The sequence below is a fragment of the Emys orbicularis genome, chromosome 6 (assembly GCF_028017835.1).
Source record: "Emys orbicularis isolate rEmyOrb1 chromosome 6, rEmyOrb1.hap1, whole genome shotgun sequence".
In the NCBI taxonomy this organism is placed as follows: Eukaryota; Metazoa; Chordata; order Testudines; family Emydidae; genus Emys; species Emys orbicularis.
This window is the reverse complement of record NC_088688.1, coordinates 106827189-106971367: the sequence shown is the minus strand read 5'-3', so window position 1 is coordinate 106971367 and position 144179 is coordinate 106827189. Positions and strand designations below refer to the sequence as shown.

General features: G+C 42.7%; 2 protein-coding genes across 3 annotated transcripts; one reads left to right on the top strand and one right to left on the bottom strand.

Moving 5' to 3' along the window:
- The first annotated feature begins 30850 nt into the window (after positions 1-30850).
- SNAPC3 (small nuclear RNA activating complex polypeptide 3) lies at positions 30851-87228 on the top strand. 2 transcript variants are annotated; one of them, XM_065406058.1, is made up of 9 exons: positions 30851-31080; positions 47883-47960; positions 51330-51414; positions 53125-53229; positions 53978-54127; positions 57212-57294; positions 58752-58916; positions 59683-59790; positions 87180-87228. In XM_065406058.1, exons 1-9 carry the CDS (start codon positions 30854-30856, stop codon positions 87199-87201), a joined length of 1023 nt encoding a protein of 340 aa, XP_065262130.1. In that variant the 5' UTR covers positions 30851-30853; the 3' UTR covers positions 87202-87228. The 2 variants fall into 2 exon arrangements, with proteins under 2 accessions (XP_065262130.1, XP_065262129.1); XM_065406057.1 differs by lacking the exon at positions 87180-87228 and adding an exon at positions 62363-63381.
- On the bottom strand, positions 80446-141197 carry PSIP1 (PC4 and SRSF1 interacting protein 1). The gene is made up of 17 exons (XM_065406056.1): positions 141175-141197; positions 140569-140710; positions 137998-138074; positions 133054-133192; positions 121696-121812; positions 118759-118863; positions 116511-116573; positions 109049-109172; positions 105989-106064; positions 104516-104744; positions 103615-103733; positions 100435-100490; positions 97603-97673; positions 90133-90234; positions 89624-89843; positions 87137-87248; positions 80446-80509 (listed from the first exon to the last, which is right to left on the bottom strand). The coding sequence occupies exons 2-17, from the start codon at positions 140638-140640 to the stop codon at positions 80446-80448; spliced, it is 1746 nt and encodes a 581-aa protein (XP_065262128.1). The 5' UTR covers positions 140641-140710; positions 141175-141197.
- Between the last annotated feature and the right edge of the window lie 2982 nt (positions 141198-144179).

The following is a 144179-nucleotide window of genomic DNA, read 5'->3' as shown; positions in this document are numbered from 1 at the left end:
TATTGCAGCTTGCTGTGTGCTCCACAATCTGTGTGAGAGCAAGGGGGAGACCTTTATGGCAGGGTGGGAGGTTGAGGCAAATAGCCTGGCTGCTGATTACGCCCAGCCAGACAGCCGGGTGATTAGAAGAGCCCAGCGGGACGCGCTGTGCATCCGGGAGGCTTTGAAAGCTAGGTTCCTGAGTGAGCAGGGTAACCTGTGACTATTAAGTTTGTTTACAGAGAAGCTGAACCTGCCCCCGTTTCTTTACCCAGTAAATGTTCACTATCCTCTCCAGTTACATACCCCGTTCACCCCGTTCACCCCCTTCCAACACACGTTTAAAAATAAAATCACTTGAAATTTGTTAATGAACACCGTTTTCTTTATTACTGTTTTCACGGTATAGTGTTGAACCTGGGACGCAGACTGTGGTGGGGAGCGGGTGTAGTGTAGTGATGCAAAGGACGCTTCTAAACTCGAGGAATGACAGGCTCCGCACTGGTGGACTGGTTGTTTCAACGGAGCCTGCCACTCCTCCTGTTCGGGACTCTGTGTGTGGGGGCTATGTGACTTTGTGGCAGGGGGAGGACGGTTACAGATCCCCTGCTGCGTGGCTCTGTGATCCAGGATAAGGACCGCTGCATAAGATCTCTAATCGCCCTCCCCCACCTCCCAGACTGACCAGGGTAACTAGTGACTGCAATGTGTGTGTGCCCTGCTGCTGAACCTGCCCCCGCGTCTGTACCCTGGTAAAGGTGACTGTCCTGTCCAATTACCAACCCCCTTCCCCCCCTTCAAACAGACTCTCCTCTAAAAGAACATGATGGAAACAGTAATTAACAGAAACGTATTTTTTATTAGCAACTACACATGACACTGGGGGATGAAACTGGGACGGGGGCTTGGGTGAGGCGGGAAGGAAAGGACTTATCAAATTTTGGGGAATGAGAGCCTTCTGGTACTTGAGCAGTCTGCAGGGGTGGAGTGAGAGTTTTCACGGACTCTGCCACCCCTCCTTCTTGGGACTTTGGGTGAGGGGGGTATGGGACTTTGTGGCGGGGGAGGGCGGTTACAGATAGACTGCAGCGGGGCTCTGTCCTCCTGCCTCCGGTCCTGCAGAACATCCACAAGGCGCCGGAGCGTGTCCGTTTGCTCCCTCGTTAGTCCAAGCAGCGTTTGAGTCGCCTGCTGGTCTTCCTGCCGCCACCTCTCCTCCCGTTCCATGTGTGATCAGTGGATTTGGGACAAGTTCTCCCTCCACTGGGTCTGCTGGGCTGCCTGGGCTCGGGAGCAGCCCATAAGTTCCGAGAACATGTCCTCCCGTGTCCTCTTCTTCCTACGCCTAATCTGTGCTAGCCTCTGGGAGTGTGATGCCAGGGTAGGTCGGGAGACAGTCGCAGCTGTGGGATGGGAAAAAGGGAGTGAATTCCTCAGAAAGATAAATTTTTTTGTGAACAAAGAACATAGTCTTTCTCTGTGAACAAGACCATGCACAGCACCTATCACATGCGCACTCAGGACAAGGTCGAATTTTCGGCCTTCGCATTCAGTGCCTGGGGTCTTGCAGTGCAGATCAGACAAGCGGGACAGGACAGTGGAATTTGGGTAACAGGCTGACATGGTAAGCCGTAGACTTGTGGCTGCTTAAAACTTTAATAATAGCACTGGCCTCCTTTCACGTTCAAAGCAATGCCAGTCCCTGCTGCCAGCAATCCGGCAAGCATGAACTCTGCCCCTGTCCCACCCCCTCGCGGCTGTCCCAGGGAAAGATCCCTGTATGCTGCTCCTCTCCCGCCTCCACCGCGTGGCTGTAAACCGCCGGTTACAGTTCTGTAAAGGAACAGGCAAGCAGTCCCAATACTAACATTCCCCTACCTAATTCAAAGCAGGTCACCATGAGCGACATCACTCTGATGAGGATTTCAGAGACGGAGAAAGAAAGGATGCTTCGGGAAAGCCTGCAAAGACCAGGGCCGTATGCTGCCATGCTCTGCAAGGCTATGATCCCTGAGTACTTGATTGTCTCCTGGCGCGGAAACGTTTCCTACCACGGAGGACCCAATAAGGCCGCTCTCCCCAGGAACCTGATGCAAAGGCTTTCCAATTACCTCCAGGAGAGCTTCGTGGAGATGTCCCAGGAGGATTTCTGCTCTATCCCCGGACATATAGACCGGATTTTACTGTAGCTGCACTGGCAGGGACTAAACAGTAGAGCGCCTAGGGCAAAGCAATCATGCTAAACCGGACATTGTTAGATTTTTTTTCAGTAGTTGCACTGCCAAGGACTGAAACCTTAAGCGCCTAGGGCAAACTAATCATGAAAAACCCATTGTTAATATTGTTAATATTCCTGTTCTGTTAAAAATAAATGTTTACATGTTTAAAACACTTACTGACTGATCCTTCCCCTGATTCTGTGTCCGGGTTAACGCCTGGGGACGGTTGGTAGGGGATCTCTGTAAGGGTGATGAAGAGATCCTGGCTGTCGGGGAAATCAGCATTGTAAGTGCTGTCGACTGCCTCGTCCTCCTCATCTCCTTCCTCATCTTCCCCGTCCGCTAACATCTCCGAGGAACCGGCCTTCGACAATATCCCATCCTCAGAGTCCACGGTCAGTGGTACGGTCAGTGGTGGGGTAGTGGTGGCGGCCGCACCTAGGATGGAATGCAGTGCCTCGTAGAAACGGGATGTCTGGGGCTGGGATCCGGAGCATCCGTTTGCCTCTTTGGTCTTCTGGTAGCCTTGTCTCAGCTCCTTGATTTTCACGCGGCACTGCGTTGCATCCCGGCTGTATCCTCTCTCTGCCATGGCTTTTGAGATCTTCTCATAGATCTTTGCATTCCGTCTTTTCGATCGCAGCTCGGAAAGCACGGACTCATCACCCCACACAGCGATCAGATCCAAGACTTCCCGATCAGTCCATGCTGGGGCCCTCTTTCTATTCTGAGATTGCATAGCCATCTCTGCTGGAGAGCTCTGCATCGTTGCCAGTGCTGCTCAGCTCGCCACGATGTCCAAACAGGAATTGAGATTCAAACTGCCCAGACAGGAAAAGGAATTCAAATTTTCCCGGGGCTTTTCCTGTGTGGCTGGTCAGAGCATCCGAGCTTGGACTGCTGTCCAGAGCGTCAACAGAGTGGTGCACTGTGGGATAGCTCCCGGAGCTATTACCGTCGATTTCCATCCACACCTAGCCTAATTCGACATGGCCATGTCGAATTTAGCGCTACTCTCCTCGTTGGGGAGGAGTACAGAAGTCGAATTTAAGAGACCTCTATGTCGAACTAAATAGCTTCGTTGTGTGGACGGGTGCAGAGTTAATTCGATGTAACGGTGCTAAATTCGACATAAACTCCTAGTGTAGACCAGGCCAGAGACATGCATTTCTCTCCCTTCTGACTGGGGTATTCCCAGGCTAAACAGTTCCCTGCCTTCACTGTGTATTGCTCAGCAAAGATACTCTGCCTAAAAGACCTGCTTGCTTTCTCTTCACTTTCAGAGTCTGATAACAGTGTGATTGTTACAGATTAAAGTTACCACACAGTTCTTTCTAAGCAAGCTGACTTTATTTGTAAGGTAAAAAGCACTAAACATATTAAACGTATTAAAAACAATAAAAGAACCTACATGCATTTCTAATAAGCTTACCAGGCACCACTCCACCCAAGTGGTTTCTTTTGCGGTAACAAGCTTCAACTCAGAACAAGCACACAATCTTATGAGGCCTTAGTAGCCCAAGCCGTTTCCCCATAAGCAGTGGGGTCCTCCCTGGACCAGGATTCCTGTCCATTTGCTGGATCAGGAAGAAGGCCCTGTGTCTGAAGTATTTTCTTTGCCTGTTGGTCTCTGGAGAATCCAGTTGGAACTAGTACATACATATCTCCCCAAGAGGGTGGCTTCAAAGGCTGAAAACAGAGGAGGTTCATAAATGTCCCCCTTCCGTACGAGAGAAGGTACATGCAATGCCACAACACATACACAGTTGCATTTTTAATACACTTTACCACAAAGGCATTAACCCTAATTCAATAAGGTTTCACTTAATTCAATAAAGTTCAATGAGAACATAAGAATGACCATACTGGGTCAGACCAATGGTCCAGCTAGCCCAGCATTCTGTCTTCTGACAGTGGCTAGTGCCAGATACTTCAGAAGGAATGAACAGAACAGGCAATTATCAAGTGATCCATCCCCTGCCATCCAAGCATCTGGCAGTCAGAGATTTAGGGACACCCAGAACATGGGATTGCATTCCTCACCATCTTGGCTAATAGCCACGATGGACCTATCCTCCTTTTTTGAACTAAGTTATACTTTTGGTCTTCACAACGTCCCCTGGCAATGAGTTCCACAGATTGACTGTGTATTGTGTGAGAAAGTACTTCCTTATGTTTGTTTTAAACCTGATGCCTAATAACTTCATTGGGTGACCCTGTTATGCTGTCTGGAGTAATTCACAACCATGAGTGCCAAATACAGGGCAGACTGTCAAAAAGCAGGGCAGAAACCCCAAACTAGTTGCATGTTCTATAATTAGATTACAGTAACAAGTGTGAACTCCTAAAGCACTAGAATAGACAATCCCTTTGGGCATTCCAGTCTATCTTTTCACCTAGGCAAGCTGGACTGTGATAGATAGTCACTTTACACCAAAAATCACAACAATATGCATCCGAAGAAGTGGGTTGTAGCCCACGAAAGCTTATGCTCTAATAAATTTGTTAGTCTCTAAGGTGCCATAAGTACTCCTGTTCTTTTTGCGGATACAGACTAACACGGCTGCTACTCTGAAACAATATTCAGGTTACTCCCAGCCCCAAAGGACCAGTCACTTCCCCAGGTCGATTGTTCTCAGATCTCAAACCAAAGACAACGCCTGTAGCCAATCCTGTAATAAACTATGGCTATGTCTACACTACAGACCTTAAAGTGGCACAGCTGTTCTGCTGCAGCTGCAACGCTGTAAGGTCTCCGCTTTATGCCAGGAGAGCTCTCCCGTCAGCATAATTAAATCACCCCCCAACGAGTGGCGGTAGCTATGTCGGCAGAAGAGCGTCTTCCGCTAACAGCACTGTTCACACAGGCATTTTTGTTGGTGAAACTTATGTTGGTCAGGGGGGTGTTTTTTTTACACCCCTGACCAACAAAAGTTTTACTGACAAAAGTGCTAGTGTAGACAGTGGAAAGATTTATTAACTACGAAAAGAAAAGAGAGTTATTTACAAGGAGAAAACAGGAAACATACATATACAAATGAATTATAGTCTTAGATTTAAAAAGATATTATAAGCTTCTATAATAAGCAGCTCCACATGTCTTTTAGGGCTGACACATGCCCCTCAGAGTCCAGACTAACTGGGAAGGCGAGACAAGTTTTTAATGATATGGAGGAGTGTGATGATATGGTATATAAGAAATTTATACACCTTTTTTGTTTCCGTAAAGGGAAATCATGACTCACCAATCTACTAGAATTTTTTGAGGGGGTCGACAAGCATGTGGACAAGGGGAATCCAGTGGATATAGTGTACTTAGATTTTCAGAAAGCCTTTGACAAGGTCCCTCACCAAAGGCTCTTAAGCAAAATAAGCTGTCATGGGATGAGAGGGAAGGTCCTCTTGTGGATTGGTAACTGGTTAAAAGATAGGAAACAAAGGGTAGGAATAAATGGTCACTTTTCAGAATGGAGAGAGGTAAACAGCTGTCCCCCAGCTGGGCCCGGTCCTATTCAACATATTCATAAATTATCTGAAAAAAAGGGGTAAACAGTGAGGTGGCAAAATTTGCAGATGATACAAAACTACTCAAGATAATTAAGTCCCAGGCAGACTGCGAAGAGTTACAAAAGGATCTCACAAAACTAGGTGACTGGGCAACAAAATGGCAGATGAAATTCAATGTTGATAAATGCAAAGTAATGCACATTGGAAAACATAATCCCAACAATACATATGAAATGATGGGGTCTAAATTAGCTGTTACCACTCAAGAAAGAGATCTTGGAGTCACTGAGGATAGTTCTCTGAAAACATCCACTCAATGTGCAGCGGCAGTCAAAAAAACAAACAGAATGTTGGGAATCATTAAGAAAGGGATAGATAATAAGACAGAAAATATCATATTGCCTCTATATAAATCCATGGTATGTCCATATCTTGAATACTGCGTGCAGATGTGGTCGCCCCAGCCCAAAAAAGATATATTAGAATTGGAAAAGGTTCAGAAAAGGGCAACAAAAATGATTAGGGGTATGGAAGGGCTTCCGCATGAGGAGAGATTAATAAGACTGGGACTTTTCAGCTTGGAAAAGAGATGACAAAGGGGAGATATGATAGAGGTCTATAAAATCATGACTGATATGGAGAAAGTAAATAAGGAAGTGTTATTTACTTCTTCTCATAACACACAAACTACGGGTCACCAAATGAAATTAATAGGCAGCAGGCTTAAAACAAACAAAAGGAAGTATTTTTTCACATAACGCACAATCAACCTGTGGAACTCCTTGCCAGAGGATGTTGTGAAGGCCAAGACTATAACAGGGTTCAAAAAAGAACTAGATAAGTTCAGGGAGGATAGGTCCATCAATGGCTATTAGATGAGAAGGGGTGGTGTTCCTAGCCTGTTTGCCAGAAGCTGGAAATGGGCGACGGGGATCACTTGATGATTACCTGTTCTGTTCATTCCCTCTGGGCACCTGGCATTGGCCACTGTCAGAAGACAGGATACTGGGCTAGATGGACCTTTGGTCTGACCAAGTATGGCTGTTCTTATGTTCTTAAGTTCTTAATGGAGCACAGCAGACTTTGTAAGAGGATAGGGCACATGGTCTCTGCTGTGATGAGGCGAAGGGAGCCTGGAATGAATGTATACTTGCATAATATTAGTACCTTGCAAATCAGTCAGTCAGGGATGCTCAGAAATGTTATCCAGCTGACAAACATGGAAAGCATTTTGGCATCTTATCAAAGTTACTTCTATGTTAATTTTCTGCTCTCTTTCAAAGTTTTCAAGAAAGTATTGTGATAGAAATAGTCCAGTAATTCCACATGCCAGAGAGCATTTCCATTCCAATTTATCCTAAATAATTTCCATTGTTAATTTTTAAATGGCATTAACTCTCAGGATGAACATCCACAAGACATTCAGCATCTTGTGATTATTTAGGACAACTTAGAAACAAGACATTTCACACTCAAAAATATATTAGTTACACTAACTGAAGTAACCCTAATATTGGGGGAGGGATAGCTCAGTGGTTTGAGCATTGGCCTACTAAATCTAGGGTTGTGAGTTTAATCCTTGAGGAGACCACTTAGGGATCTGGGGCAAAATCAGTACTTGGTCCTGCTAGTGAAGGCAGGGGGCTGGACTCGATGACCTTTCGGGGTCCCTTCCAGTTCTATGAGATGGGTATATCTCTCTTTATATATATATATAGCCTCCATAGAATTGCACTCTTGGGGAAAACCCTACTGCATCCTCTCCCAAATCCATGGGTATTTTAAATACTGTTTATTTTATGTATATGGTTTCCTGTGGTCCTTGTGACCATAGTATCTGAGCACTTTACATACTTTAATGCAGTGGTGGGCAACTTGCAGCCTGCGGACCACATGCGGCCCATCGGGGTAATCTGATTGTTGGCCGTGAGACATTTTGCTGATGTTGTCCATTCACGGGCACGGCCCCCCGCAGCTCCCAGTAGCCACGGTTCAAAACTTCTGAGAGCAGAATTATTATTACCCCCATTTTACAGATAAGAAAAGTGAAGCACAGGTTACCACTAAGTGACTTTGAGCAAGCCGCACAAGAAGTCTGTGGCAGAGCAAGAAATAAAATCCCAATAATTCTGATGCCTAATCCAGTGTCTTGACCATGGATGCATGGAAGACCAGATAAGCAGGAGAACAAGTGCCATGAGAAGAAGCAGGCTGTGGGAAGCTAGTGCAGGGATCCTCCATGCTCCCCTATATCTCCGCCACACACACACATCCCAGAGCTGTGCTTCACCAGGGCTCCTTGTGCACCAAAGAGGAGGAGAATAGATGTGGGACTTGTGGTTCCCATGACTGGCCCAATCCACCAACCAAACCCTCTTGCCATGGAGGTTTGTGCAGCATCTATGAAGGTTACTGCACTTCCAAGGCTGCAGTAGAAGTTGCAAAGTCACTCTGCTTCTGTAGCTTGAGGAGATGCAGGGATTTCTTCATTCTTGCAACTATCATGGAACTCCCATCCCCTTGTGCCAAGTCTATTTAACCTGGCTTGGTACTGGGACCTGGGTTTGGCCCTTACAGGCAGGGCCGTCCCTAGCTATTCTGGGGCCCTATGCAGCCCCCCCATGGGGGAGGGGAGGTGGGGCCCCAGACCTCTGCGGGAGGGGGAGCGGGCCCCAGGCCTCCGCGGGGGCAACGGGGCTGGCTTGGGGGGCAGGGCAGGGCAGGGCTGCTGGTGAGTGCAGCGCTCCGGCCCTGCTGCAGAGCTCAGGGGAGTGGGGTTGGGGCTGGGCAGGGGCAGGAAGAGGCGGGGCTGGGGCAAGGGGCGGGGTGGGGGTGGAGCAGCACGCAGCTGCGCAGGGCACCAGGAAATGTGGTGCCCCAAATTTCCTGGTGCCCTACGCAGCTCTGTACTTTGCGTATGGGTAAGGACGGCCCTGCTTACAGTCTAAGCAGGAGTAAAAGTCTCACAGGAGAATGGCTGAGAAGTAACATTACTGGGAAGGAATTTGTAGCGCCACTTTCCCAAAACAGGCACCCTCTACCCTCAGAATGTAAACAATAACATTGACTTTTACAGACTTATTGTGTTGCCTTACAAACAGCAAACATTAGTACTATAACAGTGCCAGGGCACTAGGTTTGGTTTGCAGTTTCTATGAACACAGGTGCAGACTTTTCCTTGTCCCTGGGGGGGTGCTTAACCCACACGTCAGCCAAGGCCCTACCCCCACTCCGCCCTTTCCCCCAAGGCTCCACCTTCACACCTTCCAGCCCCTGCTCCGCTCCCTCCCCCAAGGCCCTACCCTCACTCCACCCCTGCCCTTGCTCCGCCCCTTCCTGCCCCCACTCCGCCCCTTCCCCAAGGCTCTCCCCCATCAGCTGATGAGCTGTGGCAGGGAACAGCTGTGGCCGGTGGGTGCTGAGCACCCACTATTTTTTTCCATGGGTGCTCCAGCCCCGGAGCACCCACGGAGTTGACGTCTATGTCTATGAATCAAAACCAGGGACTTCAACTGGCAGGAGTTCACAAACCACAAACTCTCCTGTTCTTTGAGTTCTAGTTGCAATTTCAGATTCTTGTGAACAAAAATTCCAAATGAAACTGTTGCTAACCTGTGAAACTTGTCTGTTTTGTATGGAAACTTTGGTGAACTTCGAACCCCCTTCCTATAGCAGTGTCTCTGTGCCCATGTGTCTTGTGAGACCCTTCCATTCCCTCTTAAACACAAACACTTTCCTCTTCAGACCTTCTAAGACCTTCCATGCTGCTTCTATCCCCACCTATCTTCCTGTCAGCTTCAACTGTTGTGGTGATGGTGAGACAGATTAGACCAATGGCTTGTCTACACTACCAGCCGGATCGGCAGGGTCAATTTATTGCATCTAGTATAGACGTGACAAATTGACTGCTGAGCACTCTCCCATCAACTCCGGTACTCCACCAGAACGAAGAGCGCAAGTGGAGTCGACGCGAGCGCATCAGCTGTCGACTTGATGATGATAGGTGATCACTCATTACCGAGTATGATCATCTTCCATAGGAGTTATGGGTCCTCAGGTGGTTAATAAGGCCAGTAAGGTTAGTAAGGTTAATAAGGCCAATTGGCTCTGTTCAATATCTTCATTAATGACTTAGATATTGGCATAGAAAGTACGCTTATTAAATTTGCAGATAATACCAAACTGGGAGGGATTGCAACTGCTTTGGAGGACAGGGTCATAATTCAAAATGATCTGGACAAATTTGGAGAAATGGTCTGAGGTAAACAGGATGAAGTTTAACAAAGACAAATGCAAAGTGCTCCACTTAGGAAGGAAAAATCAGTTTCACACATACAGAATGGGAAGAGACTGTCTAGGAAGGAGTACAGCAGAAAGGGATTTAGGGGTTATAGTGGACCACAAGCTAAATATGAGTCAACAGTGTGATGCTGTTGCAAAAAAAGCAAACATGATTCTGGGATGTATTAACAGGTGTGTTGTGAGCAAGACACGAGAAGTCATTCTTCTGCTCTACTCTACGCTGGTTAGGCCTCAACTGGAGTATTGTGTCCAGTTCTGGGCACCGCATTTCAAGAAAGATGTGGAGAAATTGGAGAGGGTCCAGAGAAGAGCAACAAGAATGATTAAAGGTCTTGAGAACATGACCTATGAAGGAAGGCTGAAAGAATTGGGTTTGTTTAGTTTGGAAAAGAGAAGACTGAGAGGGGACATGATAGCAGTTTTCAGGTATCTAAAAGGGTGTCATAAGGAGGAGGGAGAAAACTTGTTCACCTTAGCCTCTAAGGATAGAACGAGAAGCAATGGGCTTAAACTGCAGCAAGGGAGGTTTAGGTTGGACATTAGGAAAAAGTTCCTAACTGTTAGGGTGGTTAAACACTGGAATAAATTGCCTAGGGAGGTTGTGGAATCTCCATCTCTGGAGATATTTAAGAGTAGGTTAGATAAATGTCTATCAGGGATGGTCTAGACAGTATTTGGTCCTGCCATGAGGGCAGGGGACTGGATTCGATGACCTCTCGAGGTCCCTTCCAGTCCTAGAATCTATGAATCTATGAAAAAATCCTTCAACCACAAGTTCTATTACAATAATTTCCACAATCCACTTTATCCCCTTTCTTGAAGAGGGTGACAATCAAGGCATCCCTCATTTCACTGGGTATCTCCTCCTTTATCCAGATTTTAAAGATAAGCAGGTAAAGCTGCCGAATTAGCTCTGGTCCACCATTTTTGAAGATTTCAGCAGGGATCCCATTTAGACCTGCTGCCTTGTTGTTCTTCATCTGCATGGTGGCATTTTGCACCTCATACAAATTGGAAGGGTCTCTGAGCTCGTCCCTAAATGGTCATTGAGGGATTTGCTCAAGGACTTCATCTACAACCATAGAATTACAGTTAAGGAGATCTTCAAAATGTTCTTTCCAGCGAGAATTGATGGCTTTGTTGTCCTTCAGAAGTATGGTTCCGTCTGTCATGGAAAAAGTCACCCACGCATTGATTTTAGTTCATAGACTCAAGCCTGAGGCCAGTTTATTGCAATACATACCAATGCGTTAGGGGTTGCAGTCAGAAACTACACCCCCGATCACAGCTCGCAGGCTGCTTTTATTCTTACAAACCGCAAACATAGTACGTCATTTACAAAAATAAAAGAGTTGGGGTCTGTTCCCTTTCTTGGTACCTTCCTCATTATTTTTCTGAGAATTGGGTGCATATTGGGTGGCGGGGCTTCTCGAGAAGCCTGATGCGGTCAAAACTTGGCACCAGCTAGGGTATATTCTAAAAGAGTTGCATGGTACCTTCCGGGGCGTTATGGTCAGTGTACCGGGGAGGGGTTGACAGGACACCCAAAGAAGGTATCTAATTGGCTAGTTTTGCATTTAGTTGGAATTACAGGAGAAGATAACATTTAGCTAGAACTAATTTCTTCACACAAGCGGTTATTATATTTCATCAACAAGCGGTTATCATATTTCAACAGCCATGAACATATTTCATTCATGCTGCTGCTAGGGCTTTTTATTCTTTTCCTCCATGGCCCCCCCTCCCTCCTCTGGTCATGACCCTTGACCGAGTTTGGCAGGAGGCTGTGTCACTTAGCCTAGTTCAGGCTTGTGGCCTGCAGGGCGGGCCTATATGATGAGTCTTTGCCGATGTTCTGATCGGTGCAAGGGAGGCCAGTCAGGCCTATTCCCCCACACGTCCTTAGAGCGAAGAGGATTCATACCATGACAAATTGGCCCATAAACAGCCTTGGTGGCACTAAAGATACCACATGTATTGTGGATGTCCACGAGATGTTGGAGTTCTTGCACTTTCTCAGTCCACCATTTGTTCTTAAGTTCTATGGTTGTACATTGTACTTCCGCCCTCGTCTTGGCATGGGCTTCTCTCTTTATATTACAATTTATGTCATTCTGCCAAGCACGAAATGCCATTCTCTTCTCATTGATGAGTTACTCAATTTCAGCATCATTCTCATCAAACCAGTCCTGATGTTTTCTGGTTTGGTAGCCTATGGTTTCCTCACAGGCATTGATGATTACTGCTTTCAACTGGCTCCAATGTTCCTCAGTTTCTTCTGGAAACTCTGATGGAAGCTTTTCTTCTAAGACTGCTTGGAAGTGGTCATGCTTAATAGGGTCCTTCAAATCTTGAACCTTCAGTTTGCGTCTGACCTGCTTCTTTTGCAGCCTCCATTTGGGAGTGATCTTAATTTTTATTGTGGATTGAATAAGGCGATGATCAGTCCAACAGTCATCAGCACTTGTCATTGCTCTTGTGAGAAGTACGTCACTACGATCTCGGGTACGAACTATGATGTAAGTCGAGGAGATGTGTTCACCATGGGTGTCTCCAAGATGTTTTGAACTTTTCCTTTTGTCGGAAATGGGTGTTCGTAATAATAAGTTCAGGTTCAGCACATTTGGTCAGAAGCAGAATTCCATTTGAATTACTTTTACCAACTCCTTCTTTCCCAATTGTTCCTTTCCACAGGTCTGAGTCTCGTCCAGCGCATGCATTGAAATCCTCCAAAAGGATGATCTTGTCTGCTGTAGGGGTCTCTGATAAAATGGTTTCCAACTGAGAATAAAAATCTTCCTTTACATTCTCATTGGCATCCAGTGTTGATGCATAGGTGCTCACAATAGTTGCCTGTTGATTTTTGGTGAGCCTCAGTTGGAGTGTCATAAACCGCTCATTGATGCCAACTGGTACCTCAAAGAGGCACCTTACGAGCTTGTTCTTAATAGCAAAGCCCACTCCATGCAATCGGGGTTCATCTATAGATTTTTCCTTCCAGAAGTAGGTGTATCCTCCTTTCTTCTTCCTCACCTGTCCTTCATCAGCTCTTCTAGTTTCAGACAGAGCAGTAATATCAATGTTAAACTGACTCAATTCACGAGCTATAATGGCCGTACGTCGCTCTGGTTGGTTGCTGTTTGAGTTGTCCATCAGGGTACGTACGTTCCAAGTTCCAAAGTTGAAACGTTTCTTACATCTTCGACCGCTGAGATGGTGATCCCGCTGGATGCGGCTATCCAGCCAGGAGAAACAGAGGCAAGACTATTTTTAGGGTACCTTTTCTAACCTCCTCCCCATGTGGGGTGAGCAGAGTGGATCCTAAAAAGTACTGCTCAGCCGTGGGTGCAGCTGCCGAGATGCTCGACCCACCTCAATTCTCAAGCAAGATGACTGTATCACACACTCACTGCCTGTGTGTCGGTTTGTGACTAGGAACTTCCGGATTTCACTGTCCTGTTCCTGTCACCACTCGGCGATTGCCACTGGACTTTTGACTTGTGCAAATGTTATTTTCTCAAAATCTGGAAGATGCCTGTGCGGGACTTCTTTTAAAGTGGGGAGACTGGTGCACAACAGTCACCACACTACCTTGACAGATAGAGGACTTGCAACCAATGGCATGGACACCATGATGACTGGAAATCCTCTATTTGCTGCAGCCTTCATCCACCTTCACAGCCGTTGTAACATTACACAACAGTTTCACCTCCATTGTGCAGTTATCTTCCGTCTGCTCTGCTGTTAGGGACTTCTTGGATCACACTTTGTCTGGAACCTCGCCCTTGACCGTTCTGCCATGGGTGACCATAAGGGAGTACATGACTCCAGGCAGCATCGCTCTCAGGGTCATTGAGACATGCAAGCCTCTCCACCACTACAAGGTGAAGACACTGCAGTAAGTAGATCTAAGTACGTTGACTTCAGCTATGCTATTTACGTAGCTGAAGTTGCGTATCTTAGATGGAAGCAACCTTTCAGAAGTGGTGTGCCGAGTCTTCGTTTATTCACTCTCATTTAAAGTTTTGCATGCCAGTAATACATTTTAACATTTGTAGAAGGTCTCTTTCTATAAGTCTATAATATATATACTAAACTATTGTTGTATGTAAAGTAAATAAGTAAAATGTTTAAGAAGCTACATTTAAAATTAAATTAAAATGCAGAGCCCGCCGGACTGGTGGCCAGGACCCGGGCAGTGTGAGTGACACTGAAAATCAGCTCGCATGCCGCCATAGAGAGGCACTGATCGCCAATATAGGAACGTATCACTTTATACGTCCCAGGAATTCATGATTTTGCTTATTTTTACACTTGCTTTTTGGCTGGCTATTCATAATCTGATTATGTAATCTTGCTGGTGCAACAAAAGGTGTTTGAGTCAGCTAATAAATACTCCCTTAGTAGCGTATTTTCCACTACAAATAATGCAAAGAAGGGTTTGAAATGTTTGCTCAGAGGATACTGCCAAGTTCATGAGACCTAAAATGTGAGCCACATAGAAATTTATACCTAGAGTGAGTTCCCTTAAGGATGCAGCCAATCTCTGCTGCTGGAGTGGGAAACAGATAAAATGCTTTGATTTTCAGTACAGCTTACAGACTAACACATGTGGGTGAGTTCTTACTGTAAACACAGATGGCTGTGAGACACAATAGGTCACAGTGAAAAGTCAAGCATTTATGTGCTGGTTTCTTATTTCTCACTGAAGCAAGGATTAGCAAGGGGAGAAATATATGCTTATAGTCCTTAAAATAAGACCTTTTGGACTGGACCATTTTAAAAAATAGATCGAATTTTAGGCCCAGCAAGGCAAATCTTAAGAGTGAGACTATGTCTGATCCTGTATCCCTTACTCACACCAGTCGTGCTTCCTCGCACAAATAAGGATTGTAGGATCTGCATCCTTTAAAGCTAGGGTGACCAGATGTCCTGATTTTAAGGGAAGTCCCAATATTCGGGACTTTATCTTATATCGGCACTTATTATGCGCCACCGCCTGTCCCAATTTTTCACACTTGTTATCTGGTTACTCAATTTAAATCTTGTATTTAAATGAAGAACATTATGATAGAGACAAAAGGCCAGATTTAGTATATGTGCAAATCTTGGTGGAAGATTTTATGCCTGTGTGGGCCAGCATAAGAGAGGTCACCTATGGCAGAAAATAAGGCAGAGAACTACACTGCAGCAGCACAAATTGACTCTAGAGGGGAAGGATGGTTGGTGGTTAGGATGCTAGCTTGGGGCTTGAGAGATCTTGCTTTGATTCCCTACTTAGACTCTATGTCTCAATTCCCCATCTGTAAAATGAGGACAACAGAACTTCCCTGCCTCACAGGAGTTTTGTGAGGGTAAATATATTAAAGGCTGTGATGTGCTCCATTAGTATGGAGATGGGGGCCATGTAATACCTAAGAGAGATAGAAACTACTTATATGGCAGCTGTAAGGGGACAGCAGAGGCTGAAAAGTGGGAGGTCTTTTCTGGGCCATCCTTAGGATTTATGGGGCCCTACGCAGTATTATTAAACTGGTGCCCCTATGCCCGACTGCAGCCCGAGCTCACAGCCCGGTGGGGGAGGGGGAGGAGGGACGAGACAGCAAAGGATAATGAGACGCCCGGCCCGCCTCACGGTGGCGGAGAGTCACAGTTCCCCGCCGAGACCCCCATACCCTCTCCCTCACGCAGAATGGACATGAAGAAGGTACCTAATTAAAAGCACTAAACTTGGGAATAAAAAATGTCAGTCACAGGTTTTTTGATATGCCCTGAAGTTTGTCAGAGATTTATTTGCAAAAACGTTGTAGTAAGGGTGAGTCAGCTGTCCTCCTGAATACATTAAATATAATGGAATACATGATGCAATTCTTCTCTATTTTACATTTTCTTAATCAGTATTTCTAAGCTGAATTTATATTTTAAATGTACTCTTAAGCCTTCATAAAGTAATCATTCCAGATTACTACATATTTAACTCACTGAAACAAAGACATTATTTTAAATTAATCAGTCACAGAGGTTTAGTGCGTTCATAACAATGTTCATTGCTTTTAGAAAAAGGGAACACTGATTTACTTTGTGTGATCTCCATAACAATAGACATGTTTATGAAATTTCACCAACTTTAAAAAATATGTTTCCAAAGATTTTAGGTATAACAAAGGATTTTATATCTTACTAAGGCCTGGTCTACACTACGACTTTAATTCGGATTTAGCTGCCTTAATTCGAATTAACGCTTGACCCGTCCACACAACGAAGCCATTTAATTCGAATTAAAGGGCCCTTTAATTCGATTTCTGTACTCCTCCTCGACGAGAGGAGTAGCGTCAAAATCGGTATTGTTAATCCGAATTAAGGTTAGTGTGGCCGCAATTCGATGTTATTGGCCTCCAGGAGCTATCCCACAGTGCACCATTGTGACCGCTCTGGACAGCAATCTGAACTCGCATGCACTGGCCAGGTGGACAGGAAAAGCCCTGGGAACATTTGAATTTCATTTCCTGTTTGCACAGCGTGGAGAGCACAGGTGACCACAGAGAGCTCATCAGCACAGGTAACCATGCAGGCTGATAATCGAAAAAGAGCACCAGCATGGACCGTACAGGAGGTACTGGATTTGATCTCTATATGGGGAGAGGATTCAGTGCTAGCAGAACTGCGTTCGAAAAGACGAAATGCCAAAACTTTTGAAAAAATTTCCAAGGGCATGATGGAGAGAGGCCACAATAGGGACTCAGATCAGTGCCGCGTGAAAGTCAAGGAGCTCAGACAAGCCTATCAAAAAGCAAAGGAGGCAAACGGTCGCTCCGGGTCAGAGCCGCGGACATGCCGCTTCTACGCTGAGCTAAATGCATTTCTAGGGGGGGCCGCCACCACTACCCCACCTCTGACTGTGGATTCCGAGATGGGGATAATCTCATCAGGTACACCTGATGATTCCGTGGAAGGGGAAGAGGAGGAGGAGGAGGACGAGCTGGCAGAGAGCACCCAGCTCTCCGTTCTCCCCAACAGCCAGGATCTGTTTCTCGCCCTGACTGAAGTACCCTCCCAAGCCTCCCAAGCCAGCACCCAAGACCATGACCCCATGGAAGGGACCTCAGGTGAGTTTACCTTTTAAAATATAAAACATGTTTTAAAAGCAAGCATTTTTAATGATTAATTTGCCCTGAGCACTTGGGATGCATTCGCAGCCAGTACAGCTACTGGAAAAGTCTGTTAACATGTCTGGGGATGGAGCGGAAATCCTCCAGGGACATCTCCATGAAGCTCTCCTGGAGGTACTCCAAAAGCCTTGCCACAAGGTTTCTGGGCAGTGCAGCCTTATTCCGTCCTCCATGGTAGGACACTTGACCACGCCATGCTAGTAGCAAGTAATCTGGTATCATTGCCTGACAGAGCCTGGCAGCGTATGGTCCCGGTGTTTGCTGGCATTCAAGCAACATCCGTTCTTTATCTTGCTGTGTAATCCTCAGGAGAGTGATATCGCTTAGGGTAACCTGGTTGAAATAAGGGAATTTAATTAAGGGGACAGAGGTGGCCGTTCCTACTGGGCTGTTTGCCTGTGGCTGAAAAGAAATCCTTCCCTGCATTTAGCCAAGTGCAAAGGGGGGGGGGAGGATTGGCCCAGAGCTTTTCGCGTTTTGCTAGCAGGGATCTTCCCTGATACCAGCCAGGCGGTGGGGGGAGGGAGAAAGCACTCATCCCAGAGAATTCATGGCGGGTGGGGGGGGGTCGTTAGTTTGGTTCCTGCAGGGATCTTCCCTGATACCAGCCACGCGGTGGGGGGAGGGAGAAAGCACTCATCCCAGAGAATTCATGGCGGGTGGGGGTGGGGGGGTGTTAGTTTGGTTCCTGCAGGGATCTTCCCTGATACCAGCCACGCGGTGGGGGGAGGGAGAAAGCACTCATCCCAGAGAATTCATGGCGGGTGGGGTTTAGTTTGGTTCCTGCAGGGATCTTCCCTGATACCAGCCACGCGGTGGGGGGAGGGAGAAAGCACTCATCCCAGAGAATTCATGGCGGGTGGGGGGGGGGGGGGTTGTTAGTTTGGTTCCTGCAGGGATCTTCCCTGATACCAGCCACGCGGTGGGGGGAGGGAGAAAGCACTCATCCCAGAGAATTCATGGCGGGTGGGGGGGGGGGAGTGTTAGTTTGGTTCCTGCAGGGATCTTCCCTGATACCAGCCACGCGGTGGGGGGAGGGAGAAAGCACTCATCCCAGAGAATTGGATGGTGGGGGGGTGTTAACCTTCAGCAGCAGAAAACAAGCTAACAGGAAAACTGCAGCACAACGGGCTTTGCTTGGTATGTGGGAAAGCAGGGCGCAGAAGCCTAAAGACAGTGGCTTACCATGGCAGCATGCAAGGTGAATTCTGTTGCCCAGACCTGCGTCTGTGATCTCTAGCAGCAAAGCCACAGGCACTCAATATTAAGAGGCAAAATGCGACCTTGCACAGAAATCACATGTGCTATGTAATGTGAATAGTATACACCGTGAAAGAGTATAAGCATTGTTCTGAAAAATGTATCTTTTAAAAAAATTCTCTCCTTTTTTCACTCCCTCCAGCAGGTGCAAATGTTTCAAGCCTCCCTCCTCCTTCCCGAAGGCTATCCCAGATAAGGCGTCGTAAAAAAAAGACGAGAGAAGAGATGTTTGCCGAAATCATGCAATCCACCAGGAGTGAAAGAGCTCATCTGAATGAGTGGAAGGAGACGGTTTGCAAGTATAGGAAAGAAGCCAGTGACCGTGAGGACAGGAGGGACCAACGTGAGGACATGAGGGACCAACGTGAGGACAGAAGGGACCAACGTGAGGAGAGGAGAGACGCTCGAGATGAGAGGTGGCGGCAGGAAGATCAGAGGAGTCGGGAAGCAACGCTGGGGCTGCTGCGTGAGCAAACAGACATGCTCCGGCGTCTGGTGGAGCTTCAGGAACGGCTGCTGGAGAACAGAGTGCCGCTACAGCCCCTGTATAACCCCCCTACCTCCTCACCATGTTCCATAGCCTCCTCACCCAGACGTTTAAGAACACGGGGGGGGGGGGGGGAGGCTCCGTACACCCTCCCATTCCACCCCAGTGGACAGCAAGCAAAAGGCTGCCATTTTTTTAACCTTTTTTTACTGGGCTTTTCCTTCCCGCTGATCCTCCTCCCAAACCCCACTCAGGTTCTGTGCCGCTACAGCCCCTGTATAACCCCCCTACCTCCTCACCATGTTCCATAGCCTCCTCACCCAGACGTTTAAGAACACGGTGGGGGAGGCTCCGTACACCCTCCCATTCCACCCCAGTGGACAGCAAGCAAAAGGCTGCCAGTTTTTTAACCTTTTTTTACTGGGCTTTTCCTTCCCGCTGATCCTCCTCCCAAACCCCACTCAGGTTCTCTCCCTCTTTTTATAATCAATTAATAAAGAATAAATGATTTTTAAACAATGGTGACTTTATTTCCTTTGAAAGCAAGCTGGGGGAAGGGGGAGGGTGGGTTCCTTACAGAGAATGAGTCAATAAAGGGGGCGGGTTTTCAGGAAGGATAAACAAACATAAATTTCACACTGTAGCCTGGCCAGTCATGAAACTGGTTTTCAAAGCTTCCCTAATGCGCAGCGCTTCATCGTGTGCTCTTCTAATCGCCCTGGTGTCTGGCTGCGAGTAATCAGCAGCCAGGCGATTTGCCTCAGCCTCCCACCCTGCCATAAAGGTCTCCCCCTTGCTCTCACAGAGATTGTGAAGCACACAGCAAGCAGTAATAACAATGGGGATATTGGTTTGGCTGAGGTCTGAGCGAGTCAGTAAGGATCGCCAGCGACCTTTTAAACGGCCAAATGCACATTCTACCACCATTCTGCACTTGCTCAGCCTGTAGTTGAACAACTCCTGACTCCTGTCCAGGCTGCCTGTGTATGGCTTCATGAGCCATGGCATTAAGGGGTAGGCTGGGTCCCCAAGAATAACAATTGGCATTTCAACATCCCCCACGGTTATTTTCTGGTCCGGAAAGTAAGTCCCTTGCTGCAGCCGTTTAAACAGATTGGTGTTCCTGAAGACGCGAGCGTCATGAACCCTTCCCGGCCAGCCCACATGGATGTTGGTGAAACGTCCCTTGTGATCCACAAGTGCTTGCAGCACCATTGAAAAGTACCCCTTGCGGTTTATGTACTGGGTACCCTGGTGCTCCGGTGCCAAGATAGGAATATGGGTTCCATCTATCGCCCCACCACAGTTAGGGAATCCCATTGCAGCAAAGCCATCCACTATGACCTGCACATTTCCCAGAGTCACTACCTTTCGTAGCAGCACCTCCGTGATTGCTTTGGCTACTTGCATCACAGCAGCCCCCACAGTAGATTTGCCCACTCCAAATTGATTCCCGACTGACAGGTAGCTGTCTGGCGTTGCAAGCTTCCACAGGGCTATCGCCACTCGCTTCTCAACTGTGAGGGCTGCTCTCATCTTGGTATTCTGGCGCTTCAGGGCAGGGGAAAGCAAGTCACAAAGTTCCATGAAAGTGCCCTTACGCATGCGAAAGTTTCTCAGCCACTGGGAATCGTCCCACACCTGCAGCACTATGCGGTCCCACCAGTCTGTGCTTGTTTCCCGGGCCCAGAATCGGCGTTCCAAGCCTATAACCTGGCCCATTAACATCATAATCTCCAAAGCACCGGGGCCTGCGGTCTCAGAGAATTCTGTGTCCATGTCCATGTCCTCATCACGCTTGTCGCTGTGCTGCAGTCGCCGCCTCCTCCTCCTCGCCTCTTTTTTCTGGTCCTGGGTAAGCATAAACTCCACGAGAACGCGCGAGGTGTTTATAATGTTCAAGACTGCGTTCTGGAGCACAACGGGATCCATGCTTGCTGCGGAATGGAGTCTGCAGAGTTCACTCAGGAAAAAAGGCGCGAAATGGTTGTCTGCCGTTGCTTTCAGGGAGGGAGGGGGAGGCTGTACCCAGAACCACCTGCGACAATGTTTTTTGCCCCATCATGCACTGGGGTCTCAACCCAGAATTCCAAGGGGGGTGGAGACTGCGGGAACTATGGGATAGCTATGGAAAAGCTACCCACAATGCAACGCTCTGGAAATCGATGCTACTACGGTAGCTTGGACGCACACCACCGAATTAATGGTGCCTAGTGTGGCCGAATACATTCAAATTTCTAAAATCGGTTTCCTAAATTCGAATTATATAAATTCGGATTAATCCTGTAGTGTAGACATACCCTAAGGTACTGATTTTGCTGGAGGGTTCTCTTAAAACTAGTTCATCGGATAGTCAGAAGTAAAGAAAGGGAAACGCTTTGTCCAGCTATCTGGAAGGGAAGGGCTGTTGTCCCTTTAAGGGCTCTCTTCAATGGGGGGTGGAGGGAGAGGGGGTGAAGGGATGGACAGAAAGGACAGGAAGACTTTGGAAGCAAGTTTGTTTTTTATTACTATAGTAATTAAAATGTGTATTTTAGATAAGGGTGGTCTTTTGAACTATAAGTCTGAAGATCCAAGCATTTAAGGCTAAAGATGATTGTGCATCTAAAAGTCTATGCAAGGATTTTTTAGAGATGTGATTTTATAATCTTCACCAACTCAGTAATGAAATATTTTTAAAGCAAATTTTAAACTTGTAGACTGACGTGTTCTGAGTAAATATTACATTAATGCACAACTGTTTTTGTCAGTAAATTCAGAAACTGACAGTATATAAATTTATTTGGGCATAAGCTTTCGTGGGCATCTGCTGAAGTGGGTTCTAGCCCACGAAAGCTTATGCCCAAATAAATGTGTTCGTCTCTAAAGTGCCACAAGGACTCCTCCTTGTTTTTGCTGATAAAGACTAACAGGGCTAGCACTCTGAAACCTGTCAGTATATAGCTGGGGTTTGGCAAATGCCTGTTAAATGGCTTCATTACCCCTTGAATGGCTCTTTAACAGTTTCAATGTTGTGCTAATAGGTCTGGCAGGCTGGAAGCTTTTTCACTTTTACTCCTGTTCTTTCTCCCAAGGAAGACTCACCAGGCTGCAGCAGCCAGCTGTGGGAGCCCGCAGGAAGGGTCAGAACAGGGATAGGAAAACCAGGAGGGTGGACACTAAGACCTAGTGGTGCCCCAAATTTTCAGGTGCCCTACGCAGCTGCCTATATTACCTATGCCTAAGGACGGCCCTGGGTCTTAGCAGCAGTGGGTTGTGGTCAGAGAGTAGATGTTTCTCGGCTCTCTGTGAGCTGAGGGGTGAAAACATTATTCTGTTCTGTGCTGTGGTTCCTGCAGCTGGAACTCCTACTGAGTCCTGGTCTATACCAAAAACTTATGTCAGTATAACTACGTTGCTCAAGGGCGTGGATTCCCCCCCCCCCGTCCGAGTGACGTAGTTATACTGACCTAACCCTTGGCTTAGACAGTGCTAGGGAGGGCTTCTCCTGGGAACATAGCTACCGCCTCTCACGGAGGTGGAGTACCTATGCCAACGGATGCAGCTCTACACTGCTGTATCGTAGGTAGCGTCTTCACTAAGCGCTACAGCGGCGCAGCTGCACCGCGGCAGTGCTGTATGTGTAGACAAGCCCTAAATCCCAGCAGAGATTAAAGCTGCCCCACTACCACCCAGGAAAAAATTTGAGACACAGAGATGGAAACAACTGCTACTTTCCAAAGAGGTGACACCTCTGTGGATAGCCCACCTAAAAGAGAGGCATCATTTCCCATAGACCAAAGCTGTGTTGTCAGATGATGGGAAGTTAAGGAAGCAGGGAGATAGCTGGCAATGCAGCAGCTGCTCAATTGTTTCCTCCCCTTCCCTTTCTGAATTTTGGCACTGACTCAGAGGAGGCATCGTTATATAAGGAGCCTTTGGTGACGCAGAACCAGTCAGGCAGCTAACTGCTGTACACAGGGCATGTTGCTATTGGGAACAGCAGGACAGATTCCAGAACGGAAGCAACTAGAGAGCTAGGAAGATCCAGACAGCCTGGGAGTCACAGACAACACTATAATGATTCAGCCAAGGAGTCCAGGATTCTGAGGGCACAGAGCAGTTCCCTGAGGGCACAAACCCATCTACCATCAAGGGAACAAATCCATCTGCAGACCCCCAGAGCCTTACTCTAGCCCTCCAAGCACTAAGGATGGGTTTTTAGCAGAACAGCCAGTGGCATGAAGACATCTACCAGGAATTCAGCCCAGAAAAGAACTGACTTTTCTTCATCAGAATTGTATGGTTCTACCATCGTTTCCATTATTTTATTTACCGAGACACTTAGATTTAGCAGGCACATTAGTGAGGTGTGAAATCCCAACTATACCCCTCTAAGGAAATATAATGACATTTAACACTGCTTAAGAGTGGGGATTTTTCCTCAAGCTTATAAAAGTTAGTCATATAGCTTATGAAAGTTAGGATACAAAGGGCACTGTCTATGTATGTGCATCATTTGTAACATTACACAAAGTAAAACTATTTCTCCATTCTAATTTTTTCCCCCTACTGTTACTCACACCTTCTTGTCAACTGTTGGAAATGGGCCATCCTGATTATCACTACAAAAGTTTTTTTTCTCCTGCTGATAATGGCCCACCTTAATTGATTAGTCTCCTTATAGTTGGTATGGCAACATCCATTTTTTCATGTTCTCTGTGTAGATATATAGCTTTCTACTGTATTTTCCACTGCATGCATCTGATGAAGTGGGTTTTAGCCCACAAAAGCTTATGCCCAAATAAATTTGTTAGTCTCTAAGGTGCCTCAAGTACTCCTCATTCATTTGTAATGACTGTCTCAGCTAAGGACCTGATGAATTCTTAATTCTCTGTGTGTTTTTTATGAGTATGACCCTTTATTAATATTTACTGTGAAATACTGTCCACAATAGTGTGTTGTCCAGGGACTCTAACCTTTGCATTTTAAATAGGGGAAATGAGTAAGCTGTGTCTGTTGTCTTGCCCACTACAAGTATTAGCAAAAAAAGGGTACATGCACAATGGCTTGGCTAGTGCAAGGGCGACCCTGGGAGGTGCTTTGCACCTCTCTTCACTAGTTTTGATTAATTTGGCCCAAAGTTGGAATTTGTTTAAACACAAATTAAGAAAACGTTGAAAATCAACCATCTGAGAAACTTAAGACAATAAATGAATATAATATGTTAGTGATCAAAAGGGTATATGTAGCTGGGTTCAGGGGAGAAATTCTCTACTGGCACGAACAGTAACAGAGTGACCATGCTATGCTTTTATTATTTACTACTACTCTGTTGAATAGCAGTGTGTGACAGACCTGCCACAAAAATCACAGGATCTACACCGTGGTGGCTCATCTGTTCATGGGAGACAATCAGGGTCCAGACATCCCAGAGGCAGAACAGGGGGGTCTAAACTCCAAGAATAAGTAACTGAATCAATTGATTGTATACAAAATTATTATACTATACTATTCTCCTATGATGAGCTGTTTCTGTAACAAAATCCTACCCTCTTGTCTGAAATGTTTCTCCTCCCATTTGTTTGTCCATTGTCTATGGGAACTGTGACATTACACCCCATATTCTTCATAGAAATATGGGTATGATATGCATCTGGCATAACTAGGATATATTTTATGCAAAATGGCTCATGTAAGGTACCATTGGCAAGGTTATGATTTACTGAATGCGATTATCCAATTTGTATGTATGTAACATTTCTGTATCTAAATTTAGGAATATTGACTATGTGTGTGTATTTGCGAGACGCCCACCAGACAACCGGCCATCACAGCCTCGGTGGGCCGTTAGGAAGAAACAATAAAACTGTGAAGATTACTAATCTCTCTTCTTCTTGAGAGGCTTCCTGGGACATAGCTGACACTACCAGGTCAGGTGATAAGATCACTGCTGGTACTTTTCCTCTGTAGGGGATGGGGATCAAACAAAGGTTTCCTGCCTTAGGAAGATCCTTTTTAAGGATGGGGAGGGTGTTAATCTGGACTCTCCTCCATTGCCTACCCAAGAAGAAAGACTGCTGAAAGTACCTGAAGGGACAAAGGAACCAACCTGAAGGGAAAGGTGGGGGCGAATCCAGACTGAGACGGGATCCAGTCTGTAAGAAGAAATAACTGGAACTCTGAGCTACAGAAACTCTACATCAGGGGTCGGCATGCAAGCCGATTTTGACTGGCACGCTGCTGCCTGCCCGGTGAGAGGAGGAGGAGGAGGGGCAGGAAAGCACCATGCTGGGGGAAGAAGCGGGAGAGGGGGGAAGCTTGGCTGCCGCAGGACCAAGCTTCTGCCTCCTGCCCCCGCAAGGGAGAGCGGGGGAGGGGGGGGGCAAGATTTTGCAACCTGTTTCTTTAGTGAATCAAGCTTAGTTTGTGTGTTTTGTTTTATTTGCTCAGTAAATTGCTTTGTTCTGTTTGCTAGCTCTTATAATCACTTAATCTGCCTTTTATAATTAATAAATTTGTTTATGATTAAACCCAGTTTGTGCAATTTCTAACTTGGGGGGGGGGCAAGAAGTGCATATCTCTCTTCATATTGAGGGAGAGGGCAAATTTTTATGAGCTTGCGCTGTGCAGATCTTTCTATATAGCACAAGACAGTATTATTTTAGATTTATTCTCCAAAAGGGGTGTGCATATAAGTGCTGGGTGAATCCTCTCACACAGAGATGAATTCAGTCTGTGTCTGCAGCTGGGTGTGGCCCTACCTGTGTGTGTGTGCTACATGAGGCTGGATAGCCTAATTCAGTCAAACAGGGAGAGGGAATCCAGACTGGTGGAGCAGGAGGGGCTCGGTGAAACTCCCGTAAATCAGGTGGCATCCCAGAAGGGGGGTCCAACCTGTCACAGGTTCCCTCAAACTGAAGTTCTGGAAATCAAAAGGCAGTTTGGCAAAAAGAAAATGGATTAAACATCTGAGTAGGGCCTGACTGAATATGTATTAGGGAATCAATACTGAAGGGTGCCTTACACCTGGACAACGTAGTCTGCCTAATCAGAGCACATCCTTAGTGAAAGGAGATCTTTAATCTATGAATCTCAGAAACAGTTCAGATGTCCTAATTGGGGGTTCTCACAATGGAACATCGGAGCCAAGTGTATCCTATGGCATCCAGCAGCTTCTTTCTACAGGTCACTGCAGAGTGAGGGCAAACATGACCAGCGGCACGGCTGAGCTCAAGTATAAACAATAATCATGGTTATCTTTTTTTTCCAATTTAAATATTCGAGTCTGCATAAATTAGGTGTTGCAATCAGGACTCTGGCAAGTTACCAGTGCAGGCCTTAGTAATGTAAGGTTTGGACACACCTACTTCAACATGCTCTTCAGACTGACTAGGACTATCTCACAACTGAAAGAACAAAACAGAAATAAATCAACAATTGGGGCCCTCGCTCTTGATTTGACACTTGATTTGAAGCTAGTCTGGATTATGCATATTCTCATCTTCTTATTTCCTTTACTTGTCTTTTTATGTTTTCCTGTTCTTGCTGAAGCTCTATCTACTGTTCCAATATCCAGAAGGAGCAAACATATCAGTGAGACAGGAACCTAGAGAGAAAATTGAACCTCCATCTCCCAAGTATTTGTGATATGAAACTATTTTCTGTATTTCAGGGTAGGTAGCCTCAATCTGTGTACATGTGGGGCTCAATACTGGAAAGACAAGCCCAGACCCTCAACTGGTGTAATCCATATAGCTGCTTTGAAGACTTACATCAACTGAGGACCTGGCCCATATGCCTGTAGCGACTTGTGTGTGCCATCTCCATTTCATTAAAACAGTGTTTTTTCTGGTGAAGAGAAGAAGCAGCTAATTTAAACACACAATTGCCTATTTTGCATGCTATGTGATCATCTGTACATGCAAATATAGGATGTGCATGCATAATTTATGCAATCACTTTTGAAAATTGTTTCCATCCTGCTTAGATTTAAGACACTGAACATAATTAGGGCCTACACATTAGGTTCCATGGATATCTTGTTCTAGACCTATTCCCAGTTCCGATATCTTTAGGGAAGGATGACATCTTCACAGGTTACCATTCCCTCTTCTAATCCTCAGGGAGATGCACAGGGCTTTTTTCTTGAGGTTCCCCTCTCCGCCCCTCCCCCGGCCTTCTCTGTCTGTTGCTAACCTTCGGTCTCCTATTACCTTTCTGAGTCTCTTACTATTGTTCTTCTCTTATGTTTCTTCATTTAACAATCTGCACAATCATTTATACCTGCTCATTTTTAGCATTTTCTAAAAATGTTAAATCTGATAAAGGATTTTTGCAACCCAGTTGCCAAAACAGGCCTTTGGGACAGCTGGTCAGGAGATCAGCCCACTCAGAGTAGCCTCAAAATTGGGCAGCACGGACACTTTATTGCTCCACACCCAGCTGCACCAAGTGCTCATCAGTCACAGCTAAGGACATGGCCCTCAATGTTTTAAGCCACTTTTGTTACAGATTAGAGCCCTGCCTCTGTGACTGCTTGTTATTTATGTAACGGTCCAAAGGGACTTTGCAGTGTGCAATGAGTAGATGTCCCGTTCTAAATTATGATACAGAAGATAAGGGGAAAGCAAGAGGCTATAATTAAATTGAAATGTGCATGCATGTGTGAAAGCACCCACCCTTCCTAAGAGCCTTCACCAACTCTCTCAGCCAGGAAGCCATTGCCAATCCTTCCCCAGACCTTGGTTCTGTGATGCTACCAGGGTGAATAAAAATCAATGATTTAAAAAAAAAAAAAAAAATCAGATTTTTTTAATTTAAATCGGATTTTTTTTGACAAAATGCTTTTTGAGGAAAAAACCTATCTAAAGATAGTTTTAATTAATATATATTAAAGCTCAAAGATCTCTCATCATGGAATAGGGATTATAAATTCTAATTCTATAGTATGAGGCAATATATTCATGTAATGTTTAAGAAAAGTTTTGTAAATGAGTTCCAATAGTTCATGGAGCTTCTGTATAGATTATTTAGGTTAATCTTTCTATCTACCCAATAGGACTCAGTGCTCAGTCTAGAAGATACTATCAAAGATGCTTAGTTTTGCAGTTCTCAAACGGTGGATTTGTATCGCCAGAGATAACGTGCTTGTTAGCAGCAAAAATGTTTTTAAATAAATAAATAAATAAATAATAGATAGAGGTGAGAAATAACAGACCTCAACCCTATTGTCCCTCTGCAAATTTGTGTACACAGAGTCAATCCCTTACCTCTCTCTATAAGTTTCAAAAAGTTCAGTGAATAGAAGATTGTTGGGGGCGGAATAGATCTGGGCAAGGAGAAGAAGTCTGGAGATAAATGTGAGAAGGGAGGGATAGGCAGTAGAAACAAAAGTGAAACTGTTTGAGCAGCATATTCCAGAAGTCTTGAGGTCTTTCTGAGTGTGGCCTTCTTGTTTTGAGATCTACCATACCATTCTCTCACTAGAAGGGAAAACCTATAATGGCAGCAGGCTGTAAGAGAGACCCAGTTTGGGAATAAGAACCATTCAAGGACCTGATTCAAAGCCCATTGAGGGTCATTCCTTGCCCCTTTCACGTAGTAATCTCTGTATGGACCCACTTTCCTGACTCCTTTTGGTCATGTACTCTCCTCTTTCAAGCTGCACTCTAAGGCCTTGGCTACACTTGAGAGTTACAGCGCAATAAAGCCGCCCCCAGCGCTGTAACTCACTCCCCGTCCACACTGGCAAGGCACGTACAGCGCTGTATCTCCGTGGCTACAGCGCTGCAGGTACTCCACCTCCCCGAGAGGAATAACAGCTGCTGCGGAGTGGCTGAGACGCTGGTGCTCCAGTGTAAATGGGGAGTAACCTTATTACGCAGTGATTGACTTCCGGAAACTCCCCATAATTCTTTTAAGTGAAGCTTCCTATCCTTGTTTTGTTGTGATGCCTCTCTTTGTTTTGTTGTGAACTCCGGGCTCCCGGAGCTGCTTATCAAAAAAACAAACACAGCTACTGTTTGCTGTGAATGAGTAGAGGCAGGCAGGGGGGCTCCCTTTGGAAGCCCACAGCTAATGTTTGCTTGAAGAGAGAGGCAGCGAGAGGGGAGAGGGGGTCCGTTTCGGTGAGTGGCTGCTTATCTGGTCTGTGAGGAAAAAAACAAACAGCTCTGTTTGCTTTCAGTGAGTGAGAGGGGGTGGAAGAGGGAGGGAGGTTGGAACTTGCAAGGCAGGGTGTGTGTCTGCACTCCAAAAACCCACTCTCTCTCCCCCCACGCTCTCTGTCACACTCCACCCCACCCCTTTTGAAAAGCACGTTGCAGCCACTTGAATGCTGGGATAGCTGCCCAGAATGCACCGCTCCCAATGTCGCTGCAGATGTGGCCATGACAGTGCGCTGTCAGCTGTCAGTGTGGACAGACTGCAGCACTTTCCCTACTCAGCTGTACGAAGACAGGTTTAACTCACAGCGCTTATACAGCTGCAAGTGTAGCCAAGGCCTAAAATATACCCTTTTCAAATGGCCTATAGTTCCTAGTCTTTGTGGTTTGCTGAAGCATTCTGATGGAAGCTTGGAAGAAACTTCCCCTATAGGCAGGTTATTCAAGAATTGTCCACTATGGGCTTTCATGCATCTTCCTCTGAAGCATCTGCTAGGAGACCACTCATCTCGTATGGCAATGCCTAGGTTGTGATGATGAGGGTGGAAGAGGTCAATAGAGAGAAATAGGCATTCGATTTTTTTTAAAAAGTATGCTAGCTTAACTGCTTAGTCCTTAACTATTGTATCTCATCATTTGTTTATTGTCTACTAGGGCACCAACCCTAACCAGTAGGGCTGGTCAAAAATGCCAAATATAACATTTTCATTTTGTTCAAAATTTTCATGTAATTTTTCAACAAGATAAAACAAAATTCTTCATTTTGCCAATAAATACAGAGAAATTTGAAAGGAAATTAATGTATTGTGTGAAATTTCCTTCGAAACATTATTTTGACGTACTCTAGTAAACCCATGCAACTGGAAGTAAATTTACTACTGCGAGTGGTCCCATTTGTACAACCTGCTCTGTGGGCCGCAATCCTGCAATATGAGCCTCACAGCTGGACCTTCACATTTGTGTGGTTTCCCACTGAAGTCAGTGGGGCTCTACATGGGCACAAGAGTCCACCCACACAGATCAGGTTGCAGTTTGAGGATTTTTGATTGTAACCTTTTCTAGGCAGGGGCCTTCTCTCTATAACTCTCTGAAAAGCACCTCGCTTACTTTAGAAGCTAGCAAAAAACATAGACTAATAATAAGTGTTTGGGGATTAAAGGCGTTTTAATAGAGGGAAGCTATTATTAAACCTACTCCTTCCAGTAGTAGTTTTCTTAAAAAATATTTACATATGCAGCATTGTCTTGACATCCCACATCATTAGGGTGACCGGACAGCAAATGTGAAAAATTGGGGCAGGGGTTGGGGGGGGGGGGGGGGGAATAGGAGCTTATATAAGAAAAAGACCCCAAAATCGGGACTGTCCCTGTAAAATCGGGACATCTGGTCACCCTACACATCATGGCACATGAGAGCCCCCTGCTATCATCATTTTGGTTATATGGAGAGCCTGCAATTAGTGCTGTGCTCACTGTTAAGTGTTTTTACTAGGCAAGCAAAGAACCTTTAAAAAAAAGAGACAAATATTAAGTAGTTAAAAAGAAGTGAGTTTCTTCCCAGACTATTTAATAGTCACACAGGTTTTGGCCTGAGAACTGTGCTTAGCTGGCTGGTGCTGCTGCGTGCAGACTGTGCAGTCCAGTGCAAGGAAACCAGCAGGCTGGGTGTCTGGGAATGGAGTCTCTTAATTGCTGAGAGACAGGAGAATGGGAAACTACAAATCCCAGAATGCACCGGGCGCTCGCTTCCCGGTGGACCCCCCCCACCCCCGGGGGTGCTGTAAACATGGCTGGAAGCAGTGGCAGTGCTAGCGGCGTGGTGCCGGAGTACGAGGTTCCCGAATTGCTCACGCGCGTGTTTCACGTGGGTTCCTTTGGCGCGCTCTGGAAGCAGAACCTGCACGGGGCAGACCTGGCTGTGCAGGGGGCGGTGGCAGAGGACGGGGCTGCCGCTGTGGCTGAGGATTTGGGCTGCGGGCTGGAGACTGCAGCAGAGCTTAGGGCTGTGTGCAGGTAACTGCAACTAGTGCATGGGGGAAATCCTGATCCCCCGTCCGCCTCCGCAACACACTCCCTTCTTGTGCGGGTCATTCAGGGGAAGCAAAAGCCTTTGTACTGCATGAAAAGCACGAGGCTCTGGGAGAGAGGAAGGAGGGATCTGCGTGCTGCTGCTGCTGGGCTGACCCAGAGGGGTGGGAGGCGTTTATTTAGCCTCAGCAGAAGCAGCTCATTTCCTTAGGCCTGGTCTATATTTAAAAGCTTTGTTGGCATAGCTGTGTCAGTCAGGGGGGTGCCTTTGTTTTTATACACTCCTAACTCCTGTCTGACGGAGCTGTGCCCTCTGTGTAGATGCGGTTATATTGGCAAAAAAAGTTGGCTTGTGGCTATAACTTACTCTGCTTGGGGAACTGGTTTAAACTATACTTGGTGGTGCAAGTTGTGTATCGATTCGGGAGGGCTGGCAGGTATAGCTACTCCAGCAAACCCTTTCAAGTGTAGACATGGTCTTAAAGTGCTTTTGTCAGTGTAGCTTATGCTAGTTCCCTGAACTAAATAAGCTGTACTGACAAAAATTTGCTTGTTTTGTTTTTATAACAACAACTGTGCCTACACTAGGGCTCTATTTGGTCTGAAAATGTCATAAAAAAACCACACCTCTAACCGATAGTACAGTAGTGGCAAAAGTTTTAAGTATAGACTTGGCCTTAGTTTGCCTTGCATGCAGGGCTGGCTTTAAGCACAAGCAACACAGCTGACACTTTGGGGCATAGACTTGCAATGTGGGTGTGGGGGACGGTCTTACTTTCCCACCTCCATTGTTAAGACTGGTGAGGAGGCTTCACTCCTTTGGGAGCCTCACGCCTGCTTGCAGACCAGTAAATTGTAAGGCTGGGCCCTAGTATCAAGGGAGAAAGTTGTCTAATGGCTAAAGCAACAGACTTGGAGTGAAAAGTTAATAGATTTTACGCCCAGATAGGACCATTATGATGATTCTGTAATCTATCCTCCTGCATAAGAAAGGTCACAGAATGTCACCCACTCATTCTTGCAGCAAGCCCATCAACTTGTGGTGAGCTAGAGTATATTTTGTAGACGTGCACCTGAGTTCTGTTTCTAGCTCTGTTACTGACTCGATGTGTGGCCTTGGGCAAATTTTGTGCCTCAGTTTCTCTATTTGTAAAATGAGGTTAATACTTACGGTGGGTGTTGCGAGGCTAAATGCATTTCTAGTTGCAAAAGCATTTTAACATCAGAGTGAAAGGAGCTGTAGTTCTCCAGAGTGTTTTTAATATGTACCGTGTAGAGAACTGGCTCAAGTTTATATGGTTTGATTTTAATTTTTTGGAGTTCTTTGCGAATGCTAGAAAGAAACCATTCGCTTTTTCAAGCTACACACATTGGACTAAGTTCAGAGCTGGTGTAAGTAGGCATGACTCCATTGAAGTCAATAGAGTTGCACCAGCTTACCCCAAGTATTGAATTTGGCTTGGTAAGTTTCCTTCAGCACCCAACTGCTCATGATAATTACAAGTAAAAAGAAAGTACACATACTCTGAACAGCATGCTGTAGTAATAAAGGCTAGTAAAGCTGTAAGACAAAATTACCCCTGTGCCCACCTCCATGATAGCAAACATGGTGTTTAACATTATTCATCATTTAACCAGTGTTAACAAAAATGTCATTAAATGACAAAACTCATTTGTTAATTGCAATATTTATTTCAAAATGCGTGCCTGAGTGGAAAGCCAAAGCTGTTCTGGCAGAGGAAAAGCTGCTGGAGTGGGGTGACAAGAACATCTCTTGTTACAGTTTGAAGACAGGAGGTAGTAACTATGAATACAGGGGGGGAAACTATGAAGTACTAATCTCAGTGTCAAATCCATGTATCAGATATAGGTAAACATTATCTAAACATTGGCATCTGAAGAAGTGAGGTTCTTACCCACGAAAGCTTATGCTCCCAATACTTCTGTTAGTCTTAAAGGTGCCACAGGACCCTCTGTTGCTTTTTACAGATTCAGACTAACACGGCTACCCCTCTGATACTTATTATCTAAACATTAGAGCTTAGTAAGCTATTGAGGAAGGAAGGCCTGCAAAGATAATTGAGATGCTGCAGGAAGGAGTGTCTGTGATTCAGTAGGTGGTGCTCTTCAATCTTGTCTTCACTGGAAAACCATACCAAAAATTACCACCATTCTCTCACCAGTTGAACTGAACCAGTGTTTGCGCTGCTGGACGCTTTAATGTAGATAAGGTTCCAGTGCTAAAATAATTTTTCGACTGTTTTGATTGGACTTGGCTTTCAACAGGTCTATTGAAAAAGAGAAAAGGGGCTCAGACCACTGGAGCCTTGCCTACATTAGGGCTCCTGCTTGTTTTAATACTGACTTAGCAGAACCAGAGGGAATTCTTTCGTAAGCCTTCCCAGTGAGGATACAGCCTCTGAATCATAGAATCATAGAATATCAGGGTTGGAAGGGACCTCAGGAGGTCATCTAGTCCAACCCCCTGCTCAAAGCAGGACCAATTCCCAACTAAATCATCCCAGCCAGGGCTTTGTCAAGCTGGGCCTTAAAAACCTCCAAAGAAGGAGACTCCACCACCTCCCTAGGTAACGCATTCCAGTGCTTCACCACCCTCCTAGTGAAAAAGTTTTTCCTAATATCCAACCTAGACCTCCCCCACTGCAACTTGAGACCATTGCTCCTTGTTCTGTCATCTGCCACCACTGAGAACAGCCGAGCTCCATCCTCTTTGGAACCCCCCCTCAGGTAGTTGAAAGCAGCTATCAAATCCCCCCTCATTCTTCTCTTCTGGAGACTAAACAATCCCAGTTCCCTCAGCCTCTCCTCATAAGTCATGTGCTCCAGACCCCTAATCATTTTTGTTGCCCTCCGCTGGACTCTTTCCAATTTTTCCACATCCTTCTTGTAGTGTGGGGCCCAAAACTGGACACAGTATTCCAGATGAGGTCTCACCAATGTTGAATAAAGGGGAACGATCACGTTCCTCGATCTGCTGGCAATGCCCCTACTTATACAGCCCAAAATGCCGTTAGCCTTCTTGGCAACAAGAGCACACTGTTGACTCATATCCAGCTTCTCGTCCACTGTGACCCCTAGGTCCTTTTCTGCAGGAAGATTACAATTCTAGTAGCACAGTACCACCCAGCACAATGCAGTGACACAGGCAAAGAAAACCCAGGGCTGGCCTGTGCCAGCCAACTCAGGCTTGCGGGGATCGGGCTGATGGGGTATTTGATTGCTGTGTAGACTTCTGGGCTTGGGCTGGAGCCCAGGCTCTGGGACCCTCCCACTCCACAAGGTCCTAGAGCCTAGGCTCCAGCCTGAGCCCGGAGGTTTTCACAGCAGTGAAACAGCCCTGCAGCCCAAGCCCCATGAACCTGAGTTGGGTGGCACAGGCCAGCCATGGGTTTTTCTTTGCCTGTGTCACTGCATTGTGCTGGGTGGTACTGTGCTACTAGAATTGTAATCTTCTGGATAAGACATACAGTGTAAGTCTTGAGCACTTGCAGTTAACTTTAACAGAAGCAGGGTGTCCCTGGCCAAATTCCAGTTTGCCATATTCTGCCTACCTAACATATCCTGTGTAATTTCAACTGGACACAGTAGTCTTCACTTCCTGCCGTAACTAGATAGTGTGTCTTTGTGCTGTCAAATAGCTTTTGTTTTTCATCCCAGGAGTGGCTGTGCTATGGTTGCTGCTGATAATGGTTCCTGTTTATATTTTGTAATGTGTTTTGGGATCTGTCAAAATGAAAGGTGCTTGTGATGCAGGGCCTGTAGTCTGTCAGTATATATTTCATCACAAGGGAAATTGATAAATCCTTGCTACTTCTACGACCACTAAAAAAGAAACAGATCATGCCCTTACACTAGATTATCTTAACTCTGAAAGCCAAGAATGATGGACATGCAAATTTTGACCAGTGAGAAATATTTACGGAGGCTGAGATCACAATGGCCTGTGAATGCAGGAATTGCAGACAGGAACGCTGGGGGTAATGGCAGGACGCTAATCCTTGTGTTGGTGACAAAGACTACGTTATATGCTCCAGACCATACTTCTCCATACACTCCTATGTGAAGCTGTTCATGTAACCTCACCCTGATATGATAATGAACGTTAACAATTGGGACTTGATAAGCAGGTTAGGTGAGGGATAGAGGCATCTTCTCTGCAGGCTGGGGAGAAGCTGTCAGGTTTACCAGGAATGGTCAGTAAGGAGACTTGACATCTAGAGATGAGATTTTATTTTCTTTCTCTAAGTATCTCACTGGGCTTTGCAGAGTATTCATTTGAGGTATGTTATTCAAACACTTTTATTACCAACAAAGAGAAAACAGTAGTAAAACAAGTCTTCAATTTAACAAGAAAATAGTTAAGACTACTGCTGTTGTACTGCGTAACTTCATGCAGAGTGCCCCAAGATAAGAATCTCCAACCTCCAGAGCAGTGTTCTCAACCTATTTATCATTGTGGGCCGCATCCAATGCTACCTGCATGGCTCTGAGGATGTTACATGGGCCACACCCCAAGTTCCACGGGCTTTTTAATCCCTTCAGTTTGTTTTTTACATGTGCTTTTTAATTTTTCAGCATCCTTCAGTTTCTTCTTGTTTTTTCTCCGTATCTTCTGTGTTGAGTTTTCCTCCTGCAGATCTCTCCTCCTTTATTTTCTTTTCCCCCTGCAGTGTTGCCCCATGTGTTGTCCCCTCCCCCCCCCCAATGTTACAGAACAGCACTCCCTTCATGTTGTCTTGTGCACTGCAGAGAGCAGTGAACTCTAATGCCATCTAGGAGAAAGGAGTAGGAGAGAACATGGGGCAGGCAGCAGCTGTCCGGGGTAGAGAACGAGTCACCTGACAGCAGCCCATTGGTCCTATAGCAGAAGGAAGGCAGGTGTGCATACCCAGGAATGGTCTGGCACTGCTGCAAATTGGCTCCCTAATCTCTCATGTTGTTGTTCTCCTCTCAAACTAAATAGCCCTAGTTTTCTGAATCTCACCTGATATAGGTCTTCCCAACCCCTAAGACTGCCTCTGATTACTTTCAATTCCTTCCCTTGTATTTTTTCTGTCCCTCTTTCTTTGGGATGAGGTGACAACTTGAATGCATTCTTCAGTCTGTATTAGAGAGAAGCAACAGGCCACTGTCATCCCTGTTGTAACCCTGACTTCACAGGACTTCTACTTGAAGCAGATGCATCCTGGATGTAATCATTTTCAGTTTTATCTACAATAACTGTTCTCATAAACGAAACAGTGATTTCAATGAAAAGGTGAATTTATGCCCCATTAGACTAGTGTGTGAGGGAAAGAGGGAGAAAAACTCCTCCCTCACTTCTTTTAAATAGCAACAAAAAAGATAACAAAAGCAGCCTGTTTATAATGGGCTGAAGGAACTTTATAAAAAAGAATTCATAGTTACAACTTTATAATTTCCATAGTTAAATCCTGTTAAAATACATTACATGGTTAAATGTCTATTCTTGACAATCTATTTTATCAAATTATCTGACATTAAGAAACAATGGAATAATATTTAACTTGGTGCATGTTCTAGCATCTATACCTATATTAAATCTCTTAAAAGACCTACCAAAGCAGAGAAATTGCGGTATCCAGTTTCCATGCACGTGTCTGGTTTTGATTTGTATATTAGTCAACTTTCACTTGCCTACCTACTAATCTTATCAGGTTGTATGTGGAACTGATTTTTATAGATCCTTCAGTTTCTCCTGGATTAGACATTAACTTGTATAAAAAGCTATACTTATCCTACAGATGTCAATGGCAATTATTGTTTTGCTTAGCTAACCATTGTGGGTTGCTGTTCCCGTACTTAGGTGGCTAGGTTTAAATCTCTAAGTGTTAAAGAGATCAGTTCATTAATTTAGAGATTAAATATTTAATGTTGGTCAAGTGCTTTGAAGATGGAAAGTACTAAGCTTCATTATTCTAGTTCACCTGCTGAATTATTCATTGTGTAAGTGTACAGCAGGCTTAGACTCAAAGATCAGTGTGGATTTTAGGTAGGTCAGAGGAGGTGCGGTTGCAAGTACCTTATTTCACTGCAGCCCCAATTAACCTTCTTGTTTTATTAGGAGGTGTAGTTGTAAGTATCTCCAGGCATGTGTTATAAAGCTGTATTAAGCAAGTATTAGTGTCTTAAAGTGTTAGTACTTAGTGTCATTCGTATTAGTGTCTCAAAGGTGATAAAAGTACTGTCTTTAAGAAAAAATATGTAATATAAAGGGTAATATCTTTGTATCCAATTACAAGGAATAAATCAGATAAAATATTAAAATGTGTTCTAAATAACTTAAACATTTAACAAGCGGAGTTTGCTACTGTGGTCATCCAATGTAAGTAAGGCTACAGTGAAGGGATGGCTTAGTGGTCTTCTATTTCCAGGGACCACAGGTCCAACTTTGTGCAAGTTTGACTCAGCTTTTTATCCCTGAGAGTATTTATACAGCTCTAGAGTATCTTTCCAGAGGAGAGCAATTAAATTCCTGTGACAGACCTAGTCAAATGCCTCCTCTTGGGCACGTAGACTGCTGTGAGTGGATCCAGCCACTGAATCGCTGGGTGTTTTAAGCCTCCAGCATCTGAACAGAGTCGAAGCACTACCCCTGTCTTGGGGCACAGACCCTCTGTCTAGCACTCCCCTTTGAGAGCTGGATACGGAATCCCCAGACTCCGAACAAAGCTTAAACACATGCTGTCCCAGAACTCCAGCTGTGTGGGTGTTCTGGGTCCACTCCACAGGTGACTCTTCAAGGGCATGTGTTAAGTGTAACACAAAACACAGAGACAGACTGCACAGGATTCTGAACCACCATTGCTCTGTACTTACCATTGCACAAATACACAGATCTGTACAAAAATAATAAACCCTACATGCATTTCCCTGTCTCACCACTTCTGAGCATTCTTTGGACTGGGTCAGAGTCCTCGGGGCCTAGGGAGAGTCCTTTCTGCTGCAGTGCATGACTTGTCTTTCAGTTAGGGAGCCTCTCTAGCCAGCTATTCTGACCATGACTGGTCTGTGCCCTTCCTCTCTCCAGTATCCTATCCAAAGCTTCTTGTCCTGTCCCAATGGGATAACGCCTGTTCCTTTGTTTTCCTTCAAGTGATTTTTTCCCACACACTCTCCACTTTCCTTGCCCCCGGGGAAGTTGGAGAAACTAGCTTCAGCCAATCTCTCTTTAACATACTCATTGTTTGGTCAAAGTACAGTCGTTAAGATTAATCTTTCTTCATTTTATCTAGTCTGGGAGAGACCTGTTTACAGTCTTGTCTGCAAAAGTGGCTGTGTGTAGACATAGAGGCATTCTGATACAACAGTTTTCATAACCACTTCACAAGATCAACTTACAAATTCTGATTGTGCAAACTGATTTCACAATTCCATGTAGATCACTGCATTGTCTTTCAAGTGAGACTGTCAACAGTTTGTTTTGCACTGGTGTTGAAGAGCTCATGGCACTGTAGTTTGTCCTGTGTTCTTCGGCTAGAATACTCCTCTGCAAGGATCATTAGTGTGCTGTGAACCAGCTGGCTGTTGCCCTCCCATGTGTGAGGTAGCTCTGCATGCACGTGTTTGTCCAGCATCAGTATAGGTTGCCCATCTTTTTTGCAAATGGCAGAGTGAGTTATACCTCTGCATAGGACACAAACTATACAGAAAAACTTGTTTTCAGAAATATTTCAAGTTTTTAAATGTTAGATACTACTTGATTATATACTATACTCAAATAAATCCAGGCTCCCACGATACCATGGGCCTAATTATTCCTGTGTGACTCCACCGACTTTAATGAAATTATATAGGGACAAATTTGATCCCAACTGTATGGGCCCTTACGGGACAGGGAAATTATAACTAACAAATCAAAAACATCTAAAAATGTGACTTCCATGGAAAGTGATGCAATTCTAATATCTGATATGTCTCAGACTACTAGATCTAGAAACGAAAGCATCACCCCTTTAGAAAATTAGTGTTCTTGGCTTTCTTATGTTATGATGCTTCTGTGTCAGTATCCTTTGACACAGTCAGCCATGTTTTCCTTTAAATCTTGTCCTACCTTGGCTTCTATAACTCTGTTCTCTACTGGTTCTCCTCTGACCTCCTACCTTGGCTTCTTCACTGTGTCCTTCAGGAGACTCTTCCTCATTCTGCCCCCCTTCCAGCTTTCTGCGGCGGGTTCCACAGTGTTCTGTCCTTGGTCCTTGTCTCTTTGCCCAGAGATAAGTGTAGGGAGATCTCATCCATGAACACAAGTTCATCTCCAAGATGATTCCCAGATCTACCTTTCTATTCCAGACCTGACCTCTTCAGTCCAAATTAAAATCTCAGCCTTTTGTCTGACATCTCATTGTGAGTGTCTAGCTGTCACTCAAGCTCACCATAGCTAAAGAAGCACTTCTAATCTTCCTTCCTAAACCCTCCCCGTTACCTCCTTTCTAAATTAGTGAGGATAATACCACCATTCTGCCTGTCACTCAGGTCCATAATCTGAGCATCATCTTTGACTTGGACCTCTCTAGGCCTTCCCATTCAGGCTATGTCTACACTACAGTTTGTTGGCATAATTTATGTCGCTCAGGGGTGTGAAAAAACCACCCCCCTGAGCGACATAAGTTACCCCGACATAAGCGCTTGTGTGCATAGCACTATGTCAGCAGGAGAGCTTCTCCTGCTGACATAGCTTCTGCCATTCGCGGAAGTAGTTTTATTATGCCAACGGGAGAGCTCTTTCCCCTTGGCCTAGAGCATTTTCACAGACGTGCTGCAGCGCTGTATAAGTAGACATGCTGTAAATCTTGCCAATTCCTTCTGTATAATATTTCCAAGATATGGCCTTTCCTATCCATCCACACAGCTAAAACTCTCATCCAGGCTCTCATCTTGATTTCTGTAATATTCCTCTCTCTGGCCTTGACAAATGCCATCTTGTCCTTCTCATATCCATTCAGATTGTTTCTCCAAAGGTCATTTTCCTAGCCAGCTGCTCTGACCATGTCACCTACCTCTCTTTGCATCCCTTCACTACCTGCATCCCTCCACTATCTCCCCCATCTCTGTTGTAAACATAAGCTGCTTATATTCACTTTCGAGACCATTCATGGCCTATCCCCACCCCAGCTATCCTATCACGTTCACTATCGAGCTGTTGGTTCTGGCCTCCAATTGGCCTAGGGTGCCAGCCTCCATTGCTCACTTGTTAAATTTTTTAAACAAGCACCTCATGTTTTCTCCCATGCTGCCTCATGTGCTTGGGAGGCATATCCTGTAAATATCTGAAGAGCTATCTCATTATCTCACTTCAAATCCCTCCTTAAGGCCATGTCTACACTACCAATTTGTGTCGACAAAAGTGATGTCGACATAATAGAAATAGGAATTTCACGGTCACACTTGCTCCCTCTGTCGGCAGATTGCGTCCACAGTAGGGACACCATCATTGACAGTGTGAGCAATGCACTGTGGGTACCTATCCCACAGTCCTCCTGTCGCTAGGTGTTGTGGGAAGGCGTAGCAGATCACGGTGCATTTTGGGACCGGGCTCAGTGTCCTGTGATGCATTGCTTTCTGTCCCAGCACTCCATGGGCTTCCGGCTTTCTTTCATGGCATTTTTTCAACGGCTCTTCTTTGTTGTACACCCCGACATCTTTGTGAGAAGGGATGGATCCCGCACTGCTCTCCTATGCTCTGTTAACTGTCATGAAGACATCGCAGATGGCAGTGCAGTTAATCGTGAAGTTCCTAACTGACCAAGACTTGCAGGTGCCCGACATTCTGTGTGATATGGATAGGAAAATTCATCTTTGCTGCAACACGTACTAAAACCTTGACACTTGTTAGGCTGCTGATGTGCTGAAACTACTACCTGTTATGCTGACCAATATTATCTCATCGTTTACTTGTGCTCCCCCCATCCGTCTATATCCATCTGTTGTCTTTTGTCTTACATTTAGATTGTAAGCTCCTTAGACATCTCTTTTTGTTCTGTGTTTGTACAGTGCCTAGCACAATGGAGTCTTGGTCTGTGACTAGGGTTCCTAGATGCTACGGTAATACATATAATAAATAACCTGTCGCTGGTCTAGGATCGACTGTTGCTTCTCTTGGTCTGGTTCTGTGTTGATGGGGGGGGGGGAAGAGAGAAGCAATTTACGTGGCAGGATATTTTAAATGGCATCTGTTTGAAGCTACTCAGGGGTTTGGAATGTTAGACATCTCCGCAGGGAAGTGGATTAGTGGACAGCGTGCAGATGGAACAGTCAAAAGGGCCTGACTAATACATTTTCTCATGGCTCTGCAGCTTGGCATGTAGATATCTCCCATCTCTTATGTGGGGCATGTGGGTGAATGTCGCTTTATTTTTGGAGTAGAACTCTGGGATATTCAGGATAAAAGGTGTGAGATAAATGTTAGATGTATTCTCCTTATTGGAGTGAATGGGAAACCGGAGACTTTCAAAGTTGCAAGATAAACTCTGTGAAGGGAGGGGCGAGGATATTGGTTGTGGGGGAGGGGAATTTAAAAAATCCTTTAGCTTTCAGCAACTGCAAACATTTATTTTTATTAATTCAGATACTCTCCTGTAGCGCTAGCTACTTCCCATTAAGAAGTGCATTCTAAGGAAGAATTAGCAAAACGGCAGCTTTCAGAGAGATCCAGCTGCTATTCATTAAGTGGAAATACTGAGTACTGACCAGAAAACTGTCTTAAGCATTGTTTTTAATATAGATTTACCAGCTACCTAAGGGCTTAATTGTGAGCAGCCTTACTCACCCATTCAAGTGTCCTTTGATCCATATCACCAGTCTGTGCAGAGGAGATGGGGAGCAGCTTCTGTGGGGCCACTTATTCCTCGCTCCTGTGCAAGTAGGTGAGGAAGGGATACAGTTATGATTCCGTCCCCTTTCCAACACGCTAGCTCAGGGGTTCTCAAACTTCATTGCACCGCGACCCTGTTGACAACAAAAACTACTACATGACCCCAGGATGGGAGACTGAAACGTGAGCTGCACCGCCCGGGAGAGCCGAAGCCCAGGCAAGGGGCCTATAACTGAAACCCTCCGCCCAGGGCTAAAGTCCTCAGGCTTCGGCTTGGGCCCTGGGCGGTGGAGCTTGGGCCCTGGGCGGTGGGGCTCCGGCTTCAGCCCTGCGCCCCAGCAAGTCTAAGTCAGCCCTGGCGACCCCATTAAAACAGGGTTGTGAGCCACAGTTTGAGAATCACTGCGCTAGCTGATACAGATGGGTTGGTGCTGCGGGGGAAGTAATCTGCATCAGGTATAGAGCCAATGCGGCCGCAAGCAAGGGGGGAACCAGGGACCAGACTGAGAGACTGAATCCCAGTCTGATTCCAAGACACTATAACTAATCACTGAAATTTTCTTTTCAAAAGGTGCTTGTAAATGTATCCCCCTGTCTTATCAACTTGAAAAGAACGATTCTGTCTATGGGGTAACACACAGGAGAGTGGAAGAGTTAAAGTTATTGCCATACTGATGGATCATAAGAACCTCAAGAGAATTTGTTACCTATGGTGAAGTAAACCAAAATCATCTCAAATTAATATAAAATACCATAAACTGGGTTATTACAATTAAGGCATCTGACCAGAACCAAAACTTTACTTCTATGGAAAGATGTTTCTACACAAGAGTCTTCATGTTTGATAACAATTGGATTTCTTTGTTGTGTATCGTTAGTAGTTAAACCCGGCTGTTAGGAAGAGATTATCAGCATGTATTGTAGCAGGAAGAAGTGAGTCTGATGTTGCAGCCAGCACTGACTAAAAGCTTACAGCCAGTGCTACTCCATTAAATAGAGGCTTTGCTAGCATAAATAACATACACTCTCTGAAGTTTAAAGGGATACCATAAAGACTTTAATGTATGATTTTTCTCTGTGGTTAATAACTCAGTTCTTCATTTTTGTCAGCTTGTACAAGAAAACTAGACCAGTCAATTCCAATTTTTTTTCTTTTATGTTACAATCCATTAACGGTCAGTTTCACTTTGTCTCATGCCTTAGCCCTTGAACAAACAAGGAGAATGCTATATTATATAACATCTCACAGATACTTTCTATAATTTTAAGATCATACATGCTGAACTCAGCAGACTTCATACACAGCAAGCAAAATAACAAATAAATCCTTAGTCTAGCAGAGTCTCAGTACTGGAGGACTGGATAGTATGGAGGTCAGTAACTCAATATGGAGCCTTTCACTTCTAAGATACTGGCTCAAATCTGATTGAGGTTAGTAGTGACAGAGAGCCCTTTGCTGTAAGACAGCTGTTCATTGGCCTATGTAAAACTTTGTGCCAATCAAAAGAAACTGCCCATAATAATTGTCCTCCTTTGCTGTGTCTACACTAGATTTTTTTTTTTTTTTAATGTACCCTCTTTTCTACCAGAGATGTAGTTCCATCGGTGTAGCAAAGGTGGGAAAACTACAGTCAAGTGGCTGTCAGTGTTTTAACTACCATGTTGTGTCTCTATGCATGGAGCAGGTCAATGCACCTGGTGGTTGCATTTCCAATAGTCACTTGTGGCTAGTACCTGCGGTGGGTGGGAAATTTTTAGGACAAGGTGTATAGACTAGACCAGGGGTCGGCAACGTTCGGCACGCGGCTCGCCAGGGTAAGCACCCTAGCGGGCCGGGCCAGTTTATTTACCTGCTGACGCGGCAGGTTCGGCCGATCGCAGCCCCCACTGGCCGCGGTTCGCCGTCCCGGGCCAATGGGGGCGGCGGGAAGCGGCGCGGGCGAGGGATGAGCTGGCTGCGGCTTCCTGCCGCCCCCATTGGCCCGGGACGGCGAACCGCGGCCAGTGGGGGCTGCGATCGGCCGAACCTGCCGCGTCAGCAGGTAAATAAACTGGCCCGGCCCGCTAGGGTGCTTACCCTGGCGAGCCGCGTGCCGAACGTTGCCGACCCCTGGACTAGACCTATTATTGCCAGTTTTTGCAGTGGCACCAAAGATTGAATGGTAATGAAAACTGAATTACTTTTTCCCTCTTAGAGATGACCGCTCCTAGTCAAGTTTGAGGCATTCTAACAGTATAGGGAAACTTGCACTGTGACTACTGTACCTGCTGTATGGATAGAGAGCCACATGCTCCTCCATTTGTCAACCTGAGCAGGACAGGAATAGTTCCTGAGCATAAAAGGCTCTTATTAACTAAAAGAGACTATAAAGTGTTGTAATGCTTTTAGCTAATAATAATGGCAATGGTGAAGCCACCAGAAAATTCCTACAAGTATCTTACACATGCAAGTGCTTGAGCACTTAAACATTTTGAAAGGCAAACTTTCAGAGCGATCTTTATTCAGAAGAGTGTGCAAAATCCTTATCTTCACTGCTTATTAGCCTTAGGGTATGTCTATACTGGCAGAGTTTCTTCGCCAGCAGTTACATTGCTGCTCAGAGAGCACTGAAGGGAAACCACTGTTGTGTGTTCACGTTTTCAGCTGCCTACACAATAGTGTGTTCGGCACTTGCATCGGTATTTGGAATGGTGCACTCTGGGCAGCTATCCCACAGAGCATCTCTTCCGCTTCTGCCACTAAGTATTGTGGGAAGGCGGAGGGGGTCGCCGGGCATACAGGGTCCTGTCCCAAAGCCCTGTGATGCATTGCTTCCCAACCCAGCAATCCCTGTGCTTCCATCTGCATTTGGCGCCATCTTTCAACGGTTTGTGTATTGCGCGCTCCGCCTCTTCGGTCTGCAGGAATGGATCTCAAACTGATGACCAATATGCTGCTTGCTCTTACTAACACGTGAGTGGCAGTGGAGTTATTCCTTAAACTACAAAGGCAAGAGGTGTCCGACGTTGATCTTGCCACACGTAGTAGCTACGACATGAATTGCTTGTGGCATTCACGGAGGTGCTGACAACAGTGGCACAATGCTTTTGGGCTCGGGAAACCAGCAGTGAGTGGTGGGATCACATCGTCATGAACATCTGGGATGACAAGCAGCGGCTGCAGAACTTTCAGATGAGGAAAGCCACTTTCATGGGACTGTGTGATGAGCTCGCCCCAGCCATGCAGTGCAAGGACATGAGAATGAGAGCTGCCCTGTCGTTGGAGAAGCGCTTGGCGATTGTACTGTGGAAGCTGGCTACTCCAGACTGCTACCAATCAGTCGCTAACCAGTTTGGAGTGGGGAAAGTCTACCATTGGCCTTGTGTTGACGGAAGTGTGCAGGGCCATTAATCGCATCCTGCTGCGAAAGACCGTGACTCTGGGCAACGTGTGTGACGTGGATGGCTTTGCACAAATGGGCTTCCCTAACTGCGGAGGGGCGATAGATGGCACGCATATTCCAATTCTGGCACCAGACCACCTAGCCACCGAGTACATTAATCGGAAGGGGTATTTCTCGATGGTTCTCCAGGCGCTTGTGGATCACCATGGGCGTTTCACAGATATTAACACAGGCTGGTCCGGAAAGGTGCATGATGCTCGCATCTTTTGGAACACTGGCCTGTTCAGGAAGCTACAAGCAGGGACTTTCTTCCCAGACCAGAAGATCACTGTAGGGGAAGTCGAAATGCCCATTGTGACCCTGGGAGACCCTGCCTACCCCTTAATGCTGTGGCTTATGAAGCCATACACGGGGAACCTTGACAGCAGCAAGGAACGGTTCAACAATAGGCTGAGCAAGTGCAGAATGACTGTTGAGTGTGCTTTTGGCCATTTAAAGGCTCGCTGGTGCTGCCTATATGGGAGGCTGGACCTGGCCGATGACCATATTCCTATGCTTATAGCCACGTGCTGTGTACACCATAATATTTGTGAAGGGAAGGGTGAAAGCTGGACCGTTGAGTCTCAGTGCCTGGACGCTGAATTTGAACAGCCAGAGACGAGGGCTATTAGAGTAGCGCAGTGCAGGGTCATAAGGATCAGGGCTGTCCAGAGGTAGCAATTTGAAGCTGAAAGCCACTAATATTTGTTGCTATGCTTGGGAGTGCAGTGCTTGTAATGCTAGGTGATTGTGATTGGTGCAGACGATGCACTGTGAAGGTTTAAGAAAATTGTCTGTTGCTTTCCTTTCAGTTAATGGAATAAAGATTGCTTTCAAACCAAAACAGTTTTTATTAAAAAACAACAACTGGAGGAGAGAGACAAACAAAAAAACACATCAGCATTGAGGGGGATGGGGGAAGGGAGGGTCCCAGGAGGAGGCGGGGTCCCAGGACGAATAAAGATTTGTATATCCTATGCAGGTATCCTATGCAACCTTGTCCTTTGGAGTACAGTGCGGTGAATACTGTACTTCAGCAGGGCTAGACTGCAGAGGGGGATGGGTGTTGAGTGCAGTGGGTACTGGGAGTCCGCAGGGCTGGACTGTGACTGGGCAGGTGTGGAATGCAGCGGGTACTGACTGGAGCAAGGATGTTGACAAGAGTGTGTTGGCGGTGTGTGTGGGGCGCATGGGAAAGAGTTTTGTGACAGCGGCTGCATGGGAGGGCAGGCACAGAGTTGCTCGGTTTGCAGTGGCTAGGAGCGCCTGAAGCGTGTCCGCTTGGCGCTCCATAATGTTTAAGAGCCGCTCCGTGGCTTCGTTCCGGCGCACCACGTTCTCCTTTCGTTCTCTCTGCTCGCTGTCCCGCCACTCCTTCATTTCTTGTTTTTCTGCCATGGAGTGCAGCATGACATCATGGAGAAGATCCTCTCTACTTTTTCGTGGCCGCTTTCTAATTCTGCGCAGCCGTTCAGCTGGCGATAACACAGAGAGAGGCTGGGCTCCCAAAGCCATATATGCGAAGCCAAAATGCAACATTTTACAGAAGCAATATTATTTGCAACACACAGACCACTGTATCAGTGTTTTAAAACACAACCACTATTCACATACCTATCACTAACTGGCTGACCCCAGGCAAGCACACATGACCCACAAGTCCCCCAAAATGGTGAGTAGCTGCAGATGCAGGGGAATTCAGTGTTCCAGGACAATACTGGGCACGTGGCTCTTGGGGAGAGCCAGCACTGGGGGGGGGGGCATAAAAATCATTCCTCTTCCCACATTTTCCACAGGCTGTGTTCATTATGGAAGATGTCTTGCTGCTCAGGGTGAACAGGGAATCAAGGGGTGGTTCTTCTCCAAGAGTGTCACTTCCACCCTGGCCCTTACGCAGCTCGAACTAATAATCCTTTGCACTTCTGTGGCCTTTTTCCTCCCAGGAGCTCAAAAAACTTCATAAGCAGTAACACATTTACCTTTGCAACACATCTGTAAAATAGGTAAGTAGTACATCCCTTAGTTTACAGATTGGGAAACTGAGGCATAGATTAAACAATTTGGCCAAGTTTACATGCACAGTCTGTGGCAGAGTGAGGTGCAGATCCCAGATCTCTTGGCTTCCAGTCCTGTGTCTTGACCATAAACCGTCCTTTTACCCTGTTTTAGCTGTTCATTTAGATCTTTACAATATAAATAACTGTTTCCTGGTGTTTTGTCTATACAGGCAGTCCTCGGACTTACGACACGATTGGTTCCTTAAAATTGCTTCGTAAGTCGAAACGTCGTAACTCGGAACCGCAATCCATTCCATTGCGGGACCGAGCATCGTAAAGTCAAAACCAATTGTTGTAAGTCGAATCGGTGTCAATTCAGAAACGCCGTTAGTGCCGTTTGTCGTAAATCGAATGTCATAAAGTAGAGGACTGCTTGTATATATTTTGTTGAATAGCTTAATTGATTTTTAATTATGAAAGAATGAAAAAATATATAACAGCTGTTCTTATTTTCAGTATTGACATGTTAAAGTCCCCTGATAAAGAAGAAGATCCAGAGATTATTTCTGAAGACAGCAGCCTAGTAACTCTTCGGTATGTTGGATTTTGATGCCATTATCAGAACCTGGATAAGATAAATTCTTTAACTGCTATAGTACCATAATGTGTTTGTCATTCAGGCAATGGTGTAACTGCTGGGCAGTTTCTAGTAATACATTAAAGATCTGGAAATCATCTTAGGGGAGCGTAGGTTGCACCAACCCACTGCTTTACGTGCTTTAAAGAATTCTGGAGTAAAAAAAGAGATTTTTCATGCCATCTGCATTGAAGGATCTCATTTAATAAAGACTATCCGTTATAGTACACGAGATTCTGATATGGCTGCTGAGCTTTAACACCAGATGCTTTTGGACTGACTTTTAGAGATGCTTAGAGCATGAGGCCAGAGAGGACCACCAAATTATCTAGACTGACTTTCTGCAAATCACAGGCCACCAACACCACCCAGCAACCACATACTAAACCTAACCGCTAAAATTAGACCAAAATATTATAGGCCTCAGGAGGCTAAATTATTGTGTGCCATAGACAGAGAACAGGAGGGACTGAGGTGTGACATTGCCTGAGGACCCTTCAATGACAGGGAATTAAGTGAGCTATTCCCGGGTGACCCTGTCAAGAGATCTACACCCCACCCTGCAGAGGAAGGCAAAAAACCCCAAGGTCACTGCCAGTCTCACCAGTTAGAGCCTGAGTGTGTGAGCAAGAGCCAGCCAACCAAGCACTGAAGAGAAAATCCTCAGTACCACCTCAGAGTACTGGCTTATTCCGTCCAGGGTTCCATCGACAACTGTGGCCATCTCTAATGCTACAGAGACAAACAAACCACACCTACAGTGGGGGTCAAGGGGTAATCAATCCCTTTCTGACAGGTGACCAGCTGAAGCCCTGAAGCATGAGATTTTAGGAACATCAAATGCTCAGGAAACAGGAAGCTAAATATGAATAATAAAGTGGACCTGACACAAAGGTGGGAGAGAGAATTCCCCAGAGTGCAAGGTGGGTCTGAGGCATGCTAATCCCTGGTGATAGGATGGTTATGTTGCTATGTCCAAAGAAGCAGTTCCTAGGTTGTAACCAGATCACAACACTCTGAGCCCTAAATTGCTAAAATGCCATCATGTGGTAGTAACAAACCCAGCACTTCTGGTCCACTTTAAACCTTGATTAAATTATCCCACACTTGGCCAACACAAACCTTGATTCATTGATGGTACTTGACATTCTTTTTGCCTGTCTAGAACAAAGAAAATGCAATCTGTGGCTTATAGTTAGAATTAGTGTTGGTGGGTCTTGCTACTGAAAATAACACATCTGGAAAAGCCTGCAGGTAAATATACATGCACATATAATGAAAATTAATGTGTGTTAATATTAACTATGTGAACACACATATTTAATATAGTTATGAGCTGGGTGAAACCTTGTTATGGGTTGTTAATACCTCTTTGAGTTTGGATGTGAATGCATCCTTCAATTAACATAACTGAGAGACTGAGTTAATCAGAAATCCACCAGGTAAAACAAAAGGGGGTTGTGAACCCACCCAGAAGCTTTGGACTGAGTGGACAGAGGGGTTTTGCTGAGGGGTGTGTGAGCGAAGGCAAAAGACACAGATCAGAGAGTGGGCCTGGTGAACCAGCAGCCTATAAGCACAGTGTGACCTGGAAAAAGCTAGAGACAGCTTTTGGGTCAGGTGTTGAGGCTGTACGCTAAGAAACTGCTCCATTTGTTCTTGGTTCCTCCTGATTTCAGACACACGACTTTGTACATTCCTTGGAAAATAAATAGGATTGCATCAAAGAAAATACCAGACTCCATCATTTTCTACTTCCAATTTCACTTTATATTCTTGTTTAAATGAGACTGAACAGAAGTAGTTTGGATTTCTATAACTATGAGAGAGAGAATGACTCTGTAGCCCAATGGTTAGGGCACCCACCTGGGAGGTGAGAGACCTGACATCCAGTCCCCCTGCTCCAGTCATTCTTTCATTATTTATCCACAGCGGAACAGTTTCAACAGGGCAGACTAAGAGCGCCTCCACTTCAGAATATTCTGTAGCCTGTGGTTAAAGCATCTTAAGAGATGTGAGACCCCTATTCAAATCCTTTCTCTCCCTCTGGCAGGGGGGGCGGGGAAATTGAATCTGGGTCTCTTGCATAAATTCATGGTGGCTAAGTCCATAAATGGCTATTAGCCAGGATGGGTAAGAATGGTGTCCCTAGCCTCTGTTCGTTAGAGGATGGAGATGGATGGCAGGAGAGAGATCACTTGATCATTGCCTGTTAGGTTCACTCCCTCTGGGGCACCTGGCATTGGCCACTGTCGGTAGACAGATACTGGGCTAGATGGACCTTTGGTCTGACCCAGTACGGCCTTTCTTATGTTCTTATGTTCTTATGCATCCCAAGTGAATGCTCTAACCACTGGGCTAAACGTTATAGGGTGGGCACGACCTCTTCTCCCTCCAGCTGTTTTGCGTGGAACGAGGCAGCTGCCTAACTAATTCACTGGTTCAGGAAATGTGTTAGGCATCTAAGTCACCGAGTCAGTGCAGCGGGTTCCCATTCGTGGATGACTAGGAGAGGCAGGTATTTCCTTGCAGCCTGGATTTAGGTCCCTAACTCCAAGAGGGGGGGGGCCTAGCACATACCCCTCTTGTCAGCATTGCTCTTCAGCTAGCTTCGGTGGCTCCCTGCCTAGCATGCTGCCTTTTGTGGATCGCATTCATAGGCACCTCTCTCTTCCCTTTTATTGTATAGGGAGCATAGGTATTTAACTTGGCCTTGTGGACCACAGTGTTGGTCTTTTGATTTTCCAGGTGTTTGAAAGTTAGGTACTGTAATGCTCAGCATTGTAACGCCTAAGTCCCTTCATGGATTCCATCCTGGATCTTAACCTATTTAATGTTCTTTGTAAACTGCCAAGTACATTGATGGTTTGATATATAAAGACAGACAGACATACAATGTTTGTTCTAAAAGATTTCAGCCAATCTAGATGCTCAACTTTCAATTAGTTCAATTAGTTTTTCTGAACAGGTGGCATTATCATAAAGTAAAGTGAGTAATCAAGACATTTATGTAGGCTTACTACACCATGATGTAACCAAAAAGATAGGCTGCTGCCTACATCAGAACATTATTTATGGAATATTTGACAATATTTGACCATGGTCAAATAACAGGTGGTCAACTGACTGGTCAGTTGATGTTATTCAACTGGTCAATTAACCAGTTGGCCAAGCCTCATCTCTCTGGAAGTGTTTAGTCTTTTCCATTTTAAACCAGCATTGCAGTTCCCATGTCGTTTTAAAATGTACCTAGTTACACTAAACAGCATGCTTTATAATGCCATTTTGCCTTGTCTCTCTCTCTTGTTGCCCTCTACCCTATCAAGAATTAGAAAGAAGGCCCTGGAGAGGCGAGAAGAAACCATAATTGTAGATCGCACTTGCAGACAAGAAACATTTACTTATGAGATGGTAAGATTTTCCCCTCTTCTCCTCCCAGACCCTCAAGACAATTGAACCCTGTCAAGAAAACAGCTCTCAAGGACTTCCTTTGCTTTGTGTTTTTGATTTGCTGGTGAAGCCAACTATATCATTCACACTGTTGTACTATGAGTTTGCAAACAATGACTAAGATGACATATGCTCCTATAAGTGGGTAGCCCACACTGCAACACTTTTGGGGCAGGGACTGTCTCTCACTGTGTTTGTAGAGTCCCTGACACAATGGGATTCTAATCTTGGCTGAGGCTTCTAAGCATTATCAGAATATTACTGATGATGATAATAACATGGTTTCTGTTTTATATGGGAGCCCCAATGTGCTGGGTGCTGTACAGACATATAATACGATTAAGGCATAGGCCCTATAGCAGGGGTTCTCAAACTGGGGGTCAGCACCCCTCAGGGGGTCGCGAGGTTATTACATGGGGGGTCGCGAGCTGTCAGCCTCCATCCCAAACCCCGCTTTGCCTCCATCCAGCATTTATAATGGTGTTAAATATATAAAAAGTGTTTTTAATTTATAGGGGGGGGGGTTGCACTCAGAAGCTTGCTATGTGAAAGGGGTCACCAGTACAAAAGTTTGAGAACCCCTGCACTATAGGCAATGCCTAGAGCTCAGGAGTCATGGGATGGTGTCACGACCTCCTCTTTAATTTAAAACAAAAATATCCACAACCATAATGGACAGAGACTTTTTTTTTTCTTTCTTTTTTTTTTTTTTTTAATGAAAGGTGAAATTATCCTAAATTTCCAGCTCCTGGAATCAATTGATTATACAAGAAAAACACCAAACATTATGAGAGTTAGGAATTGTCCTGTGTGGCCCTCCTGCACTTACACGCACTTAACACTGCTGCCTCCTCTTGCCTTGTCCTCTGTGTGTGTGTGTGTGTGTGTGTGTGTATGTTAACATTGTGTAGTATACATAAGAAACAAATCAAAAACAAATTGGGGGTAATGAGTTGGCACAGATATTTTCTAGAAAACAGTAGGAGCTACTCAGCAGTCTTGCAAGCCAAGCTCTTTAAAAAGAAGGCACATGTACGGCAATTGATGCTCTAATACGGCAATGTCAGTAGTTCCAATGGAATTTATTATTGAAAGTAAAACATACTAGACAGTCTGAGTTTTGTTTACATTAGCAAAAGAGACTCCAGTGATAGTCCAATTAGCTTGTACTTCAAGGACTAGCAGTTATCTCTGCACAGGGCTACAGCAGCAGAAAGCATCTCTGCTATTAAAGCTAAAGAGCACTTTGTGGTGGCCGGATTGCAGTGAAATCCTTTTTCAGCCAGAAGTCTGTTTTCATTTGGGGCAACGCTCCCCAACTGTTTGGGGAGACTGGTTGTTAGAGAAGGGAGAAATTACCTTCCTTATTCTGTTTGACAGCTGGGGTTTCATCTTAAGGAAAGAGCATAACAAAAATGCTTTCAGCTCGTATCCAGAACATGCTAGTTTGTACTATAGGAGGTAGTGCCTGAGGATAAGAGGCATGGTGGGGCTGGATTCTTGGTTTGGATTTGCTTGACATTTGGATTGAGTAAAGAGGCCTCAAATCATGTACATCATTAGCAAGAGTCTCTTGTTTTCGCACACTTCTCCCATGTTTAGTTTCTGGACCATTGTACAATTTGCAGTAGAATGCACTCGGACATATGTATTAAAATTTTATCTTCCTAGGAGTCTCATGCAATTGGAAAGAAGCCAAAAGATCCAGCAAATCTAATTGAGGAAGGAGAACTTTTCCTAACTCTGAACATCTTTTATCCTGTCATATTTCAGAAGGTTGGTATTAAAAATTCTCTGGGTTAGAGTCTGATACATTTCCCCACCTTGAATAGTGTCTCACTCCACAAGTAGTCTCACTGAAATCAGTGGGATCATACAAGGAGTAAGATGCTACACAAGACTGAGCGTTCTTATTTATCAGTTAGCCTGTAGGTGCTATTACAATTTATCCAAATTGGAGGTCCTAGACCCGGTATAAGCATACCATAAATCACACTCAAAGGCTGCCAGAGACTGGCTTTCTGTGATTCCAGGTGGTAGTTGTAAAAGTTGCAGTCTTTTCTTAATGGTTCAGTAGTAACTTCATAGTTTTACTGCAGATCAGAATGTGTAGCATTTAGAACTAACGTACTTTCTGTGGGTCTGGCCAACAGTTGTACTCAGATTACTTGTAGGGTTGCCAACTTGGGTTGGATGAATTCCTGGAGATTTCATCACATGGCATAATCTTTAATTAAAGATTAATCTTTAATTCCTGGAGACTCCAGGACAATCCTGGAGGGTTGGCAGCCCTAGTTACTTGCAGCCATGAAAAGCTTAGAGTCTGTGCTTCAAATTAGTTCCTTTGTTGTAAAAACTGGCGGTGGCTTTACAGGGGCTGTGGAAAGCTGATGTCAGCCTTTTATGGGGAGGAGTTAGGCCTTGTGGTGCTAATGACCCCAGTTAGGCATTCTGTAGCAGTGCTGGTGGTAAAGACATTCTGGCCCTGTTGTTAACTGAAGGCTGCTCACTGTTTCTTTTGTAGCATAAAGATCACAAACCTTATCAGACAGTGATTGTGTTGGGCAGTCAAAAACTCACTGAGCTCAGAGACTCCATTTCCTGTGTCAGCGACCTTCAGATGGGTGGTGAGTTCAGCAGCCACCCTGACCAAGCACCAGAGCATATTAGCAAGGTACAATCATCTAATGTAAAGGGGATGAGGGTGTATGTGTTTGTGTTTGGTTGTTTTTTTCCCCAGCAACAGTGCAATGCAATGGTGCAGTTGGATTACATAATTCTGTGAGTATCCAGATATCATGGTGGGAGGCCAAATTTAATACCAGGATACATCTGTAATCTGAGAGAGATTTACTGACCTTTGGGGAATGCTTTTTGAGATGCATGGCTAGAAGATGCACTAGTATAAATTTCAGAATGCTTTGAAGATAAAAAATGAGTGTTTAACTATTACTAGGGTCTATGAAATGCCTCACATGTTTCTGAGCACTAGAACATAACCATTACAGCTAAAGTTATTTGCCAGAAGTCACCAGATGCCTGTCAGAGTGAGACATCAGCTCTTCTGTTTTACTTGGCAATTAAAATATGGAAAAACCACACACTTTGCACTTATTGTGACTTCTTAAAATTACAGTTAACACATGCATATACACACAAAGTATACATACATTATTGTATATTATACCTATGCACAACTGCATATGTAACATATATGTAAAACATTCCTAAACCACAACAAAATTATTTGAAGAGCTACATTCTTAAAATACGTTTCCATGTAGAGTCCGGCTAACATCCCAAAGCAGCCTTCTCCTTTCTTTAATTTTACCTTTGTAAATTAAAAAGGTATTAATCTGAGAATGAATACATCAGTGCTTAAAGTTTCGAATGTGGATAAAAGACTACCTTTCTCTGTCCCCATTTAAATGATTATTTAAAAAATAACCCCAGCTTCTCCAAAAAGTAATCTATAATTTACTGTGGGATGCTCCTAAGGGGAAATTGGCATCTGCCTTACTTATGCAGTGGTTCCTGCTGTTTCTTAATAATACACCTCTACCCCGATACGATGCAGTCCTTGGGAGACAAAAAATCTCACCGTGTTACAGGAGAGACTGCGTTATATCAAACTTGCTTTGGCCCTCCCTGTTCCTTGTTCCCTGACCACCCCCTCCAGAGACCCCCGTCCCTAATCACCCCCAGGACCCCACCCCTACCTAACGCCCCTGTCCCCTGACTGCTCCGACCCCTATCCATACACCCCGCCCCCTGACAGGCACTCACCGGCAGCAGCGGGAAGCGGAGCAGCCCGGCCCCAGCCCGCTCCACTCCGCCACCTCCCAGCCGTGGCGCTTAGTTTCCCGCTGTCGGTGAGTGCGGGGAGGTTGGGGAAGGGACGTCCCCCCCCCCCCGCGGCGGGAAGCGGAGTGACGCGGCCCCAGCCCGCTCCTCTTTCCTTGCTCTGGCCCCAGCCGTGTCGCTGGGGGGGCGGGGGGAGGGGCTGGGGAAAGGTCCTGCACTCACCTGCGATAGGAAGTGGAGCGCAGTGGCTGGGAGCTGGCGGAGTGGAGCTGGCTGGGGCCGGGCTGCTCCACTTCCTGCTGCTGGTGAGTGCAGGGAGGTTGGGGAAAGGACGCCCCCCACACTCACATGCGGTGGGAAGCGGAGCGACGCGGCTGGGAGCTGGCGGAGTGGAGCGGGCTGGAGCCGGGCTGCTCCGCTTCTGCCGCTGCCGGTGAGTACGGGGGGGGATCCCTTCACCTAAGCCCCCTCCCCCGAGCGACACGGCTGGGGCCGGGGCGAGGGAAGCAGAGCGGGTTGCTCTCAGCCCCCCCGCTAATCTGCAGGGCCCCCAAAAGTGCCCCCCCACAACTCCTGTCTCCCAGACCCTGGCGGGGTGGGGGGAAGCCCCTGACCGCCCCCGAGACCCTCTGCCCTTTATCCAACCCCTCGGCCACGGCCAGCCCGGCACCCTTAACACGCTGCTTTACCGTGTTGTATGCAAACCCGCATTATATAGGGTCGCATTATATCAAGGTAGAGGTGTGTGTGTGTGTATATATAAACATCTCTATAGAGAGAGAGCCCTTGTGCAGGCTCTTCATTGACTTTAAGCTATATATTTGTGAGGTTAATCTATTTCCTTTTGTCTACTTTCTATTGTTTTAAGTTCCCAAACCCATAATAAAAAAAAGCTTTATGATATGACTGTATTTTCTATTCATATAAATACTACTTGCTGCTAATTTTAGCCTGTCCACGTGTACAGCTCTCAATGTATTGTAAAGCGCAGCTGATTAACAGAATAGCACATGGTTATTTTGCCAAATCGTTTTTTCCTCTTTTTTAATTTGTTTCTTTTCCTAGTTGATATGAAAGAGTTTAGCAAAGGAGCTCGCTCTTTTATATAAGAGTTAATCTACACCGCCTTGTCACAGAACTTGTTGCATAAATAGTGGATACTCATTGGCTAGCTTCAGTAATTTCTGGTGATGCGAAATTCTGTGAGCCCCATTAATGCTGATATGAATGGCATAAAACATTAATTAACCTCTGTGAGAAAATGTGTGGTACAAATGGCCTGTCTCTGTGTGACAAATTGTGTAATTAAGAGAGCATTTTGTGGGTTGCTGGATCTCTTCAGAGCACCAAAAAGGGAGATGATTTGACCTTCCAGAACAGCACGTCTGTCTTGTTTATGGAGGTGTGAGTAGTCACTATTGCCACATGGCCACCTTTAATTTATGTTTTGGTGCAGGATTGCAATAGAGTTGATGACTTGTCATCCTGGGGAACAGTGGGTCTTGTGCATGGCCTGCTCTGACCTTGCTAGTTTTTAGAACTTGGAGAGTTGTGTCTAAATTCTGTAAAAGATGCTCATGGGTTTTTAGAAATCTGTGAATAGCAGAATGGGGAAATAATAAGAAAAGAAAGATCATACAGTAGATAACATATCAGCATGATCAGTTTGCCGTCAACAGAGTAACTCTGCCCTAATTTTTAGTTCTGTATTGTTTTCAGAAATCACACACTGTAGCCAGTGACTCTGCAACAAGCCATATTGTGACATCAATATTTAAGCCGAACTCCCCAATGGGAAGCTCTGCTTAAAAACTGACAGAATGATACAGCCAAATATAATGTACGTACATAAAGTGCACCACAAATAAGCTTCATTTTGCAAGGTTTCTGTTGTTTAATCTATTTTTGTTTGTAGTACTAACTTTGTCTCTCTCTCTCTCTCTCTCTGTCCAAGGATCTCTACAAATCTGCTTTCTTTTATTTTGAAGGCGTTTTTTACAACGATAAAAGGCACTCAGAGTGCAGAGATCTGAGCAGGTACAGTATAAACAGTCCCTCAGTGGGAGGAGATCCTTAGGGAAGAGAAGAGAAACTTGACTGATTCTGCTGCTGATGTGTGATGTTTCTAGAAAACCCCCTAATTTCCCTCCCCTTCCATAACCATCCCCAGCACTGAACTGATCTTCCTGAAGATCTAAAACTGCTTCCTCTGTATGAGCTGGGTCCATTTATTTCTTGGGAATGGGTTCTCTGACGGGAAAAGGATTGGCAGCTGCAGTTTTGCCTGGACTAGACTTCAAAATGCCCTGACTATTTACAAAGGGCTTGTCTACACAGTGTCATTGTGTGCTCTACAGGGGTGTGAATTGTAGAGCGCTCTACCTGCCCCACGTAGACCCTGCCAGTGAAAACTCAAAGGTGTGCATTGATGTAATCCCATTTCAAACAGGACTACGTCAGTGTGCACTAGGTAACTGTTAGTTTATGCCAACACTGTCTATGTGGGGCAATTAGAGTGCTCTATATTTCATGCCCGTGTAGAGCCTACTAAGGTGCCATGTAGACAAGCCCAAAGACTGTTAAAGGGTGTCTCCAAAAAAAAAAAAAGAGGGGCAATTGTCAGCTAGACTACAAATTAAAAATGTGCTATTTTTGTGAAGCCAGCAACCCCTCATCTCTTCCTCCCATTACTGAGCATACATTGAATACTTTCTACACAAGTACTTCCCTGAGTTGGCAGAGAGAAGTTATGTGATCATCCCTGAGAAAGGAGATGGGCCGAGCTGTGGTGGCTGGGATGGGAGGTGTCTTTGAGACCATTTCAAACTGTGGTTCAATTTTGAAAACTTACTGAATTAAACCATCAATACATATTTATATGAAGGGCGTATGGCCTTTGTCGGGAGCTGAGCTATTATGGTGGGCAGTATAGAAATCCTCAGGGCTGGATTTGGTTCCTCACTGTGCCACAGACTTGCTGTGCAATGTTGGGCAAGATGCATAATCTCTGTGCCTCACTCTTTGCTCACAAAATGAGGATGCTCATACTTTCCTAGCTCAGAGAAGAGTGACTAAATGCTACGTGTGGTAGTGGAACACCTCATAGCGATGAACGTGTTCTAAAAAATCCAATAAATAAATACATGTGAGCTGAGGTCAGAAATAAGTGCAAAAGATGATTGAGGCTTGGTGTGCCACAAAACACACGACTTCCATGCATGTCCAGGAAAGTCCTCAACTTTACTTGGATTTCTTTAGAAAAATGATTGGCATTGGATTCCAGGCAGCCTCAAGGCACAGTGTATAACTCTCTGAAAATGTGTTAGTCAACAAATCCCTACACACTAATGTAAGAAATGTTGATAACTTTTTTTGTAATCAGTGCCCTGATGAAGCGTTTGACACACCTAAAATACAAGGTGCACAGATAACTTTCATACATTTTCAGCTTCTAACATAGCAATCCTAATTATTGTCTGTCCATGAAATTTCAGAACAATTATTGAGTGGTCAGAATCTCATGATCGAGGCTATGGGAACCTTCAGACTGCTAAAATGGAGGACTACACGTTTAATGACTTGTCCATCAAAATTGGTTTTCCATACCTCTTCTGTCACCAAGGAGATTGTGAGCATATCATTCTCATCACAGACATAAGGTAAATTATTACTATTTGGGAGTGCTCATGCAGTTACTATAAGTGCTTTGCTTTCGCTCTTACAAAGCCTGATGTCAGAGAGTGCTTGATAAACACCAGTATCAACACTATTTCAGAAAGCTGAAGTAGAATAATTTCTAGAGTATAATAGTGTAATTTTTATGCAGAATTGGCTTAGTAAAAAGATTTTATTCTGTATGCACCTAATCCTCTGCAGCAAGCAAGGAGCTAGACAGAAGGGAAATGAGAGACCATCGTGTAATAAAACAGCCATAAAACTAATATTGGATTGGCCCATGTCCTGCACTCCTTTGCCTTTTGTTAACAGCCTGCTCCTGCAAGATGCTCAGTGTCTCCCATGAGTTGGTGAGCATTCCTGTTGTCCTCAGTAGGAACGCTCAATGTATGGCAGCTAGGAATACTCCTTCAGTTCTCCCACTTATAGAGGAAGCCAAAAAGCTTTTGTTCCCATAAGCCTGCTGTACCTAGGGTTTGCACTGAGCATCTCTTAGGTGGCGCTTGACATCTCCCAGGATAGGGCATTACATGTCTAATGGAGATCAGCTTTACCACTGACCATAATAGTGAGTCTGCAATATGATGCGACTAGTATTCATGTCTTAAGATTTGTGTCAGTGTTCCACAATTCTGAATGTGACTTTTCCTGGTCAGCATTGTCCTCTAACCTGACTGTCCGTGATGGTGTTCAGACACAATAAAATGATGCAATGTAGCCAAGCCCTTATTCTGTTCCTCTCTGTGCCAGGCTTGTTCATCAGGATGACTGCCTGGACAGGACCCTGTATCCCTTGTTAATCAAGAAGCATTGGTTATGGACTAGAAAATGCTTTGTGTGCAAAATGTATACAGCCAGGTAAGTGACCAGTGCTATTTGGTTAGCTTGGTTTCTTCATCCATCTAAGACTTCTGTTAACAGAAATCTTTCTAGGTGTCTTTTTTTTTTAATATAGTATATTTTTTTTAATCAACATCCTCTGTCCTTGTACTCCAGGTGTTTGTGTCCATATAGAACTAATTCAAATTATTAGCCAGGCACAACACACTTTTTTGTTATACACAAATCCTCAATTATTAAGTATCATTTTCTGAAGAATGTCACTGTCGTGCCCATTCTACAGACTATTGAACGATAGGGGAATCTCTTGTAGGACAACCAAAAGAGAGTGGAAATCTTGAGGGTGGCAAACCTGTGGATAGCTCTCTTATGTTTGACACTTAGAATATGAGCACAGAACCCAGATCTATTTATTTTAGGGTTTTTATAGCATTTATTTTCTCAATAAATTTTACTGATAGAGCAAAATGCTAGATTGAAACAATGATTATAACAAGACAAAATCAGAGTCTCTTTTTCAGGAGTCCATGTGTTGTATCTGTTAAAAAACGGTGTCTTCATTAAAGTATAGATAGTAGAGGAATAGGAGTAAAGCTGACACCCTGATTTTACTATGCTGCTTGAAGTATCTCAATGCAATCATTTTAAAGGTTAAAAAGACACAAAATATAGCTTCTCTTCCTCAACAGTTTAATGGGTTGTCTCTCTCTCCCCCTCCCCCCATTGTCTCTTTAGGCTCTGTAAGCAGAAAAATACATCTGTGGCCATTTGTGCTAATCCACACCCAGGCTTTGCTAGCTGTTTGTTCTAGTTAGAGAACTGTGAGAGAACCCTCTGTCCCCTGCAATACTTTACATCCTATTCATCTGGTCTTAGGAAAAGCCTGTCTGCAGACACGGTAGAAATCTCTGTATCAGGAAAGTAAACCAATCCCACAGGCTAGATATGACACCTCAGTGTTTCATGGAGTTTTGGCTAGGTCACTTCAAAACCAAGTTTTGGCCGCTTGCTCTAAGTGGTAATTCATGCCCCTTATCCCATTCTGATACATGGACTGTGCTCCTTTATCTTCAGTATTTTGTGATAGGATCACTCAAGATAATCCGGCAGAATGCTGTTGGGACAGCCCATCTTCACATTCTTAGCAAGTCCCCTGGATGCCATCAGAAGTGGCCATAATCCATCTGAGGAGTCTGACCATAAGGGGAGGTGGAGCCAAAGGATCAATGTCAGGGAAAGACAGGGTGGGGAATGCATTACCAGAGGTGATGGTTTCTAACTGCATTAAATTAAAACCAGGATTAAGCACTAAGATTAAGTGGGGAGATGCTGAGCCATTGTTGACCAGAGCAACTTTGGCTGGACATCTCTGCACATTCTAATCTGTGTTGGATAGCATCTTCAGTCACTGTTTTTTTTATGAGTAGAAAAGGCCTTGTCTACAATGCAAATATTTGCACCAGTGTAGCTATGCAGTTATAGTTCACTAGTGCAACCCCCCTAGTGTAGACATGCTGCACTGGAGCAAATAGTGACTGGTAACAGTACAGCTTTCCTTTCTCTTTTGCAAGTCATTTCTTGCATTAGTGCAGTCCATCTACGCTCAGGGTTTGTACTATGTTTGTATAATACCTCAGGGCACTGGGTGTGGGTGTCTTGATCTTTAAGTTCTCTAAGTGCTACCATATAATTATTTCGCTGCACATCTACCATTCCTCATCTTGACAGCTGTATTGATGCTCTATATTTCTCAATAGAGGTGAAGTTATCAGCACCCTCCCTATTTAACTCAGTCTCCCCTGCCTCATTCAAGCCTATGATTGAAAGGAAAATATTGTGTGTCCGTATGTGTAGATGCACATGTGTAAACAAAATGTCATAAGTGACCAAACTGCATCAAAAACAATGCAAGCTCTTAAATTAAGATATAATTAAAACTGCCACTTGTCTGCTAATAGACAACAGTAAGTAAGAGAACTTAGAACAGATTAAAAATTCAATTCTAATGACAGTAAGGAAAAGCACTAGACTTTGGATGGCAGTGTTCAGTGTCAATCCCAATGATCTCAACCTGTTTCTAACAAAGTGTGTCTCTCCATTCAGTTGATTCCCAATTCTCTGAACAGATCTGGTTGTTGCTCAAGCAGTTTGCATAATTGGGCAAGCTGTTGTATATCTAAATTCCTCGCCCTCCCCAGGCAAATACAGTTTTGATTTGTTACTTAAGTTGCCAGGCAATGACCAGGAGCTTCATATTATAATTTGAATACCTAAAAGTTTGCTAAGAGCTTCACAGAACAAGTAAGGACACAGCCCCTGCTAGATGCTGCTGCAGCAGCAAGTTTGTGGATGTGATTAAGGGAATGTGGTTCTTGGCAAACAGGTTTGGGAAAGAGCTTCCTCTGTAGGGAAATGGAGTAGGATGGCAAGGATAAGACTCACCCCACTGGGTTATTGTATCTTTCATATTTCACTGCATGTACAGGTGTTGAATGTAACGAATCAAAGAATAAGATTTTGATGGGGGTGTATCCTATACACATCAAATGTGTCAGTCTAAAGTGAAACACCTGTGTTTTAAAACCTGCAGGTGGGTGACTAATGAGGACAGTCTTGCTCCAGAGGACCCCTGTTTCTTCTGTGATGTTTGTTTTCGAATGCTCCATTATGATGCAGAAGGCAATAAACTGGGAGAGTTCCTTGCTTACCCTTACGTTGACCCAGGGACTTTCAACTAAGGCTTCAACGAGAATGAATTCAGTGAACTGGAACCATGAATCTGCTGCAGTGGCGGTTGGGTGGTTCTGAACAGATGTAGTCTGAAATACTGCTGGGGTTTGGGATAGGCCATCGTTCCTTTGTTCAGTAGTGGGGGTTCCTGTGCACATCAAGTTTTTGAATCTTGTTGGTAATCCAGAAAGGGAGCATTTACTTTTACACAATGGATTAGTGTGGAGGAAACAGCCTCAGCCACGCTTCGTTTTAACTATAAAAATGCAAAAGAGTACTGTTTACTTTTTTTTAAAGTGCCTACAGTACATTAAATGTGGATATAGACTTCTAGGCAGAGAGACTAACACTTACAAATCCGGGTGTCCAAAGCTAGGGTCCTGAATAAAAGAAATCTGCTCGTTAAAAGCTGTGCTCCTTTGGCTTCCATTAACTTCAAAGGATACTCCATTTGACTTGTAAGCACCAGGATTTGAAAATTCTGGCCACAGTCCCCTCTGAACAAGGGCAGATGACTTTCATTAACTCTGATGGCAGTAATCCAAACCAATCACGAGGAGAGAATACATCCGAAGAAACCAGTCACAGAATGCTAGTTTATTTCCAGGTCTTTTGCTTCAAGCAATGGCTGCTTGTTGTTAATCAACACATTTTCCTTTCTTCTTCTTCTCTCTCTGAAGGAAGAGGCATTTGTGAAGAGTAAAATATGTTGATTTACCAATGCATAGTGCCCTACATTTCAAATTAATTTCATGTTTCTTTCAATTCCTATGCTCTTGAGTTTATCATTTAAAGTTCATAATGGGCATTATTGCAAGAGCATCTTTGCTATTTTAATATTACTTGACTTCTCTTTACTGAAACTTAATAAAGTCCTATAGTCATTATAATGTGACCTGTCAGCCAAGTTTATTCTGCTCATGCAGTATTACATAAGTAAGAGTCCTCTGCTTGCCGAGATATATTTCAATCTTCCAGGGAGCCTAGAGGTAAAGTTTTTTAGTAGTCTGAAATTCTGGGAAGTTGAACAGAACAGACCTCTGCTGTTTAGTAAGAGTAATAGCATGAATTGCTCTTCTCTCATACATTTCAAAAAGTCCATCAGTCCCCCCTCCCCCCCCCCCCAAAAATCAGCTTTGCTGGGCATGGAAGTGCCTTCATCCTGTGTATATATGAAAAGGGGTTGTCAGAACTGATTCTATATTATTCAGGTTTTTATATGCCTCAATCCTGCCAACACTTACTCACAATAGTGAGGTTAAGCATATGTGTAATCCCACTGACTTAAAAAATTAAGTATCTGTGTAAATGTTGGCAGGGGATCGGGGTCACACTGTGCCTATCACTGTTGTATCTGAATGCCTTCCCGTGGCACATTAAGCATTGTGACTAGTATCAGTCAATGGTCCTTTCTCCTTTCCTCTACTGTGAGAAGAATTATGTGAAGTTTATTTTTATTTTACTCCTCTATTTGCTGTGCTATAATATGTCCTTTGAAAATAAGGTCAAAGAAGTGCACCTTCCACTTGGGATGGAAGGTGAGGAGATTTGTGGTAGTTTTTAGTGTCTGCTAAGTGCGTGTGTGTGGTACATTTAGTGATGATTGATCCACCACACTCAAACAGTCATTATCTTAGACTGGGTAGTAGTGGGGGAGAAGCCAGTCAGGTGAAAGCAAGACTATAAGAAACATTTCACCACTGTTCCAGCTTTGCAATTCATCCACTTTTTTTTTCTTAAAAGGTCTTAATAGAGGCAGAGATATGTCATGGCTGGTATCTAGAATGTGGATGGGTGTGAGTAGAAAACACATTTGAAATATGCATGCTCTTGAGCCCTATCTTGGTGTTCTCTTTTTTCACAGTAGGCTGGTTTGTGCTGCTATAAAGGCTTTTAAAAAAATTCCCTTTAGAATGCAACTTTCATGTTTCCTTCAAAGAGTAGCATTCCAGTGATGCTTACCTTCCCCAAGCCCCTCTTCTTCGGCTGCCTTCTATTAACATATGGGCTTTCCAATCCTCTTTAGCACTGTAACTGTGATTAGATAAAACAGTAGCTTTAGAAATTACACCAGCTGTCTGTTGTGTGATAGCTTATCCATCTGAATTCTAAGAGGCCAATCAGTACAGGTTTTCTTACTAGAAAGAAGAGAAATTCTGAGATGAGGAAACCTAAAATTTATTTGGTCTATAGTTTTAATAATAAAACTCTTTTCTATCCTGTTTGCTCTAAATAACCTGACTAATTAACCACTTCACCTTCTCACCTCTGCAAGGCAAAGTCTCAGACAAACTTACCTTAAAATGACTGGTTTATATAGGTTTAAAAAAAAAAAAAAACTTGCTAGAGCCAGTCCTCCATTTATCTGATAATGTGCAGAGATACAAGTTACAGCTCTGGTTGTGAGAATTCGCTATATTGATGTATTTCGCAGGGGAGATAGAGGAGTGCTACGTATCTTGTATGTGTTGTGTTCTGCCCCTATCACATGTCAAATGAAGTGACTTGAACGCTACATTGAGTAAAAAGATCACAAATTATATTTTGAAAAATCCTTTAATTCCTTGAGTCCCAGGAGCAGTCACAGGACAGCTGGGTCTGGTTTTGGTTTAGTGTTTTCTTCTGAATGAGCCCTCTGAGTCAAACCCAGTAACGGCCCCAGCTGTCCATTTATAATTAAATTTCTAAGATACCAGCTGGGTATTTGTGTTTTGGCTACTTGTTTAACAATGTTAGCATTTAAATGATCACAACTTCAGCGTCTATTTAACACCCCATGAAGATAAATGAGCAAAGATCATACCTTTTTATATTCTCTGGCTCAGTCACTCATCAAGAAGAGCAGAGTAACATTCTGAGATGGAATGAAGCTGACTTGTGGCTGTAGGTAGACATAGCCTTACAGCAGCAGAGCTGTAGCTCGGTAGTGTAGACACTTGCTACAGTGATGGAGGGGTTTTTTCCCATCGCTGTGGTAAATCTGCCCCCTCAAGAGGCCATAGCTAGGTTGACAGAAGAATTCTTTCATCAACCTAACTGCACCTGCAGTGTGGGTTACTGTAGATGTACAAGTTGTGAAATTTTCATAGCCTTGAGTGAAGTAGCTAGGTCAACCTAAATTTTACATGTAGACCAGGCCTTAGTACCTAGTCTATGTACCTAGTGTTTTTAACTGGTAATACTTTTGTTTCTTATGAATACCTATTATATGAAAAAATGTTACACAGTTGGCACTAATTGCACTAGGGGCAGGAAATGCAGAATTAACCTTAATTGTGTTGTCTTGGCACCTAAACATTACAATAGGGCTTTTATTACTTGATCACACAACATACAGCCAATGATGCATATCAGCTTCCCATCAAACTACTGACAAGTTCTTAGCACCTATATTGTTATAGGTGCAGGCTTGTGACTTTTTTGGATGGTTGTATTAACTGAAGCCCTCAGAAAAACAGAAGCAAGAATTGAAAGCAGGGCTCTTGCACAGCATTGAAAAGCACTAGCACCATGTGAGCATGCAAGAAATGCACGGGTCTCTCATCCAAAAGGCTTACGGACTAAATAGAGTAGGTGAGCAAAGCCTGGAGCTGGAAAAGGAGGCAGAGACTTGCTCAAGGTCACACAGCGAGTCAGCTAAATAGCTGTGTAGAGAATTCAGCTCTCAAGTCCTACTTCAATGCCCAATCCACTGGACTGCAGTGTTAATTTTTATTATTTATATATTAAAAAAATATCCACCTGATACCAGTAGCTGTTGCCATGACAGAGATGTAAAAACTAGGCATTGTAAGGGTGGCATGCATCCAGACACACAGCCTCACTCCTACTCAATGTCTAAAATTAGACCAGATTGGGCCTCTTCAAAACAATAGTCATCTGCTTTCAAGCATCAGTCACTGCCCCTGATATGACATGTGGCTGTGACTCCTGCGTCGGGTGCATCTTAAACCACCTTCCACAGATTTGTGCCTCGGTTTAGGTTTGTTAGAGTTTTAGAACATAAGCTATGAACAGATATGAGCTCTGCATATAGGTGACAAAGGGCAACATTAGGGCTTGTGGCAGAGCAATGGCTATCCTGCCTAAAGCATTCAGAGTCTGGAGACCCCACTTACTCTAGGAGATCTCCTTGCCTCCTCTCAGGAATAGAGAGAGTACATGCACAAGAGCTCTTGCAACTAATTCTGCCTGGGATCAACCAGAGCAGTGGCTCTCAACCTTTCCAGACTACTGTACCCCTTTCAGGAGTCTGATTTGTCTTGCGTACCCCCAAGTTTCACCTCACTTAAGTTACTTGCTTACAAAATCAGACAAAAATAGTGTCACAGCCCCACTATTACTGAAAAACTGCTTACTGTCTCATTTTTACCATATGATTATAGAATCAATTGGAATACAAATATTATACTTACATTTCAGTGGACCTGGACACATTTGGGGGAAGAGACCCCTCGTGGTGACCTGCTCAGGCAGTCTGCCAGAGTATTTTGAACTGCCAGAAGGAGTTATACTCTACACTGAAATGTATCGAGCAGTATAAACAAGCCATTGTCTGGATGAAATTTTAGTTTGTACTGACTGTGCTAGGGCTTTTTATGTAGCCTGTTGTAAGACTAGGTAAACATCTAGATGAGTTGATGAACCTCCTCAAACACCTCTGGGTACATATACCCCTGGTTGAGAACCACTCAACTAGAAATTCATCAGGGATGCTTTTTTTTAGCCTCTGGAGTTTAAAAAAAGAAGGGAAAAAAAAAAAAAGGAAAATCCACTAACATTATTCTTGTTGCTAGATCTCATGAATAAATCTCTAAATAGGTAAAATTTGTCTTACCTATAACAAAGTAGTCAAATGGGAACACAATCTTGACCGTCTGCTGCCAAGCAGAACCCATTTGTATGTAATGGAAATCACAGACCAGAGATTGTGACACTGGCTAATGGTGATGTTCCCAAGCACTAGAATGCCTTGGAGCAGGATCAGAGAGGGTTTCTTCTCCTGGGAGACATGACCCATGCTCATATTTCTACTATAGACGAGCTATGACCATCTCGCACTGGCCTGTCCAACTGTTGACCCCTATGTCCCCTGCTGCTGGTTGCTGAGGGAGAAGGAGGTGCACACTAAAAGAGCAGAAAGAATAAGACGAGAGCTGGGAGTTGATCCTTGCCGAGAGGCTGGCTGCTATGTTGGCGGAAGCCTGTGAGAAGCATGAGGCTTTTCACGTCTTAGAGGGATGAAGCCATCTGCTTCTCAATGGCCCAGGGAAGGGCAAATGGGTCTGGTGAAAAAATTCATTTAAGGTACTCACTTCTTGGCACATACAAACTTGCCCTGTCTCAGTCCTACGGTCTTCAGTTCCTACAGGGAAATGCATGTGCTATGAAAATGGCAACTAAGCCCAGGCATGGTACTGATACAGTTTGAGAGATTGCTAATTAGTATTTAGAACGATCTTTACCTTTTATCCATGTACTACAGTTTTCCTTTAAGGAAAAGAATATTTTGTGCTGATACAACATGTTTCACCCTGAGCTTCTCAAGCACTTCACAAGCTAGTAAAACCTAGCTACAGAATCCAGTTATCTTAAATCTCAGTTCCCAGCTTGGGTGTTGTGAGGAAGAGGTAGTGGTTAGTCTATTAAACACCAACAACATTTGTTTCTAAACCAAGTATTTCCAATCTTGCCAAATCTTTTGGCATTTCCCACCCCATAACATTTAGCACTTTGCCAGCACAATGGTGAGGTAGACCTTTGCTTCTCACATTGAGGGAAAGCAGGAAACCTAGAACACCTTAGTTCCTCCTTGATTTTACTACTGCTTTACAATCTCACAGTAAAAAGTGACTTGAACAGATCAATGTTGCTTTCTAATCCTGCTCAGGCACTTGAGTTTACATCACAACAGCACCATTTTGCTTTACAAAACACCTAGTTACATTGCCCAATTGCATGAACCCTAGTAAACTTGTGGTTTGAAAAGTAAGGCTGTAACTAAACTTATTCTGTATTCAATTGCACAAGTATAATTTGTGAGAAACCAAGAGCTGTTCTTGCCTCTGTTAGAAGAGTTTGGCATCCTGACAGTGCCTGGTTATCTCACCTCCATTTCATGAAAAGGATTTGGAAATAATTCGTTCCTGGGAGAATAATAGAAGTTTGTCTTTCCCCCAATTCCCGGAATGCATTTTCAAATCTCCCACAAGACACTTATGGAGGGAGTTGTTGGGGAAAAAATGGTTACCTATCTTTCCATAACTGTTGTTCTTCAAGATGTGCTGCAAATGTCCATTCCACTGTAGGTGTGTGCGCACACCTCGTGCACAGCTGGAGATTTCCCCCTCAGCAGCACCTGTCAGGGTAGTGTGATTGGCCTCAATAGAGGACCATACTGCCTCTGATCCTTGTCTGTTCCTTTCTAAGAAAGACTCAGAGAGGGGAAGGAGGATAGGTTGTGGAATGGGAATGTGCAACACCTCTCGCAGAATGACCGTTATGGAAAGGTCGGTAACAGTTTTTCTTCTTTGAATGATTGCGTATGTCCATTCCTCTGTAGGTGACTCACAAACACTTTGAACTGGAGGCAGGTTCGGCGTCTAAACAAACAGGGATTGTAAAACCACCTGTCCAAATCTGGCATCATCTCTCGATTGACGAGAGACGGCATAGTGAGAGGCAAAGGTATGGACCGATGATCACGTTGCCATCTTACAAATGTCCAGGATGGACACATGAGCTGGAAAAGCTGCAAAAGCTGCCGGTGACCTAGCTGAGTGAGCTACAACTTTACTTGAAGGAGCAATATCAGCCAATCGGTAGCATAAATTAATATAGCTGGAAATCCAGGCAGCGATCTACTGGATGGCCCTTTACTCTGTCTGAAACTGCAATGAGGAGCTGAAACATAAACCTGAATGGCCTAGTCTGATCCAGGTAAAAAGCCAAAGCTCTTCCGACATTTAGAGTATGGAGTTTTTCCTCCCATTTACTCAAATGAGGCTTTGGAAAGAAAGTTGGTAAGTAAATTGCTCGATTAATATGCAAATCAGAAACCACTTTAGTCAGGAATTTTGGGTGAGGCCTAAGGAAAACCTTATCCCTAAATAAAATTGTATAGGGAGGCTCTGATACTAAAGCTCATATCTCCCCTACTGTCCTGACCAAGGTTTCAACAACCAAGAGAGCCACCCTCATAGACAGGTGTAATAGAACAAGTTGCTAGCAGCTCACAGGAAGAACCCATCAACTTTGCTAGAACTAAATTTAAATTCCACTGTGGAACTGGGCTGTGAACCTGTGAGTATAATCTGTGCAAACCCTTTAGAAATCTGATGGACATAGGATTTGAAAAAATAGATTGGTTATCCATGGGAGGGTGGAATAGTTGCCTGGTGGACTCTGATGGAACTAAGAGCTAACTCTTGTTGTTTCAGAAACAAAAGATAGTCCAAGGTACGGTAAACTGGAGCTTGAACTGGGGCAACACCTCTTTGAGTAGACCCAACAGAGAATCTATTCCATTTTGCAAGGTAAATAGACCTAGTTAAAGGCTTCCTGCTACTCAGCAGAACTTTCTACACTCCCTTAGAGCAATCTCGTTCCGAGTTTGTCAACCATGGAGCATCGACAATGTCAAGTGCTGGGATGAAGGAGGTGGCGTAGTCCTGGGAGATCACCTCTCTCAGGAGCAACAGTAGAGGTTTGACTGACAGGTCTAGTAGAGTCGAAAACCAATATTGACTGGGCCATCCTGGGGGTACTAGAATAAGGTGAGAGGAATCTTGCTTGACTTTGGCCAAGACTTGGGGCAGGAGCAGAACTGGAGGGAAGGCCTACAACAGGCTTTTTGACCAGGGTAGGAGGAAAGCAACTGTCAGTGAACCTAGGCTGTGACTTGCTCAAGAAGTTCCCCACTGCTGGAAAATGGACCTGGACACATTTGGGGGAAGAGACCACGTGTGGTGACCTGCAAAAGACCTGATCAAGTAGTCTGCCAGAGTGTTTTGAACTCCCAGAAGGTAAGCAGCTTTCAGGACGGAACTGGCAATGCAAAATTTCCAAAGGATTGCCTCCTGGCATAACTTCATCGATCAAGCCCTCCTTGTTTGTCTACATAGAACGGCTGCTGTGTTGTCTGAATATCAACAAATTCCACCCCAATATGTTGAAAGAACATCAGGCAGGCAAACAGATGGCCTGAAGCTCCCTGATATTTATATGGAGGCTTAGACCTGTGGAGACCAAAGCCCCTGAGTCTGAAGGGGACCTAAGTAGCTCCCCAACCTAGATTTGATGCATGTGTGACTGCAGTGTGTCTCTGCTGTGGAGGGTCAAAGGGAACTCCCATGCAAACATTCAAGGGTTTTATCCACTAGTCCAGGGAGGACAAGACCTGAGCAGGTTTTTGAACCACCATGTCCATATGATGATGGGTCAGTGAACAAACAGACAAACCAACCCTACGGTTCTCTGAGGTGCAGTCTGGCATGCTGCACCATGTAAGTGCACACCTCATGTGAACCTAGAAGTTTGTGGCAGAACCATAGTGCCAGGGTGCACTATTAGGTCTAGAGCAGTGACCTGCCTTTTTTGTAATCTCTGCTCCAGTAGGAAAGCCCTGACCTTTGTAGAGTTCAAGACAGCCCAATGAATTCTGTTCTTTGAACCAGAGTCAGGATAGATTTCTTTGTACTGATTAGGAAACCCAGTGCATCGAAAGTGGACTGAATAGTCACTATGCTGGAGAATACCTGAGACCTGGACTGGCCTCTTACTAGCCAGCTGTCTAGGTAATGGAATAGGACTCCCAACCTTCACAGGAATGCTGCAACTGCTGTCCTGCATTTTGTAAATACACAAGGGGCTGCTGACAGTCTGAAAGGCTGTACTGCAAATTGGTAGTAGGATCCATTGACTATGAAACTTTCTGATGAATCGCTACATGAAAATAAGCATCCTTTAAGTCAAGAGCCAAATACCAGTCCCCAGTAGCTAAGGAAGGGATAATAGATGCTAGAATAACCATCCAGAATTTTGTTTTCTTTACGAAGAAATGGGAGTAAAATCCCTTTGGTCTGAATGACATGGGAACCTCCTGTATGGCCCCCACGAGAAGGAGAGACATCATCTCATGAAAAGGCACACTCGTGAAAGTGGCCTGTGAAGAGGGACTGGAAAGGCAGATGGAAAAGGGGAATAGAAATAAATTGAAGGGTGTATCCCAGTTCCACTGTGATTAACACCCACTGATCCATAGTGATGTAGGTCCAAGCAGGATAGACCGTTGACCAAAATGGTACTCTGGGAAGTGGTAGACTGCTCTCAACCAACAGGTCAAAATGATGGTTTAGAAGACCCGGTTTGCTTATAAGAACTGGCAGGTTGAGAAGAGGGGGGCAAATGGATGATGCTTCTTTTAACTTCTGCCTCTTTTTGGACAGGTCGTGGGTATGTGGCAAGAAGGGATGAAACCGCTGGGACTGCTCTGGGTGAAACAGTTTTTTTTTTTTTACTGGTGTATAAATCGCCAGAGACTTAAGGTTAAGCAACTCTGTGGCTGCCTCGACAGCCTTAGGTGTAGAGAGCACCAGAAAGGGCTCCCGAGTCTGCTGTACCAAAAGGTGCACTGGGCCTTCAAGAACTGGTCTGAACAGCTCCATTCTGGGCTTCAGAGTCAGCAATCCCTCCTGATTTACGGACTGCCTCTAGGGTTGTCTCTTCTTTGAACACACTTCTGAGTCCTTACCTCCACTCAGTGCCTTCACCATAGATTTCAAAGGCACCTTTAGCCAATCTTTGGAAGACTTATGTAGCCTCTTCTTAGGTACCACCGAGAATCTGCCTCTTGCCTCAGTCGGATCGGGGGAGCACTCCTAACAGATGTGGACATACACAGACTCCATAAGCAGGTACTTGAGTCTGGCAGCCCTGTCTTTTTTTTATTGGGGTTTGAACCATGTACAGATGTGCTCTTGTCACCCACATACACCTCTCCCAGACACTTAAGGCAGCTGAGGTGTGGGTTGCTCAATGGCATAGATGTTACATGAGCAACAGGCCTTGAAGCCTGGAGAAGGAGGCATTAGTCTGGTACCAAGCCTGGTACCCAAACGGGAACTGGTAACACCACTCTAGAAAAATAGTACTCTAAATTTATTCTCGCATCTAACTATGTACGAACACAATACAATAGACTGAAAACTAATACTATAGGTACTATGTACACTAAGAGGGAAGACTTGCAAATGCAAGGATCACAGCTCCAACAACAGTCACTGGCAGTAAGAAGGGACTGTGGCCCTTTATACCTGTGTGCAGTGGCGCGAGGTACCAGAGGGCACTCACGCTGCCCCCATGGGTACCACGGAGGGGAAAATCTGACAACTGCACGAGATACGCACACACCTACAGGGATATGTGCAGTCACTTGAAGCTGAACTGTGGGATCAGTACCCAGAACATAGTATAGGGACACATTGCAAAATTACATGGGTAGACAGTGCAAAAATATTGTTTTCTTCAAAAAATTTTCCTGAGCAATAAAACACACTTCCTGACCAGCTCTAAGCATGTGGATGGTGTACACATCCCAGTGTAAAGCCACCATCTGCATATACAGAGTGAGTTTTTTTTGTTTGCAGATTTAGCTGCACAGCCATGCCTCTCTGTCCCATCCATCATTTGACTGCTTTAATGCAGTCTACACAAGAGTGCATTTTGAGATCACATAGCTGAATGTGGTGACAGTTCACATCTGCACAGGGAGTGATTCCAGAATAGCTGCTCCTGAGGAACTCCATGTGTTGGTGCTCTTACTCCAGAGTAAGAATGCCTTATTCTGAATTAGTTTAATCCACTTTGGAAAGAAACAAGTGGAAATAATAGTTTAGGGGAACCATGATTGTCTTTCCTGGACTTGAAAGACAGAGATTAGAATGCAGTACAAGATGACTAACGAGGGAAGGATTTATACCTTCCCAGACTCTAGCCCTGTCATTCAAGCAAAAGAAAATGTGAGAATTGTAAGACTGGAAGGGACCTCAAGAGATTATCTAGTTCACTCCCCTACACTCATGCAGGACTAAGTATTATCTAGCCCATCCCTGACAGGTGTTTGTCTAACCTGCTCTTAAAAATCTCCAATGATGGAGATTCCACAGCCTCCCTAGGCAATTTATTCCGGTGCTTAACCGCCCTAACAGGAAGTTTTTTCCTAATGTCCAACCTAAACTGTCCTTGCTGCAATTTAAGTCCATTGCTTCTTGTCCTATCCTCAGAGGAGAACAATTTTTCTCCCTCCTCCTTGTAACAACCTTTTATGTACTAGAACTTAAACAACTTTTATAGCCAAACTCTTACAGGTCTCTAATAAAGTACAGAGGCCCAAATTTTCATCTGTACACAATATAAAATTTTAGGCTGCAAAGAAGCCATTTGCAGCTCCCATGTTGGGGTTGATTGCAAGCCTGTTGCATGCGGTAGTTTAGTGTTACTCTACCCACCTGCCTGTGACCACAAAGAACCAGAAGGTAAGCCAGGGATTGCTGGAGCAAAGTGATGGTCCAGATACTCCCTTTCACCTCACCACAGCCACTATGTTCTCTATTTTGAGGGTCAGGTGGACAACAGCGCAGGAGGTGAACCAACAGTTCATATTGGGATCTGCGTGGAGTACCTGTCTATTGCTTTAGAAACAAGTGAACTCCTAACCATCTCCCTTAATGCATTTGGCCAACTGTACAGTGTGTACATTTCATCTGAGGAAAATCTGTTTTAAATTCACACCTTACCTTATTCTGGATTAATTTTGATGTGTAGACAGTTGAGGGTTATACTGGGAGCAGCAGTGGCTACTGTTGAATTTGGAGGTGGAATTCAAGGTGGTATTTTTAATATCCTGTAAGGAAGACATTTTATTTTACTATACCTAGTACATAATTTTATATTTTAATTCTATTAAAAATTATACAAAGATCAATGTTCAGTTCTGCAAATTGATGCATTGTTTAGTTTCTTAATCACTCATTCAGTGTCAACACTATGGATGCAAATTGTGTTTTCTATATATTTCTGGTTAAGGGACAAAAACTGCTCGTGTATAGGAGCTATATATATATATGGATGTACTAAAATTTAGTACCTTAATAGGTTTTGTATCTTCTAGTGATTATTTAAGTGGATTCTGGTATATGTAAATGTACAGATCTTAGTGTTTATGTAATCAAACTTTTTAAAGCTCAGTCTATGTGGCTTGTGGACCTAGTGTCCCTGAGCAGCAGCAGCCTCTCTCCTTGTGACTTGCTGCTACAACTTAACTTATTGGTTTTCATCATAACTAGGCCCCTGCAAGTTACACCGAGTGGGTCCATGGTCCAATTATGCATCTTAATCTGCAGGATTGGAGCCTTTGATTGTAGGCTTCTCAAGGCAAGGATGCTATGACCTCTATTTTAAAGGGTCATGCACAGCTATGGCACTATATAATTAATAAAAATGTGAAGCATAATAGACATGGTGTTATGCACCTGGACAACAGAAATGCTAAATTTAAACTAATACTTAAACTAATATTTAGCCTTACTGAATATATACTACCTGCATCCAGGTTTAAATGGAAAGACCCATCTACACTATGAAAACAATATAGTCTAGGGACGCACTTACAACACAATTAAGTTGTGTCTCACAATAAATGTAACAGGGTCAGATAACTGGGCCAAATATTTAAGTGAGATTTAGCCCACTTTTGTGACCTAGTTACAACACTGCAAATTTTAACAATGTCTCCTGACTTGATGGCTTGTCCTTTAATGTTACTAAGTATTTTCTAAAAGTTGAGATGGGGCATTCAGGAGCCCTCTCTACTTTGCTTGTTCTAAACTCCTGATCAGGAAAATAGTGGAGACCTTCCCTAGATATTATATATAGCTATCCCCGTTTTGGTTGAAGGGGATTGGGGGACCTAGGGAGAGACACTGCATCTGTATTACTTTTGATGCTAGGTTGCTTTATTACTTAGTCTTCATGAATATTGTTAGAAGATAAAAATGATAGGGAAAACTACTAATGCAAAAGTTAAATTTTTATGTGTAATAGATGTGGGTGACAATACAGACAGATCTCCATCTATACACATATAGGTATCCACTTAAAATAAACATTGAGCTATCCAGGGACTCAATTTTAGTGCACATTAATTCAGATTATATACAAGGAGTTTTTTCCTTAAACATGTAGGAAAATAAACAAATTGCTTGCATCTATAGTTTAGACACTGTGCAATTAAGAGAAATTTTAAAAATGGAGCATAAGTTTATAGAATTGTATGTTAACTAATTTGTAATAGAATATAATTGAGTGCTAGTGTAGAAAAATGTCTTGCTTACAAGACACAATAAAACTGAGTGATTCTGAAACTTTCCATCTACACCCTACAGACAGCTAGGAAAAACACATCAGTGCTCTTGCTCTTCAAATTCATACACCCTACATTGCTACTGTTACGAAGAATGACCAGAAGTTTGCTCCAAAAAGCTAAGTTTAGTATAAGCATTGAAAAATTGTTAATTTCTATTTGACTCTCCACAATACATCACTCGTTGTGTTGGTTAAGCTGTCTTCACAGGCACATGGTATTTTACATATTTTGTTAGGTGAGCAAGCAGCTGGCCACAAGGATTTATTTTTGATAAGTGTAACTCAAGTTTTTTGCCAGACCAATATGAGAGTTCAGCTGGACATTGTTATTGATCTGCACTAAACAAAATGCCCTACTACAGATGCGCCCAACTAGAACGTACATTAAATTATCTTAAACTTTTTCTTAATGGCAGTATGTTAGTATCATTTCTATAGTGTTGCATTTAAAGCCTGGCTGAAGGATCATGTTCAGGTTGTTGTGGAAGGGATACATGAGGTTATAGCAATGCACACAAGACAAGAAAAATAAACCATGCCCCAATAGGTTTAACTACTAGTTTTGCCCAAAGCCCACAGGTCATTCTAAGCTGCTGAAATGATTTAGCAAACAAAATATTTTCAGTCAGCAAAGTCCTGTCAAGAGACAACATAACAAGAATGTAGTAAGTTTACATAAAGACTCCCAATCCAATGAACCTCCGTGAATTGAGGCTCAACTACTTAAGGCATTTTCCCTTTTCCCCCAATCAGTCACTCTTTTAGCCCTTCTCCTGAGCACCTGTGCAAGTAGAGGCAGAGACTGAGCAAGAGTTATAACCTTATAACCAGGCAGATCTACCACTTTCATTTCACGATTTGATCAGCAGCTGATCTTTAGTTCTTTGCAGAATGCAAGAAAATAGTGCCTAAGGGGCCAACACCTTATAAGAACCTTTTACCTGAGGGTACATCTACATCAGAGCTGGAAGGTATAAATTCCATCTCGAGGAGACATACTTATGCTAGGGCTGATCAAGGTAGCACACTAAAAAAGGGAAGTGTGGCCGTGGTGGCGTGACTGGGGAGGGACTAGCCACCCTCAAGTACAATCCGGTCCAAGACCATAAGTACATACTTAGGGAGGGGAGGAGAGGAGGGATAGCTGCTCCCTACCGTCATGCCATCATGGTTACACTTCTATTTTTAGCATGCTAGCTTGATTAGAATTAGCATGGCTATCTCTCTTCAAGCTTGAATTTACACATTCCAGCTTCAATGTAGACATACCTTAAGTTATTCAGGCCCTGCTCCTTGCTTGGTGGGAAAAAAGAGAATGGTTAGTTTGAAGTTAGATCATTTTGGTGCTTGATTTCTGCATAGAAATGCTCTAACTGCAGAGCAGATCTGCCCTTTCTGGAAAACCTCCCTATTCTAAATAATTCTGAAGATGGGCTGTGCTATTTTAGATCAATATGAATACTAAAACTCTTACCTAAGACACCTTCCTATTGTTCCTGTATGGATATGGTAAATAAAGTGGTGTGTAGTATTTAAATTGTACCTTTTCCCTCTAACAATGGATGCATATGTAGTAGCTTTTTCTTAGAGTGGAAGGTTTTGTGATTATGTAACGAAAGATGCTGTTGTAATGCATACAGATAATGGGCAAGAGGGGTAAGGCTGCTGTCTTAAATCTCAAATATGATTTTACATTAGAGATTTCTTTTCCCTACATACACCTCTACCTCGATATAATGCTGTCCTCGGAGCCAAGAAATCTTACCGTGTTATAGGTGAAACCGTGTAATATCGAACTTGCTTTGATCCACCGGAGTGCGCAGCCGCGCAGCCCCGCCCCCCCCGGAGCACTGCTTTACCGCATTATATTCGAATTCGTGTTATATCGGGGTAGAAGTGTACAATACAGACTAAGCTGTACTGAGACTAACAGTGTCGTATATCAATTCAACAATATTTCATATTGCACTGCTTCTGCAATTGTCAGAAAACATTTTCATACAATATCCACAACAGTCAAATTAATTTGGGGGGTTGGTAACAGACTCATGACAAGTCAGGGAACATGGAATTAATCTCATCAGATTCAGTGATGAGACCAGTGCTTCTGGATACAGAAATTCAAAACATCAATGACACATCTATAGCATCTGCCTAACTGGATCAGCATGTATATGTACATAGTTATACAAATACCTTTGATTAGATTCACTCAAGTTTGAAATGTTAGTGTCAATAATGCAATTACTATGCTATTAAAAATGTATGCTATAAGAAAACAATTCTGTACAACAAACTTCCTAAATGTTACTTGCTGAGCATCTGTAATTTTTTTTTTTTTTTTGGGCTGGCCAAATAAAAATTCCCTTCACCTGAACACCATAGTAGGCAAGTTCTGCCCCGCTGGTAAACTTTCACAGTTTTGCAAGACTGTTGCACAACAGTGAACAATTTTAACTTTCCAGTACTAGAAACAACCTTCTGATAAAGTACTAATGGAACAGAATATTCACACTTCCCTTTTCTCTTAGTGATTTTGATGAAAGGGCACCACCTGCTGCCTTCACACCTACATTTGTCTATCTAGCAGCTTTTGATATGGAAAAACATGACTGAATATTGGGTAAAAGCACTGCAATCTATGAAGTAATTGGACACTATATACAGAACAAATCCCTGACACCTAAACATTTTCAGCCTCCCACAGATTATATATAATTATCAATCTGATGGGACACTGGCAGGCACAATGCTGAGCTTGGATTTCTAAATTCACCATTCTCCTCTCTCTGTCAAAGGAATGCTACTTTCATTTTCTTAAATTCAGTCTGACAAAGATATATCCAAGTTCTGCAGTTTTGAAAATCTCAACTGTCTAGGTCTGCCTCCCAAAATAAGTTTTAAAATAAGACAAAGGTGTCATTGTAAGGTATGTTAATCTTTGTATTTCATGAGAAAAGGGGATATTTTCAAGGACACAAAGAGTTCAATAGGAGTTGGGTGCTTTGTCCCCTTTGTGGCTTTGAAAGTCTTCCGGATAGTGTTTCCTTGATGTATTTCAGCAAACTTAAGTCTTGTAGCCTAAACTAATTCCAAGACAAACTCTTGGATCAATCTTCTTTCTTGTTCCTTTAGATGTTCAAAATTAGACCTGGGGTTGGCAATAATACTTCTGAACCATATGAACACCTGTTAATTTAAGCAACTCTCAACACAAAAAAATATACACAATCACTTGCTTCTGTATCCATTTAAATTCTTTACTTTTTAGAAATTGTTCAAGACAATCTTTTCTGATCTATGTGCATCAATAGGTACAATAGAAATATCAGGTCAGTTTTTTCCTAGTATGACATCTATAATACCAAAAGCATACCACAGAAGGTCATCTAGCATTATATATTGGCACAATGAGGTTGCAAGAACAAAACTAAACTTTTGTTTAAAAAATGAGTGATTAAAAGTATACTTATACATTAACATTTTAATTGCTATAAAAATGCTTTCAACTCCTACAAAACACAGTGAAAAGACAAATCTGACAAACATCAGAGTTTTGAAAACTATGCACAAGCGGGTCAGTATTTTAGGAAGAGGATAGGTTTATACAAATGAAGCAGTCTGGCAGTTTAAAAAAGTTGTCTATACTTTTTCCTGCCATTAACTAGACATTAACATATAGCAGTCAGGTAAAAATATACTACAGTTCCAACTCTTGTGACATACAAGCATTTTTTCAGTTTCCTAAATGGACTTTCTTTTCACATTTGAACTGTGTATAGCCTGTATAATACTGGACAAAACTATCAGCAAGAATGTTTAAATACCGTATATGCTCGTTCATTAGCCCGTTCGTTTATAATTTGACCCCCCCAAGATGGTTAGGTAAAAATACCAAAAAGCTGACCCTATATTTCAGGGATTGACAAACATTGGCTCCTGGCCAGTCAGGGTGAGCCGCTGGCGGGTTGGGACGTTTTGTTTACTTGGAGCGTCTTATTTTAAACTCTATGGAGTCCTTGAATTGAATATCTAATACATTGTCGTTTTGTTTACTTGGGAACGTCTGCAGGCATGGAGCCCCTCAGCTCCCTGTGGCCGCGGTTCGCCGTTCCCAGCCAATGGGAGCTGTGGGAAGTGGCTGGGAACGGCGAACCACGGCCACAGGGAGATGAGGGGCTCCATGCCTGCAGATGCTCCAAGTAAACAAAACGACAATGTATTAGATATTCAATTCAATGACTCTATAGAGTTTAAAATAATCAAATTTTGGTGTAGACCCGTTTATAAGCCGACCCCCGCTCTTTGATGTATCACTTTTTTACCAAAAATATTCGGCTTATGAACGAGTATATACGGTCCTTTTAAAACCAAAATTAAAGGGGACTTTTATTCCACAAAATTTTAAACATTAAAATACTATGCTTATAAAATTATTTAAAACTTTCAGCAGTCTACATTTGAAATCCCAAACTTAAACAATCCTCTTTTATTTATACTTATAAAAAAATTCCAGTGGCATCATTTAGTTTCAGAGGAAGAGTCCTTTGATGTTTTTTCAAGCTCTCTTTCTTCACCAGATGTTCTAGAGAAATAATAAAGCAGAAAGAGGTTAATACTCCCCTCACACCAAACGTGAAGTTCCCCATGCAATAACAATAAGTAAAGATTACTAGATCCAGAGTAGTTTTATAGACTAAAAGCCTCAAAGTTATTCCCCCTTCCCAGCTAGTCATGCTCATTTAGTAACTAATCCTCTTTGAACAATTTGCTAATGGACCTTGAGACTTCTTTCATGTGAACATGATGCATCACATTGCTTTAACGAAAGTTACTAGTTGTAACTTAATATTGTTCCAGTGCACTAATTATTCAACATGTGCCCAGATTTTTTCCAAGATATTTTAGTTAAATGGTAAGCATGCCTATTAAACCAAAAATAAGGTCCTTCTCAACCTGTCCCTATTGAACATATTTGGGAAAGCTGTAACTCTCCACTGTTTTCTCAAAATTATTATAATACATCTTCAAAAGGTATGAAAACACAGATGTCACAGATTTTTCTAGCTAGCAGCTGGGTTAAAGATGCATCTGTGATTACTTTGTACAGTAGTACAGAACTGTTTACATGAGCACTATTGTCCATTAGACTGCAGTGTAAATTTAGAAAAAAGTTTATGGACTGCTTGCTCAGATAAATAACCTTGGGGTGTTTTGTATAAAATAATGAGGAAATAAACATATGAATATAGTAAACCAGGTGAATAGAAACAGATTAGTAAAGGTGATTAATACAAATATTAAGTCATATGGTGCATAACACAATTCTTTCAGTTGTATTATTGTGAAAAACAACTGACAGTAAGAAAATTTCACTTCACAGCTGGAGAGACAGCCTATTTGGTTGCCAAGATTGTATTGCATAAGTTTAAGGCTGGTTTTAGGACATCTTACCTGGGAATGCCATAGTTTTATCATGGAAAAGAATCAAGTTTGTAGTCTAAGGGCTTCTCTACATGAGAAAGTTGTGCCAATTTAACAAAAGTTGTGAATTTAAAAACTGATTTAGTCTAATTCTAATCCTAAACTGATGCAAATGGATGTGTAGACTCTTATTTTGGTTTAAACCAGGTTTATTTCAGTTTAGCATAAATTGTTAGGGAACAGGTTTAAGCTAAATCAAAATAAGTTTTTTCAGTTGCTCTTATTTCTTACAAGTGTCCACACATGGGTTTGCATTGGTTTAACTAAATCTGCTAAAAATTAGAAATTGTATCTTCTTAACTTGAATGTGTGTAGACAAGGCAAAGAGCACCCTCTGCTAACCACAATTTACAAAGTTTCAGCCAACACTCCCAGGATAACCAGTTTCATTCCTCTTCTCTACTCCTTAAAAGAAATAAAAGTATCAGTGGGAATGCAGGTGTGTGCTGAAACAGTCATTCCACTCTTCAGGGAATCTTCCCATGTATTACAGAGAGATACAAAAAGCATGAAACCATTTGAAATGCAAATGCCAAGAGCTAAGAATCTACATTTGAGAAAGTTAGCTTATTTTTATAAGCAGATACTTGCTCTCTCTTGTTTGAATTTTAAAAAAGGAATTAGTGAAATATTAAAACAGTGCACCAACAAGTTTAAGTGCAAATGCCAAATAGCAAGAATAAGAAACTGTTACTTACCTGAAGGTAACTGTGCTTCTTCCACATGTGTCGTACATATATATTCCACTGCTGGTACACAGATGCCCAATGAACTCAAGTTCATTCTGGCCAGCAGTGTCCATTGGAAGGTGGGGCCTCCAAAGTATCCTTGTGTCTTCAAAGGCATAAAGGGCAGGACCAATCACCTCTTAGTTCCTTCACCAGTACTAAAGCCGGGTGGTAGACTTCGTAGTAGCAGGGAAGGGAGGCCAGTCATGGAATATATATGGAAAATACATCTCAAAGAACCACAGTTACTGCAAGGTTAGTAACAGTTTCTTCTTCTTCGAGTGTTTGTGCATACATATTCCACTGTTGGTGGCTCTTGAGCAGTGACCTAGCTTACAGGAGGTGGGTGCTAGGAGTCTACCTTAATAGTTGTAGGACAGACCTATCAAAATTAGCTTCAGATATTGATGCTTCCACTATAGCGTAACGCTATAGGGGCAAACATGTCCACTCAACCCCAAGGAGGTGCCCTACATATTTCCAGCATGGGAACATTTCTCAAAAAAACAAAATAGAATGAGCTGTCCCTCTCAATGATGGGTCTACACTGGTCAATTCATAGCATAGCTTAAGAATAGCAGAAACTCAGTCTCTGTTGAAATTGCCTGGTCTTTATAGGCTATGAACAGTCTCAGTATATTCTAATTGACTTGGTTCTATCTATGAAGAAAGAGCACCCTTAGAACATTTAGGGTGTGAAGCTTAGCCTTGCCTTTGTCTGAAAGTAGTTTTAGGAAAAAGTACATATAGGTGTATAACCTGATTAAAAAGAAACGTTGAGATTACTTTCAGTAAAATCTTAAGACACCATGTCTTAATGAGAAGACCTACATGGAGGCCCTGCCACTAGCACTTGCATTTCTCCTATCTTTCTGGTCGATGCCATTACTACTAGCAAGGCTATTCTGATGGAACGATGAAATAGGAACATTCAGTTAAATGGCTAGAAAGGTAGACCATTAACCCTGTCAATACAAATATTTAGATCCCAAGAAAATGGAGGTTCTTTAACTGGGAGATATACTCTTATAAGGCCTTTTAGGAATCTGGCCACCATAAGTGTGAAGGTGTGGAGTACCCTAAATTTGAGGAAGTGGGAATTGCCCACTTGATGTCTTAGATACCTTCTATGGCAAAGGTGAATTGCTATATGGAAAAGATGATCTTGGAAATAGAGATCTGTCTATCAGTCATGTGGATCTAAGGTTGGGACTAACGATGCTGGAGTCACCCTCTGAACTTCAGCTTGCAAATGAAAGTGTTCAGCTGTCTCAAGTCCAGAACAGGACTACAGCACCCCCCTTCTTTTTGGGAATCAGAAAATAAGTAAAAACCCTTTCCCCTATGATCTTGAGGCACTACTCTACTGCTCTGAGATTCAGAAGTGATTGCATCTCCTGATGTAACATACTTTCAGGAGAGGGGATGGAGAAGATCTGGAACTGGATGCATTAGACCATCTCCACAATTTCCAGCACGTCGTGGTGCTCCAGATCCCCCCAAAATTTAAAAACTGATTCCCAAATGGAGAGGATACAATAGGAGGATTCTATAGAATTTGTACGTTGCTCCCATTAAGAAATCATATCTGCTACCTTGAGGACAATGAGGGTGGATAAAGTTGACTTCCTTCTGGGGAATTTTTGGCACTTCTTAAGTAGATCAGGTTGCCTGTATTGGGTGTAAAAATATTTACTTTGTTGTGCTTGAGACTTAAGGTGCTTACACTTGGAGGTCTACATTCCTGCACCAAAGGATCTCAACATAGCATGGGAGTTCTTTAGAGAGTGTAAGGCCTCAACTGTTTTAGCACGGAAAAGCTCACATCTCTCAAGGAAGAGTCACAGTTGTAATTTATTCTTCTTTAGAAATCCCTGGTGATTGGAGGCATGATGACTTCCTCACATCAACTGAGATAATTTCCAGATCTATGGCTGTATCTGCAGCATCAAGGGCTGCTTGGAAGAATGTATGCACCTTTGCCAATCAGCAACAAACTCCTTCACATTGTGTTGAGGAAGTTTGTCTGCAAAGGTAGATATGCAGTCCCAATTAAAATAATCATATTTCACCAACAGGACCTGGTAATTGGCAATTCTAATTTAGAGATATGTAGAATAGTTTTACATCCAAGTAAATCTATTTTTTTGAGTTTCTTGTCTTTTGATTGGCTCTGTCCTGATCTCTCATACACCATAGTAAATCACGTAAGACCTGGGTGTGGGACGAATATCAAAAAATGTCTCGAAACCCTGTGAAGGCACTTGGTAGTGATGTTCTGCTCTCTTTGATGTTGCAGGCATCTGCCACAGCAACTTTGCCAGCTCTAAAACCCTTCATTGATGAGCATTGCAAGAAGTACTAGTACCGAGAGTCACAGGATGTCCAGGAACTTGTGTGGTTTTTTTTTTTTTTTTTTTTTTACTGGACCACCTCAGCTGGAAGTGTCAGCCATTCTGTGTAACAAGTTGTGGAATATGTTGTAACCATCTGGGGTTGAGGTAAATGACACAGGAACCACCTCATCCAGGGATGACGAATGAGCTGGAACAGAATGGTCCTCTGCTTGTGACTACTAATCAGAGCTATATCCAGTCTGTTCAGCAGGCTGTAAGGCTCTCAAGTGAGGTGAAGGGGGATCTAGTCCTAGATTGAGATGCAGACACTGGCCTTCCAGCATGATGCATTCCCCACAGAGTCCAATATCAGGGAGTACTATCTCTTCTAGAGCTTCTAGGTCTATGGTAATAAGACAGCTCTCGACTCTCTCTCAAGTGTATACTGGCCTGAATACTTAGACCCCCTGGAATTAGCCAATGAAACTTCCCTTAGAGCCTGAAGAGGAGAATGAATAGTCCTCCTAAGGAGAAGCAACTGTACCAGCTAGTGTACAGGCAGCACTCTCAGACTGTGCTCTGGCCAGTATTACTGATGCGCTCAATAGTGGTGTCGGAGCAGCAGTCAGAACCAGAGACACCCCTTCACTACTGCTAATAATGGGAAACCCAGTACTGAAGAAACCAGTAAGAGTTTTTAAATAATGTATAGGCCTTTGGTACCAAATACACTGGTACAAGGCAGACAATACTGTAGACATCAGTACCAGAGGCTTCATGCTAAGAGGTCAGTACTAGGCATTTTATGCAGTACCGAGGAAACTGGTCAAAGGTACAGTGACCAGTGCCTGACTGGGTGCCAGAGACACCTTTTTTAGGCCTCATGCTACCCTTTTTGTCTGAGGCTTGAGAGGGGGATCTGGTGAAGGATACCTAAATCTCTTCTTTCTGTGGAGTTGGTGCTCTTTCTTCCCCCGGGCCTTGGAGATTTTACCAAGCATCTTTAGGAGCAGGAACTTCAGCTCCAAGCATAGAGGAGCCATCAGGAGAATTTTTAGATGACAAGTGCTCAAAAGTTTCTGACTCAGGCATCCCAGACTCTGATGAGGGATGCCTTAACTTCACTCAAAGGAGCTATTTCAAACAAGACTACCTCCCCGGCTCTCTGGGTTCTTTTTACAGATGACATTGTTCTGTAAAGTGCCCCTTATCCAAACTCAACAAGCATCTGGTATGCCCATAATTGAGAGGCATTACAACCCCACACAAAAGGCAATTTTTAAAGCCTGGAGATTAGCATTCAGTCATAGTGACCAATCCCAATATTAGTGCTAATTCTTAGGCAAAAAACAAACAAGTGAGTCTTCTTCTGAAGGAAGAAAAACTATCAAACAAAACTTCTAGAACTAATCCTAAAGCCAAACTAATTACCAGGCACCTTACTCTCTACAACTATTTACATAAGAAGAAGCTGCATAGTAAGCAAAGGTTCCCCGCCTCTACAAATTTAAACTTGGAAGTGATGAAATGGAAGAGAGGCAATTGAGGTTGCCCTGCCCTTTATGCCCTCTATTGGAGGCACAAGACACTCAGGTCACAGGCACGGCGCCCAACATGGGTCACCAAAAGAATATGAACTCAAGTGCACTGGGCACATTCACCACTAGCAGAATATAGTATATGGACAAGCACCTGAAGGAGGAGGCATCAGCAAATAACGGATTTAAAGTTTCTTTCATCTTTTAAAACCCCATAATATAGCCAGTCTACTCCCCACACACCAGGTACTGCTGTCCCAGCACACAACATACTGCTGCCATCCTTGTCTCTATGGTACCATATTGACGGACAATGTTGTGGAGGAGCTTTGGGGTGCTAAGTATTAATTATTTTCCACCTAAGTGATTTTACAAAGCTTTCCTTTTAAATATTTAGACCATTAAGGAACACAAACAAGCAGAAAACAGCTTGATCAGAACACAAGAGCTGAACCTCTCAAAACTTTTAATAAATCTGCCCCCCTTCACCACAGTATTTTGAGATTTCATAGTAAAACAGTTTGAATAAACGGATTGTATTTTGAGAATTTTATAATTAAAATTAGCAATTTAACAGGTTTATTAATCAGTGGATGTTACATGAATTACAGATATTTTGTAAAATAAGTTTTATGGTAGAAATACAGCAGTTTCACATAATTTTCTAGGTCATATTTTCCCTTTAACCTGGGCTGCCTTTGCTTCCAGGTTTAAAACAATTTCCACCTGTGGTTCTATTAGACAGCCTGAAATCTAATAAATCAAGACTGTTTATTGCAGTGTCATTGTCACACCTGAAACGGTCTGTCCTCTACCTTTACTTTCTGTAAAATCAGCCCCGACCTTCTAGACTAAGAAATATCAAAATAAGAGTCCGAAGCATTTATTTTTATCCTACAGTTTTTTTTCTCACTTTTAGTTTGAACGTTGAGACAAATATTGACTTGGCACTGTTTCCCTACAATCCTTAGGAAAAACCTTGTAAAATATCAGTCAAGTACCCAAAACATGACTTAAGTAGTAACTTAACAATATTGCTAAGTTTTATTACTCATTTTTAAAAAAAGCCTTCTAAAACAGAGGAACAAGTATAATTCATTGTTACAAAGATTAAAACTACCCTCACTTTTTCTTAGTGCCGACTTCATGCTTGTCTCTTTTTTCTTCAGTGCTGTCTCCATTGTGCTGTGACTGGTTACTGTCTTGAGCATCAGGCCCTCCGTTCAGTATCTTTGAACCTTTGAAATTACAAAGCAAAAAGACTCCACCATGTCAGCATAGTGCATTTAAGTAGACAAAAAGCAAAACTGTAAGTTACCACAGAATCCTTTTACGGCTACCATTGACTTCTGTGTTGTGGGAGTTTGTCATGCTTAGTCCTGAAACTTTAAACTGAAATAGTATCTAAAAAGAAAAAGCTAGTATTGTGACATGTTTCATTAGGTTTTGGCCTATTTTATATAACCAATTCAGCCTCATAACTTCCTTGAATATTTAAATAAAAACCGCAAGCATTCCCCATTTTATAAAGAATACCTAAAATATCATAAACATTAGGTATATAAATTATTGCTGAAAACTACTTTCAGCAATCTTTGTTCTTGTACTTCACAACACACATTCCCAAATAAAAACTCAAGGAGGTTTGGAAAAGTCTATAAGTTCAGAAGTAATAGATTTACAAAAGTTACGTTGGAAATATCAAGAGAACAATTTGAAGATTTCCAGTTCTTATTGGGTTTGGCCAGACTGGAGATACCAAGGACAACTATTTTTACTATGGAATTGCAGTAGGCTCCCCCTCCACTTGAAATGGAGGACAGTTTCTACAGGAGGGACAGGTATGTGGAGAGGCTGCAGTGAGGAAGAAGAGTATGAAGCTGATTTACTGATGAAATTTCAAATATTGTTAAAAAATTGTGACAGCCTGAGAACCCTGTCATCCTCTAAATAGTCTGTTGCGCCAGTATTTTGCTGGAAATGATGAGAAAGCAAAAATAAAAAGGTAAGCATGATAAAGAAACCAAGTACTTCTTTTGTGTTCTTTATTAGGATTGGTGGCCTAAACAGTGAGAATGTTAAGTATCTCCTGTGACTGGGTCAAACCGTATTGAAAGTAGCTACTAATGAGGAAAATGGACATCTGTACCAAAAGTTTTGCCACAACTTGACTAAGTGGACAATATCAACCTAGTTGGTATTACTGAACCGGGCGTTGTGGGAGCGGGGGGAGAAGGAGGAGATGACTGTAATGACCCTATGACACACCCTGGAAGCTGCTTTTTTGAATCAATTCCTGATATCAGCTTGCTTACTTGTCATCTTCCTCTTTTGCATAAAAGTAGAGTGCAGAATGTGCAATCCTCCTGGGCAGTATGCTAGTCCCGGTTACTAGACTGAAGATTTGTATTGGGAGATATCAGAAATGACTGTTAATAGAGCTTTCTGGTTGATAAAGTATCGGATATCACAGCTTTTACTGTATTGTACACAATAGTTTCCTAATCAAAAAGTGTTGAATCCAATATGAGGAAATTCTGTATTAGATCTTATTTTGAGGGATAAAAAAGAATTGATCACACAACTAAAAATTAGTGGTGGCTTATGTTCAAGTGATCATGACTTGATCGTACTTTTTTATGTGAGCCCAGAATAAAGTCCAAACCAGTAATAAACACAATTGGTGCTTTAAAATGGCCAATGTCTCAAAGCTGAAAACAATTATGAGCCAAATCAGTTGGGAGAAAGAATTTAAACGGTAAAACGTGAATAACTGGGAACTGCTGAAGAACATTTACTACATGCTCAAAAAGCAACAATCCCAATAGCAAGAACGAAGTTTAAAAACAACCTGGCTTAGAGAGAACGTGAAAGCAAATTTTCACACCTTGACTCCCCACGGAAGAAAGGGGAAGTTAATAGTATGGAATATAAATCAGAAGTTAGGATTTGTAGAAAATAAATATTTTCTTTAACTCTGCTGGCCATAGATAGATATTAAGGAATGTTTCAAATATATTAGGAACAAAACGAATTCTAACAATAAGATTGGCCCATTACTAGATGGAAATGGCAGAATTGTCCATAATAATGCAGAAAAAGTAGAAGTGTGCAATAAATATTACTGTTCTGTATTTGGGAAAGAGCCAGATGATGTAATCATATATCATCATGATGATGAAATACTTTCCATTTCACTAGTAACTTCGGAGAACATTAAACAGAAGCTATTAAAGCTAGACATTTTTAATTCAGCAGGTCCAGATCCCTGCATCCAAGAGTTGTGAAACTGCTGGCTGAGGAGCTAATGTAGATTTTCAGTAAGTCTGGAACTCTCCTAGTATTCCAAGAGGACTGGAAAAAATCTACTGTGCTAAAATTTAAAAAGGGTAAATGGGATGACCTGGCTAATTATAGATCTGTCAGCAATCCTGGGCTAATGGAACAATTAATATGGGACTTGATTAATAAAAGAGTTAAAGAAGGGAAATATTAATTAATGCCAATCAACATGGGTTTACGGAAAATAGAAACTATTTCCATGTACCAGTTGACTGTCTGGGGTAATGTTGTTAAGCTCTCCAGGGGGAAGTTTGAGGACACCACCACATACCTGTTTGCTCTTTTTCTTTTTCCATTTTCTTGTTTTGTCCTTTCTTCCACTGTTCTTTGGTTTTATTTGCTTCCTCATGCTGTTTTTGCTCAGCAAGTGATTTATTCAGCACTTGTGAGAGGACAGAATCTCCTTCCCCAACCAGAAACATGGTCTTGAACTTGTTGTACAGCATAGTGGATTTCTCCATGATAACCTGGCTAACTTTGAACTTCCGTATCTGAAGATACATGTGTGAGATGTAACAAAATAAATATAGAATGTGCACAAGTTTTTTTTTTTTTTTTTAAACAAATATTTGCTCATCCTTAATATTAAACTAAGTGCAATTAAAATGCTTAACCCACTAAACTATAATCAGACTTCTAAAGAAACAAAACAGGAACTTTCACAAGGTCCAATGAATTGAATCAGCTTAAATGAGAACTCAAGAGACCAGACAATACATTATACTTTTAGGATAAAGATGCAATATATTATGCTGTTTAGGATGAAGTTGCAAACCTTACTTTCTTTAGTGTCAAGATCATCTCTGTGTGCTTTTGAGCTTGCTGCATTGTGACCTGAAGCGAAGATAGCTCATCTAGGGCCTCAATACATCTATTCACATCCTGTTAAACAAGAAGCCAATTTCAAGTGTCAACTTGAACTTAACTTTAGCTTTTTATATGTTTGTTTAAAATTTATAGGCCTTGGTTTCTGATATTACTTATCAGCAGTACTAGAATATATATACACAGAATATTTGTTTAAAAGTCTTATCAGTAGTTTGGAATTTATAACAATGTACATAAACGCAAACCCCTTACATTTGTATACTCAAAAAAAAAAAAAAATCTACAAATGAGAAAATTAATGTTTGACACAAACTAAATTCCAAACTTTTCCCACCAAAGAGAGTACTTCATACATTTATAGTACAAGAACATACAGTAAAGTCTAACTCAAACTTAACCACTTGTTTCAACACAAAGCAGTTCGTCTCAAATCCTAACTTTTTTCCCTAAAAAGTTCCCTGTATCTTGGTACTATGAAAGTACTAAAAACAAAACTTCACTCTATGCTTTCTGTTGCTTCCATGAATTCAATACTTCAATGCCTAAGTATGAAAATTTTGACCTTAAGTTTCTCCCCAAGTTCAGCTTGTACTAAAGCTTCCCTGCAGGATCCCTGTGTCAGCCCTTTGTTTCCTTTTCCTCAGAGACTTCAACTTTTATATCTGGGTTGGAGCTAAGAAGATCCATCTGCCAGCATAAGTCTTTGGTAATATTCTGCATCTTAATACAGACTTTTAGCACCTGTGCTGAGGGGTGAAGAGTTTATTACGGGCTACTCCCTGCTATGGAGAAGGGATTCACCTCCCAGGTGAGAGTCCAAACCTATTAGGGCTATAGGATAGTCTTGGGTGGGTCCTTCTCAATCTCTCTCTGTTGAAGCCACTCCACTTTGTATGAATTACCTGAATAGTCAATGGAGCAAGGGAGGGAGGAAGGGAGAGAAAGAAGAAAAGGATGAATTTATAGCCTGTTGGTTAGGGCACTCTCACAGGAGGAACACCCAAGTTCATGTCCCTGCTCCAATAAATTATACTATCAAACAGCTTCAACGGAACAGACTGAGAAAGAGCCACACCAGAATAGCCCACGGGCTAGGGCACTCTCCTGCAATGTGGGTGACCACTGCATTCTCTAGCCATTTTGTGACTATCACCTAAGTTCCCCCCAAAAAACACTGTGTGCCAAAAGTATTCAGCAAATTCATGTCAAATCTGCAAATAGTTTTGGGTCAGTTGAACCTGCTTTTTTGGCAAATAAGCTATTTATCCAAAAACTTCTGTCCAGCTCTAGCTGGGAGGGAAAAAGTCAGGACTATTGTCTCTGCACAATATACTATATTTCCCCATGTTTGCTTAACGATAAACACGATCAGTTAGATGATTATTATTATTATGCAACCAACTTTCCTTGTCTCGGTAAGAACATTGCCACAAAAAAAGGGTAAGAAAAAAGCCAGTTCAAGTTTAACTCAATAATAAAAAGTCTCTGAAAATGTTGAATGTTTTTTATTGATTTTGGAGTCAAACCAATGGTCTCAGTGGAAGTATTTTAATTATTTTTATGTCAATTTCAATTAAAAATAGTTACTTACCTCTTGTAACTTGTGAGATGTGTTGCATATATCCATTACAACTGAAGACTGTGCTGGGGAGTTTTCCTAACAGTACCATGGGTGCAGCTGCCCTGCCCTTCCTTCAGTTCCTTTCCAGGGAAGCCAATGATAGACTCCATCAGGAAAGAAGGGCAGATCACGTAATGGACACATGCAATGTATCTTGAACAACAGTTACAAGAAGGTGAATAACCATTTTTCTTCGAGTGCTTGCATATGTCCATTACACTGTAGGTGACTCCCAAGCTGCTAACCCCAGGTTATGGGGTTTGGAGTCTCATTGGAAGAGGGACCACAGAACTGCTCTTCCTACATTTGCATCCTCCCTTGATGCAGTGGGAAAGTGTATGTCTGAATGGAAGACCACATCATATGTCCACACTAGGGACATGCGCCACAAATGTTACTAAGACCGAAAGCACTCTGGTTGAGCATGCTATCAGCTTATCTGGAGGCGCTACACCTTTGGCAGTATAATACATAGCAATGAAGCTGCTAATCTATTTTGAGAGTCTCTGTGTTGTAAATGATTGTCCTCTCATATGCTCTGCAAATGAAACAAAAAGCTGTGAAGAAACCTGAAAGGCTCTGTCCTGTTCAAGTAAAAATCTGAAGCGCAAACATCTAGGATGTGGAGCACCTTCGCTTGTCCTTGTCAGCATGCGGTTTGGCTTAAACTGAACCTTTTTTTTTGTTTGTAAAAAATTGTGTAAGGCAGATCTGTGACTACCACATTCAGCTCTCTCACTCGCCTAGTGGGGGTGAGGGCCAATAAGAAAGCCACTTTCACTGGAACGCATATAAATGAGCACAACACTAAAGGCTTGAAAGGAGGATCCATTAGAGCCAACACCACTAAATTCAAATCTCAAGTTGGTGCAAATCCCTGACAGACTGAAAATCTAGTTAGGCCTTTCAGGAACTTGGTCACGATAGCCTGAATGAAAACCGTCTTACCACTGATCTGAAGGTAACATGTTGAGATGATGGCCAGATGCACTCTAATGGAGCTGGGCAACAGATGTTACGCCTTAAGATACAAGAGGTAGTCTAGGATTGAGTGTATCTTTGCCTAAATAGGCGGCACATTACCTGAGGCCACCCAGCTGAAGAACATTTCCACTTATTCAGGTGAGCAACTCTTGTGGAAGGTTTCCTATGATTAAGGAGGACATTCTGAACTGCTGCTGAGCAGAGACCCTCCTGGCATTTAACCACTGATGTACCATGCTGTGAGGTACAGCATCTGAGGATTTGGGTAAAATACCTGGCCATGGTTCTGTGCGATGAGGTCTCTGATTAATGGTAACACCCAGGGCTCTCGAGTGGAAACCTGTGAAGGCTAGAATACGATGGTTGCCCAGGCTGGAACTTTAAGTATTATTCTGTCTTGATCTTGCTTTAGCTTGAGAATGACCCTGGGAATTGCGGGGAACTGGTGGATATACATACAACAAGTCCTTCTCCCATGGGAATAGAAACGTGTCTGAGGTTGACCTGGGGCTATGGCCCACACTGTAACAGAATTGGGGAAACAGACTGACTGATGAAAGACCTTCTATGTGGAATACTGAAGCTAGAATGGTTGTGTTGAGAGACCATTCATGGTCTAAACTGAAGGATTGGCGTAGGCGTTCTGCCAAGCTGTTCTGAACCCCTGGCAAGTAAGATGCCTTCAGAATGATCGAGCTCCGAATGCAGATATTCCACAACTTGACAGCTTCCTGACAGAGGCTGTCTGACCTGGCATCTCCTCATTTGTTTACATAAAACACTGCTGTGGTGCTGTCGGTTAGCACTTGGAGAGTTTTTCCCTGAATATGAGGCAGGAACCACTGACATGCACAAAAAACGTTTGCAATTCGAGAATGTTTATATGTAACCTCGGCCTTTTGGGCAGCCCACAACCCTTGGGCCTGAAGATTGCCCAGAAGTTCTCCCCAGACCATGGTTGAAGCATCCATTACCAGAGTCACGGAAGGAAGAGGTGGAGCAAAGGAAACTCCCCTACAGATTTTGTCTTGACTCACCCACCAGCTCAGAGGTGACAAAACCCCATCCAGAATGCACATACGATTGTCCAAGTTGTGAATGTGAGGGAAATATACTGATCTGAGTCATGCATGTAGCACTCTGAGGTGCAGCCTGGTGTGAGGGATCATACTGGGTATGTCTATACTGCAATTAAAAACCTGCAGCTGGCCCATGCCAGCTGACTCAGGCTCAGACTAAGGGGCAGTTAAATTGAAGTGTAGATTTTTGGGCTCAGAGAGAAAAGGTTCGCTAGGACCTTCCGGCAGTTGGGTTGCAAACAGTGTCTCACCCAGTTGGAATACTTGTACCTTGACAACAATGCCTGAAGGCTGGCAATGTGGAGCTGTAAATTCACCATCGAATAAATCTTTCTACCAAAAAGGTCAAGATTATTGGCATCACTTTCTTTAGAGGAAACTTTAGCCCAGCCTTCATGACCCCTTTCATTCACCACAGCCACTACTAGTGAGTCTGGCATAGGGCAGGGATCAGCAACCTTTGGCATGCGGCCGGGCTGGTTTGTTTACCTGCTGCGTCCACAGGTTCGGCCGATCGCGGCTCCCACTGGCCACGGTTCACCGTCCCAGTCCAATGGGGGCTGCAGGAAGCGGCACGGGATGAGGGATGTGCTGGCTGCGGCTTCTCGCAGCCCCCATTGGCCTGGAGCGGTGAACCGCGACCAGCGGGAGCCATGCTCGGCCGAACCTGCGGACGCGGCAGGTAAACAAACTGGCCCGGCCCGCCAAGGTGCTTAACCTGGCGGGCCGCGTGCCAAAGGTTGCCGATCCCTGGCATAGGGTGTAAATAAAACTGCTCAAATCCTTGGGACAGAACCGGATATTTATGTTCCATTCATTTAGCCACAAGTGGGATGGAAGAAGGGATTTGCCACCGTGTTTTACAGAGCAGTGTAACAGCATCATTTATAGGCAGGGGTACCTTTCGCACAAGGATGCGATGTAGAATGTCAACCAGCTTGTAGATGTTCTCCTCCACTAATTCCACCTGAACGCCAAGAGAAACTGCCATTCTCCTAAGGTGATCTAGACCTACATCATGAATGCAGTGCCGGAGGCAGCATGAACGTCTTCCTAGCCGCAGTAACATGGGCCATGGAGGAGCTGGTACTGATACTGATGAGGTTGAAGAGGGTTGCACCTGGCTTGTAGCCAATGGGTCCAAAATAGAGAGACCTGATGCAGACATCATCAGCACCTGCACTGACACTGGCTGACAGTCCTCATCCTAATGTAATGGCAACAGTGGTAATGACAAACATAAGTCCCTTGCTTTGCCATAAGCGTCAGACATTGTTGGTACCGACATGGGTGGTTGTCCTGCTGTGATCAGAGAAGTCTGATCTGTCCCAGCCAAATAAATAGCCCATTTCAATGGCCCAGGAGTCAATGGCTCAGGTCCCGCTGTATGAGCCGGTACCAGGGAGCAGAGAGTCAGAGGGTGCACTCTACAGATCAGTACTGGACCAGCCTTCTCTGAAGGAATTCCAATTCCCGATCTCTGAGGAACCTGATGCCAACTTAGTTTTGTTTCTGTGGCAGGAAACACTCTGAAGCCCTCGGCCTAGAGGAAGACAAGTCCCGGTGATGGGGACCTCATGTGGCCCCATGTATAGACAGCTGGGGGAGTGCTCTGGGAATGAGTCGTGAAACAGCCCTCCTTGGGCAATCTAGGTGGTTTTGATGCCAATCTAAGTGCCACCTCCATTAGGATGTAATGAAAACACTCTTTTCTCAGCGTTTTCATCCTGTCTTGAAACTGCAACAAATAGTGCACCTGTCTCTCAAGCAGACTTTGCTTAAGCACTTGATATAGTGTTAATGAGGGTCTCCATCAGACATGGGCTTCCGACAACCTGAGCAAAGTGCCAAGATTTAGGGATCTTGGCATAGGCTTACCCAGCACTGGCTGAGGCCTGAAGACGGTGAACTGAAAAAATGCAAACTAAAACAAAATTAGAACAAAGAAAAATCAAATGATGAGAAAAAAACAAAAAGAGTAACATTAGGTAAGTGACCAATCAGCAATAAGTTTGTTCACCAGGAACAAGATGGTCCAACCACTGTCCATGGATGGTAAGAATGAACTGAAGGAGGGGCAGGGCAGCTATGCCCTTTCTGCCCTTGTATGGAGCACAAGGATCTAAGAAGTGGGTGGGGCCACCCCTACATGTACTATTAAGTAAAACTCTCCAGCACCAGTGTGTGGGACATTCACACACCTACAGTGTAGTGGACATATGCAAGCACTTGAAGAAGCACCATTTATTTGGATTTCATGATTGCCAATTCTTGCGATATTTTCACAAGTCCTGTGATTTTTGACTATTTTTATTTGTCTCTTGCAAAAAAATTCTGGCAGCCCAGGATTTCTGATTGAGCTGAAATTCATGCTGAATTTGTTGCTTCAAGCACTAGATATCAGTGTTGGCAGACTGAGCTGCAAATGCCATACTGCAGCTCAGGCTGCCACTAGCAAAGGCCACTGCAGTGCTTGCTGCAGAGTCAGCTTCTCCAGACTGCAGATCAGTGCTGGGCAACCATGTCCCTGCAGCCTGCGCCACTTTCCGCAGCTCCCATTGGCCAGGAATGGCGGGCAATGGGAGCTGCAGGTGGCCGTGCAAATGTAAACAAACTGTCTGGCAGCCCACCAGTGGATTACCTGCAGGTTGCCCACCACTGCTGCAGATTGTTCACCTGGGGCAAATAGAGCAATGAGGAGCAGGCACTGGGCTGGACGCAACACCAGCTCTCCTACCCTTTCCCTTAATTCCCCAGAAAGGGCTATGATGAGCAATGAGGAAAGGGCAGAGAAGGACCCCAAACAACATGTCCACTCTCTAGCCCAACTGCACTCTTCCCTCTTCCCCCCCACTGCTGCTGGAATATATAGTGACAACAGAAGGAGCATAGCGTCTAGTGAGAAGGCAGTAGGGAAGCAACCTTCCCCATCAGTCACAAGAAGTCAAAGGAAGTTACACAAAGGGCCAGATTTTGGAAGGAAAGAAATAGGACAGAACTCAAAGTAATGTGGCTGACAAAAGTCACTGGTTCAAATACATACAGAGGTTGAATGAAGAGCACCTGCACCTGTGAAGATAGCATGGCAGGAGAAGGAGGTAGGCGAGAGACCATGAGGAAAGCTGAGAATGCAATGGATAGATTGCTTCAAAGAAGAGAGTAAACAGTGGACCTTAGTGCCACTTTGGACAGATGAAGATAGCAGATTCTTGCATGAGAATCCAACCCCAGTTGATGGGATAAGGGGATGTAGTAGTAATACTAGTTTTAAATTTTTTTTTATGGTTTTCACCAACCTCCCCCAGTCTGTTTCATGATTTTTGACCTTGCAAGTTGGTGACAGTAGGATTTAAACATCCCCTTGCATTCTGTGCAACCCAAATTTCACAGCATTATCCTGTACAAACTTCACAGTGCACCAGTTCCAGAAAGTGGACTAGAAGTGGACAGATAATAGAAAAATGTGAAAACAGGTTAGGTTTCTTTGTACAAGGTAAGTGAAGTGCATATTTTAAGAATTTAGATATAATAATGAAAAGTAAGTTAGAATTTTAGAATTCGGTTTGAAAAATCTATTAGTATTAATCTTAAAGTCAAGGTTTATTTTTTTTAAGATGCAAGTTTATCTGATGGCATACCTTTAAGTGCAACAATCTGTGTAATATTTCAGAGCATTCCAAAACATTTTAGCTGACTGCACTGTACATATACACCTGTTATTAAACACAACATACTTACAAGATTGTCAATTTTGAGCGAATTTTTAATTTCTGCATGTATCCTTTGAAGCCGAGAATCCATTGATGTTTCTAAAGATTAAAAATAATTTTATGTGAATGATGTAGTGACTATCAAATCTATTAATGCAGGATATCTTTCAGAACAAGATTTCTACAAACATGAATTGCTGATTGAATGAAGAAAAAAAATGTATGTATGGATAAGCAGCCATATCAGTTAACCATAAAGTACTCTATTTTGATCAAAACCATTAGTGTATCGGGTGCTGCAACACAATTACTTTAAAAAAATTGGACAATATTTGGCAATCTATGCAATGTTCTCCGCAGCAGCATATGCTATACATTACAACAATTTTCCATACCTATGTCTAATTGTCAAAATACAATTGGAAATACAATATAGTTGTTAACCCAGGCAAAAGAAGTCCGGATAATAAGCAAGATATAAGTATTTGAACAGCCTTTCGATAAGGTGCCTGGCACCCCACGAAGTGGAGGAAAAGAGGTGGCCAGACCCTCCTCCTGCGAGAGTCACCCTGCCACACGTGGTGCTTCTAGGAACTTGGAAATAACCAGTCACTTAAAAAAGTAGTTCAAATTTGTCAAATAAGATGGCTGGCAAGCAGACAATGCATGTGCTTTGCCAGGACAAGTTTATTAGTGATAAAATGAAATGGAGGGGTTGGTTCTTTGACTAATCCATACGTGCTGAACTATCTTCTGTACTTCCTTCAGTTAGTAAATGGTGTGTGTTTTGGATATACTACAAACAAATGGAAAATTTGTTCTCTCTCACTTTTCTAGGACTCCCATCTCCCCCAACTAATAGATTCCCAGGCCAGAAGGGGCCATTGTGATCATCTGATCTTCTTAACAGGCCACAGAGCTGCCAAAAAATAATTTCTAGAGCATAGATTTTAGAACAACAACTAATTATGATTTTAAAAATTGCTAGTGATGGAGAATCCAATACTACCCTTGGTGAGTTGTTACAACAGTTCCTTGCATGGTGTCAAGTATCAGGGGGTAGCTGTGTTAGTCTGTATCTACAAAAACAACAAGGAGTCTGGTGGCACCTTGAAGACTAACAGATTTATTTGGGCATAAACCTCACTTCTTCAGATGCATCTGAAGAAGTGAGGTTTTTACCCACGAAAGCTTATGCCCAAATAAATCTGTTAGTCTTTAAGGTGCCACCAGATTCCTTGTTGTTTTTGTTACAACAGTTCATTACTCTCACCATTAAAAATTACACCTTATTTCCAGTCTGAATTGTCTAGCTTCAACTTCCAGACATTGGATCATGTTATACCTTTCTCTGCTAGACTGAAGAGCCCATTATTAAGTATATGTTCCCTATGTAGGTACTGAGAGACTAATCAAGGTACCCCTTAACCTTCTCTTTGTTAAGCTAAATAGATTGAGCTCCTTGAGTCTATCACTATAAGGCATGTTTTCTAATCCTTTAATCATTCTTGTGGCTCTTCTCCAAACCCTCTTCAATTTATCAACATCCTTGTTAAATTGTGGACACCAGAACTTGACCTACTATTCCAACAGCAGTCACACCAGTGCCAAACAGAAGTAAAATAACCTCTCTACTCTTACTTGAGATTCATGTTTATGCATCCGAGAGTCGCATTAGCCCTTTTGGCCACAGCACTGCGTTTTGAGCTCCTGTTCAGCTGATTATCGACCCCCAAATCTTTTTCAAAGTCACTGCTTCCCAGGAAAGAGTCCCCCTTCCGGTAAGTATGTTCTACATTATTTGTTCTTATATGTATACATTTATATTCAGAGACATTTGGACAAAACAGCTTCCAATAAAATACTGGAGGAATCTCAGATTTGTCTTAGTCTCTGAAACATCACCACGCACAAACCAGTAACTCCCAAAGTGGTCTTGAAACACCTATATTATTTTTGTTAAAAGCAGACCTTTAAACAGCCTCACTCGTCTGTATTAAGGGATCCTGAAGGGGCTACTGTAGAAGCACTGAAAGGCTTCTCTTGGGGGGGGGGGGTATAGAAGAGTACAAGTGCAGGGGACCAATTCCAGAAAGGAAATAAAGCGACTAGTTTTCCATTATGGATTCTGAGCCCTTCTCCAATCATAGACAAATCAGGATGTAGCAAATATTAAAGAATTTTACTAAGGTGGGAGGGGAGATATTTGGACTGGCCCCCAAGAATTCCTTTTTTGTGAGGACAGTCAACTTTGCTGAGCCCCAAGGAATGAAAAGGAATGACCTTCCCTTGCAAAGGTGTCCGGGTTAGTGTGCAAGGATGTGGAGGCCCCAGTAAGCTGTCCAGAGCCGAAGCCCTTCCCTTGGCAGAACAAGTGTCTGTGAGTAGTTGTGATAGGGCTCCTGAGTGTGTCGTCTTAAAGATTGAAACGCCTTGTCAACTGCTCTGCTATGATGGGGCAGAAGAGAAAAAACAAATGGAGCACAGGAACTTCCTGAGTAGTCCTGTTCAGGGTGCAGAGAACCAGACATTTCTCCTAAGAGATGGAGAAAGACGCTGCTCCCTGCTACCCACGTAAACAGCTTTAAAAATGGAATGACAATGGATAAACCGGGAGTACTGGAGAGTGGCTTTGTTTGTACTGCTGAAGGCAGAGAAACACATGGGAGGCAGGGATGTAGCAAAAGACTTGGAACAAAAATGCACTGCCTAAAGTACTTGCAAGAAGCAGAGTCGCAGCCCAAATATCTTGGATTGTTTTGATCCAGAAACCCCTCGCTAATGAAGTTTCAGTTTATAGATATGTTTTATTTAAAATTAAAGAGGCTAAAAATATTCTGTATAGCTTCATTAAACTAACCTCGCTTCTTTTCCATCTTCTTTACTTCTGGTTTCTTGTTTTCCTCTTTACTCTGCCTATTAAAAATTTTAAACATTTTACAACATGTTTGTCTTCTTTTAAAGTCTGCAATTTCAACTTTTTTAAATGAGATATGCTGTTTCATGACTAAGGCAGTAACTCAAAACATCAGCACAAGAAAAGGACAAACACTGATCTTGCATAATGAAGTAGATGATGATTAATTTAATAACAGCATGGATAGCAGAATCTCCCAGATTAACAAATTGCTTTCAATAGCAATCAGCGTTTACACATAGCAAACCATTAATGGAAGGATAAACAAATTAATCAAGCCACAAGGAATCGTACAGATTTATAAATTTTATTCTCTGTGCTTTTGTCACATGTGAAAGTTAAAAAGAAAAATGCACTGTATGAAAGATTCACACAACAGAATATTTTATGACTTCAAGAACACTTTAATGGCTCACATCAGACTTTAAAAGTGGCACTTGGTTCTACACCAGCTACACATAGTAATCGGGGTGCGGGATTCTAACAGTCCCTATCATATGGCACCTTCCCCCGCCTCCCCCCCGCCAAAAACTCCACACAAATCCTGCCCCCACCCCCAACAGTGGAGGAGAGAAATCTACAGAAACACCGTAAGTGCCCTAATACAAATGGCCATATTATGTATTAATCACATTGAAACACCTTAATAAGCAGTGTAAAGAATTCCTGTCCCCCCTTTTACCCCCCCCCCCCCCCAGTATTTTTACAAATCTCATGGCTCTTTCCCTTAGGATGAGTGAAAATACTAATACAACACAATAAAATGAAAACAAGGACTTAAAGGAAAAAACTTCAGGATAATGGCATGGCCACCCTTCAGTCACATAAGGAGGAGAGAAAACATTACAAAGTCTTAGTGTCTTATTTTGGAACAAAATAAAAGTTTTAAACTCTCAACTACATGGTTCAGGAATCACTATAAATCCCTGCTTATCAAGTCTTTAGACCAGTGGGGGGCAACCCGCTGGCAGGCCGTGAGACAGTTTGTTTACATTGACTATCCGCAGGCACGGCCACCTGCAGCTCCGAGTGGCTGCGTTTCGCCGTTCCCAGCCAATGGGAGCTGTGGGAAGTGGCAGCCAGCACGTCCCTGCAGCCTGCGCCACTTCCCGCAGCTCCCATTGGCCAGGAACGGCGAACTGTGGCTACTGGGAGTTGCGGGTGGCCTTGCCTGCGGACAGACAATATAAACAAACTGTTTCATGGCCCGCCAGTGGATTACCCTGACGGGCCACATGCGGCCCATCAGCCGCAGGTTGCCCACCACTGCTTTAGACTGTATTATAGTTGGTACAACTTCTACATATATACAAAGTCTTATTTTACGTTTGGAAATCCTAACATGCAGAGGAATCACATTTTCTGCAATGCATATTCAGTATATTTTTGATGCAGTTGACACAACAGATATCAAAAACTGACCCAAAAAATCGATTAAAAAAAAAAAAAGTCCTTAAGCATATTCTGGATGTTCCTCTCATTCTAACCAATTACAGGTTCACAGATTTACAGGAACACAAAACAAATTTCATAGAGTATCTTTCATGACACCGGCAGCCCAGAACAAAATACAGTTTTAAATATAAAGGAATAATACAGAGGCACAGTAGAACAAATTTAAGATGCATAAGCAAGATTGTTCCGTCTGTTTAGACTATTAGTTCTGTGAGGAATAACAGACTTCCTTCTTATTAACATGCAGGCAGAGAGTACTGCAGAAGTAAAGAGCACATTTAATTTTTTTTTTTGGTTCTAGGTTTATCGTTAACATTAGTCACTAGCGATAATAAAGGCCTGCATATTCCATGATACGCTGAATCCCAAGGCTGAAACAAATGCTCTCCTACCTATAATAATTTAAATGCAACTGTTTCTAGCTCCTCAGAAGCATAAAAGTAAACTTGAAAGATATTTAAAATGAGTTTCTTTATTTCATTAGTATTAAAATGAATAATCAAATCAATACATTACAATTTGTTGCAGAATTAGAAGTGTAGCACATAATTAAGCATTAACAAAACATTAAGACCAGTTGTTGAGGAATGGTAGGGGCAGTTTAGCATCTTTGGGAGCTGGAGATGCTTGCAATTTGGCAGCTAGCAAAAAGGAATAAGTTTAGGCTGCCAGGAAAAGGGTGGTTGAGGAGGACAGAAAGATTGAGTCTGCGTTCTTGTTACTAGGCATGGAAAGGTTGGAGGGGAACCTTAGTGTTAGACTTTGTCATTATGTGGAGAGGGAGGGACTATTTTCTCATCTCCTTTTCTCCCAGAGTTTTGTTACCTTGTTCTCCCTTTCTTCCTCCCTCCCACCAACTGTGGGGATGGGGACATCATGATCTCTTGGTGGTTCCTTCTTCACCCATTCCTGGAATTGCTCTCCAGAACAGGACAGAGATTTCTTCCTAGTGTCCCCCCACCCCCCAAGTTTCTGGCAGCATCTTCTCTCCATGCTGATGCTTGGTTCTTTTGTGATAGTTTCTCTTCTGAGTGCAGACTGCTCTTGAAATCACTCAACTGGCTTTGCAGAGCCAGAGTAGCATAAGCCAGAACCTTTTCCTTGTTCTGTCTGACGGTGTGGGCTCCAGCTGCCAGACAGAGAAGGAAATGTTTTCCAGGGAACCCTATGCATTCTATAACCTGATCAGAATTCCACAGCCATGGAATTAATGAGCCCTAGCACTCTCTCAGCCTCATATATTCAAGATTTAAGACATGGTACATGGATCAGAGTTAAGTTCTCTTTCTTCATAAAGGTAAGCTTGAATATAGGAAGCATTAATAGTCACAATAATTCTAGACAGAACCTGTCAACTCTGCCCTGATATTGGGAAGTCTAAGATATTGCAAGATTGACAATACTTTTTATGTTCTCTGAAGTCCAATTTTCTCCCACCATCCCCCAAATTATATTCATCCCTTATATTCATCTATGTAAATTGAGGATATGTTACAAGAAAAGTTAGAAAAAAATATCACTAGAAAAGGGGAAACCACCACCAGATATTTCAGACTGAAAGGATTTTTCTTCGCTAAAGGAATTTTTCTTCAGATTTTGTCTCTTCATGTTATTCTCAGCCACTACTATCAGCTTGCACAACCACTACATATTAAAGAATATACTCACGGCTCTGATTCCATTGGCTCTTCTTGCTTGCGTTTTCTTTCTCCTACATCTCGCTCATGTTGGCCTTTTAGTATATTCCTCCTATGAGCACCCTGAAAGTTTCTTCCTCCTTTTCTCTTCTGTTTCATTTAACAGAGTTTAGAGATTGGGTGGGAAGAGAGGAATATTTAGATTACTACAAATCAAAAAAATGTCAGCAGTTAAAATTTCAGAACTAAATCACTACATCTGTTTGATAAGGGCACGTGGACAAGATCTAGAATTCCCCACAACTACCTCTAATAAGTGAGTGGTAAGAGATTCTCATGTATGCGATAGTAATAAATTTAAGTTTGCTGGCACTCATTTTCTTCTCTCAGATGGAGCAAGTCATCTGTTATCGCACATTCGGGGGGGAGGGAGGGGGAAAAAAAAAAAAGCCACAAAATCCATAAAAGGAATCAACTCTGAAATGATCAGAGCATTCTAGTTTTTTTCTTTCAAAATAAATCTCACAAAACCCTTAGTATGCTCTAAAAAAGCAATTATAGAAAAAGCCCCATGCAGTCAAGGTTCTATTATATTGCCTAAACGGCATTTTTTCGTATTAAAAGATGCTACTTGCCTAAGGGTGGATTTAAATTAAAGCCACTTAAAAAAAAATTACTCCTAGTTAATACCAAGGATTACTGAAATTGCCTTTTGGAAAAGAGTTCTGCAGCTTCTCATTCCATAGCATGCCTCTGTATGGGAGTCTGAACACTAGACTGCAACTGTTAATGCCCAGAATTAAAGACCTGGAATTAGCTTCAGGGCATATCTTCACTAAACCATTGTTTTTAGTGGATGTTTTCCCCCAGTTTAGAAGAATAAATAAATCAACAGCCAAGACATAAACTAATCAAAGAAACATATATCTTACCTTATCACCTTCCTGCTCTTCTCCATCCTCTTCAGAATCAGAGGCTGATGTAGAACCCACTTTAGTGGCACTTTTCCTTTTTGGTTCAGTCTCTTTTTTTCCTTCCTTTTTGTCAATATCTTTCCTTGGTTTGTCTTCTTCCTTCTGACCCTCCTCATCTTTTTTCAGCTGTTTTTTTGGTTGTTTTTCTTCTGGTATTTTTTTCTTGGTCTTATCCTCCTCATGAACACTAAAATGTAATAAAAAATTAGTTATCTTTCAGTCAGTGTCCATGCTTAGGCTTCGTAATCCTTATCTATACTGAGTGTAAAATGGAGCCAAGTACTCTCAATAGCCAAAGAAGAAATGAATGTTTACATAAATGGCTTTATTAAAAAGAGTGCTTCATCACTTCATAGTTCATCTTTACAAAAAATAGGTCAATTCCCAAACCCTTTTGATTATGAAGATATCCTTTAGAAAGTGGGTTTATCCCCTGTTATATCTGAATTCACAGAGACAAATAATAGTAATGTTTAGTACTTGGGCCCAGCAAACACTTATGCATGTGCTTAATTGTATGCATATATGTAGACCTACTGAAGTTAGTGCAAGGAGTCAGCGAGACTATTCATGTGCATAAAGTTAAACATGTGCTTAAGTATTTGTAAATTTAGGGCTCATGAGATGCAAACTCCCTCTTCTCATTTTAACTGACTTAGACCCCAATCCTGCAAACCCTTGCTCACATGATTAACTTTAAGCATGCGAGCAGTACCAATTACTTCAATGGACTGGCTTACATACTTAATGCTAAGCACATGTATGTTTGCAGTAAATGCTAACCTTTTAAATCTATTATACCAAGACATTTATTTAAGGCACATATCTAATGTAGATGCACATATGTCCTATAAACCTTCTAAAGAGAACTATGCAAGTTTAGAATATACAAATAGTTGACTATTCTTTCAATTATTAGGATGGTTAAAAGCTAGCATGACCCTAATATAGGGCAAAAGGGATGTGTACATAGCACTATTCCATTTCAAACAGCACTTAGATTCCATGGTGTTCACTTGTGGGATTCTGGGGGTTTCTTATTACAAACCTTAATAAAGCAGCTGTAAAAGGCTAGTACAGGTTTTTTGCATGATCCTCCCTGTTTCTTCATCACAAAAATGAGTATCTGGTATTAAGATATAAATGTACAGACAAACTTAACAGAAAATAAGGCTCTTTGAAGAAATTTTTCAAATTAGGGAGAAAAAGAGCTTTCTATCGTGCCTGAGTTTGAACTACCTTGGCATACTTACAGCTGATTTAAGTCTTTAGTAACTGCTTCATCTACCAAAGCAAGCAACCACCTACTGATAAACACCACCCCAGGAAAAACAGTGCTCAGGCACTCAGTGACACAGTTATGCTAGCTTCTCGAAAACAGCCATTTGATTTACAATATGTAAAGAGATTATATATTAAAATCCAACTCACATGTCACTTTCTGAAGGACAAGGTGGTTTCACCAATTTGGGTCTTCCTCTTGGTTTTGGGACCTTTACTTCTGTAGCTAATGTTCAAATAGAAAGATCAGGTTAGTCTACAGCCTCTACTTGTTTCTTATTTAAAATTGACTATTCTCATAGCAACATCAACTGATAAAACAACATCAGAGAGATAATATTGAATGGGATTGATATGCTGACCTATCACCTTTTCAGAGATTTCTTAATTTCATCATATATTTACAATATGCTAAATAATTTCTCTACCTCCTTGGCACTTCTATCCTAAGTACTGCAAGATGAAAATATTGGGCACAGTACCACTTTAGATTAAAATCTGCAGGAGATGCTATCCTGCTGCCTCCACTGAATATGTTGCTAGGAAATGTACTTCCCAATATCTGAGATGCCACTGGATTTAGTGTGCAGCATTGCTAAGCAATAAACGCACATGACACACTAATGCCAGGGGATGCTGTGTTGCATATTACCTAGCGATATGTTCCCCAGAGAAGGGCAGAAGGGTGTATTTAATTCCATCTGGCTTTTATATTGACTCCTTTTATTGCTTACATTCTGTGTATAAGCATAACAGATAATATCTCTTATGTTCTAAACATTTTACAATCCATTTTAAGTTGCTAAAATTGTATGTTTTGCTAGGAGAGATTGTGCGGATGACTTAAGAAATTAATTCAAAGTCAAATATAACTTCCTAGCTTCCATGCCAAAAAAACCCCTAAAATCAGTTAAGCTATGGCTGCATTTAAAAAAACCCAAAACTTCTGTTTTCATAATGCCAGAAGATATACATGAGTATCAGAAGCAACTTATCTGTTGTCCACACTACAGGCTAATATGATGTACATAACTGCGCAAAGAACTATTTTCTCATGTAGTATTAAATTGTGAATTTTAAAGAGCTTTTACTTACAAGTATATTTACACAGTACTTATGACTTTTCACAAATTAAAAACTGCAGTACATTAAATCTTGCTATTTTCAAAAATAGAGCAGAATTGTTAGCAATATTTTCATATTATACAGATTTCATAGATAGTTCTGTTCTCCCTTTCACTTGTTTACCAAACTTTTCACAATATTCACTGCTTTTAATCTTCCTTAAAAAAAAAATCCCTTCAGTCCCTCAATTGTTTTTCTTACTCTTCTCTGAGCTCCCTACAGGTTTCCTTGTGTTCAGGTATCCAGAAATGAATGCTTTATTCCAGGAACATTCTTATCAAAGCTGCACAAAGAAATTACCACCTACATAATGAAAAGATAAAGCTTGTCTGTGAAGGAGATAAAGCTTTCTCAAGGGCTTGCCCAACACCGCAGAATGAACTCCCAAAGGAGCAAAGGACCATCACAAATTTCAACAACTTCTGATCTTAGTACAAGGCACATTTCCTTGACTTTGCTTTCCCTAATATACAGCAATATGTGTGCCGTGCATTATAATAATAATAATAATAATAATAATAAAAAATCCTAAATAAAAACCAAACACTTCATTGCACCTACTCCTTTGGGAGAGAAAATGAGAGACCAAACTCATGGCAGATAGTCACGCTGCTTAATTCACTACTCAAAGATGCTCAGACACTATGGTTATGAGTGTGGTGTATACAGAATAGAATTACACATGCAGCCCCCTACTAGGTCTGAGATGCTTTTGCACATCACTCTTCCTTATCTCCTAACCTTTATATTTGATTCCCCATCTTTGGGATATTTCAGTTTTGTCTCTGAAAACCTTTTATAAATATAAATGTATCTTTATTGATGGTAACTGACAAGTCCTAAGTATTCATTCATACTGTTTTTTGTATCTTTTTTTCAGTTTGGTAATTTATAACATTTAAGATACAACGCAAGTGTTCCTTTTTCCCAGCCTAATAAAGCCTGGTGAACTTTAATGAAAGGTGAAATAAATCTAGCAGCCATAAATATACATGCTTTTATTAATAGTCATATTAAAGAATCTGCAGTAATAATATTAGGTATTATATAGGACAGCAAGCAAATGTTCCTATCTCTTATGTAGCATTTTCCCATCAGTAGCTGTCAAAGCACTTCACAATCTTTAGTGTATTTATCCTCACAGTAGCGCATGATATGAAACAATTGTACTATTCCACTGATGGCAAATCATTCCAGGTCGATATTTAGTTTGTTACATGTCTTCTTCTGGAATTACAGAGACACTGGGTACTGCTGCAAGTGGCACCTCAGTTAACCTTATGCTAGTACTCTCACAACTAAACACAGATCCCCAGTAACTGATAGTGCTCTCCGCATCGCCCCCCCAATCTTTTATTTTTTTTAATTGTAGCCCACAGATATGCGTTTGCAACCTGTTTTTTAAAGTATCAGTTTTATAATCTTTGTGATAAAATATAAATCTTTGTAGCACTATGCCACACAGCAATAACTAGCTCTTACCAGATACTCTATAGACAAGCAGGGTTCTGCAATAGTTGTGACATCAACAGCATGGTGAGGGTGATATTTGTATCACAATATAATAAATATATTATTTCAGAGGACATCACAAAGTCTAATAGTTGAAACTCTTACGTGCTGAACACTTCACAGTTTGATATTTGGGACATTCAGCACACAACCCTACAACTAAGCTGTTTTATACTTTGAGGTCACCTTCAGCATTAGGCGATGTCTACATTACCACTTATGTCGCTCAGTGGTGTGAATATTCCACCCCCGAGTGACATAAGTAGTGTGCACAGTGCTATGTCGACGGGAGAGCTTCTCCCGCCAATACAGCTCATCACTCTGCTTGTAGGGGGTGGATTACTTATGTCAACGGAAGAGCTCTCTCTTTTCAGCATAGAGCGGATACACAAGAGATCTTACAGCAGCGCAGCTGCATCAGTACAGCTGTACTGTTGTAAGCTCTCTAGTGTAGACATAGCCTTAGAGAGCAAATGCGTTGTAATACTTGTTGTCTACAGAAGTAAATTCTTTCATTCTCCATTAAAAAAATTAAATGGGAAAAAAATTAAGTCAGACTTATGGTGAAGTTACCTGCTGGTCTTCCTCTTTTAGGGCTCACTTTAGGAGCCACAACTACTGCAGTTGTTGCTGCTGCCACTGTTGTAGCTGTTGCCACTGCTACTGCTGCCTCCTCAGCTTCTGCTTGTTTTTCAGACTGTTTTAAAGGACACAATTCATATAATTAAAAATGATAATCTCCCTTCACCCCTGTTCTTCCAACTACTTCTCAGGGCTTGTTTATACTTACGGCTAAATTGGCACTGCTGCAGCGGTGTCCATTTAGTGGGTCTGGTGAAAACAAGCTAAGTCGATAGCAGAACGCTCTCCTGTCGAGGTCTCTATTCCCCCTTCCCAAGAGGCAGAAGGCAAGTTGACACAGCGCAGTGTAAACACCGCTGTAAGTCGACCTAAGTTACGTCGACTTCGGTTACGTAACTTACATAACTGAAGTAGCTAACTTAGGTCAACTTACAGCTTTAGTGTAGACCAGCCCTCATTTCTGCTCAGACATAATATACACACCACTTAAAGAAGCTACAAATGCAGTAACTGTTAATGTTATTTCAACCATGACACACATGCACAAGATGGGTATCATCTGAAAACACTTGTAATAAGTTTTAACAATTGAGGCTACACTTAAAATATAGTTGGTTTATCCATACTGCAATTAACAGACTATACACCAACCATTTTCAGATTTAAACAAAAACTACACATACATGAACACACACAGAACATTAGCCACTATATCGCACACACTCAGATAATTTCAGAGCAATAAACTGTCTTGGAAAAAGAAACTAGACTCATTCTGTAAAAATTAAGTCTTTGAAAGATTACTTACAATATACATTCTTTTACCGTTAAAGACTGCTTTTGGCTCTCAGAAGGAAAAATTATGGGTAGGTAACTGAACTTTACCTCTTATTCTTCTCTGAAGTGGGTACCCAGTGCTCGGTGATCCATTACAACTCTGTAATTAATTCTCCCTTATCTTCCCTACACAGATACTTCCTTTTAAAAAAATAACCTCTCTCTAGTTTCACAATATAGTAACAATGGGTGGAGCTATTCAGAGAACTAAATGCCTCCCTAGTTCCCCAACTAACAGCCCAAACTGAGAAGATATCTATAAATTCGAATGAATAAACATCAAAGTATCCTGCATGGAGACAGTGAATCTATCTACTTTATTAATTATATAAAACAAATGAAAATAAAGATTTATGGCAAAGGAAGATCCTAATATAAGGGAAACCCAGGATTTCTACATCTCTCTCTGCACAAACGCCCCATAAAGGTGAAAACGAAAGACTGAGAGAATACCCCCTCCAGCTGGAACTTAATGCAAGTTAGGATGCCCTGAATGGAGTCTCAGGGAGCATGAGGAGTCCATTTCAGAGAAAGTAAGTTACAGATAGGTAAGTAGATTTTACTTTTCTCTTTTGTTGGCACCTGGTGCTTTATGATCCATTTACAGCTAGGATGTAATCAGCTGTAAAACAAATCTCCACAAACAGGAGGGAAACTTAAAATAGCACGAAAACAGAACCAAGAGGAACACAACTGCACCCTCAAATAAGAGTTGTTTGTTTGTTCATTCTGAAGGCCACATGCCTGACTAAGTGAGCCCTCACAGAAGGAAGGAAATCTCTGATGAACAATTTATAGACCTGACAAATTCCTGAATGTATCCATCCGGAAATAGTGGATAGGGACGCACTGTATCCCTTCTTAGGTCAACCACCTAATCTTAAAATGTGCCTGATTTTCTTCAAAGATTAGTTTTGTGTAAAAAGACTGTCAGTCATGACTACATCTAAGTTTGCAACCTATCTCCTTGTGTGGAAGGGCTTAGAACACAAGAAAGACAAACAACACAATGCAACATCAGAACAGCAGGTCACCTAATGAAATTAATAGGCAGCAGGTTTAAACAAACATAAGGAAGTACTTCTTCACACAATGCACAACCTGTGGAACTTGTTGCCAGGGGATGTTGTGAAAGCCAGAAGTATAATTGGGTTTAAAAAAGAATTTGATATGTTCTTGGAGGATAGGTCCATTAATGGCTATTAGCCAAGATGGTCAGGGATGCAACGTCATGCTCTGGGTATCCACAAACCTCTGACCTCCAGAAGCTAGCACTCGATGACAGGGGATGGGTAACTCAATAATTGCCCTGTTCCGTTCATTCCTCACTATCAGAAGACATTGGGCTAGATGGACTATTGGTCTGACCCAGTTTAGCCATTCTTATGTTTAAATAAATTGGTTCAAATTAAAACCATAATTTTGGGAGACAGAAAATTTTGGTGAAGGTCTAAGAATCACATGTGGAACAAGTTGCATGTAAGGATTCCAGATAAATAAGGCCTTCAAACTTATTAACACTCCTCACTGATGTAACTACTAACAGAAAAACATTTTAATAGGAAATATGGGGAAGACTCCACCAGATATTAAAAAAACAGGTTCAGAGATTATTTGAAGCATCAAATAATGCACATAGACTCCAGATGTTGTCTCTGAAGAGATGCAGGTTTAAAGGATTAGGAACTGTGAGGCTAGAGGTGGAAGGAATATACCACAAAGCTCCTAAACAGTGAGACTTGGACTTTCAGGAAGGTAGGACTTGTGTTCAGTCAAGAGCCCTGTCTAGAAGAAACTCCAGGTTATATAGCTCTGGTTGTCAGAAACAATGGGATTTTTGCTCTTTCAAATGCATCATGAGTACCAAGTTCTCAGAATGGATTTATGGACAGTTTCAAAATGTGAGCAACAAGTCTACATGCTCTACCAAGTATTCATGCTCTAGAAAGCAAAATATCTCAGGTTCCAGGCCAAGTGCCTCCAGTGCTGTTGGTCTGGGAATTTGAGGGGGTCCTGGACTAGAAGTTCCCCCCAGATCAAGAGGTTCAAAATGCTGAAAAGACAGCTGTAGGAATCAGTGTCTAGACCACTACATTTCTGTTAACTACTTTAGGACTCAATGATTTAGTTTTTATTCTTATGGGTCCAATCACCATGTATTTAATCACTGGATACAGAGGCTGATTTTTTGCTTAAACATAAGTGGTTTTAATCATTAGATGCTTTATATTGCAAGCTCCTCACATAAGGGACTGCACTTAATGAGGGCTTGGAAAGCACCCAGTAGACACTACTGAACACATAAAATAAGTAATCTACAAAACTTCCTGCTCTAATAGCAAGAGAGCTTCCCTTGCTTTATTCAGGATTTTTAACTTTACTTTCTTGTTCCAACCTGAAGTGTCAGTATACCAGATGTCCAATTGTTGCTTTTCAAGTAAACAGCAGCTAAACCCAGAGGGAGTCTTAAGAAGAGAAAGTCAGAACCACCTTCTTAAGGGTTTGTAATTCTAGGAAGTTGTGATTAACTTCATAGGACAACCATTTGCCTGAACTAAATGGGGCCTATCTGAGTTTCCTCAGGTGATGCAGAAGTTAATCTGCTTCCTGATTCTGGAAAGTCCATTACTAAAAAAGGAAAATTTGTAGAGAAGTGCATCCCCACCATAGAAAAGTTTCCACTTCTGGTCACTGTCATACAAAATGAATGGACTCACTAGAGCAGTCCCCATCAGGAAAAGAAATCGTGAAATCTTTCCCTGGGCAACTAGAACCATGAATGTCTAATAGAATACCCAGAGGTAGACCAGAACTTGAGGCAGTACTAAGGAGCAACTCTGAAAATAGATGAGGCAGCTGTGGAACTCGAGCAGTGGGAAGTATCTTTACGTATTGACTGGTTATATCTCAGATGGGTATCAAAAAGTCACCTGTTGTAGGTGGGACTTCAGAGTTACCATCAGAGTTGTGAGAAAAACAAAGATCATGAGAAAAGCAAACAGTACTGCCAGGAACTGGTAATGCAATGTTGCAAAATGTATGTAGCATTGGTGGTCCAGGCAAACTGGTGCATGGAGATGGGATTCCTGGTAGGACAATGAAAATTCAGAGGAAATTTTTTTGAGACATCTCTGTATCAGAAAGGCCTGGACTCCATGAAGAAATGGCCTTGCACACTGAATCAGCCTGGACAGAACCAGCAGTGGCACAAACTAGTCTGTTCTCTTTTGTACCAAGAAGACTCTTGAATGAAGACCTAAAAAAGAAATTCTCCAGAAAACATTGCTCCTTTTTCCCATGCCAATCTCATTTCAATGCTATGCTTCAGTGCTTTTTTTTTTTTTTTTTTTTAAACTGGTTCAGAGGAAGCATGGGTGACGGGATGGAAGATGATGGGGAACCTGAAAGGCTTAAACTTTGAAGAAAGCTCTGTTCTCAGTCCTTTTTTCTCTCTTCCTCTTTTGGAGGGCTTCTCTGGTCACAATACACAATGGCATATTACTGAAAACTTGAACTAACCACCTCAGAAATGACAGAGCAACCCTCAATCTACTAGGCTATATAGTCTCACAGATGTAAAGACACGGCTGCTACAGCTTTTTGCTGCTGACACAGTCTGTGATCTGCCCCTTTGAAGAGATGGGGAGTGCCTTTTAAAAACATTGGTAGAGACCAGGAATAATAAGGAGCAGAGGAAAGTAGAGCTGGTCATAAGCCTCATGACTGAAGCTCCCTGCTTGTGCAGTAATGCTCTTTCAGGTTTAAGTACTTATTTAAGTAGTTCTACAGCTGTACCACAAAATCGCACACTCAAAGACTACGTCTATATTGCAAATAAAACGTGTTCTCAACTTGGATTAGCTAACCTGAGTTAGCTAATTTGGGTTAAAATAGGAAAGACGACACAAACTAAGTTAAAAGCCAAGTTGTTAACAGCTTAAGTTAAAGCCAGAGTTAAAAGCAGAGTTGCCATGTAATCACTGCTATTATAACCTGAGTTAAGAATATACTTTTTTTTTGGCAGTGAAGAAATACCCTAAGAAGAGACACTTGCACAACTTTAATTATGCGATTTAACTTTTGAGGGCTTGACTTAATACAACCTTAAATACACTTTTAAAAAGTTGGGAATGTAATTTCCCAGGTTTGTTTGGTTTTTTTTTTTCCAGAAAAAAACAAATTACATTTTGTGCAACAGCAACAGAAGTTTTATAATAAAAAGTATTACACAACTAGTGTTATACTCTACCCGTATAAAGAATAAAAAAAATAGAGCATTTGCAGAATTGAGTGAAAATATTATTTTCATTACTGTAACCCTTCACTGTCTAAAGTTAGATGGTAAGAAAATTGACAGTGTGTTGTGTGAAGTGCCTACCACATTTTTGGCACTGTAAACATTTTTACCTTCCTGTTCTTGGTTACTCCACCCATGCAACAGAGCCGAACTTCTAAAAATCAAGTTGGACACAGCTTACACTATGCAGAATTAAAGCACATTGCTGTTCAAAACAGGTTGTTGAGCAGTTAAGTTCAAAATCCTCAATTTACACTGACTATAAACATGTCAACGAGCACCTAGCGCAAAGAACAGGCACTCTCTTTTATGGAATAACTAAATAAATCTTTAAAAGCATGATAGATCAGTTGATTTGGGAAAAGGGAGTAGAGAAATGGCACCTACTTACATGAAGCTATTAAGTATTAGCATCAGAACAATCTTTAATGAAACAGAGATGAAGAAAACACCAAAATAGGGGAGGAGATTTCAGAGGAAATTAGTGGCATTCCATCACGTAAGAACAAATTGTGAGGCTCAAATTTTCGACTAGGTTGTGAAACCCTTACTTTTATTGGTGACTGCTCACAAATAGTTCCATTGACTTTATCTGGACTACTTGTACAAGTAAGTGCTCACCAATATGAATTCAAATGACAAAAAAAAACTACATTAATGCATTAACACAGAGTTAAAGTTGCTTTGTAGTATGTTGTCCCCTTGTAGAACATTGAGTTGAGTAAAACTCAAACTTCTGAAAACCAGGAAATGCAGTTAAGGTTGCCCATGCAAACTAAATTGTTCCCTTTCAGTAATGCCCAATTCACACACATACTGATATTCTGCCAGCAGTTGCTGAAATGTACACACTCTTCTCCAGCTTTTACAATCCATTCACTCTCACTCATAGGATTCCATCTTTCCACCTCACATTACTAAAGGACCAAAAAAAAAAAAAAAAAAAGAGGAAGAGGTTGTTGCCCATGCCCTCTTCGAGCAATGCCTCAATATGCACAAACTCATGGAAGATTCAGGAGGTTCCAGATCCTAGCATACACACACACATACTTAGCCAACTACCCAGAAAGAATACCATTAGTACAATTTAAGAACTAATTCACAGACTTTTACAACCTCCTTAACACTTATAGGATACCATCCCAACCTACACTTTCACTTCACCATCATTAAAACATTAGAATTCTTCCATATTCCACCTCATTGCTGACAATACCCTCTGTAATAAAAGCCTTATGTCCTGCTACTGACATAACCTACACAATTCTGTATAGAAATAATGCCTAATGCATCTTGAAGGTACACATGCACCTCTTCCTTTTCCTCCCACAAGACGAAAAACATCAGTGGCAGTGTCAGAGGGGTAGCCGTGTTAGTCTGAATCTGTAAAAAGCAACAGAGGGTCCTGTGGCACCTTTAAGACTAACAGAAGTATTGGGAGCATAAGCTTTCGTGGGTAAGAACCTCACTTCTTCAGTTGCAAGTGGCAGTGTGTTCATCAAGGAAAACAGCATCAACACGATCCCTCCAACTATCCAGGCAAGCATAAAGTGGTTGCACAGAAACCCTCATTTATTTTTTCTTTACTGGCGAGTGTGCACTGTAATCCTTCCAGGTTGCATATTTATGCAAGCAAATAAGTGAACATGTTCTTAAATACTAGTCACAATTTGGGGTCCCCAAAGACTTAGTTGATCAGTTTTTACCCAAGGTAGTGCAAGACACCCAATGAGAGAGCATTTAGACAATTTGAGCATTAGCTTTGTGCAAAAAAAGGCCCACTAGAAACTTTCTGAAAAATGGCTAGTACCTCAGGACTTGTATCTCCACAATTCCTGGCTCAAATGACCCCAAATTTGGGTTGCTAACCCTAACCCAGAAGTCATGACACAACCTTAACTACAGTAGCACTGCCATGCCACTATAATAAAGGAGCCACAATATAACAAAAGATTAGTCAGTCTCATCTCTCTTGCTTTCTCTGATCTATGTCAATCTTAAGGAGATAGATAATCATATTGAAGACATTCCTTAGATCTAAAAAAGTTGAATTTGGTACTCAGTTTTTCTGTAAGCTTCCAATGAAAGGGGGCTTTTCTGGACTATAGGATTTACTGGCATTTTCATTGTATTCTAAAGGGATTTGTTAAGTGAATGAATTGCTGATATACTGCTGTACAGTTTTGAATTTATTCAAAAATCAAATGAAGATTAATTTTGATTGGAATATAATTTGTTATTGAAAAAATGTGAGAATCCAATAGGAAAGCCACCATCACAAAATTATTGATAAGGTAGAGAAATTAAGTATATTGTTACCTTTCTTTTTCTCCCTCTTCTAGCAACTTTAGGAATAGGTACATCATTAGCTTTCACCACACCCTGAAAAAGTAACACTTAGAATGTTAACAAAACATAAGAGTTAGTTTAAGTTATTATGATGCTTGAAGGATCATTTTACCATAGCCTTTAGTCCATACAGTATTTTAGTGAAAGACTCTATGCACACATGAAGGTATCTGTTATCAAGTATCAATATTAGGCAATTTAAGTTTCTTTCTAAAACTGTAGTAGAGGATTAAGAATCAGTGACACACCTCTTCAAAGAGACAGATAAAGGTATAATGGCTTGTTCCGAACTTTAGTAAATTGCAAATTAAATACTAATTAGGATTTTGTTTAATATGTATGGCCATATTTTATTGAACTCACCAAGTCACATCTACATTCAATTTCTAATGTGTTTGTTTCCCAGTGTGTATTAAGTGAGATACATACATTAGCTTAATTAACTTTACCCAACTTGTATAGGTGGCTTGATATTTACTCTAATAATTAAGGGCGAAAGTCTGCGATCAGATACACGTTCTTAACTCCCACTGACTTCAATCAGTTATATAAACATTTAAGCAGAACTTGACCTGACATTTTAAGCCACTCTCGAGACATGGTCAGATGATTATTCTGTTAGTGACTACAACAAATTTAGAATATTTGTATTTAGACTTAATCTTTGTAGTACAGTATTAAATTGCTGCGTTTCTTCAGAATTTAGTATTCTCAAACTGTGGTACACATACTACTCCACTTGTTGTAAGTGGTATGCCAAAAACTTAAAAAAAAGTCTCAGTTTTAAACAAACAGTCATCACATTATTTGCTGGGAGTCAGAAAATGACCAAGCAACAAAATGCAATCTCCTGGCCACTTTCAGCCATAATGGTGAATAACACTTGTCTGACCATGCCAGCACTGTAGTTTTATTTAGCAATGTGTTGTGTCACGCAGCTGGTCGCTGTACTCATTTGGTATACAGCTGGCTAGCTTTCAGCTTCTGCTGTGCTGCACAACTGAGGTGAATTTGCAAGGTTTTATACCACACCACCAGAGCTCATGTCATCTGAAAAGACACACACGATTCACAGTAGCCACAAAACCTGCAGCCGCAAGGAGCCCAGTAAGGGGATCCACTGTGTAGTTTGCCCACAACTGCAGGCATCCACGGGCCAAAGCTGCTGAGTAACAAGAAGCCTCCTGGGGCCCAGGTAGACTCCCCCAACCTCTGCCACTGCCCTCTGAACCCCCTCCGGCCCTCTGACACACATGCACCTTTCTTATTAATGCCACTTCTTTTCATTTTCTCCAAGAGCTACTCAAAACGTTTTGTATTTTTCTTGATTTAAATTTTGTAAAAAATAGTAAAAATTAAAAATCAAAGTGAACTTCAGCTCATGTTCAATAATAATCCAGATAAGAATTAGCAGGAACTCTGAATTTAAATTAAACAGGTTAAAAAAATATATATATCAAGTCACTGAATATATTGCAGCAGTACATCAAAATATATCAAGACCTCATTTATGACATGTTTGTTCTTGTAATCTGAGTATCACAAAAGAAATAATAATGGCTGCTTCATTGTGTTTCTTTTTGATATATTTGCTAAAAACCTGAGATGTTTAAAAAGGATGCCATAATTAGAACTGGCCAGAAACTTTTCAATTAAGTGTTTTTTGGTTGGAAAATATAGATTTGTCCAAACAGAAATTTTGAAAGCATCTTATGTTTTGATGAAACTTTTGTCAGGAAGATTTCTCAGACCCAGCATGAAATTTCTGGTCAAATCAAGGGAGAGAAAGGCCTCAAAACAGCCAACAGCCCAGTGGAATGCAGAAGAACCAGGTTCAAATCCCAAATCAGATGAAGCAGGAACTTGAACGTGGGTGTACCGCATCCCAGGTGAGCGCCCTAACCATCCGACTGCTGGCTATTCTGGGGTGATATGTGTGAGAGTCTCTCTCGGTTTTCAACAGGTCTTGGTTTCCTTCTGTACTGAAACAAAACTAAACGTTAAAACCTCAATTTTTTGTAAAATGGAATTCCTGTTTTCAAACCAGCCCTAGTTACAAATGAACATTTTAGGTTTCCTTATTCATTTATTTTACTATAGAGTCTGGAAATACTTAAGCCTGTATTAGGGCCTAAAATAAATGTGTATAAAGAAGGAGAAATTTGCATGTAGTATTTCAAACATCTGCTTGAGGCAGAAAGAAAAACATCCCACATACTTCACTACTGGGTTTTTCTGAAGGGACATCTTCTTCCTTTGCAGCATCCATCTCTTTTTCTTCTGTTTCATCTTCAGTGGGCAAATTATCCTGTTTTGGAGATAACTGTAAATAGAAAAACCAAAGTCGCTAAATTTCACAATTTATATTAACCAAAATCTAAAAGAACCTGAAAGGACAGCAGCTGCAACAGACTCATTGCTATCAAGTTGCTTTCCACCTTTAGTTGAAATAATTTAATAAACAAGTTTCAGCGTGGTAGCCGTGTTGTTGTTTTTGCTGATACAGACTAAGGAGTCCTTGTGGCACTTTAGAGACCAACATATTTATTTGGGCATGAGCTTTTGTGGGCTAAAACCCACTTCATCAGATGCATGGAGTGAAAAATACAATAAGCAGAATATATATTATAGCACATGAAAAAATGGGAGTTGCCTTACCAAGTGGGGGGGGGGGTGTGGGGTGTGTCAATGCTAACAAGTCAATTCAACTGAATTTAACCTTAATTGAATTGGCTCGTTAGCAGTGACCCCCCCCACTTGGTAAGGCAACTCCCATCTTTTCATGTGCTATAATATATATTCTGCTTACTATATTTTTCACTCCATGCATCTGATGGTGGGTTTTAGCCCACGAAAGCTTATGCCCAAATAAATATGTTAGTCTCTAAGGTGCCACAAGGACTCCTCGTTGTTTTTAATCCTATCTCCTAGAACTGGAAGGGACCTTGAAAGGTCATTGAGTCCAGCCCCCTGCCTTCACTAGCAGGACCAAGTACTGATTTTGCCCCAGATCCCTAAGTGGCCCCCTCAAGGATTGAACTCACAACCCTGGGTTTAACAGGCCAATGCTCAAACCACTGAACTCAAACCCTATCCCCCAGTTTAGGTCAGTTTAATCTGCATATAAACTTCTTCCATTTTTGAGGCATACCCCAAAATTGTTTGTTAAGATTGCTCTCCATCATTCCCTACAGTTTTCCAAGCCTAATTTTGTGGTTTTACAATCACTCACCCCCCCGCCCTCATTTTTTTTTTTAAAGCAACCTCTCCCTTTCTTCTACACGAAACATTCACGCAAACAAAGGAGACCAAACTTAACTATAGAGGGGTGTGATGGGGTGCCTACTCCACAAGGCCTGGAGGGGTTAAAGTGGCTAGGCAGGCCAATTAACTGCCCAGGCTACCCTTGAGGAAGAAGGCAGGGAGCAGGCCACTAACTGGAAATGGGCTCAGCTGGGTAGGAACAGGAGGGGCCCATATAAATCCCAGGAGTTGTGAGCAGCAGGACACTGCAAGGCAGTAGTTTACAATCACTCCCTATGAGAAGGGAGCTTGGGCTAGCAAACCCAGAAAGAGGAGGAAGCCAGATAGGTAGGAAGAAGCCCAGGAAAACAGCAGCAAAGGGTAGGACCATACAGACCTTGGCTGCTTGTTACTGGCTGGAACCCAGTGTGGAGGGCAGGCCTGGATTCCCCTGCCAGCCACTGGGAAGTGGTGCAGGGTGATGGCAAGATCAGCAGACAGCTGGTTTGAATTCCCCAGAAGGGGAGGAACTTAGTGACATGGCCAGAGGGCCAAGGCACGGACAGGAAGCTACAGCTCTGGGAGTGTAGTGTGAAAGAAACAATGGGTAAAGACACCGCCAGAGGAGGGCAGTGCCTGGCAAGAGCTAATCCCCAGAGCTGCCAGGAGGCGGTGCCACGTGCGGTGAGTGGACCCTGTGACAAGGGGATACAGCAAAACTGACTACACAAGTGATGTCAAATCCACAAACTAAATGAACTAGAAAACACTAATACTTTCCCTCCCCAATATTAGACATTATTTATAGCAGCAATTAAAAAGTAGAAATTTCAGAAAGAAATGTTTTCAAAAGTGAAGTGTATCCCTCTAAAAATCCAGTCTGTCTTATTAAAAGTCATGTATACTCTTATCCTTACATGTCAAAAATGAAGCCTCATCTATACTAGAAACTATACTATATTACTGATAGTAACACATTGATACAAAGTAAATTGATATAAGTAAGGGTTAAGTCAGTTTATAGGCATCCACATTAGGGGTTTGCACTGGTTTAACTAGACAGACTTTTTAAAGAAACAGACATAGGTCTTGACAATCATTTCTCGTTCCACTTACCTGATATGTATTTTGAATATCTGACTTGTTTAATACCTGACTTGTATATTATTATTTTTAAAAAATTAAGTATTTGTATAATGACAGGTTTCAGAGTAGCAGCCGTGTTAGTCTGTATCCACAAAAAGAACAGGAGTACTTGTGGCACCTTAGAGACTAACAAATTTATTAGAGCATAAGCTTTCGTGGGCTACAACCCACTTCTTCGGATGCATATAGAGTGAAACATATATTGAGGAGATATATATGTACACACGTATATATATATATATATATATATATATATACACACACGTGTGTACATATATATACTGACTTAACCCTTACTTATATCAATTTACTTTGTATCAATGTGTTACTATCAGTAATATAGTATAGTTTCTAGTATATATAGGATATATATACACACACGTATATATAGTATATATATACACACACGTATATATATCTCCTCAATATATGTTTCACTCTATATGCATCCGAAGAAGTGGGTTGTAGCCCACGAAAGCTTATGCTCTAATAAATTTGTTAGTCTCTAAGGTGCCACAAGTACTCCTGTTCTTTTTAAGTATTTGTAGTTGTAAGAAATTGTTTCAAATTATATATAACGGCTTAATACATAATAGTAATTACATAAGGACAAATGTCAGTGTTCATGCCTGAAAACAGAAGACTTAGTCACAACACCACTGCATTGTTCATTTAAACTAAATATGTAAAATTGTGTAGTTAAAATTTGTAACTGAAAAGATTTCCAAGACAGATACTAAAACAGTTAATTTATATAGTCACTTACTTTGGGAACTGTAGACTTTCTCCTTTTGGTTCCTACTTTTTCTTCACTTTCCTCAGTGGGCTCTTGACAGCTTTCTTCAACAGTCTCTTTAACAGTGTTGTTAACAGTTGGATGGGACTTTAAAACAAAAATATTACCACATTTATGAAGTCAAATAATTTACTGAAGTAATGAATAATAATGACATTAAAGTTGCATGGTTGGGTTTAAAATTAAAAATCAAATTTTCTTTACCTGTGTTTTAAGTAGTCCCATAGCTTATTAGAACTGATTTTTTTTTAAATCTAGTTTTTTCCACTATAACTAATTTTAAAATTTCTCTCAGCTGAGACAATGAAAAAAACCTTTCAAATATAACTTTCACAGTTCCCATGCACTAGCAGTAAGTTGTGTTTAGACAACAAATATTGCAAGGGAAGATTTTAAAAAGTTTCCATTGAAATTTAATTAAAGACTGGAGAAGTTTTGAGCCACATACAACTGAGTAATATCCTTAGCACACCAGAACTCAATTCCACCATAGGGTGACATTTCCTAGGCCCTGCTGAACATAAGGCATACTCCACAAGCATTTTCTTGCACATCCTTATACATGTGATTGTGCCATTTAGTAATTCCTCAACTGATGCAAGAAACTGACGACCACTATTTAAAACTGCTTGGGCTATATGAAGTGGCATTAGATAAAAGTTTGTAGTTTGGCTACAACCTGATCCACTTCTAAGATTGGCTATCAACAGTAGGTGAATTAGAAGCAAATGGTTATTTTCAGGAAAGGCATATGAATCAAAAATATTCTTTGATGCAATGAAGGTGGAAAGGATAGCACTAGAACCATGGAAATAAATAGGAGAGAAGAGAAAATCACTTACCTTTAATTCTGCTTCTCTGTAGATAATATTGTGCACGAGTCTCACTCCTAGGACTTGCATCCTCTGTATGAGAGTAGAACGCCCCTCTTAATTTTTTCCCCCTTGAGGGCAGTGGTTTTGGATTAGAGCCCAAAGCTGCCATACTAGCAGCTGGAAGCTATCCCCAACTAAGTATAAATGCTGCCCTCTGAACATTCAAGCCAGTTCCTTCAATTGTATCAGAGCAGCGGCTCTGCTATAGTAAGGTTAAGACTGGCTTTCTGCTTAAAACTCAACTCTGTGCTCTAGAATCCTATAGTTGCTTGGATTGCCTTGAAATTTAGTGCGTCTCAAAGGAGGTGTGGAATTGGTAGTTATTCAAATTTGGGGCCATTTGACCCAGGGGATCCTGAGATACAGCATCCATAAAAAAGAAATCAGCTTTCCTTAAAGTTGACAAATTCTGCCAGCCTATTTGTGCTCACAGATATAGATCAAACCAGGGCTCAGACCACTGCCCCATGGTCTCAAATGCTCAAGGTTACCCCCAACAGAATTTATGGTCCTTTGAGGGAAACCAAGTTAAAATGTTATTTCAAAAAGAGTTTCCTTCTCCAGTGAGGTGCTTGCAAAGACTCGCAGGCCTGTTTGTATGATTAATAGATTAATCTGAGCATATTCAGACAAAGGCTAACTATCTGGAAGACTACCCTTTTAATCACAGGACCTGGGAGGCTCTGAGGGAATATCACAATCCTTGAATCCGAACACCACCCCACACATACAGCTCAAATCCAAGCTAGTGCAGAAATCTGAAGTAAAAAGGCAGGTATAGTGCTCCAATCTACCTCTAGCAAAGGGGATTTTAAAGAGGGGGAGCAGATGTGATTTGAGTACAGCAGAATATTCAGAATACCTTGAACCTATTGTTTGAAAATACACCACACAAGAAAATTCTCACTGGAAAGGGTGATTAGTGGTGAAGAGTAGGTGTGAATAGGAGAAAAGGGTTGGGGGGAGGTCATGGTGATTAGAGGGAGAGTGTGTGACAACTGGGAAGAGGGATATGGGAGTGAGTGACAGGAGGACTCGGCTGAAGAATAAGGGTAGGGGAGCCTGTCCGCCCCACATTCCCCTTCTGTGTATGCACCACAACCTGAAGCCCCCCTACCCATCTATGGTGGTCTGTTCCCCGCTCACGTGAGCCAGGTTCTGGGGGTAGCTTTTCTGTGGGTGTCTGAGCCACGCTCCCTAATCCCTTCCTGTGATCCAGGGGTAACTGCCGACCTAGGGGGTGTTTGAGCCCTGCTCCATGCCTCTACTGTGTGCCTGCCAGAATCTGGGGGTCCCTGCCCATCTATGGGAGTCTGACACTCACATCCCTGTCCTCCTCTCATGACAGCCAGATTCGGGGTGGCAGACCTTGCCTTTGATGGTGTCTGAGCCCCTCTCCCTACCCCCATGTGAGCTGGGATCTGTAGAAGCTCTACCCTATCCCTCTGGGTGGGGAGCTTAGACCAGACATGCTCAGAGCAGGCACCAATAACACTGCTGACACTAAGATGAAGAGCTGAGAATGGGTGTTTGACACACATCAGAAACTTTCCAGCACTGACTCTTGATGCAGTTCACACATCTCAGAGCTATTATTTCAGGCTGTATTCATCTCCAGTGGGTATTCTCTTTCATCTGAGAACACATCATTGAGATTAACGATAGACTCTTAGACTTCAACTTTTAAAGTTTGAAACCTACTGTGGGCAGAAATCTGAGAATGAACTGTAAATTATAGGGAAAAATCTACTTCCTCACAGTTGTTCGTTTGTGGGTTGTTGTTTTCTTTTAAATGAGTACAGCAAAATATTCTGAAAGTACTGAAACTTTTTGAAAAGAAAATAAATTACATGAGTACTCAGTGGGAGGCAAGGAGTTATTGGAGTGCAGTAATGGGTGGTAATAAGGGTTTGGAATAAATGGGAATCGGTGTAGGGGAGGGAAGGGATTGGGATATGAGGGCTAGTAGGGGAAGTTGGGAGTTTATGAATGGAGGGGCCTGTCAGCCCTGAATTTTCCCCTTCTATGTGTTTGCTAGGATCTAGGGGAGCCCTATCCTCTGCAGGGGTCTGATCCCTCTCCCCTCTTGGTGCAGCAGTTCTCAACCAGGGGTTTGCGGCCCATTAGGGATCCATGAGCTGTTTCAGGGGCTCGGCCAAGCAAGGCCGCTCAGGGCCCCCAAGGGGCTGGAGCCCCTGGGTCCCAGGAGAAGCTGCCCCGTTGGGCTGAAGCCCAGCACCCCTCAGCCTGGTGGGACTAAAGCCCTGAGCCATCTCACCCTCCACAACTCAAGGGGCAGAAGCCTCGAGCCTCCTATCCCATGGGGTTCCCAAGGCTCTTTCCCAGCCCTACAAGGACAGAAGCTCCCCATCCCCCGCACAGCTGAAGCCTAGAGTACTCCCCCTCCCCCACTGGGCCATGGAGTTTTTATAGCATGTTGGGGAGGAGGGGGGGGCTCTGAAAGAAAAAGGTTGAGAACCCCTGGCTTGGTGTGTTTGAGCTCTTCTCTGCCTTTCCACATGAGCCTGAATGGAGGTGGGGGGAGGGGGGAAGAGTGGGGAAGGACACGCAAAAATTAAACATCTAAAAATCCAGAAAATAAAGAAAGATACACATCACCCCAGTGTGGGGGCTGCCAAGAGTTGGGGAAGCAGTTTGGAGGAGGAGTGGACCCAGTGGACTTGGGGCATGGCTGGGAAAGCCTGGCTGAAGCAAGGGCAGGAGTCCCAGCTGGAGGTGAGTAGTGGGAATGAAGGGCCCATCTAAATGTGCAGGTTGGGCTACACAACCAAGGTAGCATGCAGCCCTCCAGTAAGCTGTGGCCTGTGATGTGTATGCAGAAGCAAAAGGCAGACAGCAGGGAGCGAAGTCTTACACGTAAGCAGTTTCTACAGTGCCAATTAATGGCTTAATGCAGGGGTTCTCAAACTGGGCGTCGTGAGGTTTTTATGTGGGGGTTGCGAGCTGACAGCCTCCACCCCAAACCCTGCTTCACCTCCAGCATTTACAATAGTGTTAAATATATAAAAAAAAAAGTGTTTTTAATTTATAAAGAGCGGGTGCATTCAGAGGCGTGCTGTGTGAAATGGGTCACCAATACAAAAGTTTGAGAACCACTGGCTTAATGGGATAGGAAGGGGAGTGAGGAGCTGAAAAAGGGCAAATATAGTGCCCATCTATAAAAAGGGAAATAAGGACAACCCAGGGAATTACAGACCAGTCAGTTTAACTTCTGTTAATGAAGCAAATAATTAAGCAGTCAATTTGCAAATATCTAGAAGATAATAAGGTGATAAGTAACAGCCAGCATGGATTTGTCAAGAACAAATCATGCCAAACCAACCTGATCGCTTTCTTTCACAGGGTAACAAGCCTTGGGGGGGGAAAGAGGAGAGAGAAGCAGTAGATGCGATATATCTTGACTTTAGTAAAGCTTTTGATACTGTCTCACATGATCTTCTCATAAACAAACTAGGGAAATGCAACCTAGATGGAGCTACTATAAGGTGGGTGCATAACTGGTTGGAAAACCATTCCCACAGAATAGTTCTCAATGGTTCATAGTCATGCTGGAAGGACATAATTAGTGGGGTCCCACAGGGATCAGTTCTGGTTCTGTTCAATATCTTCATCAATGATTTAGATAATGGCATAGAGAGTACACTTATAAAGTTTGCGGACGATACCAAGGTGGGAGGGGTTGCAAGTGCTTTGGAGAATAGGATTAAAATTCAAAATGATCTGGACAAACTAGAGAAGTAAATAGGATGAAATTCAATGAGGACAAATGCAAAGTACTCCATTTAGGAAGGAACAATCAGTTGCACACATACAAAATAGGAAATGACTGCCTCGGAAGGAGTACTGCGGAAAGGGATCTGGTGGTCATAGTGGACCACAAGCTAAATATGAGTCAACAGTGTAACGCTGTTGCAAAAAAAAAAAAAAAAAGCACGAACATCATTCTGGGATGTATTAGCAGGAGTGCTGTCAGCAAGACATGAGAAGTAGTTCTTCCGCTCTACTCCACGCTGATTAGGCCTCAACTGGAGCATTGTGTCCAGTTCTGGGCGCCGCATTTCAGGAAAGATGTGGACAAATTGGAGAGAGTCCAGAGAAGAGCAACAAAAATGATTAAAGGTCTAGAAAACATGACCTATGAGGGAAGTTTGAAAAAATTGGGTTTGTTTAGTCTGGAAAAGAGAAGACAGAGGGGACATGACAACAGTTTTCAAGTACGTAAAAGGTTGTTACAAGGAAGAGGGAGAAAATTTGTTTTTCTTATCCTGAGCACAGGACCAGAAGCAATGGGCACTGGAATAAATTGCTTAAGGAGGTGGAATCTCCATCACTGGAGATTTTTAAGAGCAGGTTAGACAAACACATCAGGAATGGTCAAGATAATACTTAGTCCTGCCATGAGTGCAGGGGACTGGGCTAGATGATCTCTCAAGGTCCCTTCCAGTCCTATGATTCTATGAAATGTTGGCAGGGGAGCTACAGGAAATGATGGGGCAGAGGGTAGAGAAAGAATCTTTTCTCATATGCTTAAAGTTCCATTAACAACTATTTAGTAAAACTGTCAAGGTTTGGGGGCATAAACCATGGATGAGATTTCTCACTGGCCCTGTCAGCAACTACATATTGCAAATATTTTAAAGCATGACTATTATCCCCATTCCACTATAACAAAATATACATTGGGATAGGAGCACTGAGGAATCACATAGCAATTGTGTGGCCTACTAAAAAGACCACTGGACTGGGACTATTCCTAGCTATGCCATTGGCCTGCTGAGTGACTGCAAGCAAGCCACTTCACTCTCTGTGCCTCAGTTTCCTATCTGTAAAATGGGGATAATGCAAAACTTTTTGAGATCTATTAATGAAAAGCACTATATAAAAGCTAGATCTTTTGATCACTACCTAGCCATGGGAGCACATCAGTTGCAAACTTAGCTGAGAACTACAACTGCCTTAATGACCACTAAACTTCCACCAACAAATATTTTTGTTTTAAAAAAACCCTAGGAAATTATGAGGCAAAAAACTTGATTAATGCAGAGTTAAGGTGTATGCTCTGGAAGGGCACAAACTAAGTACAGCAAAATTCAAACTTCTGAAAACCAGGTAATATAGAGATCAAATAAAGGTCTATACAACATACATTCTTGCACTCTGCCTTTTCACTATAATGGACAGGAATTACTTCACTTGCCCTACACTCAAACACCGAGTCCACTCCCCTGACAGAATACCACATTTGTAAAATGTAACGATTTCATATCTTTTTAAGGCCCCTTCACACTTGCACACAGGATACTACCTAACCCTATACTTTTTCCTACTCATCATTAAATCCACAGACTGCTTTCATCACTACTGACAATACCCATGCCAAGAGAATCCCAGTGCCCTGCTACTGACACAATCCTGTCTCGAAATGATGGAGACTGGAATCTCAAGGTGCATATATCTCTTTCCTTTGATAAACACATGGGGAGAATCCAATGCAGATCTCCTCCTATCACAATCACAGCTCTTTCAAGCTATTCCAACTTATTCCACCACCATTCAGCAGTTACACTTAACAGCGAAAACAGCTGGAATGCATGCCATTCCAATGGCTACTGACAGTTCCAGGGGGACAGAGTTAAGGTTCCATAGGTGTTTACCTTAACTCTATTTCCTTGTTTTAAGAAGTCTGAGTTTTGCTGAACTTGATGTTCTGGAAGGGTAAGAGCTATCACCTGGCAACCTGAACTCTGCATTAAGTTTTCTGCCATTTAGTATAGCACAAAGTAAAGCTTCCAGGGGAAAAAAAAGCTAATCAAGAAAAAAAAAAAAAAAAGAGTACTTCAGGGAAAAGTACAATAGAGACATCTCTGAACATCAAACAAATTCAACTCTCATCTCTATGCTGACAACTCACAGATCTACCTCAATACGCTGTACTCATCTTCTCTCCAAACTAAAATCTCAGTCTTTCGGACATCTCTTTCTGGATGTCTGTCATCTTAAGCTCACAATGACTAAAGCAGAGTGCTTAATCCTCCCACTGCCCCACATGCCTAACCCTTCCCCACACCTTCCCAGTACGAGTGACACCACCACAACCAACAACCTCCCTGTCATAGATCTGTAACCTGGGTGTTATCTTTGACTTGGCCCTCTAGATCCTCCCATCCAGGCTGTATCTAAATCTTGCTGATTTTTCCTGCTTAACATCTTTTAAGATGCTTCTTCTCCATCCACACAGCTAAAAGTCCATTCACTCCCTCATCTCCTCACATCTTGAGTACTGCAATATCATCTCTGGCCTTGACAAATGCAGTTTTACCCTACTTCAGCACATTGCTACAAAATCATTCTCTTGGCTAGTCACTTTGACCATATCACCTCTCTTTGCATCTCTCCCCTGGCTCCCCACTGTCTCAAATACCTCAAATACCAACTACTTGTGTCTATTTTAAGGCCCTTCACTGCTTATCCCCACCCTCAGTAGCATCGCTCATAAGCTATCAAGAGCTCCCACCCCTGTTCTGCCAATGTTTCCAGCCTTCAACACCCAGGGTACGTCTATACTTACCTCCGGGTTCGGCGGTAAGCAATCGATCTTCTGGGATCGATTTATCGTGTCTTGTCTAGACGCGATAAATCGATCCCGGAAGTGCTCGCCGTCGACACCGGTACTCCTGCTCCGCAAGAGGAGTACGCGGAGTCGACGGGGGAGCCTGCCTGCCGCGTGTGGACCCGCGGTAAGTACCTTGTAGTTCGAACTAAGATACTTCGACTTCAGCTACGTTATTCACGTAGCTGAGGTTGCGTATCTTAGTTTGAACTGGGGGGTTAGTGTGGACCAGCCCCCACTTGTAAAATTTCCAAACAAGCACTTTCATGCTTTCTCCTAAAGCATGGGAAGGGTGCTCCATAAACATCAGCAAAGCCACCTGATAACCCCCTTCAACTCCCTCCCTGAGATTCTCTTCTGCCAAGATGCCTACAAAAAAACCCTTAACATTAGGCAGTTGGTGCGCTGAAACCACTGACTTCCAGCTTTGTGCCCCCCCATCAGTCTGTACCCATCTATTGTCGCTTATCTCAGATTGTCAGCTCTTTGGGGACAAAGATGTTTGTATTACAGTATGTGCTTGTAGCAGAATGAGACCCTAGTCCTTAACCGCTCTTCTAGGTGCTACCGCAAAACAAATAAATGAAAATAAAAATTTAACTCTGCGGGGTAAGTGGAGGGAATCAGGATTATAGGGTAACAGCTTTCTCTTTACTAAAGATACCATCTGCCCTGGATTCTCACTCTTGTAGAGTAAGCTAGAGCAGTGATTCTCAAACTGTGGGTTGTGACCCCAAAGTGGGGCATGACCCCATTTTAATGGGGTCACCAGGGCAGGCTTTAGACTTGCTGGGGCCCGAGTCCGGGGCTGAAGCCAAAGCCCGAGGGCTTCAGCTCTGAGTAGCTGGGCTCGGGCTTTGGCTTCAGCCCTGCATGGGGTCCTGTAGTAATTTTTGTTATCAAAAAGGGGTCGCAGTGTAATGAATTTTAAGAACTGCTGAGCTAGAGGAACATCTTCAAAAGGGAGAACTGCTGCAGTGCGATGCAACTAAGCCAATACCAAGTGTTAGCAGAGAAGCATATATAGATGAACAGATCCAAGGTACCTCTGTAAGCTCATCATGCACAGCATGCCATCCAGCGGAATGAGCCCAGAACCAGAGAAACAACAACATGCAGAAATTGATCAATAAATAATGAGCACATCCTGAAGTAAAAAACCTCTCTTTTTGTAGAGTGAAAGAATCCAGCCTCCTCCATCTTGCAAATGAGTTCTGGAGTATGGAGAGATCAACACAGAATTCCCTCCTGGAGGCTGAATCCAAGCAAGAGTGCTTTGTGAAAATGTGAAGGACAACATGGCAGCTTTGTAAATGTCTACAATGGAAATGTGAAATCAACAAGAGACTGAAAAATCTACAGGAAGGAATACACTGCAGGAGGCTGTCCAGTTTATGAAGACTGATCAAAGGACTATTTTGATATATCACAGGTTGCAAAGAGAGAGACAGTATTCTTTATCTAGGGCAGTGGTTCTCAAAGCTGGTCTGCCGCTTGTTCAGGGAAAGCCCCTGGCGGGCCGGGTTGGTTTGTTTACCTGCCACGTCCACAGGTTCGGCCGATCGTGGCTCCCACTGGCCGCGGTTCACCGCTCCAGGCCAATGGGGGCTGCGGGAAGCGGTGCGGGCCAAGGGATGTGCTGGCCGCCGCTTCCCGAAGCCCCCATTGGCCTGGAGCAGCAAACCGCGGCCAGTGGGAGCCGCGATCAGCCGAACCTGCGGACTCAGCAGGTAAACAAACCGGTCCGCCCGCCAGGGGCTTTCCCTGAACAAGCGGCGGACCGGCTTTGAGAACCACTGATCTAGGAGACAAGCTGGCAGTGTGTTTCACCTAAGGAAAAAAGGATCACAGCCAGACCTGGCTGAAAGATCTGTGGGATGAACTTTGCTTTATAAGACATGAAATTATTAAAGTCTAAGTACTAGAATGCATATTATAATTGTATTGTATATGTAATCATTTGTTCCCTATATTTCTATTTACTATCATTTGAATCTTCCCTCTTTTTTAAATCAACTTTTGTTTTTACTATATCAAACACATCTAAGTTCTGTGTATTAAATGGAGCGGTGATCAGAGGCTAATCTAGTAAGCTGGAGTGTATAACTTCTTTGGGAACAGTGTATCTGTGAATATTGGGAGCGTACAATGAAACAGGGGCTGGATGCTCAGAGGTTAGAGTTTGGCTATTGCTAGCCTGCAGAAGGACAGAGGAGCCTGCGCAGACTGAGGGGAGTGCTTGTGTTGCCCATGAATAGTGGAGTCAGGGACTGACCCATGTCAGGCACAGACAAGGCTACTTCACATTAAGGGGAGGTGGTAGTGAGGTGCCTCACAACCTGGGTACCTCCAGGAAGCATCACAATATCCCATGATAAAAAGAGTTTTTTAATTAACTAATTTGGGGGGTGGGGGTGGGAAGGAGTGATTAAGAGCATCTAGCCCCATGTAATCCAGATGGTAAAGGCCTACAAAGACAGGGGCTGACCTTGGACCAGTTCATTAAAGGCTAAAACAGCTATCAAAATGTACCCGGATGCACTCATTCTTTAAGACATACTCAGGAAGATGCGTATAGCAGCTTTCGTACAGGACAAGTAAAGGAGTCCATATGTCCCGACTGCACCAAACTTCAGGTCTTTCCATTTGGAACTGTAGGCCTTTCAGGAAGGTTTTTTGAGATGCTAGGAAAATGTTCCACTTGCTCCAAGTCACCATACCTCTGGTCAGGAGACAATGTCAGGGAGAGTTCCTGGTTTGGCATTATCAAAGGCCAGACTCCCAATCTATCTGCAATCATGTTATTCTTCCTTGATAGACATATAGAATCAAGAGATGTCTTGTGGGGCAGAGCCCACTCCCACACATGCAGGGCTTCCTGATGTAGGAAGTGGCAAGCTGGTGCTTCCCTGCTTGCTTGTTTGAAAATTGTTTCACAATAGTACCTAGGGGTTCCAATTATGGCTCAGGCTTCATTGTCCTAAGCACTGTCTACACAAACAGAAGATGGTGCCTGCTCCTCACAGCTTACAAGTGATATATCTGGATATAAAGTAACCCTGCGTGGGCTTCCAATCCCAGTCTAGTCACAATTTGGACAGCAGACGTTTGTACAGGCGGCCAAGAGATGAGGAATCTCTGACACATACAAGGGACTGTGTCAGTAGGCTTATGTGATGGCTTTTGGAAGATAGAGGCAGGGATAAGAGGGAGATGCCACATTGCTCCCAGCCACTGGAGCAGGAGGACAGCACAAGATAATAAGGTAAAGGAAAATATGTGCCAAGAGATCACTTGTTGAAATGTTAAGATAATATCTGTAGAGCAAAAGTGCTTGGGCATACAAATTGAATTATGTAAATGGAAAGGCCAGTAAGCTAAGGTTCCATCAGATCAGTGAAGATACCATGAAGCTTAATTCTTAAAAATTAATAAATTTAGAAACTGAGACCTGCAATGTTACCCTGAAAACAATCACTAGAAAACTTGTTCAACATAATGATTTCTGCAATACCCATGAAACCATTACCAAGACTTCTTCTAAAATTTGCCATAGTAAACCGACATCACTGATCATACCAAAAAATTTCCTCACTCTTACTTATTACTGAAAACCTTAAAGGCCAATTCTAAACTATAACACTACTGTCAGTCTGACCTGCAATTGAATGAAACTGAGCCATAATTTATCCCATCCATGTCATCTGAGCTATCACTCTACTTTTTCACAACAGCAGGACAATGCAAGGTATTTGACCAGATTAGATTAGAACACCAATAATGCTTACAAGTTTGTTAGCAATGCATACAAAGATCACTGACCTGTTGATGAGAGAATTTTACTTTGGGGTTGTTGTCAATTTCCCATAATCCTTCATTAAAGCCTTTTCTTTTATTTGGTTTACCGTATTTATCTTTATTTTCAGAATATGGGAATATGTCCTTTGGTCCCAAAAATGCCCTGTAAGAAGTGAAAAAGGAAAAATTAACAGGTAAATTTTTCTACTCCAACAATTCATTTTAAATTCTTAATATTGCCATATGAGAGAGAGAGAGACTCACACACAGACAGACACACTAGATATGTAGAAACCAAACTCAGTACTTAAGTATTTGAAGTGATGGAAGCAGTAGGGAAGTAAAGAATAAGAAAAAAAAGGAAACAGAGGGAAGAGTCCTTAATTCTTGAAAATGTCTTGAGATAGCCTGAAGCCATAATCTCCTATACTAAGGAAACTATCTTGCAACAATAAGAAGTTTCTGCTCTAAGAAAATGTAATTAAAGACTTGTGATATTTAAGATGCACATACTGCTTTCAGTGTATTCTGTTGTAGTTGCCTTAATTATATTACACAGACAATCCAAATGCAGTTTCCACTGTTTGTATGCATTTTGCACTAGTATAACCCTCTTTTCAGTACATACAGGCACAGGAAGAGATTTTAATTTGTGCTAACTTAAAATACTTAAAGAAAATATGTTCTCAACACCTGTGCCTTTAGTTCATTATACATCTGCAGAATAGGAAGCTTATCTAGGAAAATCAAAATGAAAAAACAGGTTGCAAGATCATTATACTTTTAAAAAGTGTGAAAAGCATTTTTACTTTTAAATGATAGTAGCTCAGAAAAGTCAGAGTATGGGGCTATAAAAAGATACACGTTATCTGATGTACTATATTCCATCCAGTCAGTAAACTTTTCTACTTTAGATATCCAGAAATACTTACTCATAGATTTTACCCAAACCAATAGTGATTTCCTTAATTAGCAGCTGAATGTTAAAAAATATATATATATATATATATATATATAGAGAGAGAGAGAGAGAGAGAGAGAGAGAGAGAGAGAGAGAGAGAGAGAGAGAGAGAGAGTAAGCAGCAGTTTTTTGGATTTTTTTTGCTGGAGAGACCAAAAAGAATCAGTATTTCCTCACTATCTACCTCCCCATATTTGTTGTTTTAAAATATTTTTTGTCAGTCATGTAGCTTTTTGTCATCTCTAAGAACTGGCCTTCTCAGAGTTAACCAGCAAATACAAAGGGCATTAGAAGTGGCCTCTTCAGAAGTAGACATCAAATATAAAGGGCATTATTAGTGCTTCAGATGCACAACTACATCTCCTTTTCCTTTTAGTACCTTTCCCGTTACATCAAAATCACAGTATCTACAGTGTTCCTTTTTCCAAGCAGGACCTGGGAGAATAAGATTTAAAAATAAGTACTTAATACCGGTATTTCACTTCACACTAAAGGACACTAAGACACAGTAAACTTCTCTTTGTATTCCTAGGTTTCCATGTTAGAATTTCATAGTGCCAATGCATGTGTTGATAATAGCACAATTTAAGAACTCAGTGATATTTCCTCATGTTCAAACTTGTGCCTACAACCAGCTCAGTTCAAAGTATAAACCCAAGACACAATCACTTAAAACAAGGCGATTTTTTTTTTTTAAATTTATGAAGCAGTGGTTCAATACATAAATTCCAATAAGCTCCACTTTCTCTCTTTTCCACCATCTATAACAAGATCTCTTTGACACGGACGTCCTACTCATCTAGGTCAGTGGTTCTCAAAGCTGGTCCGCCGCTTGTTCAGGGAAAGCCCCTGGCGGAGCGGCGAACCGCCGCCACTGGGAGCCGCGATCGGCCGAACCTGCGGACGCGGAAGGTAAACAAACCCCGCCAGGGGCTTTCCCTGAACAAGCGGCGGACCGGCTTTGAGAACCACTGATCTAGGTAACAAAAGAAGAGTTACAGATCATTTAGGAGACTTTTACATTCATAGATTCCAAGGCCGGAAGGGACGACTGTGATCATCTAGTCTGATTGCTTGTACAACACAGGCCATAGAACTTCACGAAAATAATTCCTACAGCGTATTTTTTAGAATATCCAATCTTGATTTTAAAATTGTCAGTGATGGAGAATCCAACATGATCCTTGTAAATTGTTCCAATGGTTAATTACTCTGTTAAAAATTTACACCTTATTTCCAATCTGAATTTGTCCAGTTTCAACTTCTAGCCATTGGATCGTTATACCTTTCTCTGCTAGACTGAAGAGCCCATTATTAAATATTTTCCCCAATGTAGATACTTATAGATTAATCAAGTCACCCCTTAACCTTCTCTTTATTAAGCTAAGTAGATAGAGTCGAGGAGCTCAATCACGATAAGGCACGTTTTCTATCCTTTAAATTGTTCTCATAGCTCTTCTCTGAATCCCTCCAATTTATCAACATCCTCTTTGAATCGTGGGCATCAGAACTGGACACAGTATTCCAACTGTGGGCACACCAGACTTATATATTTCCTACTCCAACAGTACATATGCTGTCCACAAAAAGTTTCAAGTGTTAATTTTATGGAATTTCTTTAAGCAGAAACTTTTGCCTATGACTAATCACACACACACACACACAAATTTTTTTTTGGGCTAATACAACAAAAAGATATTAACAAATTTCCACCAGCGGAGATGGACAAAACTGAAACTAAGAATATCAATATGTTTATTATTATTTTGCTTCTGAAGGTACTATATCAGATTGCTATACGGGAAGGAATCCAAATGAAGAGAAGATCATTAACAATTTCAACAATCACTTCCCATTCACTGCAAACCAGGAGACACTCAAACCTAAAGTTGCATGAAAATTATCATGCAAGTTCACACTAACGGTTAGTAAACTGCAAACCACTACTAGGTTACATAAAAGTTGGGAAATAATTGTTTGAGGGTTTTTTCTGGCTTTGTGTGGTTCTTCTTCCCCAGTCCTGGCCAGAGAGAAGTGTACAAGAGAGCTTTGGAGCCAGGAAACAATCACTCCTTATAATATTCCAGAAAGATTGTTTTGCATGAAGAAGCTAACGCTTGATGCCCTGGAAAGTAGACTGCCTTCAGTTCTATAAAATTTAGAGCAATGTATTACATTAGTGCAGTCCTGTGAAAACTCTGAAGGTATATCTTGTGGGGTTCTTCATAGGCACAGGGGCCAGCATGCTGCATGCACAAGGCCAAAGTGTATAAAATTATTCAAATGAAAATGTACAGAAAATTATTAACTCCAACTATTATATGGTGAACCCCTGATTTGCCACCTACTGCTATATAGGTTACATAGCTCAAGTCAAACAAAAATTAGATAGGCCCCATAATTAGTATATTCCCATACTGGTGGGTCTACTCTTTCTGATGGTTATTCAATGTCCTCTGCCTATAATGTAGGCAGAGATGCAATAAGAAGAAAGAAAACAGACCAAGCAGTATCGGAGTTGCACTTGCCACTAATTAAATGTTCAGGAGTAGGAATGAAGAACTGGGTTAGGAATAAAGGTTAGAAGGAGAGAAATGGTGGGGACAGGGGAAACATATTGCACACTGCAACAGTGTAAGGTATGAGAGCATATGAGAAATTTGTAATAATGTAACAGTGAATTTACCATACTACCAAACATAGGGTTGACCATATTTTAATTTTGTAGCAGTAATTTTTTTAAAAAGCGCCTAAGTTAGGAGCCTAAATCACATTTGAAAATGGAACTTTGGCTTTTGAAAATTTTGCCCAAGATCTTTGAATGTTATTTATGTAGGCTCATGTAGATTTCTTACTGCTCTACATGTGATCTGTGCCCCTAAAATCAATATGCAGGTGCATTCTGGAATACTAATGAAAAGCAGCAAGTGGTGGAATCAAGAATGGCATTTAATCAGTGCGGGAAGGAACAGATGGGTGGTATTCTTATTCATATTGCTGTAGTGCCATAACAAACCAAAAAGGGTTAAGCTTCATTGTATAGAACTTAGCTCACACACATAGGAAGACATGGTCCCTGCCCTGAAGAGCTTTCAATCAAATTTAAGACAAGATACAATAAGCGTAAACAAACCTGATTCTGCAGAGAGCTGTGAGGGAGGATAGGATAGTGATAGGAATTGGATAAAATGAACCAAATATGCACACAATATAACAGTTCTAACTTTTTTTTTAAATGAGTATAAAGTGGAAACCAAGTCAGTGGGGATTGCTGCCATTTTTGTTTATTTAGATCCTATAATTTAAGAATTACAATTTTCTTTTCTTTTCTAACAAAATGAAGGACGAGGATGGCCAAGACCAAAATTAATACTATAGTTCAGCAATTCTCAAACTGTGGGTTGGGACCTCAAAGTGGGTCATGACCCTATTTTAATGGGGACGCCGGGGCTGGCCTGACTTAGACTTGCTGAGGCCCGGGGTCCAAAGCCCAAGGGCTTCAGCCCTGGGCGACAGGTCTCAGGTTACAGGCCCCCTGCCTGGGGCTGAAGCCCTTGGGCTTGGGCTTTGGCTCTCCTGCCTGAGGAGGCAGGCCTTGGGCGGGCTCAGGCTTCAGTTACCCCTCCTGGGGTCCTGTAGTAATTTTTGTTGTCAGAAGGGGGTCACATTGCAATGAAGTTTGAGAACCCCTGCTATAGTTTAAGAAAAAAAAGGGGGGGGGCAGTCACTCAAGTCATAACAACTCTGTTTTTATTGACTAGGAAAACAGCTCCCGGACATCTCATGGAATGATTACAGTCGACAGCTCCCCTCGGTATTTCATGGTAGATGTGAAGACCAAGTAGACTTCTTTTAAGCTGCCTATCTTTTTGATAAAGTTTAGGTGAGGAAAAGTTTGCCTATTTCTGAATATCATTTGTGAATGCCTCACATTCAGGTAGGCCATGAAATTACTTTTAAGAAATTCTGCAATGAAAGTGATGTGCTCTTTAATCTAAAGAACTTACGTCTCATGTGTTCCAAAAAAGAAAATAGGCATTTTATTTGTAGGCGGTTTCACTGCTCCATCAGGAACTTCATCCACCTAAGGGAAAAAAATTACATTATGATAACTAAAATATTTAGTAACAACCAAAAACAGTGTAGGGGGACATTTAAAAATGTCATTAAATCTGAAAATACACAATGCTATAGAAAATTTTTTACCATACAGAAATCTCAAAGATGTTTCTTACAATGTAATAGAATGCAGATATCAAGTGTGACTTTCAGATTGATGTCAACAATCCTTGTATCAGAGGTTCTCAAACTGTGGTCCGCGGACCGAGCTCCCTTCAGGTGGTCCACGGATAGTTCCCTCTAAGGTGCGCGCCTGGGCGGCCGCACGCAAGAGAATGAAGGGCCACCCACCTAATTAGTGGAGCCATGCAGGCGTGGCTCCACTAATTAGGTGCCTGGACCCTGGAGAAGACGCACATGTAAGGTGAGGTGGTGGCCTTGGGGGGAATAGGGGTAGGTGTGAGGGGCCAGTGGGGTGAGAAGAGGGGGTGAGGGGGAATTTGGGATGTGCAGGGCTGTGGCGGCCAGAGAAAGAGGTGACTTTCCCCAGCTCCAGGGTTGCGGCGAGAGACAGCCCTCCTTCCCAGCCTCAGCTCGGGGGCTGCCGCAGCGGGGGAGAGAGGGCATATCCAAGGCATTAGAAAGGTAAGACTACCGATATTAAAATATGAGTTATGTGCTTTTATTTGTAGAACAAAAAAACAATTATTATTAAGGTTTTTTTTAATATAGCACTTTTATCCCAAGCGCTTTACAATAGTTAGCTAACGGTACAAACAACTTTTGGAAAGATCATTAAGTGGTCCGCCGAGACCCTCAGCAATTTTCAAGTGGTCCGCAAAAAAAAAAGTTTGAGAACCACTGCCTTATATAACAAAAAGTTCAATAAATGTCAATATACTTCAAAATTAATGTGTGCTTAAAAAAAAGTACACACTATGGTTAGAAGTAGTATTGGCTCCCTTAGACGCAGTATCTGCTCCTCCAACTGCCACCTCTTCCACAACCATAGCAATGCTTCTCACCCCATTGAACTGATGACTTGCACTAGCACAATGCATTCCATTTAAGAGAGAGATAGGACACTAAAAAAATCTTTTACAATTCTTAATCCAGCACTGCATAAATATAAATTGTACACTAATCTTTCATCTGTAATCTCAAAACCACCAATTGAAGTACTGTACGGCAGTCTCAGAAATTTCCATTGCTTTAAAGCAGGGGTCGGCAACGTTTGGCACGTGGCTCGCCAGGGTAAGCACCCTGGCGGGCCGGGCCAGTTTATTTACCTGCTGACGCGGCAGGTTCGGCCGATCGCGGACCCCACTGGCGGCGGCTCGCCGTCCCGGGCCAATGGGGGCGGTGGGAAGCCGCGGCCAGCACATCCCTCGCCCGCACCGCTTAGAATACTTAGTGGTACTGTTGCTCCTACAGGTTTCAGAGCATAAGACACACCTTCACAGCAGTATTTTTTTGTCAAATAAGGCCCCAGCTATTTGGGAGGAGTACTTGATGTTGTCCAGACCCTTGAATACTCCCACAACTTGTTACGCTACGATACTATAGTCTTCATTACTAACGTCTAACTTGAGGGTCACCTACTTAATACAACAATGCAGTGCCACTTGATCACAATAAAATGGTAAAAAATTGAATACTTTGTTTTGTCTGTAAATATCTGCACTCTTTCCACCCCCAAAAAATGCTATGTAGAAAAAGTTTTAAATGACTGAATGTAACACTGAAGGAAGTTCACTAAGAGATGTTTGCTGCTTCAACACCCTCTCTCAGGGCTGGTCTACACTGGGGGGGGGGGAAATCGATCTAAGATACGCAACTTCAGCTACGCGAATAGCGTAGCTGAAGTCTAAGTATCTTAGATCGAATTACCTGGGGTCCACACGGCGCAGGATTGACGGCCGCGGCTCCCCTGTCGACTGCGCTACCGCCGCTCGCTCTGGTGGAGTTCCGGAGTCGACGGTGAGTGCGTTCAGGGATCGATATATCGCGTCTTAACGAGACGCGATATATCGATCCCGGATAAATCGATTGCTACCCGCCGATACGGTGGGTAGTGAAGACGTACCCTCAGTAAACTCAATTTAAAAAGTTGGTGTATCACAGAAAATCTCCCCATTGGACTTTGGAAAAAAGTCACAGAAAGCTAGAGGAACTAATGAGAGCTGATGAAAATATTGCCATGTATGTTACAAGTAGAGAAGCTTAAAACCCGGGAGGGGACGGGGGGACGGGACCACAGAGTAAAAACACAGAGTGTGACTTACTTCCAGCAGCACCAACAGGTCGGCCCCTCCACATGAGGGAAACTTGCTCATGTGCTATATCCATCTACAGATACACACCCCTTAAGATGGGAAACAAAAACTGCACCACACAATCCCCCACCCCACCCCAAGACTAACGTTTATCTGCCATGGAGCGATGGACTGAAATGAGGATGGAGGGACACGTAGGGAGAGCGCAGGTGAGAGGAGGAGGCGGCGGCAGGGGGGGCTTACCCTGGCTGGCCAATGGGGATAACCTTTCATCTTGGCAAAGATCAAGTCTCCGGGTTTGAAATCTCGGCTCATGTTTTCCGACCGATGTGGCGGCTGTAGCTGAGGCGAATGGCAGAGGCGCTCCCAACCGCCCGAGATCCCGCTGCAGAGGTGGACAAGGCGAGTCAAGGGAGCGGTGTCTCCCCTCAGGGCAGCCCCGCACCGCGGCTGCGGGCGGGGTGCTTCCAGGAAAACAAACCCACTCCCCACCGCATCCCGGCTGCCCCCTCCCCTGTGCGCGCAGAGCCCCCTCCCTTCCAATGCGCGCAGCCCCCCCCCCCCGCCCGTGCGCGCACCCACCTTCCCAGGCGCGCAGTCCGCCCCCTGCCCATGCATGCAGCCCCCCACCCCGCCTCGCGCGCAGGCCCCTTCCCATGCGCAGCGCCCCCTCCCCGACTTCGCCTCCGCGCTCCCCTCCGCGCAGCCCTCCCCTAGTCACCCCGCACTCCCTCTCCGGCTGCCCCAGGCCAGCGCTGCTCCCGTCCCCGCGCGCGCAGCAGAAAATCCGCCTCCATCTCACCAGCTGATCGGGGAGCCGCCGCGAAACGGCCGCCCGCGCCCCCTTACCTGGCGCGGCCCCGCAGCCCGCTTCCTCCAGCCCACAGCGGCCGCCGCGCTGCCTCCCGCCAGCCCGGCCCACACCAATTAACACGGGCAGGAGGGGTCGCCGAGTCCTCCGATCTCTTGGGCGGGGGGGAGAGGGGAAAACGACAGAATTGGTTCAACCCTACCCGTGTGAGAGAGCCGGAGGAAGCACGAGCCCAACCACCTCCCTCGGGAACGGACCCCGACAAGCGAGGGAGCGGGGACTGGGAGACGCTAACGCATCTACCGCCCCCTCCCCACGGCGGAGAAATGGTGCGCTCCTCCCGCGGCGGCGGCTGCTGCTGCTGCTAGGTAGGGAGGGAGGCGGGGCTTGGGTGTCGGGTGCTGCTGCAGCTCACACACTGCCTCGAGGAAAAGGGGGGGGGGGGGACAGGACGGGGAAGGGGGGTATCGGATGCTGCTGCTCACTGGGGAGAGTGGTCTGGTCCCTGATGTACAGGGAGCTGCTGGCACACGTAGGCAGCGGGCAACAGGCTCTGCAAGGCTAGCCCTGAAAACTGTCCTCGTGCAGCTCCTGTACCGTGGCTGAGCACCTCTTATGTAAGAAGACGCAGCCTAAGCACACGAAGTGAATGACAAAACTACATGAGACCAAGGGCTGCTGGTAGGAGCCAGGGCCCCCTCTTGGGCTATCTCATAGCCGAGCCCCTCTTTCCCGATCAAGTCATTTATGCCATTTAAATCATAAACTATTAAAAGCAGCTCGGGTACTAAGCAATTCATTTGCACACAAGCAGATTTTATTTTAGGAATGACTCGCACACAGTATGGGACATAAAGATACCACATGCTGCAGATACTCAAAGCCAGCTGTGACTATCATCTGCAAATATAACAGCCTGTCGCTTAATCAGCGTTAACTCACACAATTAACTCAAAATTAATCATGATTTAAAAAATCGTAATTAATCAGTTTTAATCGCACTGTTAAACAATAGAATACCAATTGAAATTTATTAAATATTTTCGGATGTTTTTCTACATTTTCAAATACATGGATTTCAATTACAACACAGAATACAAAGTGTACACTGGTCACTTAATATTATTTTTGATGACAAATATTTGCACTGTAAAAATGATAAAATAAATAGTAATTTTCAGTTCACCTCATACAAGTACTGTACCACAATCTCTTTATTGTTAAAGTGTAACGTACCAATGTCGGGTTTTTTTTGTTACATAACTGCACTCAAAAACAAAGCAATGCAAAACTTTAGAGCCTACAAGTCCACTCAGTCCTACTTCTTGTTCAGCCAATCGCTAAGACAAACAAGTTTGTCTACATTTATGGGAGATAATGCTGCCCACTTCTTATTTACAATGTCACCAGACACTGAGAACACGTGTTTGCATGGGACTTTTGTAGCTGGAATTACAAGGTATTTATGTGCCAAATATGCTAAACATTTGTATGCCCCTTCATGCTTTGGCCACCATTCCAGAGGACATGCTTCCATGCTGATGACGCTCATTTAAAAAAAGTAATGTGTTAATTAAATTTGTGACTGAACTCCTTGGGGGAGAATTGTGTGTCTCTGGCCCTGTTTTACTCGCATTCTGCCACATATTTCATGTTACAGTAGTCTCAGAACATGACTCAGCAGGTATTGTTCATTTTAAGAACACTTTCGCTGCAGGTTTGACAAAACGCACAGGTTTCAACCCAAGGTTTAAGAATCTGAAGTGTCTTCCAAAATTTGAAAGGGATGAGGTGCGGATCATGCTTTCAGAAGTCTTAAAAGAGCAACACTCCAATGCGGAAACTACAGAATGCGAACCACCAAAAAGGAAAATCAACCTTCTGCTGATGGCATCTGACTCAGAGGATGAAAATGAACATACATCGGTCCACACTGCTTTGGATTGTTATCAAGCAGAACCTGTCATCAGCATGGACATATGTCCTCTGGAATGGTGGTTGAAGCATGAAGGGACATATGAATCTGTAGCGCATCTGGCATGTAAATATCTTGCGACGCCGGCTACAACAGTGCCAAGTGAACGGCTGTTCTCACTTTCAGGTAACATTGTGAACAAGAAGTGGACAGCATTATCTCCTGCAAATGTAAACAAACTTGTTTGTCTGAGCGATTTGGCTGAACGTTGTTTTATTTTTAAATGCAGGGTTGTTTTTTTTTTTTTTACACAATTCTACATTTGTAACTTCAACTTTCATGATAAAGAGATTGCACAACAGTACTAGTATTAGGTGAATTGAAAAATACTATTGCTTTTGTTTTTTACAGTACAAATATTTGTAATAAAAAATAAATATAAAGTGAGCACTGTACACTTTGTATTTTGTGTTGTAATTGAAATCAATATATTTGAAAATGTAGAAAACATCCAAAAATATTTAAATAAATGGTATTCTTGTTTAACAGTGCAATTAATCGCATGATTAATCACAATTAATTTTTTTAATTGAATGATTAATTGCAATTAATTTTTTTAATCACTTGACAGCCCTAAATATAACATTTAGGAGACAGGCGTGAGGGCATTTCATTACGCTTGGATGTTTGGCACTCTGCACTCAGTTACAATTCTGGGCCTGATTTTCAATAGGTCCTTAAGTGAGCAAGTATGTAGACTTATAGATGTGCTTGCTAACACTTTAGATTCTCATGCATATAGCTAGGAAGATAATGTGGAAGTTACATCCATTAGGTCCAGACCTTTGAACGCTTCCTACTTTTTTTACAGCATGTGTCAAGGCTGCTTCCCCACTTTGAACTTTAGGGTACAAATGTGGGGGCCTGCATGAAGACTTCTAAGCTTAACTACCAGCTTAGATCTGGTCCGCTGCCACCATTCCCAAAGCTAATTTCCTTCCCTGGGAAGCCTTGAGAAACCTTTCACCAATTCCCTGGTGAATACAGATCCAAACCCCTTGGATCTTAAGACAAGGAGAAATTAACCATCCCCCTCCTTTCTCCCACCAACTCCTGGTGAATACAGAT

Bases quoted from the DNA above. Each gene is read 5' to 3' on its own strand.
- PSIP1 (XM_065406056.1), bottom strand. From the start codon at position 140,640: ATGAGCCGAGATTTCAAACCCGGAGACTTGATCTTTGCCAAGATGAAA. The intron at 103,734-104,515 runs GTAAGATATATG...TAAATGAAACAG, and splicing joins AAGAGCAGGAAGGTGATAAG to AAGAGAAAAGGAGGAAGAAA. The intron at 80,510-87,136 runs GTGAGGGTAGTT...TTATTTCTCTAG, and splicing joins GAAGTCGGCACTAAGAAAAA to AACATCTGGTGAAGAAAGAG.
- SNAPC3 (XM_065406057.1), top strand. From the start codon at position 30,854: ATGGCTGGAAGCAGTGGCAGTGCTAGCGGCGTGGTGCCGGAGTACGAG. The intron at 31,081-47,882 runs GTAACTGCAACT...TCTTATTTTCAG, and splicing joins GAGCTTAGGGCTGTGTGCAG to TATTGACATGTTAAAGTCCC. The intron at 58,917-59,682 runs GTAAATTATTAC...TCTCTGTGCCAG, and splicing joins ATTCTCATCACAGACATAAG to GCTTGTTCATCAGGATGACT.